General features: G+C 49.4%; 2 long non-coding RNA genes across 4 annotated transcripts; both read right to left on the bottom strand.

The window, feature by feature from the left end:
- Window positions 1-9,602: 9,602 nt before the first annotated feature.
- LOC131402291 (uncharacterized) lies at window positions 9,603-19,651 on the bottom strand. 2 transcript variants are annotated; one of them, XR_009218504.1, is made up of 5 exons: window positions 19,492-19,651; window positions 17,489-17,555; window positions 16,851-16,920; window positions 15,095-15,179; window positions 9,603-10,172 (listed from the first exon to the last, which is right to left on the bottom strand). It is a non-coding gene; the product is annotated as an uncharacterized LOC131402291 (long non-coding RNA). The 2 variants fall into 2 exon arrangements; XR_009218503.1 differs by lacking the exon at window positions 9,603-10,172 and having other exon boundaries at window positions 14,981-15,179.
- A 26,199-nt stretch (window positions 19,652-45,850) lies between these two features.
- LOC131402290 (uncharacterized) lies at window positions 45,851-123,211 on the bottom strand. 2 transcript variants are annotated; one of them, XR_009218502.1, is made up of 4 exons: window positions 123,164-123,211; window positions 57,888-58,002; window positions 57,219-57,392; window positions 45,851-46,509 (listed from the first exon to the last, which is right to left on the bottom strand). It is a non-coding gene; the product is annotated as an uncharacterized LOC131402290 (long non-coding RNA). The 2 variants fall into 2 exon arrangements; XR_009218501.1 differs by lacking the exon at window positions 123,164-123,211 and adding an exon at window positions 60,878-60,943.
- Window positions 123,212-144,179: the final 20,968 nt, after the last annotated feature.

The raw sequence follows: 144,179 nt of genomic DNA, 5'->3' as shown, positions 1-144,179 counted from the left end.
CCCTGCTGTAGGAGAGACCTTTCCCTACCTCTCAGAGCTCATCTGGCTCTTTTCTTTCTTTCATTTTCACATTAGAGGCAGCAAAAGGACAAGCTTACCTGTCTCTCATCCCCTTTCCATACCTTCAGCTTTGATGTCCACCCCTCCTATGACGCCTGCTCTCTTGGGAAGCTAAAGGCAGGAGCTGGTGGCTGAGGCAGCCTTTGGCCTTGAGGCTGGCGGCACCAGGAGCGGCTGGATGGGAGGTAGGAGCCGGCGGCCCGGCCCCTGGCGTCTGTGGGCAGCCTGGTGGTGAGGGAGTTTGTGGCTCTTGCTTCAAGGAGGTGGGAGGCTGTGAGAGTCAGGAGTGCAAGGTGGCCCTTGCCCTGGGGGCAGGACAGTGTTCTGTGCACGGCAAATGTGTGTTCATACACACGCATGTAAGTGTGAGCATGTGCTGTGTCATCCACAATAGTGTGTGTGCGAGCACACGTGTGCAGAGCCCAAATCCTAGCTGAGGGACTGGCTCATCCAGTATTTTGAGGCTTGGTAGCATTCTTATCCGGGGGCCACATGTAGAGCTGATGGGGGTGTGGCAGGCCTTGCATGCAGGACTGCCCCAGCCCACTTGACTGTGTAAATCTGCTCTGTGGAGGGGGCAGAGGTGTCTCCAGCAGGGGCTCTGCTGTGCACTGCGAGGCCTGGCAGTCCGTACAGCCCAAAGGGGCAAGACCTGCTGAGGCGGCTCTTCAGAAGCATCCAGTCCTTGAGTACATTGTTCACAGGGAGAGGTTTTGGGTGCTGGTGCCCCCTCGCCTACTGGGGCTCGTCCCTGAAGAGGGTCCAGCAAGTTGGAGATGGGGTGGGAAGCGGGGATGAAAAATAGGCCAAATTCATGTCCCAAGTCACAGTCCAACCCAGTGAATTTCCCTGTTCCCTGCCTCAGTTTAACTATTCAGGAAATGTTCCAGAGTGCTGGGCAGGGTAGACTCCAAAGCTGGGGTCAGGGGGTAAGAAAGAAAATCCCAAGCCAAGCTCCTGCTCTATGCCACGATCATTTCCGTTACCCTGAGATGGGGTGAGTGGATGTTGGGGGTACAGTGGGACTCTAGGGGGCCTTGCCCTGCCCAGGACCTCATCATCGGGGGTATGGCCCTCACCCCGCCTGCCCCAGGTCACCAGCAGTAGCAGTGGCACTTACATCTGTCCCAAGGTCTGGAGAGGGGAGAACTGGGCAGCCTTACACCCTGGTGGGGACCCTCACGCTTTCTTTCTTTCTTGAGGAAACACAAAACCCTCAAGATTCATGTACTGTGTGATGGAGAGAAAAAATACCAACTGTTTCTCCAAAAAGACAATGTATGTTGTACTTTGTAAAGTGTTAATTAAAACGGAGAAAAATATCATGTTGGCTGAGGGCGTCTGATTTTGAGCTGCTCCAGGGCCACATCTCATCTCTTTCCTTCTCCATTCCATGGTTGAGGAACATGGCCAGGGGCTGGGAGGAAGGCAGAACAACCTCCCCGTTCACACCCAGCGGCTGAGAGAGGACACATCCCCAGAGCGAGAGGGGCTGTATTAGTTACCTGATGCAGGGTAACAAGTTGCCCCAAACTCAATGGATTAAGATGATTGTTTACATGTCACGGTTTCTGTGGGTTAGGAATTCGGGAGCAGTTTGAGCAGGCACCTCAGGGTCCCTCAGGAGGCTGTGATCATCTGAAGTCCTGGCTGGGACTGGAGGATCTACTTCCCAGGTGTTTTACTCACAGGGCTGGCAAGTTGGGCTCCGCTGTTGGCAGGGAACCTGTTCCTCTCCACATGGGTCTCCCCATGGGGCTACTGGAGTGTCCTCACAGTATGGTGCCCGGCTTTCCCCAGGGCAAGGGATTCAAGGGCCAGTGCAGGAACCAAAATGGTTTTTTGGCCCAGAGCCTCAGAATTCACATGCCTCTGCCTCTACCATACTCTGTGAGCATACAGCCCCGCTCTGATTTGACACAGGAGGAGAACACACAAGGGTGTGAAACCAAGAGGGCAAGGTCACTGGGGTCGTCTTGGAGACCGGCTACTGTGCCCATCATTCCTCCCAAACCTCTGGCAGAGGCAGGCCTGGGGGTGAGGGGGCCTGCGGAGCAGGACAGGGCCTTGCTGGTGCATGGGGAGGATCCGGGGCTGGATTCCGGGCCACAGGGCCTCTGGCCCAAGCCTGGAGCCCTGCTGTGGATGTCACACCACCAGGAAGGTCCTTGGTGCTAGAAGCCCAGGAGCTGATGCCTCCTGACAAGATACCCTGGGGGTACGAGGGAGGGCTCCGTACCCAGCGTCCCTCCCACAGGGCTCTGGCATTTGGTTCCTGCCCTTTTGACAGGTAGGCACGGGGGATGCCCAGGCAGGACAGAGGTCTTGGACCTTGGACACCCTTCACTGCCAGCCTTTGATGCTTTCCATTGAGGACCGGTGAGAGCAGGGCAGTGATGAAGACCTGAGCCTGCACTGAACCCCACCAACCTCCATTCCCACCCGCCTCACCCCTGCTCGCAGGAAAAGCGGACCTGGGGATTGAAGGGAGTGACAATGGGGCTGAAGCTCACTCACCACCCTGAGCCCAAGAAAGTTTTGGACGCTGTGAATGCTTTCCCTTCTGGGGTCTTCAGACTACGAACCACTCATTCCTTCAGAGACCCCATTGGAGCTGGGACATCCACGGGGACTCTTGATGTCCCCCAAAATCTCACAAGTTACAAAGACCTCCAGGGCCCCATCTCCCTTTCCGACCACTCACTCACAGTCACTGTCACTCGGGCGGTGCTGGACCTTGTGCCAGGTGCTGGGGATCCCGAGGAACAGGCTGTGGCCCCTGGACCTGCGTCTCTCTAGGAGGTGAGAAGACAGGGAAAGGAGCTATTCCAAGGAGTGCAAGGCCAGGCTAGACCACAAGGATGTGCTGTGCCCAGGGGGAGGGAATGACCACTGTCCAGTAGTAGGGGGCAGACCAAGAGCCAGGACATTAGGGTTGAGCTTGGTAAGATGGGGACCCAGCAGAGGGAGGAGCAAAGGCGCAGAGGGCCATAGGGAACCTTGGCTGGAATGGATGAGTGCGGCGGGGGAGGGAGGAGTGGATGCGGCAGGTAGGGGATGAGGCTGAAATGCAAGGTGGGCGCTCAGGTCCGCCAGGGGCCTCACCCTCCTATAGGCCATGGGGAGCCACTGAGGACTTCCACGCAGGGGAGCAAACTTAGCATCTGAGTGGGAGTCTGGGTTATGAAGAGGGCTGATAGGAGCAGGAAAGGGGGACTGCAAGTGTCCTGGCCTCAGTTCTCAGGAGGAGTCCCCTGGCTGGTTCTAGAGTCGTCCCTGTGCAGAGTTGGGGTGGTGGGGGCAGTGGAGTATCAGGGGACCGGCAGATGTCCAGCCAGCCCTCAGAACCATGACTGTGCCCCTCGCCCAACCAGGGCATAATATCTCATGGAGCAGGTCTGGCTGCTTGTGGCAGGTTCTCACCGCAGCTCACATTCAGATCCCCAGGGGGGTTACCCATGCCAGGACTCCACCCCGAAGAGTCTGACTCAGTTTCTCTTGGATAAAATATCGGTTTAAAACCTCCCCCACCCTCTTTGTAAAGGTAACATAAAGAACTCGGCCACAGGAGGAAAGAGCAGCTTCTGTGGTCACATGGTCCCCCCGGCTTCATCATGTGACTTTCAACTGCGGGGGTGGGGGGCTTATGGTGGTGAAAAGGAGCTCTCCAAAGGGAATGTGTGGGATGAGATCATGGGGGAGGTTGCACCACATAGACAATACGCTAAAACCACTGACTTGTACACTTTAAAATGGTCTTACGTCATGTGACTCACATGTGAATGTTTTAAAAATATCGATGTGGTAGAAAAAGCAACAGGAATGGACGCTGGGCATGAAGGATGGCCAAGAAAGAATGTGAGTTATTCTGACACTCTTGAGGGTTAAAGGAAGTCCCTATCAACATGGTGGAGGCAGCACAGAGAAGGAGGAGGAGGACGGAGGCAAGAACCCGGAGCTGCCACCTTGCAAAGGTCGATGGGGGAGCATCTCATTTGAGCTGTTTTTCCAGGAGCTCTGGACCTGAGCTGACCCAGCGGGAAGCTGTGCAGCATCAGCCAGACCCAGGCCCATCTGCCACCCTGATGAGCATGGGGCACCGGGAGGGTCCTGTTGTCCTAGGAGAACCTCGGAGAAGCAGGCAGAGCCTCTGAGGAGCCTGTAGGGAAAAGCGTGAGTTGTTTTCAGGGCAATTAATACTCGGTGTCTTGGACTCAAGATCACCGAGTGTGTCATGAAATACGTGGTAAAAGTGTCCAAACTTAAAAAATTAAATGAAGGCCCCAGTGATCCCACTCCTTAGGTATACACTCAAGAAAACTGAGAACACGTTCACACCAACACTTATATGCGAATGATCCAAAAAAATATAATGCTGGGCCAATGTAAAACTCGTACATGAAGTTCTGGCATTATTCATAATAGCCAAAAAGCGGAACCACCCAAATGACCACCAACTGTTGAATACGGTACATCAACACAATCAATCAGTAACTTCCCAGATGATTCTATCACACAGGCAAGGTTGAGAAGCTCAGGGTGAGGGGTTGAATCTGCCCAAAGGAATCCCCTCATGAACACGGCCTCCTTTGGCTGCTTTGGGGGCAGGCGGCCTCATCTTGATTTCCTAGTTTGAGGCCAGACTCATTAGAGGCAGCCTGCCGCCAGATGCACCAGCTGGAATGAACGCGTCCTTCTCACCACTGCATCCCTTGCACCTGGCAACTCCTGGTGTACAGTCAGACAGGAACAGGGACCCAATCAGGCCTTTGCTTCATCTTCAGGGTTCTCCCGCTGTAATGAGGGTGGATGACTTAGCTGTGGAACAGCTTCCGGTCATGAGCCTGAGCCTGTTCAGTTTCCGTCTCTGAGGGTGGACTCACACGGGGCATTTTTCTGTTGGGCACAGATTCCTGTGCTCTTCTCTGGCAACAGCTGGCACCACCCTACCAGAGCGACAGCAAGACCAAGTCTCTCCGCTCCTCATGGGCAGCCCGCACACCAGCTACATCCCACCTGTTTGCCTCCCTAGCAAGACAATGGACTCCTGGTTCGAGGAGGTGTCCACATTCTCGGGATTTTTCCTTTTAAACTTGACTGCTCGGCATGCCCTCAGTGTGGCCCCAAGAAAATCACAACGAGAGAGACTCCAAGCACTGTCTCCAGCTCAAGCTCAATCTGGGCTGTTCCGTGTGAAATATCAAGGTTTGTGTGGAAGAAAGGCTGGGTTTCTTGGTCGCCGCAGCATGAGCGCCTGAGGGTAGCTGGGTGATGCACCCTGGGAGAGAGAAGGCAAGTGTTGGGTCCTTGGGGGAGGGGATACATTCCTGGGGCTCAATCACGGGGCAGGGCAGGCCCCAGGAGAACGGAGGCCTCACAGAGCCACCCCAGTCCTGGGGGCCACCCCCAAGGCCATCTGAAGTGGTCTCTGGGAAGGTCAGGCAGCATGGTTAGGCCGAGGCACCTGAGCAGCTCCCATGCAGCCCCTGCAGGGAGAACGGACCTCAGAAGGTGTGAGTAACTCTGCTGCTGGTCAGGAGGTGCTGGGACCTGAGTGTAATGTGAGAGAAAACAGTGTGGATCTTCAGCAATGCAGCCCGAGTGTCTACCCTGTACCAGGTGCTCAGCGAGACTGCCACCTGCTGTGCCAAGTCAGAGCACTCTTCCTGCCGTGTGGTGCTCAGCGTCTGACTGTGTCACAAGAACACAGTGAGTGCACAGTAGGTGTTTCCTGACCTCGTGAAGATGTGAGACAACCACATATTCAAGAAACAAGCATGATCAGGACAGGACGCTCCTGAGTGAGTCAGGGGCGGACCTGACGAGAATGGCAGGCCAAGTGTTCTGGATTCACTGATGTCAGGGTGTGCCTGCCAGCAAGAGACCCCCGTCCCCACCAGAAATCATCATGGAGTGGCAGCCTGTATGCCCGGCATGTGGTCAGGGAAGAGAAGACCGAGACCTAGGCCCCTGGGAACGGCTATCCACTGAGGGAGACTGTGGTGGCCACCGTGTGACGAGAGTCCCTCCACCTTCTCAGGCCACACCTGCCACTTGGGCTCTGCACTGCCCTCCTCTACAGGCCCCAATACATGCAGAAGTACAGAGCCTGAGTGTAAGACGTCAGGACAGCCAGAGGACACGTCGGAGTGGCCCGTGGTCACTGCATTCAGGGTGTCCTCACACACTCACTGAAGTGACAGGAGCCCGGAGCCTGCAGACAGACTTTTCGCAGGGGAAAAAAAGGATAAATTATAGCAAACAAAGACAGTTTCTGTGTGTTTGGGCCTGCCGAGGTCACAGGGAACCAGGAGAGCCAGCGGCAGAGTGAAGGCACGATGGAAACAGCCCCTGAAACACCAAAGTGCCTCGAAACACTCTGCAGTGGGTTTTTGAAAGATAAATCCTTATTGTATTTAAATTATTCATTTCTTTTGCATTTTTACAAGTGTTTTTTAAAAATGCTTTTCACAATTTCAAAAGACATTATTAAAATCCGGCCTGCAAAGGAAATACTTAGGCCTGTGCATGCACACGGTCGCATGCACACACTCACGCTCTCTCCGCAGTCTTTCTCTGGAGGGAACATGAGAACCAGAACCGGTGGTGCCTCTGGGACAAGAGACGGGAGACTTAGTTTTCATAAGACACTTTGTACCAAGTACATATGTTCTGTGTTCAAAAATATCAATAGCTTTGTTTAGAAGAACTGACTTAGTAAACAGTAAGATAAACTACAATTTAAAGAATAACCTTTAACTCTGAAATGAGCCTTTTGGTCTAATTGCACCCTCCCCGTATGAAAACTATTATTTTTCACTTTGGTGGCTGTGGTAAGGCACTCTAAATATTAAATATCCTGCTTTCTTTTAAATGCGCTGTAAATCATTCCTCCAAACGCGCCTCTGCAAACAGCTCCTGGCACGCCAGCTTTGTCATTTCAAATCTTTCCCCCTTGGGAGCCCCTCTGGGCCTCGTGGAGCCCGGCCTGTAGCTTCTGCCTGAGTGAGGTCCCGGGGGGCCTCTGTTTTTCTGCTCCACGTGCCCGTGGACAGCCTCTGATGAGGCCTCTTCCAGGGCACCATGGGACTGGAACCCTTGGTCAGGCTGTCCCCTGCTTGCACAGGCTGCTCACTCACAGCCCCAGGAAGGAGCTCAGCGCCAGGGAGCCTGCAGCCTGAGAAGCTGCTGCTGGGCGCTCGCTCTGGCTCTTCACCACAATGCGGTCTCTCCTGATGCCCTGGCAGAGGGTGCGCTGGGGCAGGAGGAGGCCAGCGGGGACCTGGGAGGCAAAGCAGCGCCCAGGGACCTGGTCCTGGCCCAGCCACACACTGGACGCTGCTGCCACATCAGGTAGTCTGCTCTGTGGGCACGCACTCACGCCCGTCCAGTCCAGCCTTACGCTCCATGGCAAGTAACGGTCTTCCAGGCAACCGATTCCCAGGCACCCTCGGATGTTCTTGCCTCACACAAACAGCTCTCCTTTGTCTGCACAGAAAGGAAAAGGGTGGCTTGGCTGGGCTAGGCCAGGGGAAAGTCACCAAGAAGAGGAAGGGTCATGATAATAGGCTTTCTAGAACCAGGGACAGACAGAGCCCAATGTTAAACTTCAATTTCAACCAGGCATTAACACCTCCACTTGAACGGAAAGGTATACTATCCCCAAACCAAAGACATGTGCAAGCCCAGAATGACGGTGTGTCCGTCACATGGAGAAGAGCACACGCACGGAGCTGTAGGCCCAAGAGGCTCCTGGACACGGCCCACTCTGCTCGCCCCTTATGCACACCCCTCACCCACAGCCACATCCGACCACACCCTGCCCTCCACACCTTCCGAAGTCTGAGCACTACAGTCCTGGTCACGCCCTGATAGAGGGAGACCTCCATCTGTCATTCCTTGTCTGGGTTTCCACATCTCGGGAGCATTTGGTCAAGGGACACAGGGTGACTGGGCACCTCTTTGGGCCGGGTCGATGTCTGTGTGCTGAGAGCTGGGACAGGACAGTGAGTGAACACGTACGGTTCCTGTCCTCATGGGGCAGGAGCTAGCCAAACAGTTAGAAAGAAACAAACCATCAAACCAATATATACATGTTTATAAACTGTAAACAGTGCCAGGAGGAACAAGAACGGACAGAGTGCTCTAGAGGACAGTCCAGGAGAACAAATCTAGACTGGGCTCGGGAATGCCCACCTCCAGGATGGGACCCCAGACCTCGTGGGGCAGCCTCCCACTACCCAGCCTTTAGATACCACTTCCGTCCACATCAGCTCTAGGCATTCCTTGGCACAGAGGCCCCATATAACCACCTCCACCTGAGAAGCAGAAGAAGTAGACAAGACATGGAGAAGCCAGGACTAAAATAATCTGACTGATTAATAGGGAATCCCTTTGTTCCCTTCTGTCAGAGGCCCTCTGGTCTAACCACCACCCTGGGGCCTCCACCCTCAGATTTTACGTATTTAACAGAACAATGCAGTCTGGCCCCCAAAAGGTTAGCAGATCTCAGGGGAAACCAACCAAGTCCAACTCCCAGCTGACCACATGCAAACGCTGGGCACAGAAGGGGAGATACCCAAGCTCTGATGCTCCTTCTACTGAGGACAGTCACGGCACCTGGAGGGTGGCTGTGGGGTCTTGGGGGAAATCTAGCAGGGGATTTCATTTCGGTGTGACCCAAAACGTCCACATGACATGACAGCAAACAGAAAACAGTGTACTCTAGTTGAATACTTGGCACATTTCATACGGATTTCCAAGGATGTGACTCTGCACAGTTTAAGCCATAGATCATTGATACCTCCAGACTGAGTCCATAGTGACTCTCATTTTTTAAATCAAAATAGCTGTGGAAGAGTCTGGCAGCCTCAAGACATTAGCATGTGGAAGTGCTGACTCCCAGTGATGGTGCTGAGGGACTACCCCGGTCATCACTGCGACCGAGGGTGCTGTGCACACAGTCACCCCCCCACAGTCCACGCCACAGCCCGTGTGTGTTACAGGCCTGAGATCTGAACATCAGAAGACAACTGAAGGGCAGTCAGGACTCTGGGTCGGGGGGCCCTTGGATAGTCCTCACAGGAGCGTGGGGCCAGAGAACACAAACGAGGATGACCCAACTCCTTGTCCCGGCCCAGACGCCTAAAGAGAGAACAATAACTCACCAGAGATGAGTAACTGAGATTTACAAATTAACACTCTTAGGTGCAAGGAAATAGCGAATTTACGTGAGGATCCCCACAAAATGAAATTAATTTTCTTCAGTCTTACCAGTCAGGTCAACTAAAGAGCAGCAGACTGACCCGACAGTTACTGTGCTGGAACGGGAGAGGCAATCAAGGAAAGCGGATATCCGAGGGCGGGAGGCACCTGGGCGTCTGACGGCTTTGTAACTGGGCAAACCTTCAAGAACAGCTCCATTCCAGCCTTGGCTTTGATCATTCTCTCCCGGCACTTTGGAGAAATGGGGCATATTTTCCTCCACAAAACCCCAGGGCATCTGACAAATCAGCGTCCTGCCGTCCCCCACTCCTGGGTCGGGTCAGGGTTTGGGCTTGGCCAGGAGCGGGATGAGTCCCACACTTTCATTTCCCAATGGCTCTCCCGGGGATTCACCAAAACTCTGCTGGGTTCCCCAGCACCCCGACATCTCGAGGGTCCCCCTCCTACCACCGACTGGCGTCCTCTTGAGAAAATTCACTTTCACATGAGCCCAACCACAAACCAAAGGAACCAAAAACAAAACTCCAGGATGAAAAAAGACACACATTATACAACTTCAAGCCAAACAACGTCTGGATGAGCTGCTCTCTGTAATTATCCACGTGGGGCGCCCCTCCACTGGATGGATGGACACTGAAAGCTGCCCACGGCTTGGGGTGAACCTAAGAGAATGCAGCTCGGCCCGTCACTGGGGCCACACGGGCTTGGCCACTTACTGGTAAGAGGAGCAACGCGGCTGAGTCCACAGCAAATGCGGGAAACCTGGACTTCTGGGTTGAACTCCATCAAGCTGAAGAGAGTGGGTGGAATCACTTCCGGAAGAGCAGTTTCCACTAGGTTTGGTCCTTTGCCAAGAATTCCGTAGCCTCAGACAAAAACATGTCCTTCTACATGACAGTAAAAACAGCGGTCAGTAAGTCAAACCAAGTGCAGCCCTCTTCACCAGAAATTCAAACTGCACCGCCGGGATGCTTTAGATCCACAGGGATTGTTTTCTCCTCCTTGCTTGGCAAAAACACATTAATGACACTTGGAAAAGAATCAGTTTCTTTTCTCCTCTTTTAAATTCTTACTCTGGGCGTATGTCAAGCAAACTAACCAAGCTCAGAATACAAACTTCCCACACCTGGAGGGCAAGCTGGAGGGGCCTAGTCAACAAATCACCCAGAAACCCCATGTGAACACAGGAGAGCCTCAGAAGGGCAGTTGTCCCCCTACTAACAGGTCTAAGATTCACACTGACCAGGAGGGCAAGCCAAGTACAAAACAACTTAGGGCCAGATGCCGATAACTCTCAGAAATGATGTTTTGCTTATAAAAAGTGGAATACCCATCAGTGGTGCCAGATGTTTCATCCCAGGGGCATAGACCTCAGCGTCGAAACCCTAAGGCTCTTCTCCCTCTGTCTCTGTTTCTTGGTGCAGCCTCTCTGGAGGAGGCAGGGCCAGAGTCTCTGGCCCAGGAGACGGGAGGGGGTGAAAGCAGTTCCTTCTCCACTCCAGAGGTTTACTACAGAATTACTAAGCTCTGGGCTGGCTATTTGTCTACAGAGAAACCAGGGCTACTATCGTTCTGTCAGGAACGTCACCCTCACCCTCTATTAACTGAACTCACTCTAACTAGGTCTTCCCACAGCCACGTTCCCTCCCTCAGGCTGAGGTCTGTGCCTGTGAATCCAACAGACACCGACCCTTCACCATCGACCCCTCTAGAGCTTCCCAATGACCTGCCTGCAAGAGGCTCTCACCATTTCATACAGCACAGCCAGTGCCCCTACACGCCATGTGCTTAACGGTCCCCACAACTGAGAAGGGCAAGTACTGGGGGACGTTCACCCGAGTCACAGGAAGGGTCCATACTGTTAGGAAGACAAACCGGTGAGAACTTGGAAGGATTCTGGTGAACGGAAGGAGCAGATAAGTGCCAGGTCATTCATTCACTCCACAAATATGTCCCAAACAGCAAACATACGCTATACATCTAACTGGTGATGGGAACATGAGGGGAAGGAAGAGACCCGGTCCCTCTCTCTGAGTTCAGTCTAGCGGAGGAGGCAGAGGTCAGCCAGAATTATCACCCAATTAATCTGTGCTGACTGCAAGGATGGCAGGACAGGGGCCTCCGTGAGGAAACTCAGGGAGCCTGAAGTAGTTCATGGGCAGGAGCGTTCAGGAGGCTACACTCTATCCACGCAGTCTGAGGGATGAGTAGGAGTGTGGAGGGGAGGGGAGAGCACGGTATTCCACGTAGGGGAGACAGCACCTGCACAGGGAGGGAGGGGCCATGGCCCACTGAGGGAGTTTAAACAAGGGCCCAGTGGATGAAGTCAGGGGACGAGGGGGAATATTTGCAAGACGCCAGTGGGGAGCAGGGAGGGCAGATCATGCAGGATGCTGTAGACCACGGAAGGGTCTGGTCTTTATTCTAAGCAAAATGCGTAGCCGGTAAGTGTTCTAAGTAAGGAGTGGACATGATTCCTAGAGGGGAACGTGAGTGGACGTGGCAAACAGTGGAGAAGGAGCAGGTGGGGGACGAGCAGGGGTTCACTTTTGGACCCACTGAACTCACAGTGCTTAGAGATGGCCAAGGGCAAACGTCAAGTGGCACTGAGAGATGTCTGCACCTCCCAAGAGCATGCTGGGCCTCAGCTGCCAGCTGGAGACTCCTGAGCACACAGTCGGTGACTGCAGCCACGGTGAGGGTGAGACCTTCTGAAGGAGAAGGCAGAGGAAAGGAGGAGAGCACAGTCCTGCCATGGGGACCTCCGACATGGGAGGGCCTGGCCCAGGAGCACAGCCAGGAAACGAGCCCAGAAGGAACGAGAAAGGAAGAGAGCCCTCAGAGAGCCCAGTCACAGGGGCGAAAGGAAGACCGCTCTTCACCAAGATGCTCGGCACGTCACAGCCAATGTCAAACGCTGCTGAGAGATCAAGAAAGGGAAAGATTGGACAATGGTCTCCAGGTGCTTTATTCTTGTTTTCAGCAACATGGAGGTCACCGTAACCCTAGCAAGAGCCACTCAGCAAACTGATAAGGGTGGAAGCTGAGTGGAACGGACAGACTAATGAGAAGGAGACAAGGACATGGGGACAGTAAGTCAATGCAGCTCCTGAGAAGTCTGGCCTAGAAGTGGAGGCAGGAGGTGAAGCGAAGGGGTGGGACTTGGGGGAACGGGAGGACGTGGAGGGCTCCACACAGGGCCCCTTAAGATGGAAGACACCTGAGTCATGTGTAAATGCTGATGGCGAGGGACGAGTAGACAGGGAGAGGCTGAAGTTGTGGGGAAGAAGGCCCAGCAGATGGAGTGAGGCTTCTGAGGAACGGGGGGGGAGATGGGATCCAGGACACAGAGAGAAGCATCAGCTTCAGCAGGATGAGACACGCTTCCCCCACCGCTATAAAGGGAAGGGACCCAGGGCGGGGACAGGTAGAGGCAAGTGTGCAGGAGTCCGAGTGGGAAACTGAGGGCTTTCTCAGCTGACGGCATCTGTTTCCTCTATGAAACAGGAGGCAGGTTCTTCTGCTGAGAGTGAGAGATGGAAGGGTCAGCGGTCTGGAGGATGAAGTGTGGCCAACTTAGCTTTCTAGCAGGATTTGATCTTGGTGCCTCTGCTGAGGGATAACTTTGGAAAGGCAGATTCTAAGTGCTTTGGAAAGACAGATTCTAAGTGCTTTGGTGAAGACAGCAGAACAACAACAGTCCCTAAGTTGACTCAAAGGAAAAGAGGGGTTTACTGACCCAGAAAGTGTACACCTAGGTGAGCGAGGCTGGCAGAGCTGGGGCCTGGCCTCTGCTGCCTGGCTCGCAGAGAGCTTCTTTACCTAACTGTGCTCTGGCAAGGGCCACTGGAACGAAATCACTGTTGTCACTGACAGGGGGAGGCTCAGGCCACAGTCAAGATCACGGTTGTGGCGGGCTACTTCTAAAATGGCCCCTAGTGATCCCCGTCTCCTGCTGTTCACACCCACGTGTACTCCCCACCCTTGTGTGGGGGCTGGACCTAGTGGCTTGCTTCTCACAAGCAGAAGGCCAGCAAAAGTGAAGGGAGGTCACTGCCCAGATTAAAGGAGAGAACACCGGCTTCTGTCTCATTGGCACTCTGTCCTACCCTCTCATTTGGTCACTCTGACGGAGCCAGCTGCCATGTTGGGAGCTGCCACATGGAGAAGCCTACATGGCAAGGAACCGAGGAAGGCTTGGCCAGCAACCATTTGCTGGACAACTACCAGCAAGGAATTGGGGTCCCTGAATCCTGCAAACAACCATCGGTGTGCTCCTGGAAGCAGAGCCTTCCCAGTGGAACCCTACGATGACTGCAGCCTTTGAGAGACTCAGAGCCAAAGACCCAGCTAAGCCCCCCCAGATGCCTCACCCACAAAATTCAAGTGGTACTTCTACCCGCTGCTGCCGGCAGTATCAACTGGTAAAACTTCTGGAAAGCAATTTAACAACACATTCTGACAACAATAAAAATATCCTACTCCTTTGACACTCCTGGGATTTATCCTAGAGCAATAATCCAAACGAAAGAAAAAGTCACGTATGCACACAAGATAAATGTCATGATATCTCCAACGGCCACTGCACTCCGCCTCCAAAGAAGTATGCCACATGACAACAGGGAAAAGCTTACGTAATTATTTAATAAAATGGTAAAATGAATAATTAATTATGATAAATTAAATTGATGCTATATCATACAAATATTAAAAACTGTAACTGTGAAAACATTACCACCATGGAAAAATGCTTTATGTAAGTATAAATGATAAAACAAGCATATAAAACCACACCTATGGTGTGATTACTGTATACAAATGTGCACACATGGGGCCCATCCCGGTGGCGGAGCAGTTAAGTGTGCACGCTCCTCCGTTGCAGCGACCCGGGACTCCCAGGTACGGATCCCGGGCGTGCACCGATGCACCACTTGTCAAGCCATGCTGTGGCGGTGTCCCATGTGGAGTAGAGGAAGATGGACACAGATGTTAGCCCAGGGGCAATCTTTGTTAGACAAAAGAGGAGGATTGGCATCGGATGGTAGCTCAGGGCGAATCTTTCTCATCAAAAAAAAAGAAAGAAAAGAAAAAAAGGGCCGGACCCGTGGCTTAGCGCTTAAGTGCCTGCGCTCCGCTGCTGGTGGCCCCGGTTCGGATCCTGGACACCCACCAATGCACCGCTTCTCCGGCCATGCTGAGGCCGTGTCCCACATACAGCAACTAGAAGGATGTGCAGCTATGGCATACAACTATCTACTGGGGCTTTGGGGGAAAAAAAAAGTAGTGCACATATGAACGAGGACTGGAAGAAAACACTAGACAATGAACAAAGATGATATCATGTGCTGGTAGGATCACTGAGAATTTCTAAAAGATTTAGTCTTATATTTAACGGCCCTCCCTTCAGACCAATATCAGAAACAAAAAGGTTAAATATACAAGCTTGAGAAAGTTTCTCAATCATTCCTCCCTGCATTAATTACATTCTTCTCAAATCAGTGAACATCAAGCTCCTTTTAGGGGACACTTGTTTTCTCTTTGAAAGCCTCATACAGTTTCCTGTCTCTGCTGAGAGAAAGGCTCACAGCTCCTCTGCTGACGGGTGGCTTTAATCCTCCACCCAATCCTTTATCCGTTCCTTTCCATGGGAGCTGGGATGAGGGCACTGGGAAGGGACAAACAGAGCAGTGGCCCCAGGAAGTGATAAGAGAGGTAAGAGTCAAATGAAGGCAGGTGGTTTTAGCCCATGAGAGCCCCACCGCTCACAGCTCCAGACTGCACCATCCCAAGGGGGTGTAAGGTCCACTACCTGTTTGCCCAGCTGCGCCCCATCCACCAGAATAGACTTCTCCTTTATCCGTTAGGAACAGACTATGGTCCTGACCACAGGCGACCTATCAGACGAACAGAGGGAAGGCTGATGAGAAGAAATCCTTGGAAGCCCAGTGTCCTGCTCAAGGGACGCAAAGTACGGGAGCATTCCCTACTGCTCCTGAGCCCGTAGGGGGCCGGATCCAGGCAGGCTGCCCCACACAACCTCCACTTCTTATTCTTTCTCACTCCACTGCAGCCTGGTTTCTGCCTGCCCCTCCACTGACGCGGCTCTTGCTAAAGGAAAGGGCCAGATGTCCTGAGGAGAAGACCCAAGAGCTCCTCCATCCCAGTCCATCCCTGTGGAACCACTCCCTCCTCCACAAGCCTTTCTCTTCCCCATCCCTCTCTTCTGCCTCTCCAGTAGCTTCCAATCTTGTTCCTTAGCTCAGCCCTACTGCTTACCCTTCAGTGTTGGAATCCTTCTCCAAGGTCTGTCTTCTGCCCTCTTCTCTCCTCCTCTTCACGCTCCCCTGGGAGGCTGCATCCATTTCCAAGGCTTTCCCTCTCACCTCTACCCTGCTATCTCCACTCCCAACAACTCTACTGAGTTCCAGATCTGCTTTTCTAACTGCCTAATGAAAAGCACCGTTTACTAAATGCTTATTATGCCAGGCACTGTGCTAAGTCAATAACCAAGAACACCTACGAAGAAACTGAATCTCAGAGAAGGTTGGTAACTTGCCCAAAGTCATCCAGTTAATATGTGGGGAAGCAGGGACTTGAATTCGCATCCATGGGACTTTCAAGTCTGTGCAAGAAGCACCACACTCTACTGCAAACTTAAAAGCAAATTCACTCTCTACCTCCTCCTCGCGTCTCCCTCCCACTCAACCCAAGCCTGCCCCTCCTCCAGGACTCCCCCATCTGAGTTGAGAACATCAGCAGCCACTCATTTGCAGGTGGAGTCAGGCTCCACCCCTTCTAGCTCACTCCCTGGACCTCTTATCAAGCCCCACATCTGGTCAATCCTCCTTACATGTCTCTCCACCTGTCCCTTCTCCCCACGCCTTCCCAAGTGGCCTTCATCACCTCCTCCCCCAACCCTAGAAAACCCTGCATCACTCACTCTCCACCTGTCTTCCAGCCTATGCCACAGCAGTCCCCTGTAAGCATGCCAAACTCCAGCCACCCCGCATGCTCTCAGCAGTTAAAGTCTCCACCTGCCCCCTCCCCTCTGCCATGAAACCTTTCCCACCCTCCATCCCCAGCCTATCTGGTACATGCCTCTGCCACCTCCTCCACGATGCCTTCTCTCCCTTCCATTCCACCGCACGGACTTAACAATTCCCCTTTTGGTACTCTTATAGCACTTTCTAGATGCATTCACTTACGTATTTAAGGATTGATCTTAGCTATCTACCACGTGCCAGGCACTGCCCCCGGGGTGGGAATAAATGGTGAGCAAGATAAAGGCAGCCTGGAACACACACAGTGCCTGGACACACTCGGGTGCAGCTAGTTTTTTAACCTGTCTTTCCCACTACAGTGTTATCCCCCCAAACATTATCAAACTTCATACCCCATGATCTACGATACATCCTGGCCTATAGTAGGCAGCTAATAATTTTTATGAAACATCTTATTAATTCATAAAATCCCTCTACCAAATTTGCCATCACCCCACCCAAATTTCACGCTTTCAGAAGTGCCCCAGGAGTCAGAATGAGTGGCTCTCAGCCCAAGCCTCTTACCTGGACCACCTGTCCACTGACGTCCTGCCTTCTATGGACTTTGTGACTTTCGCTAATGACTGAGGGCAATCTGGGTAGAAGCAAGACATATGGTCATAGTAAGCACTGTGGGGTTCTGGCCTCTCCTCTGTCACCCCTAACTGGTGGCCCCCCACACACATAACTATCAGGGAAACTCTCAAGTTCAAATAGCAGGCAGAGGTAGACCCAGGTGGGAAAGTAACACAAAACAAATAAAATCGCTTGGTGATTTTAATACGCTGCCAGAGTTGAGACTGGTGTTTAGACCCACCAGCATAATGCGAGGATCTAGAGAGAAGCTTTTTTAAAGACAAACAGACATAGAACTGAAACAGAGAAATTTTTGAAGGTAATCAATTTGGTTAAAAATAAAGAGTGAATCCAAAGAAAGTCCAGGTATCCCAATCAATGCTCATGCACCTGCCCTCCCAGCAGGCTGATGCTCCCCCTGCGATGGAACAACACTCTCCACAGCTCTCTGGGGAGTGCTCACTGCTCCTCTCAGGCATGAGGAACCTTGCTTGGTACTGCTCTGTGGCTCTATCACACAGTAATCACTCCGGAGATGTTTAATGCTCAACACAACTTGGGGAGGGGTAGTCCTTGTGGGAACTCACCTGTAAAGTTCATTTTCCACCACCTTCCTTCCACATTGTCCGTAATAGCTGTTTGCCAGGCTGAAGACTAAAGAATACCACCACCAATGAAATCAGTTCTACAGGTGTGTGGAACCCAAGAATGTCAGGACTGAGAGGGGGTCTGGAAAGTGGTCCTAGTCCAACTGCTCACCCAACTGCCACTGGGTTTCCTTCTCCAATATTCCCAGCCAGTGCAGGCACACCTCCAGGCATGCTGGGGTGCAGACCTGCTGCAACAGACTGGGACACCTGTACTTTCCCTCTGCTTCCCCTCTGGGCCCTCGTTCTGCCTCTCAGGAATTCCATAAGAGGCGAGTACCTCCTGTGAAAGGCCTCAGCACCCCCATTCCTTGGACCTGTCAACAGGCTGCCCTCGAGGCCAAGCCCCCTCTGGAAAGAGTTTCTAAACACCACCTTGGCCTTTTCCTACAAAGCACCCCTAGCCAGAAAATGAAATGTGAAAAATTTAGTCGAGGTGGCTTTCCCTGGGATAACCACTTTTTTGGCGACGATCAGGGTTACCAAGGAGCCTGGACTCTGAAAGCCCCACCTCTTGGAGGAAGCGTTAGCAAACAGCCTTCTCTCAGTACAATAGAAAAAACCGTCTACATACGCAGCCTGGCTCAGTGACTTCACGGCAAAGGGAGGCCTTGATGAGGCTGCCTGGTGTGCGCTGTCACGTTTATAAATACCTGAGATTTCCCAAGAACCACAGAGTGCAGAAACAGAAGAGAGTCAGCAAGGTCTGCCCAACACAGCTCTCTTGAGCCATCCTACTGATTTGCCCCGGGAAATTCCAACAGCTTCACAAATCACATGTGGCTCAATCAAATGGTCAACTTCAGGCCCAATGGCAAGAAACTGGTCCCCCCACCCTCCACCAATCTCCAACAGGTCAATTCACCTCCTTCACCGTCTGTCAGGACCAGAGAGTGGGCTCTGGCACAGGAGACTTGTACACCTGTGTCTCCTGAGGTCTATCCAGAGGCAGTGGGACAGGTGAGAGCTCTAAAACACACTTGTCTCCCCTCGCTCAAATGAACACAACCGGGGTCAGTGCACTGATGCAGAGTCAGAGCATTTCTAACATGAGAGATCACTGCCCCATCCTCACGTTGTTATGCAGTGAGATGGGAAAGACTTACTCAAGGTACGTAAGTTAGTGGCAGAGCGAGGAGCAGTCCCCAACTCCAACCCACTGCACCACATTGCCTCCACGACACACTGGGTTAGGGAAAAGCATCCTTAGTCTTTAAAGAAAGCTCTTCTCGTGTCATTTCACACCATTTGAACTCTTCAGGAAAGTAAAAGCAATAGCCACTTCCTGCAATAGCCACTTCCTGCAATAGCCACTAGGATTTCTCAGTAAGGTGAAGAACAGGATCTATATTATACGACAGCACTTAAAATAAAAGGAGGCAAAAAGAATACACAGACGCATTTGCTTGCACATGCATTAAATCTCTTCGGAAGGATGAACCGGAAACTGTTAACACAGGTTGTCTACAGGCAGAGAAACCATGGTGCTGGGAGGACAGAGGTGGAAAGCAGAGTCTTCATCATATGTTCTACTGTGCCTCTAGGATTCTGAATTATGCAAACATGGTATCTATTCATAATAGAAAATTTTAATTTTTAAATAAGCAAGTAAGGGGGAAAGATGTTTAGAAGTCACTCTAAAGAAACTTATTGTTCTTTACAATCCTACCGAGGAGGCCAGATGGGCTATGTAGGGAACGCCTCTTGCAGGTTTTAAACGATGACCTTCTGAATATTTACAATGGAGGCTAGAGTTCAGGAGAAGGTCTGTGAATGCACTGGTTCTCAACATACTCCTTACTAAGGATCCCCTACTTTCTCCTATGATCCCCATCTTTCAATAGATCTCGTCTACCAAATAAATGGCATTATGACTGCTATAATAATACACTTGCCCATTCGTATTCATCAGTGAATGATATAATTTCCAGACAACTTTTTACCTGCATGAAATATCTGGTTTATCTCAATGAGATGATGTGATTCTAGGCAAAATCAAAGAAAATGGACGATGTTGTTAGCTTATATTAGTAGCTGAAAATATGAAGTACTTTAAAATACTGACAAGTGATTCACATCCCCCATTACTATCTGCATAGACCCCTAAGGGCCTGCGAAGCAGTAAATACATAACATCGAAAGGGAATCTGGCTCTAGGTCCAACTACCAATTGGCAGGAAATACAGAGGACAGAGGATCATGTCAAACGGCACCACAGGGATGCATTCAACAAATTGCAGACTGGAAAATTCTGTAGAATAAACAACGTGACATCATTAAATAAATATCAAGGAGAAAAGATTAAAACAGACTTAAAAGACTATAAAAGTCTTATCAACCAGTTGCCACGCCTAGACTTTCTCTGGCCCTTGATTCAAATAAATTTTTAAATTTAAAATAAAAATCTATTGACAGTTCGGAGACAAAAGGCAGTTTGAATGCTGACTACATATTTGATATTCAGGGATTATACTGTTAATTATTTTTAGGTGTGACGATGTATTTCCTTTTTTGGGGGTCCTTATTTTTTAGATATGGATTGAAATATTCATAAATGAAATCAATAATCTGACGATTGTTCCCAATTTGCCGAGGGAGAAGGTGGGGGAAATGAGTAAAACAAGACCGTCATGTGTTGATGACGGCAGAAGCTGGCGACGGCCCACGGGGTGCATTATCCTATTCCAGCCACTTCTGTGTATGTCTACAATCGTTCCTAACAAAAGGTAAAAAGAAACGTAATGTGGCATCATACAGCCAATCAAGACTTCAATACTAACTGTAAAAGAATTCTAATATAAAATAAACTGAAAGAAGGCAGAACACAAAATAGACACTGTGATCAAAATTATATAAAAAGATACTTGCATACAAATGACGGAACACGAAAAAAATGACAAGAAAGATTTGTCCAGTATGTACTTCTGGGTAATTCCACTTTATTTTAAAAAATGCTTCTTATTGTCCTCATACTATTCATTGACTAATGAATATTTGTTAAAATATCATCAATAATTTCTAACATTTTTACAATCCAGTTTCAAATAATTGGAATAAAGCCTCCATCTTAAGGCTTTCGTTGAATTTCTTCCCCAGACCACATTCTAGGCACTGTAGGGTGTCTCAGGCTATCTCAAGCGAGGAAACAAACGTCATCACTCTGGGGCCAAAAAAGAACACCCCTACTTAGCAGCAAATGACCTTTACCAAACGGGCTGAAAAATAATCTAGCCCAGATGGTTTCAAACAACATGCCTTTCAAGACTCCATCCTTGTTGTTGTTGTGGTTTGGTTGATGTCATCAGATTCTTGAAAGTCAGAGGGAGCTTCCTCAGCCAATCATAGCAGAGAAAGCCAAGGGGAGAGCTTCACGTTTCCCTTCCTGGCTCCTGTGAAAGCCAAGCCGGGAATCTCTGTTGAGTTCCATCCCCCAAACTTCCGTCCCATCCTTGGTTTTAGAGGACAGCAGTGTGACTCCACGGCCACAGGCGGCAGGTGAAATCTGAAAAAGAGTTCCCATAAAGCATTCACTGACCTGGGACGTCCAGCTTTTCCAGCAATAAATGGCAGCTTGTTCACCCACTCCAAGAACACACACTATTAACACAGCAGCAAACACTTAAGGAACGTTTCCTATGTGCTAAGTGTTTGAGATGTACTGTCCCATTTTATCTTCACACTCACCCAAGGGTCTAGGTATCAGATCCTCCCCGTTCACGAAGACACAGTCTCACAGAGCAGTTAAATTGAAGATTACCTTAGTTTGAATCTTGGAAAGACCATGGGGTCTACAGCTGGTAGACTATGACCAGTTGTGCGACCTGAAATGGACTGCTTGACCTCTCTGTGTCCGTTTCCCTCTATGTGAATTGGAGTTGAGAATAACTTCTCTCTTATTGGGTTGTTGTGAGGACTAAATGAGTTAATAGAGCTAAAGCCCCTACAGTGAATAGAACCTGACTTAACGTGTAAGAGTGACGGCATATACTCACTATCATTACTGGTGGTAGCAGGAGGAGTATCTGGTAGAGGAGAAAATCGAGGCTCCTAGAGATTAAATAACTTTCCCGACACAGTCACACAGCTAATAAGTGGAGGTTGTCTGGTTCCAGAATGTACACTCGTGAGCCTCATGCTGCACTGTGACATTCTCAAACCCCTGCCATGAAGAAGCATTCATACCACAGCTACATCGAACGTGACACATTCACAGCCCAGTGGCTTTGTGGGGTGTTTCACCCACATGTGATGTTATCAATCCTCACCTTCACTGGCCGCGTGAGGAAACTGAGGATTAGGTGGGGCTGAAGCCAATCAAAGGCAGCCTGGCTTTAGAATTAACCCCCTTCGCATAAAACCCAGAGTGAGCACCTTCCCGTGTGGCCTGGGATAGGCCTAGTTTACACCTGATGTCCCAGCGTTCACTCTCGAACAAACTGGACGACAAATTCTATGGTCACCCACATGAGCCCCCACTGTCTCTTAGCTGTTTACAGTTCATCACAGGCCTCCAGAGTCAATCTCAGAGACTACACGTAAATCTACTCCTGAGGAAAACGCCAGCTGACCACTAATAGTGAACAAAGATGAAGAATTTTGGGGGGCGGGGGGCCGTCCAGTGGTCCACTTCCCAGTGGTTAAGTTTGGTGTGCTCTGCTTTGGTGGCCTGGGATCAGTTCTCTGGCGCAGACCTACACCACTTGTCAGTGGCCATGCTGGGGCGGCAACCCACATAGGAAATAGAGGAAGACTGGCACATGTGTTAGCTCAGGGTGACACTTTCTGTGCAAAAAACAAAGGAAAATAATTTTTTTTAATTCCAGCATTTCTGGAAGAAAGCTAGCTAAGTATTTCCTTTAAACTTGACTTGTTGGTGACTTGTTTAATCAAGTCATCCCATAGTGACACATCCCTTCTTTTGCCCTGTGATATTTTCTCTCCTCACATTCACAGGGAACATATACACATGCACCCCTGTGTGAGTCAAAAAGCTCAGTTCCCTGGCCTTTGGGAACGGCTTGGGTCCACAGAAACGACCCACTGGGGAGGCAGGAGCCAGCCCCTGACCACACAGCAGGAAACATAGAAAAGAAGCGAGTCCACAGAGGATGCCCAGCACTCTATGCTTTCTCTCATTGCTTGTGGTAGCTGTTGATTCAACACTCAACAAATACTTGGTGAGCACCTACTGTGTTATTAAATCTGCTGGTATGGGAAAAGGCTTCGAACAACACCTGACACAGAGTCAGCGAGTCAGCATTCAGTAATGGTGTTATAATAATGTGCCAGCAGAGCACTTCCAACTATGGTGGAGTGAAGAAGTTAGTGAAGCTCTCACCAAAAAAGAACTACAAAAATGGACAAAATTATTTAAAGAACACCACTTCACGGCCTGGGAAATCAATAAAAGGCAAATAAACTGAGGAATCATTCACAGAAGACTGCGAGAACTACAGGTAAGAACAGCTGCAGTCTCCAGACTTCCTGTCTTGTGCTGTTCGTCCACCCCAGCTCAGTTAGCACGGAAGTTGGAACAGGGCAGGGCTGGCCATGAACACCTTCAGCTTTGTTGCCAGAAAGGACAGACTTAAATTGGGTGCTGAAACTGGAGGATGCAAACTCAGGCCCAGCAGGAAACTAGTAGGAAACAAACAGGGAAAATGCGCAACTCGAGGAGCCTGACTGCAATCCTGATTGGGGCAAGAGGAGAGGCAGACCAGCCAGAAATTTCATGGGAAGATGCTAGAAAGGAGAGAGCCACAGAAGGCTCTGCTCACACCCACGCCACCTGGGCAACAGCACGGATGGACAGAGGAGACCCGAGCACCAGTGGAAAGTAAAGATGAGGAGACTGGAGAACAGGCTGAACTTTGATCTGGTTCCAACCTACCCACAGAACCAAAGGTAGAGGGTAGAAACCTTAGAAGCTCAAGGTGTTTGAGCACAACCTCTGCCCAAATCATTGCCTGACCACAAAGGTATGGAGACAGGGGGCAACCCTAAAGCAGCCAGGCTAAAAAAATTAAAGGGACGGAGACTAAAAGGAAACCTGAGCAAAGACATCAGTAGCCACGCATAGCAGAGGAGGCTGAGGCTATAGCTTAAGCCCCCAAAAATTGAAAAGAAAAAAAAAAAACCCAGGGGGAAAAATACCACAATCCAGAGTTGTTATATCATCAAAAATTCCAGTTTTTAACAAAAAAAAATACAAGACGTGCAAAGAAATAAGAAAGTGAGACCTGTACTGAAAATGGACTCATCAAGTACAAGGCAACAACAATCAGATTAATGGCTCAGTTCCCTTCTGAAACTGTGGAGAACAGAAACCAGTAGAATGACATATTCAAAGTGCTGAAAGACAGAAATTGTCAACCAAGCGTTAATTCTATATCCCACAAAAACATACTTAAAAAAAATTGAAGATGGAATAAAGATATTCCCAACCAAAGACTGAGAGAAGTCACTGCTAGCAGACCTGTCTTAAGAAGTCCTTCAGGCTGAGGGGAAATGACAGCAGATGGTCACTAACAGTGACAAGAAGAAATGAAGAACATCAGTGAGAGTGATTATAAAGGTAAATATACAACACTGCACAAATATATTTTGACTATCTTCATCCCTTAAGAGATTAAAAAGACAATTGCATAAAATAATAATCCTAAATTACTTTGTCGGACTTAAAATGTATAAAGATGTGGTATATATCACAACAACCACACAAACGCGAGAGAAGGAAATGCAGCAATGTTGGAACAAAGTTAGTTTCCTCAGGATTAGGTCACTATTAACCTGAAGTAGATTGTGATAAATTAGGACACATATTTTAATCCCAAGAGCAACTAAAAAACAAACAAACAAAATATAGTAAAACATCCAACAAAGGAATTTAAAAGGTCCGCTAGAAAAATACCTATTAACTACAAAAGAGGGCCTCAAAGGAAGAGCAGAGACATAAAAATGACATAAAGAAATAAACAGCAAAACGGCAGATGTGATCCGACCACGTCAGTAACTACATTCAAAGGACATGGATTGACCAACGTCAGTGAAAATAGTGGGGCAACAAAAACACGGGGAAACTGTCAGAATCCACTTTTCAAAACTCTGACAAAGAACCAAAGACTTCAAGCAATCTAGGGGAGGTTCACTCCAGGAAAGCAGCTGACTCTCAGTCAGAACAGCAAGCTTGGTCCCATCTTAATCTGACCTATTCCCATCCAGCTCTCCTCAGCTCTGCAGGAGCCCTCAACACCAACAGCTCACAATTTCAGTGGAAATCAGCAATCTGGCAGCCACGGGGGGGGGGGGGGGGAGGCAGAAAAGGATTGGAACAACTGCAAAGCCCCACTCCCAGAGAACTCTCATTTGTTCTGCGTGGTGGTGCCCTGCAAGACCCCATTAACAAGGCTCTATTTTTCTGACCTGATGCAGATATCACCCAAAGCAAACAGCCTTTCCTCCCGGGGTGTCTGTTGAAAACAATGAGAGGCTAATAACGAACATTCAAGCGTGGTGCATAATAGTAGGAGCAAACAATATAGATTAACCCAGAAACTATCAACCAACTTGACCTGACATCTCTAGAACACTGCACCCAAACAACAGCAGGATACACATCCTTTTAGAACACACACGGAACATTCTCCAGGATAGACCATAGGCTAGGCGAAAAAAGAAAGTCTCAATACATTTAAAAGGACTGAAATTAAAATATGTTCTCTAACCACAACAGAATGAAATTGGAAATCCACAAATAAAGAAATTAGGAAAACCATCAATATTTGGAAAGTAAACACTTCTAAATAACTCCAGGGTCAAAGAAGAAATTCCAAAGAAAACTGAAAACTACTTGAAGGTAAATGAAGACAGAAGAAATACAACATATCCGAATTTATGGGCTGTAGCTAAATAGTGCCGAGAGACAAAATTACAATTTTAGATTTAAACTTTAGTTTAAAGCTTGTAATGTAGCTTTCAATACCTACATGACAAAAGAAAAAAGACCTCAACAATAGCCAAAAATTCCACCTTAAGAAACTAGAAATAGCAAACTAAACCGAAAGCAAGCAAAGAAGGGAAATACTAAAAATACGACTAGAAATCAATCAAACAGAAAACATAAAATCAATAGTGAAAATCAATTCAACCAAAATTTGGTTCTCTCGAAACATTAATAAAGTTGACAATTCTTCAGCTAGACTGACCAAGGGAAAAAGAGAAAATACAAATTACCAAAATCGGGAACTAAAGAGAGAAGATCGCTACCAACCTACAGAACTGTGGGAGATCAGAAGTGAATACTAGAAACAACTTTATGCCAACAAATTAGATAACTAACAAGAAAAAACACATTCCTGGAAAGAAACACATTACCCAAGCTGACTCAAGAAGAAATCGAAATTTTAATATACCTAGAACGAGCTTAAAAAAATTAAATTAGTAATAAAACAAGCTCTTCCTACCAAGGAAAGTCCAGACTCAGATAACTTACTTCACTGGTAAATTAACCCAACATTTACCTAAGGAATAACACCAGTTTTTCACAAACTTTTCCAGAAACTCATTCTAGGAGGCCAGGAATATCCTGATACCAAAACCAGTCAAAGACATCACAAGGAAAAAATCCTCAATAAGATGTTAGCAAAACCAACCCAGTGGAAAAAGGATTATTGTCCAAGAAGAAGAGGAATTTCTCCCAGGAATGCAAGCTGGTTTAACATCCAACAATCAACTAACGTAATATATCCTATTCACAAAATAAAGGACAAACATCACATGATCACCTCAACAGATACACAAAAAGCATTTGACAGAATCTAGTCCCTATTCAGGATTTTAAAAAAGAAAAGAAACTCCGCATAAGGTAGGACAAGAAGGGAACTTCCTCAACTTGAGGAAAGGCATCTGTGAAAACCTTACAGCTCGCATCACCCGCAATGGTCAAAGACTGAAGGCTGTCTCCCTAAGATCAGGAACAGGACAAGCACAGCACTTCACTTCGACACTGTACTGAAGGCTCTACCCAGTGCAATTAGGCCAGAGGAAGAAACAAAGGCATCCAAATTGGAAATGAAGACGTGAAACTGTCTTGATTCACAGACAACCAGACAACACCATCCTGTATGCAGAAAATCCTAAGGAATACACAACAACATATAAAACTAATATACAAGTTCAGCAAAGTCAAAAGATAGAAGGTCAACATACAAAAACCAAAGGTATTTCTATAGACTAGCAGGAACGCTCCAAGAATTAAGTTGAGAATACAATTCTATTGAAAATACCATCAAAAAGGATAAAATGCTTAGGAATAACTGTAACAAAAGAAATGCAAGACTTGTATACTGAAAACTGCAAAACATACTTGAGAGAAATTAAAGACCTACTTAAATGAGAGATTCCACGTTCATGGATTGGAAGACAAGAGAATTTTTAGAGGGCATTTGTGCCCAAATCAATCTACAAATTCAACATAATCCCTACCAAAATCCCAGCAAGTACTTCTGCAAAAACTGACAAGCTCATCCTAACATTTATGTGGAAAATCAAAAGACTCAGAATAGACAAAACAATTTTTATAAACAAGAACAAGCTGGAGGACTTACATTTCCCAATTTCAAAATTTATTATAAAGCCACAGTAATCAAGAGAGCATAATTTCAGGACACGGTTAGACATATAGATCAACAGAACAGAACTGACAGTTCAGAAATAAACCCTTACTGTTTACAGGCAGCTGACTTGGACAAAGGTGCCAAACAATACAATAAGGAAAGGCTAGTCTTTCAACTAATGATCCTAGGACAATGGGATATCTACATGTGAAAAGGCCCCTACCCCACACCATACACAAATACCAGCTCAAATGGCTGGCTCATAGACCTAAACAGAAGAACTAAAACTATGAAGCTCCTACAAGAAAACATAGCAAAACTATCTTTGTGATCTTGGGTTAGGCAAAGACTTCGTAGACATACCAAAAACACAATCCACAGCAGAAAAAGGCATCAACTGAATTTCATTAAAATTTAAACATTTGCCTCTTCAAAGGACACTTAAGAAAATCAAAAGAAAAGCCGTGGACTGGCAGAAAATATCTGCACGTATCATGTATACGATAAAGGACCTCTATCCAGCACACACAAATAACTCTTACAACTCAATATTAAGGAAAAAACAACGCAAATTGTCATTCCTCTGGGGCGTCAATGCCCCGTTTCTCTTGATCTCCCCTTTTCAGTTCAAGATCACTTGTTACCCTTGACACACAAGTCAGAAGCCAAACTGGTCCAATCTGCTGCTGTTTCATCCCGCATGGAGATTCCCACAAGCATCCCCAACAAGAACCTATCCCAAGCACCTCGTTTTGCTCTTCTGACTGTTGGCTCCAAGAGAAGCCGCCGCAGGTCGCCCTCTGCTGCCATCTTTTCAAACCCGAGTCAAGGCAGACGCCGCCTGTGCAAAGAGCCTAGTGTGTGCGGACCTCCGCTCCTCCTCGCTCATCCCTGTACCTGCCCCAGTTAAGGCTTCCTTTCCCACTGGTCCACCGACTCCAGCCGGCCCGCAAGGTCCCGGAGCTTTTGCAGCCGGCTGTCCTAACATCAGAACTTCCCGGGCCGACCGCCCGAGTGCGGGTCCCACTGTCCCTCCCCCTATCAGCTGTGGGGCCTGGGGCCTGTCCCTTGACCTGTCTGAGCCTCCCTCTGCTCCCTGATCTGTGGGACAACCCCGACCCGCCGGGGAGGTGCGGCTACCGCGGGCCGCCACAACCCCGCCGTTTCCGCGCCTCCATCCAGGCGGGCAGCGCCCCGTCGCCTCCCCGTCCCGTGCCTGCGGCCGCTCGAGGGGCGCCCTCCCGGAGTCTCACCGTCCAGCGCGGCAGCTTCTCCAAGAGGCCGAGGGCCCCGGGAGCGGCGGCGGCGGGCGGAACGCGCGGGGGGAGGGGCCTCCCGCTCCTTCCGCTCCAGCTCCAGGCGGGATGGCAGCGGCTCGACCCGGCGGCGCGGCCGCGAGCCGGCGCGGGGCTCGGCCCGGAGCTGGGCAGCACGACGGGGGGGGCGCCCTGCGCCCCGAAAAGCTGCAGCCCCCCACGAGGCTGCGGTCGGCGCGGGCCGCGCGCTCGCCAACCTACCGGCCCACGGGCGCGCCCCGGGCCTCCGCCGCCTCCTGCCGGCTCCGCGAGCACACAGCCGCCGTTCAGAGCCCTCGCCCCGGCCCCGGGCAGCCCAGCCGGCGCCCCAGCCGGGCCCTCGCCGCTTCACACCTTCAGGCCACCCGGCGAGGCCTACTTGTGTGACCCTTGACCCCACGCCCCGGCGAATGCGCCTGCCACCAGGTTTCCTATTGGCTGAAGGCAGAGGCGCTGAGGGTCCCCAGTGGCGCAGCCAGGGGGCGTGGCTGGACTGGGCGGAGCCGGGGACCTGTGATCCTCAGGGTGGTGGATGGGGCCCTGGTCCTGGCCTGGCCACCTGGTGCACGACCTTCCTCTGAGCTCCAGCTGCGCCTGAGCGCCGTCCCCTCCCTGCGCAGCGCACGTTTCCCGAGCATCTGCCCGGCTCGGACGGGCGCAGGGCGCTTTCCTGGCGCGAGGCCCTTTGCTTCTTGGCTTCAGCCTGGGAAACGCTGGAGGGGTGGCGCCCTCCGCTCATCTCCAGGTAAGTCCTTCCCCTGCCCTGTGTTGTCCCTTTGCCAATGTCCGTCGTCATCTCTTCCCTGGCCTTGTCGTGGGCGTTCCCCACCCCCATCAGTTACTAGGCCACTCAGTCCCTGCTCCAGCCACAGTGAGCTAGAGGGTAGCTCTTCCTATTGGCGTTCGCTGCCAAAACCCCTGGCAGGCATTCCCCGTTGTCTTCCACAGTGCATCCTCCTCCCGGGCTCACCTCGCTCCTCAGCGCTTCATCCACTTGAGCAGAGGGCTCCACTTGTGCCTTCTGATCCCAGCGCTGTTTCAGGCCTCCGTACTTTGCACGCACTGCCTCCAATGCCCTTCAGATGTCTGGCAAACTCCTAGTCATCTTCTAAGATCCAGCTCAAGCACCTCCTTTGAACTTCTGTGAAGGCAAGAACTTCAGTTCCTTCAGGTTGTCCTCACCAATGTTGTCCTCCTACAGGTTGGCAGGCGGCCAGGAACAAGGGATGCCCTCCTGAATGAATGACCAGGCCCTGGGTTCTAGTCCTGGTTCTGCTACTGAGTAGTTGTCTCACTTTTCTGGATCTCCTGTCTGAAATGAGGGGACGGGTTAAAACAAAAGTCAATACATGAAATGCATTTTGGTAAATAAATGAGGTGTTTTGACTTTATGGCTTGTCGTAGGATGTCTTGCAGCCGGTTATGATCCCTGATGGGCATGCCCAAATACTAGCGCCAAATGCTGAGGGCCAACGCCCTCTGTCTTCCCTCCCTTGCTTCCTTCTCTCTCTTTCTCTTGATAGTGCTTGATCCCTAGAAGTAATCCAGTTTTAATCTACTCCCAACACCAGTTCAGATTACTTTGTTGTCCTGGAATGTGCCTTGTATCCAGTCTGAAATGTGGTTGATGTTTTACTGTTCTGTGGGGCTGTTTTGCAGAGAGTGATCAGGGAAAACTGACTGAGAAGATATGGTATCCAGGAGACTACTCCTCGAAGGCCTCCACCTGCAGGAAACGTAATTAACCAAGGTATGAAGTCAGTAGTCTGCTGGGCTATGAGGTCTATCCTCTGTTTGCACTGAGCTCGTGCTTCCCTTGGACTGCTCCGAATCAGTGAGTGAGGCAGGGATAGACACTCAGGCAGACCTGTTCCTGGGAGGCATGGACTCCTCTGCTGATCTGCTTGTGCTCAAGGACTCCCCAGTGGCATTCCTAAGCCTTCCTTAGATTATACAGCAGTGTAGGACACTTGGACCCATCCTTCCCTCTATCTCCCCCTCATTTAGAGTCAGACTTGCCTCATGGCCTGATGGATCTCCCACTTTGCCAGGCTCCCCCACCCCATTTTCTGTTACAGAGGCATTTCCCCTCATAAAATCCTTGCCCGTTTAATCCTGTCTTGGTGTCCACCTCTCAGAGGACATTTGAGCCAAGGCATGAAGAAATGAAGAGTGAGCCATTTACACATCCTGGGTAGAGGTTCTAGGCAGAGGCTACCTCAAGTACAGAGGCCCAGTGGTGAGAGACTTCTTGGGTGTGTGTGCTGCAAACCAGCCCAAATACGACCAGCTAACCCAAAATAGTCCTGCCCAACTTTTCGGTTGCTTTTGGTAGAGAGGAGAGCCAGCAAAACTTTGCCTTGGTAATGGTTAGCTAAGCCCCACAACCTCATTACCAGCTTATAATGCAAGCGAGTCTCACGTGAAATGTTGTCACACAAGCAGACATTTACTTAAAAATATTCCTTAGGAATCAGGGAATGAAAGAACTCATAAATCCTATTCTGTAAGCTCAGCAAAGTCTCAGCTCTCTGTCCTTTTAGATGAACCTACCATCCACATGCTTGCAAGATTTTCTTTAGGCAAATAGCACATTCCAGAAACAGCATTTTTGTTTCCTTTTTCACAGCTGTTGGCATTAGGCCTGATAGTGCTGCTTGGAGATCAAACCTCAGGCAGACCTGTTCCTGTGAGGCGTGGACCTGGTTCTGCAACCTCCTCTTTTCACTGAAAACTACACTGGAGATACTTTTGTAACAATTTGCTTGGACCTATGCCATTCTTTTTCACTGTTACATGTTACTATGAGTAAACGACATCTCCTTTGACCGTTCTTCTTCTGGTGCACATTTGGGTTGTTTCCAGTTTTTGCTATTCCAGTATTAAAACTCTTGTTTTAATTCTCACATCAACAAATGTCCTTTTTCTAATCTATGGAATGCTACGTTTGTCACCTTTTGTGCTTCTCCTTGGTGCTTTTGCTCTTTCGAATCGCCCTCAAACGTAGTGCTGAAGTGTTGTGTACTGTTCGTAAGCACAAGGAGCCTGTGATGGGCCTTTCGTAGAAAATGGTTGTGTTAGATGAGCTTCCTTCAGGCATGAGTTATAGATAGTGCTGTTGGCCGAGAGTTCAACTAATGAATCAACAATGTATATGAAATAAGGTGTCTTTCAAGAGACACACATAAGACAAGGTTGTGCATTGAGAGGTTCCCAAACATGTCACAACCGGAGGCTGCAGAAACCTCACCATGTCCTTCCCCTGGGAGCACTGGTTCATTCTTGCTCATGCAGTGTCAGCGAAAAATTGACAGAACGTAACTCTTCCAAATAAGGAAGGTCAATGGTAACATAATGGAGATATTTTCAAACCTCTCTCTTAAAAACCATATCTACAATGCAGGTACCTTCTCAACTAACTGTTGAACTGTTGTCTTTACTTTGAAAGGACAGAGTTTTTAACAGTATCCACTAGGACGCATATCTTTGATGGCAGCTTATAACAAAAACCTCAGCAAATTTGGGATGATTGTCTTTTTGCAAAAGACAATGTGTACGGAATACATATATTAACGTCAAGACGGTAGTTACCTCTGGGCAGGAAAGAGAGAGGAAGGAGAATGGTGTCTTCCACTGTGTAATATTTCTTAAAAAACGACATCAATAAGGTGTGCTCTGTTAAATCTCAGCAAAGAGTAAATGGTTTCTGTTATCCTATTCTCCTTCTAAGTATATTTAAAATAAATATGTAACTGGAACTGAGATGAAATAACACTAATCTAATAGATCCTATTTGCTGGAGTGCTCCCACCGTCTGATGGACAGCTCATGATGGGTTGGTGATGTCACCGACCCCATCTAAAGGTCAGGACACGTTGTTTACAAGCTGTGGAGCTAGAGAAGGCTCGGTCACCAGCAGCAGAGCCAGAGTTACCTCAAACTACAAAGTTAGAGCCACATAGCACCAGATCCTACTCCAGCTGTGGACTAGTGACAGCTCTGGCGCCAGCTCTAGAGCTCAGTTGCAGCCAGCTCCAGAACGAGAGCTCCCTCCAGCTCCCACACTTGACCAGCTCCCGAGCAGCAGCTATTTCCATCACTAGCTCCCGCACCAAATCTGTCAACAATGCAGAGCTAGAGTCAGTCTCAGGACCGGAGCCAATTCTAGAAGCAGGTCAGGCACCATCGCCTGAGACAGAACGAGCTCCAGCCCCACATCAGGTCCAGCTCCTGGGCCAGTTGCACAGCCAGAGCTGGTGGGATCTCCAGCGTCAGCCACAGCAGTGGCTCCAGCATAGAGCAGCTGCAGCACTGCCCTCATCGCCAGCAACTAAGGCCCAGCCAGCTCCAGCTCCACCCTAGAGTTGTCCTTCACCTTGCCTGTGAGGGCGGGATGTCTTTTCCCTTTTCTATGTTTTGTGATTTTTTTATGTTTTATGTGTTCAAATGTAGATTCAATAAAGTTTAATGTTTTCATCACTTAAATTTGTATAATTCAGGGCCGGCCATTAACTACATCTTCTATGCTGTGTACCGTCACCGTTATCTAGATCCACATCATTGCTTCACCCCACCAGAAACCCTGTACCCATGAAGCAGCCATGCCCCCATATCCACTCCCCCACCCCCTGACAAGCACTGATCTGCTTCCTGTCTCTGTGCATTTCCCTGTCCCTGGTATGGCTGTCCTGAGCACAGCCAACCCTCCTTTGGGCCCTCCCCTCCATGTTGAAGACCCCTGAGGATGCCAATGTGTTCAGTGCCATGAACCCGAAGCCCAGTATGACTTTGACATGAAGAAGCCCACCGTCACCAAGGGGGTGAGGTCAGGCGTGGAGCCAGCTCAACCCGGCCTCACATGAAGAGGAGGGACCCGATATTGCCAAGGGCAACTTCTCCTCAGTCCCTAGTGCTGTTCAGCCACAGGGCCACCCTCTCCAGGGTCTGGCTAGCTGGGGAGACGAGCACATACAGACTAGAGTGACAAAAACCAGGTGGCCATCTTTTCTGTCCAACCTGCTGGCCTAGGCTACCCAGGAGCAGTTTCACCCTGAACCTCTCCTGCTGCAGGCCTGATGCCTGCCATTCAGCAGGCTGTCCTGGCCTGCCGTGGACCACTGGCAGCCTTAGGTGCCTTCTGCCCTCTAGGGTCCAAAGGACTAGCTGACCTTTGCCAGGAGTGCTGCCCATGGGCATGAAGCCTTGCCTGCCACTGAGGCACTGCCCTCTGTGCACCTCCCTCACACCTTCCCAGGTGTGGGTCACTTGCATCTGTGACTGCAGGTGTCCCAGAGTCCCCACTCACTCGGTGGGTGTGACCTCTGCAAATGCAGCCCTTCCATCCAGCCTCCAAGCCTCCAGGCCCCAACACAGGCTTCAGGGCCAGGGACAGCTCCCACACCAAGTGCTGGGACGCCTCAGATGGGGCCAGGACCTCAGTGGCAGGGACATTGTCCAATGCTCAGCGAGCACTTGGCTGGTTCCTCCAGCTCCAAGGTGAGGAGAGTAACATGAGTTTTGACCCAGAGTCCCCTGATTTCAAGGAAAAGAAGGTGACTGCCCTACCCATTCTCCCTGACAGCCCATTCCCAGTCCCTTCTTGCCTGGGACCAGTGTTTCACATCCACACCCACAAAAGGGCCAAGAAGCCCAGGAGCTGGATGCCGGCCTGGGGTGTCCTGCCGGGTCCAGAAAATCTGCTGATCATGCCATCCCCCACAGTTATGGAAATCACCCGCCCCCTGGTCCCCGATGGTCTCTGGTTTCATCTTGGCGTCCAGCGGCACCTCTTCCTCCTCAGCCTCCACCACAGCCGTGGCAGCTTTGGTCACACACAAGTGTTGTGTCTCAGGCTCTTCAACCAAAGCTCCTCGCTGGCCCTCTCCATGCACCCGGTGGGCGATGTTGCATCATCCCAGTCCACCTGGAATAAACAACAACAACGTGGACAGGAGCGTCTTGTTTAGCCCACTGGTGGGACATGCCCTTGGTCCCATCACTCAGAGCTCTCTGAGCACAGACCTGTCCTGAATGGCTACTTTGACAAGAAGCCCTCTCTGGGCCCTCCAGGCAGCATGCCCAGCCCTGGGAGGAGGTAGGCGATCGCCACAGTGCCCACTGTACATGGGAGGAAATGGAGGCAGCGTTCTCATCCTGTTGGTTCTTGGGGATCTGGGCTTGAGTGGAGGTGGATAAGGTGCCCACACCAAGCTCCCTCCAAATCTAGGATCTAACGGCCAGAGGCTCTGATGAGACTGCTCGTTCACGTCCAACCAGCCTGTAGTGAGGCCCGACTCCTTGCCTGAGTCACGGCCCTGTGTGATCTGGTCCAGACACCGTCCCCAGAGTGCACCCCTCACCGCACCCCACCCTCCCTAGAGCCTTCCTCCCTAACGACCCTGCCAAGCCCCTGCCCCATTCAGAGCTCCTGGCCTGCAGTGCCCCTCCCCCGAGCCCCCTTCCAGGATGCACTCACCTCTGTGCTGGACTCACAGGCCACCTCCTCAGGCTCGTGTGCTAGCAGAGCCTTTAGGGTCAGATTGACCTGGGGTCAAACCCACAGCTGCGTCACCTCACAGCCCTGTGACAGGCAAGGTCATGTGGTGTCTTCTCAGAGCCTCAGTTTCCTCCATGAAAAATGGGGTCAGTGACTCTGACCTCAGGAGGGTGTGTTGGGATTCAAGCAGGGAGAAGAAGGTGCCCAAAGTGCTTGGACTCAGGAGGTCGCCTGGCTGGGGGAGCCCCAACGCAGGACAAGGCCTCGATGGTCAATGCTGGGCTCAATGCTGGTGAAAATCAAGGATTTCTAGTCCCCTGTCCACGTCTGGACTTGGTCACTTAGAGCAGAGTGACCTTGAATGCTGGGACCAGTGGTCATCTGTAAAATGGGGTGCAATGACTCCATTAGGGGGCTATGGAGGGGCTCCCTAATAACAGTGACTCCCTCCACTAGTTGCCCAGCTGGGATCCCTTCAGCTCCTCCTACACCCACCAGGGCTGCAGGCAGGAAATGGCTGGACCTCATGTGGCAGGGAGGGGGTGTAGAGGAGGAGGGAAAAGGGCGGCCTGGCCTTCTCCCTGCCCAGGGTCTGTGTCCACCACTGTCTTCGTGTCCACAGGACCAGCCATGCATGGAGCTGGACCCTGGGATGCAGTCTGTGGACCAGGACAGTGAGGTCGGTGTATATTCAGTGACCCTCACGTCCCCAGATGTCCAACCTACCCAACTGCGCACCGTGTGGCCCACCTGGATTGTGTGGTGTGTTCCCGGGACGTAGGGGATGTGAGGGTCACCGAGCAGTTGGCTGGGGGAGGGGACAGATGAAAGCAGCCATGTCAGGGGACCGTTGTGTTACACGTGTGTGCTGCGGGCTGTGTCACCCGGAAGTGCTGTCTGCAGGGCCCCTCTGTGTGCCTGACCGTGGACAGGAGGCCTCGTTGCCCCACAGGAGAGAGGCCTGTGAGACCGTGTGGGTATCCCAGCCACACTCATGCGGGCAGAGATCCCAGGCCATGTCCATGCTCATCGGGGCTGATGTTGCTCCGTGTCCAACCCTCACAGGAAAGTTGGGAAACTGAGGCAAGGAGAAGAAGGGACAGGCCCTGGGCCCACGAGGTGGGCAGAGTCCAGAGGAGAAGAGAGCATTCCAAGCTCTTAGGCCAGCCTCAACACTTCCAAGGGGTTTGCTTTGGGAATGAGAGCCCCTAAGATCCTGGCGGACCCCTGCCAACATCCCCCATGTAGGGCCCTTTCCTCTACGCATCCCCACGTGGACATACTCACACACACAAGCATACACACACACTCTGACTGCCCAGCCCTGTGTCAGAAGGAAAGTGCACACTGGGGAGGTGACAGGAGGAAGGAAGAAAGAGGTTGGAGGCAGCTCTGCCATGGGGCAGGGGCATCCGGTCCCCTAGCAACATGTGCATGCCCATAGCATGAAGAGGAGAGATGCCAGACTGGTGGGCAGGGGGTCCCCAAGGTGCACAGTGGGATGCAGGGGTTGGGGCCATCCCTAGAGCAGCCTGCAGAGAACCAGGTCTGGCGTCCTGTTTCCACCACTCTGGGCACTGGGAACTAGGAAGTGACCCCCTAGGGGGGAGGGGCTACAGGAGAGAAGGCCTGATCTTAGGCCTCTGTAAGTTGGGGTGCATAGATGGGGTGACTCTAAGGGTCCCACAGGCTTGTAGAAGAGACTATTGACCTTAGTGCTCCATCCATGACCCACTGTTCTCTGAGTCCTTGTAAAATGCATTCCGTTCCCTCGAGGTCTTGCTGAGCAGAGGGCAGCCTGAGAGCTTGGGGACTGGGGCCCCGGGCAGTGCAGAACATGGCAGAGCACTGGTCGACTTGTCTGGGGACCAGGGACAAGGCCATCCGTGTCGGAGCCTTGGGGGCCTCCTTTGGAAGTGAGGTGGAGTCATTGCCCTGGCTGGGGTGAGGAGGCCTTGTGAGTCAACGGGACATGCCAGGGCCAGTGTAAGGAAAGTGGGGAGCAAGAGAGGCTTCTGAGGTCCATCACGTCCCTCCTGGAGCCCACAGGTCCTGCTCCTTTGTGCCCTTGGCCCTGCTGGAACCACTACCTTGAGGACCCCAAACAAAGAAAGGTGTGTGTTTTGCTTTCTGCTTTCTTGCCTGGGGCTGCAAGGCTGGGGCTGACCACCAGGGGTGTCCTGTGTCCACTCGTGCTCAATGGAGCAAGTGGAGCAGGGAAGGGACGCCCAGGGCTCGTTCTGGGTGTTTCCCTGTCCAAAGCAACAGGCACCTTTGATTACTGGCATCCACGTCCACAATGGGAGCTGCTCAGAGGCAGGAGGGGACTCTGAGATCCTCCCATGATTCTGTCAGCTACTGTGGCCCCAGCACTCACCCTGAGCAGGGCCCATGTTAGTCCTGAGGGCAGTGCTGAAAGCACCCACATGGTCCCTGTCCTCCAGGTGCTCACAGCCTAGAGGTGGAAGGGACAAAATCATGAACAAATTCATGCAAAAAAGAAGAGCAGGTGCTACAGGGCAATGAATCAGGGTGCTGGAGGAGGGAGGGCCTAGAGCCCCTAGGTGGGTGTAAATGGCCCCCTGGGGACATTTGTGCCCTGAGCAGAAGGACAAGAGGAACCAGCCCTGCATCTGTCTGCAAACAGCGTGCTGGGGGGAAGCTCAAAGGTACAGAGACTTGGAGGCAGAAGAGAATTTGATGAGAGAGGAGGTAAGGAAAGAGCCAGTGTGGCTAGAGTGAGCTGGGGAGGAGAGAAGTGAGGGAGAGATGATGGCAGGGCCAGACCCAGGCTTGGAAGGAGGTACTAGCTGTCTATGCTGGGTGACAGCATTAGCCTCACTTAGCACTTATGAGACCTATCATTGAGCATCTGACAGTGTCTCTACCAGGGTCCAGGCTCAGGTCAGCTGGGAGGCTCCCCGTCAAGGTATAGCAGGAGGCTTGGGCTGTGTTCTCAACTGAAGCTCGATAGAGGCAGGAGCCATCTCGGAGATCATTCACAAGTATCGGGGCAGTGGTAGGATTCAGTTTGGATGGGGGGTTTCAGGCCTTTTCTGTCTGTGGGCCGGGACCCTCTGCCAGTTCTTTGCATTAGGGGGTGCCATAGGGAAGGAAGCTCATAATATCTGATCTGGCTTCTCCTGAATAGTGGATCAGAGAGACAGAAAGAGAGAGAGAAAGAGAGACAGAGACACACAGAGATAGAAAGATGGGTAGGAGAGACAAAGAGAGGAGACACAGACAGAGACAGGGAGACAGAGAGGAGAGACAAAGAGAGACAGAGAGACAGGAAGAGACCAAGAGAGATACAGACAGCCAGAGACACAGAGACAGGGAGACAGAGACAGAGAGAGAGAATGAACACAGGAGAGACAGAACCAGGCAGAAGTCACAGACTTTTCGTTAAGCCGACCGTGGAAGGACATCCCATCACTCGGCCCTATTCTATTGGTTAGAAGCCAGCCGCAAAGTCCATTCTTACTGAGGAGCGGGGATTACATAGGGTGTGTACCTAGGAAGTGGGAATGCTGGGAGCCTTTGTGGCGGCTGCCCACCACATAGGCTGAGATGACCGCCACTCAGGCACTTGGACCTGAGTCTAAACATAACAGGAGGCCCTGGACGGTTGCGAGCCAGAAGCAGATGATGTCTGAACGTCATTTCATTTCAACCCTCCATGGGACACTGGGAAACTGGCAAGAGGGGAAGTGCCTCTCCCAGACGCCCAGGAGACCCAAGCCTCTTTGCGTTGTATTCTCTGCAACAGCCAGCCCTTCCTGTAATCCTTGAACTGCCAAGTCTGTGCAGTAGATACGTGTGGGAGCATCCCACGGGATTCACAGACTCTGAAGGGATCTTTAGGTCTATACACCTGATGACATCCCTAGGAAGTAGATGCTAGAATGACCCCCACTACACAGAGAGGGACATGAACACAGGAGACACCCTGAGAGGGGAGGCCCTGAGAGGCGCAGGGTTGTCCAGGGTGACATCACTGGCAAGAAGCAGGAGCGGGACTGAATTCAACTCTGTGTCCTCAAAGCTGGGGCCCCGGTTGCGTCCAGACCTCCCCAGAGGCTGTGGGGTGGACTGTGTTGGTGTGACTGTGTCTGGACAGGGTATGGAGATGGAGAGTGAGCAGTCAGCAGCCCGGGGGGCCCTTAGGAAGGTCTTGTATGAGGAGGAAGCTTAGGTAAGTGGATCCCAGGAAGTGACCTCACAGAGCCCAACAGAACTTGGAACCCTGGTAACTAGGCACCCACATCCTAAACACAGCCCCCAAGCGAGCTCACTTATCTAGCACTTGTCTAGAAGGAGCAACATGTTTAGTTGCTGCTTCCCAATGACCAGGGGCCGGAGCCCCAGGAAAGCCCCCAAAGACCGATGCAGATGCTGGTGCCCCTCTCACGGCCGACGGCTCTGGCCGTTTACCTGGAGGGACGGAAAGGTAACACCGGGAGGCCCAGGGAAGGCCATTCCAAACCAGGCTACCACTGTGGTCCCATCTGGGCAGCCCTACATCCCCTCCCCATGTGTGCCTGGAAGGGCGGGTTCATGTGGGTGGACCACCGTGAACAGGAGCAGTCGGTGAGATGTTAGAAGCCTGGGGGGGTCGGTCAGGTTCAAAGCCCAGGTCAAGGCTGGCTGGGTGGGACGTGGAGTGCAGGGGTGGCGCCCTTCTGCCTGAGGTTTATCCCAAGCCCCTGAGGTGTAGGTCTTTCCTCAGGGGTGGAATACTGTGCAGACACAGGTGTGTGCTTGATCTGGGAGAATTAGCTCCAGAGGGCAGAAGCAGAAGCAAGGACAGCTGGGCAGGGCTCTGATGCCTCTGGGACGGAGCCAGTCACTGTCTTTGCAGAGCTCCAGACAGGAGATCAGCATGGAGCTGCTGGAAGGGGATATTCCATCCATCTCCCCGATGGAGGCGCCGGTGTCCCACAGGACTGGATTAGCAGCTACTGGGAGAGCGTCTGCAGTGACAGTGATAAAACCCTCAGAGCCACCAGAGGACCCAGCCTCAATCCCGGGAGAACAATCATATCCACCATGTCCTGCAGCAGACCAGGAGGCAGCTGAGGCCCCAGCCTCCATGCAGGGAGCGCCATCCCCTGCACAGGCTCCTGTAGGATACCAGGAGGCAGAAGAGGCCCAAATCTCTGTGCAGAGAGAGCCATCCCCTGCACAGCCTCCTGCAGGAGATGAGGAGGCAGCTGAGATCCCTGCCTCCGTGCTGGGACAGACATCTCCTGCAGAGCCGCCTGCAGGACTCCAAGAGGCAGCTGAGGCCTCAGCATCCAAGCAGGGAGAGCCATCCCCTGAGCAGGCTCCTGCAGGCAAACAGGAGGCAGCTGAGGCCCCAGCCTCTGTGCAGGGAGAGCCATCCCCTGCAGAGACTCCTGCAGGAGAACAGGAGGCAGCTGAGGCCCCAGCCTCCGTGCAGGGAGAGCAATGCCCAGCACAGGCCCCTGCAGGAGAACAGGAGGCAGCTGAGGGCCCAGCCTCAGTTCAGGGAGAGCCATCCCTTGCACAGCCGCCTGTAGGAGACAGGGAGGCAGCTGAGGCCAATCTCTGCGGCCTGGGAGAGCTGGCTCTAGACCCTCCCTCATTAGCACCTCCAGTCCCACCTATTGCACCTACTCCCTTACCACAAATTTCCTTCCCCACCCTCCTAATTGTGTTTCTCTATTTCTTGGTTTCTTACATTGATTTTCTTTTATTGTTTATATCTTGATTATTTAAAATAAATTTCACTTTCGTCTTTTAACACTTTAATGTTTTTCATTTTAAATTGTACACTTCATGAGCATTAAGTACATTCACAATGCTGTGCAGACGTCACCGCTGTATGGGTTTAGAATATTTCATTCTCCAAAAGAACACCCTGTTCTAAAAGCACTCACTCCCACTTTCTCCCTCAGGCCCTGGCAACCCCTAATCTCTTTTCTGTCACTGTTTGTTTGTTTTTTTTTAAAATCTGTTCAGGATGTTTCCTATAAGTGAAATCCTGCCGTATGTGGCCATGTGTGTCTGCCCATTTATTTTCACACGGCCTGATAAGTTTTCCTTTTCTGTTTTTATCTGAAATAGAATTTCTCTAATTTGATAGGAAAATCCCAGATGGAGTCTAGATTTGATGTATCAAAGAAAGCCCTTTTGGTAAATATGTGCATAATCTTGGGGTACAGACTGCTGTTCTAAGTGGGACACCAGAGCCAGAAGCCACACACGAAATGCGCTGCTCTTCCTGCGGCCAAAACAAAAACAAGAAAGGGTAGAAAGCTGGAAAGACAAACCACAAACCGGAAAGTATTCCTCATAACACAAGGCCAGGGAAAGGTTACGCATCCTTGGGGTCCAAAAAAATGCTCGAAAGTCAGAGTTTTAAAAAGAGATAAAGAGCAAGCACATTGAACACCAACGAGACGTGATACACAGGGGCAGCATGTGTCAGAGATGCTCGAGCTCCCCGAGGATGAGACGCGCACATGGAGACACTGTGAAGAGGGCACTGGGCCCCATCATACGGGCTGGGTTCCAGTGTGGTGACGACCAGCCCTGGTGACAATGTGAGGAAGCAGAGGCCCCAGTAGACCCCTAGTGACAAGTGTTAAAGGACACTCCTCTCTCGAGACCAGCCTGCAGGACATATCGCAGTCCCCAGAGGCACGCCTGTGCTGGCGGTGCTGATCCCAGGACTTCATCCCACAGAAATTCCTGCTCAACTTTTCAAAGATGTATTTTCCAGACAATTCATCGCAGCACTGGTTGCAATAACAAGCAATTGGAAGGAACGCTACTGTCCATGGCGAGGCGATGGGATCCATCCGTCCCATCTGTAAGACCACGTATATGTGATATCAGCCGGGAGACACGCATCTACGAAAATCAATCTGTGTGTGAGAGAGAGACAGAGACAGACAGACAGAAAGAGAGAGACAGAGCCAGAGAGATACGCACCAAATTGTCCATGGGGTTCACCTCTGGGGATGGGAATTGCCACTCGCTTCTCTTCTCCTTTAGGGGCCTGCGTGATGTTTCAACGTGATAGAATGTGCCTCTAGTCCTCTTATAATTCGAACAAGATTAAAATCTCATGGTTAATATTATCCATTTATCACTCATCTTTGGACTGAAGTACATTATTTAGTTTTTCTTTGTAAAGGTTATTATTACAAAGACAATGAATGTTTATTATAGTAAAAGAATGAATTCTAAGGGAATTAAGAATTAAGTGGAAACTCAGGAGTGCCCTTAACAGGCAGTGTTCACCGTTTCAGTCCTTTGCCTTTGTATGCACGTGTGTGTGCACGTGTGTGCATGTGCCCATTCAGCTGTATGCATCTGTATGCACATGGGTATGTCTATGTGCAAGTGTGTGTGGGTGTGCACTTGCGGCTATCGTGTGGGAAGGACTGCAGGGGGTGTGCTCTTCTGGAACCTGATTTCCCCAGGGCTGGACCCCGGCCAGTCAATCCTCTTCTTCCTCTGCGTCCTGCTCAGAATTTCCTAAGAGCCTCTGTTGGGCAACACGGATCATTTCTGATTTTTCACCCCCGTCATCGTGCTGAAAGGAACACCTGCATCCATAAATCTCTACTTCTTTAGGACCGATCCCTAGAGGTGGAGATTCTGGCTCATAATGTAAATGTGATGTTAAGGTGTTGGTCACAGTCTCTGACACCCAAGGTCTCCTTCTACGCTGTGATCTTGTATGGGAACAGGGAGTCCAGAGACCCTGAAGCAGAGACCTGAGGGAGGGAGGGAGAAGGAGGAGCAGCTAGGATGCAGGGGATGAAGGTACCTGGGGTGACCTGCCTAGCTGGAAGGCCCCGCTCCTGTTGCTTCTGTCCCTACCACTCCCCTCACCCCTGGCCCCGCCCCTAACACACCTGACTGCGCTTTGGCCTTGCCCATGCCCCTCCTGCTCCCTAACTCACCTGAGCTGAGCAGCCCGGCCTGCCATCCAGGACAGATGATGATGAGGGTCTGGACACTCCTGCCTGCTCCCTCTCCCTCCAAGCACAGAGCCCCATCCTCAGTAGGGAAAGCACATCTAGGGCAGTGCAGTGAGTCACAGGGACCTCCTTGAACATGCTCCCTCCAGAAGGAGTTCTCAGTTGCAACAGCAGGACCCACTTGAGCTTGTGTGAGCAGAAGTGACTTTGACAAGACACAGTGGAGGTGTCATAGAAGGTGCCAGAAGGTCAGAGCACGGGGCTGGAGGCTTTGGAGAAGGTCATTGTGCACAAAGCACACCTCAGGGTCTTCCAGGAGTGATGGCTGCCTCAGGCACTGTGCCAGCCCCAGCCCACATATCCAGCACATTCAGCCTCTGCGATGGAGGGGCCCTGCTCAGTGGAGACGAGGGAGAGAGCCCTGGTGACCTCGGAGAGGCACTGCCATTGGATCCTCGGTTTCCTCACCTGTGAAGTGGGGTGGCAGCCGACCTTTCATGGTGGTGTCAGACAAGTTCGCTCAGGCTGCACCTGGAGTGCCCTGCACCTTCTCAGAGATCAACAGCTACTAGCTCTAATGAAGAGGAATCACGGGAGGAGAGATGGGGCTGGGTCCTGGATCCCCAACTGGCTGGCTGAATGCCGTGGGACAAGATGGAGGGGAGAAAGGCATTCCAGAGGAACAGTGGAGTCAGAGCGAGTAGGGCATGCCTGGTAGGAGATCAGAGTGGGCAGAGGCGAAGGGCCCCAGGGGGCTCTCAGTGGGGTGACATCAGCAGGAACAGCTCACTGTGATGAGCACTTACCGGGCCTCTGTTCTCCTCTTGAGCTATCTCCTTGAATCCTCCCCACAACTCCTTGGGGGAGGCGCAATTATTGTCTTCGTTTCACTGATGAGGAAACTGAGGCTCAAAGAGACTTGCCCCCTCTGTGCCCTGCAGAGTGGCAGAGCCGGGATTTGAACCCAGTGCCTCTTAGACCCCATGGGGCCTGCCTGAGAAGGGCTCCCCCATGCTGAGGGAGGGACCTCTTTTCCCTAAAGTTCTGAGAACTTTTGTTCTTGATGCCCAGAGAGACCTCACTCTGCGGGGGGATAGGCTGGTCCTTGGTACTGGGAGAGCCCACAGCGCCCACGGCTGGCCATTCCCCGGCCACCCTACCCAGCCCCAGGCAGACGGAGTGGCCCTGTCCCTTTAGTTCAGTGATGGCTGGAGGCCAGAAGGGTTCAGGCCCCCGGGAGGCCAGGACCCCTGAGCCCGAGGAGGCCGCAGTGCAGGACAGTGGTTTGGAATGATCCCAAGTCAGAGAAACAGGGGTCCTAGTCCCTACTCAGCCTCTTTCTAGCTGGTGACGCAGGTGAGGCTCTCAGCCTCAGTTTCCCCATCTGTACAATGAGGAAATAACTTGGCCTCCTGATGGGCTGTTGGGAGACTTCCCTGAGGAATGGATTGTGCATCTCTAGCCTGGTGCCTGGAGCGTGTTAAGAGCCCCCTGCCAGGCTGTCACGGTGGTCCTCCAGGGCGCAGGGTCTGGGAAGTCCCTCCTCAAGTTCCCTTCTTGCTGCCCTGCTCCCGGGAACATTCAGCATTGTTTGAGGAGGAGCTGAAGAAGATCCAGGACCACACTGTGTTGCAGGTGACGGAGGCTCAGTGCTGGAAGCAGAGCTGAACATGCTCCATGCCACCGTGCAGGGCTGTGCTGTGACCCCCTGTGAGCCCGCCACACTAAAGGCTCCTCCTGTGTGGATCAAGCTTGTGTGGTTTATTCACTTTTTCCTTCATTCACTCAGTCATTCCTTCACTCATTCCCTCACTCACTCACTCCTGCACTCATGTACTCATTCATGCATTCGTTCATTGTTTCACTCACTCATTCAGCCAATACACTCTGGTCCCTGCCATGGGCCGAGCACTGTAACCACACCAGTGAGTATGACACGACGTGGTCCCTGCCCACCTGGAGCTCACATCCACTGTGTGACCTGAAAGAGGGCTGTCCCTCATGTTAGCAGGGTTGATGAGCACCAGGAATCCACTTCTGAAAGTAGAGGCCACCCATGCAAAGAGAAGAGCGGAGAAAACCCATGCTTGGCACTTCATGGACAAAAAAATAATTAAAAGTTAAGAAAAATAAAGATATCCTATATTTAACAAAATGTGGGTTCTAATGACAATTGTGCACTCATTCCTACAACCAATGTGAAGTAATCCAGAGAGGACTGGGTATTTGTAACACATTTTTCTGGCCAATAATAGCATTTCAGTAAACATGTTCCAGGGCCTCACGATTTTTCTAAGGCCTCTGTGATCCTCCAACACTTAAATCTTTCTCCTTGGGAGCCTCTGTCCTGTCACCTTCCTTGTCAATGGCTCTTCCACTGTGCGGGGGCCTACCCTGCACGGCCACACTCGTCAGTGAGTCTCCACGTTGTTTGGACAGGCTGCCCGCGTTCCTCCCTCAGCCTCAAGAGCTCCTGTTTCTTTGGCAAGGTTGGTGTTTTCACTGGGTGATCACCTGGCATCCTTCTTTGCAGTGGTTTGCATCTTCCCACGCTGTGTCTCCTCTGACATCTCCGGGAGGCAGGCCTTTTGTCCCCATCTTACAGGTGAGGAAGCTCAAGTCCAGAAGGCTGGACGACCTGCTCCAAGTCACAGCCAGCGTGGAGCCTTGGCAGGGTTTGGGCCAAAAGCAGACAAGGATGTAGGGCAAGTGGTTTGTTTGCAGGTGAGGGAGGAGGCCCGAGGAGGCCAAGGGGAAGGAAGCCTGGAGGAGGAGAGCCAGTGCGGGGCCTGACGAGGGAGCACTGAGGTGAGCATCCCTCCTAGTCCTGTTGGGAGACGAGATCCCAACTGGACTGGCTCTGTCCCCGTGCGTGGAGGGTATACCCCGGGTCATGAAGGCTTCTGTGCTACAGGCTGGCACAGGCTTGCAGGAGAGGAAGCTCCCGGTGCAGGAGAGAGCCCTCAGGCAGAGAGTGGATGCAGGTGCTCCAGGGGGACACTGTGGGCCTGCTGGGGACTGGCTCCCAGGGACTGCGGGGACTCAAGTGGGCTGAGGGAACTGAAGGGCAGCAGCAGCAATGTCTGCAGCGGGGGTCTGCACACATGTCCCACACTTATGCCCCCAGAAAGGCTGCTCTGCATGGCATTTCTCCTCCCAGATGCGTAGTTGGCCCAAACCGCACCTCCACTCCACACGCCCAATTCCTTTCCACTCGTCTCAGGTTACTAGAAATTCAGAATATTTTATTTGGTGTTGGAGCCCAGAGACTTTTGTTTGTCCTGCCCATGTTCTAACATTGCTGGCTTTTTAAAGATCTCAGGGCTTTGCCTCCAAAACAGCAAGATGCTGAGGATCCCAGAGAGCTTTCTGGAAGCAAGACTTTATGCTTTGCAATACTGCCATCCCACGAGCTCTTCTCAAAATCACTCCAGGACACAGACTCACAATCTTGGGTCCTCAGATTGCTGAAAGGATGCGCCTTCAGAAAGTGATTGGCGTGGGGCGGCAGGACACACCGAATGGTGGAGTGAGGCATTCAGCCAATCCTCTTCCCGGAAGCCACGATCACACCGGACGCGCTGTCAGAAAACAACCTCTGGGAAGAGACCAGAGACATACAACCAACTGAGGAGCATTTGAAGCTGAGGGAAGAACAGTGAGAGTTGTGGTGTTTTTCCCCAGGGCAGCTCCCATCCCCACCCCCTCAGTGTGACAGCCCTGTGAGCGGCACAAGCCTGAAGGGGGGTGGCTTCACTGTCAGAAGTTGCCCACTTGATGTCTCCATGGGTGGGCAAAGCCCAGCCCCTAAGCATTTCTGGAAACAGTAGCCATCTCAGTGGCAAGCTGACGTGAAAGGTCAACTTTGCAGCCGCCTGAGGTTGGATCTAGAACAGAGCAGCGAATCAGCCAGGAAGGTAAGACGGACAACCACACAATGAGACAGACACAGCGGCCTTGATGGGCTGCACATAACCCCAGGGGGTCTGAAAGGTTGTGTACTTGTGCAGGCCTGTTCCCAATCAGGAGAGACCAGGAAGATGGGCATTGTGGGGATGCTTAGAGACCTGCCACCAGCCTAGGCCCTGCCCCCAGGGGTTGCTGCCTCCCAGGAAGTCCAAGTTGACTGAGGGGACAATGCCCAGCCCTGTGGAAGGTCCCTGTCCACTCTGGGGCTCCCATGGAGAGAGGCCTTCCCACCTGCAAACTTCTCCCTAGGTCTTCTTCAGAGGCTGAAACGAGGTGCTCTCAGAGCAGAGAAGATGGTGAGCAGTGAGGAGAGGCTCCTGAGGAGTCGGCCCTCCTGGGGAAGGAAGCAAAGGAGCTGGGAGGTTAGAGTGGTCCCTGCTTGCTCTGGCCTCAGCCCCCTCAGTGTACATCTCCCTCCTGGAGGGGACAGGAGCCCAGGGAACCCAGGAGAGCACCCCTGGTCCCCGAAGAGCAACACTCCCAAGGAGGAGGATCTGAGCTCAACATAGGATGAGCCCAGGTAGGAAGGGAGCCTTTCGCCACCAGGACAATCGAGTCAAGGTCAGCGTGCTCCTGCAGGGATGATCTCCCTGCCTGTTCTATATGTCCCTGTGGACCAATGACAGCTTAAGGATTGGCTCTGACCAGCAGACGAAGCACAAGTGACAGGACGACACTTCCCAGATTCTACCTCCGAGGCTATCATTCTCACTCACTCTCTTGTGTTCCCTCTACCCTCTCCCATTGCTCCCCTCTCTCAGTCTGTCTGACCCCTGGACCTTGGGACATACATGGATGTCCTGAGCTCCCCTATGCAGATGCCCACACAGAAGAAACCAAGGGAGTCCCCTGGCCAACAGACAGAAAGGAGCCGGGCTCTCAGTGAAGCTGATCCTGACCGAGCCCACAGGCGTTAGCTTGACAGCACATCTCATCCTGGTTCAGACTCAGTGGAGGCCACAGCCCCAACCTGGAAGAAGCGATGAGCAGAGGCTGCAGCTCAGTTGTGCAGGATTCCTGGTCCACAGAGATGGAGAGAGAGCGAATATTTGTGGTTTCATGATGCAGGGTGGGGAGCAGTGTTGTCAGAGAGGAGGAGACACCTCACACCATCTCCCAGTTCCCGGGTCTGGCCTGCCCCCTCCCTTCTCTCCCCTCCACGCTCTCTGCAGCCACAGTGCCCACCTCTCTAACCTCCTCTGGCCAAACTCACTTCTGCCTGGGTGTCTCCACACCAGCAGTGCCTTCTCCCTGGCACGCTGATCACAGGTGAGTGAAGCGCTGGGTCCTCATGTCATTCCGGTCACAGCAAATGTCACCTCTGTCAGGCCTTTCAGACCCTCCTACCCAGTGAGACCCCAGCCCTCCCTGCAGGACACTCTTTATTTTCATTCCAGTTCATGCTCTTCTCTTTCACGTGTCTCTGACTTTGTGCTTTTGTCCATCTGCCTCCAGACTGAGCTCCTGGTGGGCAGGGACCACTGGGTAGATTTCAGCACCACCCTTGGGCCCACCAGGGCTCCTGGCCCAGGGTGAGGGCTTGGCACGTAGCTGCTGAATGAACAAAATGGGGCATCTTGGATCCCTCCTTCCTGCTTTTGCTCCACTCAGATGGTGAAGAGGAACACTAGTAATAGGAAGTGCAAGTGGGTCCTGAGGCAGGCGGAGGGTCAGCATGACTTCTGCATGACTCCTCCTTTCTCCAATTGCTCCAGCAAAGCTCAGTGGGCACCACTGACACAGGAGGCTGCCACCTGATGGCCGTCACAGGAACTGCAGCCTCAGGCAGGGACAGCACAGCACCAGGCACCATATATTTCTTGTGGAGAAATGCCTATCCACATGCATTGCCCATTTTTCATTGTGCTATTTGTATTTTATTGTTGAGAGGGGAGAATGTATTATATGTTCTCAATAGTAGACCCTTATCAGATATGTAAAGATCTGTAAGCATATTCTCCCCTTTTGTGAGTCGTCTTTTCACTTTCTTGATCGTATCTTTCAACGCACTCAAGTTTTACTTTTGATGAAGTTGAATTGATCTGTTTTCCCTTTGGTTGCTTATGTGTTGGGTGCCATAATTACAAAAACATTGCCTAATCCAGGGCCATGTTTTCTTCCAAGAGTTTTATAGTTTTAGGTCTTACATTTACATCTTTGATGGTAAGAAGATGTAACATTTTTGTATATGGTGTTAGGTAGGGGTTCACCTTTATTATTTCACATGTGGATCTCCAGTTGTCCCAGCACTACTTGTTGAAAGATTATTCCTTCCTCATTGTCTTGGCATCTCAAATAATTCTAGAATCTGTGGTTGTTGCAGGTGGTGTGACTTACAGTGCCTTAGAATTTGTTCTTTACACGAAGGTTGCTTTTCTCTGGCCTTGTGGACTTTCACCCACTGCATATGTAGACTGATCATTAGCGAAATACTCATATCACGTATTTTGACTAGTCTTACTTTGTTTGTGGTGGGTATGTAAGTCCACTTCCTGTTACTCCCTGATGGCTGGTACACCACATTGCACCATTGTTCTGGCCTGGATAATCGCTGTATCCTTCTAACTGGTTTCTCTGTCTCTATATTTGACCCACAATCTATCCCCAATGCACCAATTGGAGTGACCCTTTAAAACCAGATGTCACACCCTGACATTGTGAAATCTCTCAAAGGGCTCTCCATTTCTCTCAGGGGGAAAGTTCAAGTCCTTATGATGGACCTCAAGCCCCATACAGTTGGTCCCTCACTCTCTCTGACATCATCTTTGGCCAGTAATCCCCTGTACCTCTGCCCTCCATTATGCTCCTGGTACATACCAGGCACTCTCCCACCTGTAGATTTGCACTCTATGTTCCTTCCACTTGGAATCCTCTTCCACATGATGACTTCATGCCTCATCTTCTTCACTATCTTTAATTCTGTGTTCAAATGTCATCTTGGTGAGGCTGTATTGACCATGTCATTTAAAATATAAACTATCCTCTTGTCCTGACACTCCCTATCCAACTTGTTCCCCTTTCATTTTTCCCCTTAGCACTAATACCCTATAAAATAATATATAATGATAAGAATCAGTGTTCAATCAGGACACGGAAACCAACCAATAGATTGAGCAGGGACAGTTTATATAATGAACAATTAACCATAAACCTTTAAAGGGAACTATAGAGAATAGCCCAGAATTACAGCAGAGTAGTTAAGAAAGAAACAAATTTGGGAGAGGCCCCCTCGCCAAGGCTGCCTTCAGGCCTTGATGGAGAAGGAATGATTGCAGCACAGGGATGGTGGAGAAGATTGTCATGTTTCCCAAGGCCAGTACCGGTCCCTGGTCAGGGCAGAGCTCAGCAGGTAGGGAACAGCAGGCTGAGACTGGCAAACAGGAAAGCCCTGTCTCCTCCCAGGGGCAGGTAGGCTGAGGCTGGGATGCCAACTGGATTCACTGGGATTCCACTTGCAGGGGTGCCACTCATTCTCCTTATTAAGCCATCCAAGGGGATCCACTGAATCCACTGTGGATCACCCAATGTAGTTGAGTCCCTGTAGACACCCCTGAATTGTGACACTGCTGGTTGTACTGCAGGAGAAAGAAAAAGAAAAGAATGGAAGCACCCTGGAATTAGGAAGGAAGGCCCTTTGTCCTAAACCTTCTCTGACAAAGCTTAACCCCTGCCAGGTGCAAAAGAGAAATGTCTACTATGTGCAGCTCCATTATTGCAGAACAGACAATAGAGGCAAATACTCTGATGTTGTTACACAGGGGCAATCCATTGATAACTGGCACCATAATTCCCTTATTATTTTGTTTATGTATTCCATGCTTTTACTTCCAACTTGCCTCTATTGCTTTATTTGAAGTAAGATTTTGAAGACAGCATATGGTTGTATCAAGGTTTCTAAAAAAAGGTATTTTGACCCCCCAAAATGCCATTATTAGATCAAAACAACACAAGAATTAAAAGTACAAAGTAGCTATACTATCAGTATATGCCTTAAGTAAATAGTTTACTGTCAAATTCCTCTTATATAAGAAAGCACCATGCAGTTTCATTTTAATGATGTTAGCCTCAATAATCTAGTATAATAATAAACTCCTTTGTAATGAGTAACTATATACAATGAAGTTACAATAATTTACAATTTACGTCTGTGACATGACCCAACTACTCTCTACAAGCACCACTGAAATCTTGATTGATGCTTGGCTACCTTGTTCTACTAGAACTAACGGGAATATTTCACTGCCAACAAATTCTGTTTACCTGCTGTGTAGTTTATAAGGGTTGAATTCTTCTCTACTTGAAAATCACCATTTTCATATCTCCATATGGATACCTGTTTATCGGCAGATAGCTTTGCAGCCAGTATAGTTTTTTTCAGGAGAGTCTTATACAAGAAGTCATAAAAAATGAGTATAAATAACTTACACTTAGGCAATTTTTATTTTTCTTTTTTTTTCCCTGCTTGGAAAGATTTGCCCTGAGCTAACATCTGTTGCCAATCTGCCTCTCTTCTTTCTCCCTTCCCAAAGCCCCAGTACATAGTTCTATATTCTACGTGTAAATCCTTCTAGTTCTTCTACATGAGCCACCGCCACAGCATAGTCAATGAGAGACGAGTGGTGTGGTTCATGCCTGGGAACTGAACCTGGGATGCCGAAGCGGAGGGTGCCAATCTTTAACCGCTGGGCCATCAGGGGTTGCTCCAGGAAATTTTTCCAGAAAAAAATTGGAATCAAGATGTATGCTTTATTTCTAAAAATTTCATAACATACTTTAAAACATGAAATGCTCAACATGTTTAAAAGCACTTTACCACTCAGTTTACCTTAACAAAGATATAGCAAACATTTTGAGAAATGTACTTTCAAAAGGAAAGTCCAATTGTAGCTTTGTGCTTTTGTAGACCACTCCCAATAACGTGGCTTAAAAAATATAACTGTAAGATTCTCTCAAGAAAATATATTTCATTTCTATAAAAATCGTTCTTTACAGTGTCTCAATGTTTGTTTCGTAGTGAGCTTCTCAATGTTCTTTAGGCTTAACAATATAGTAGAATCAAGCTCCTATAATCTAGCTTTTAATTCCACAATCCGGAAAGCTCTATCTCAAGGTCATCAATGACCTCTTAAGTCACCGAATAATATTATTCCCATTTCATAAGTGTGAATACTAGGTTTTAAAGAAGTCAAGTTCATGCCCAATATTGTTTAGCTAGTAAGAGGCAGAGCCTAGATATGACTGACTCCTGCTGTCTGATTCTAAAATACATAAGCATAACCTCTAGATATACAGCCAAACATAACACTCTGTATTCTTGCAACAGAATAAATGCATTTGCTTTTTCCTTAATGTCTGTAACACGGTTCTTAACTATTCCAATACATTGGTTTCTCCCTTTCTGTAAATGAGAGTGTTCTTCAAAGTACCTTCCTTCCTCTCTGCTCTTCTCTATACATTCCCTCCACTCCCAGTGCTTGAATTCATTTAACAAGCATTTATTTTATTGAGTCCATACAATTCCAGACCCCATGGAAAAACAATGAAAAAAACCCAGTCCCTGGCCTTGAAGGATTTACAGACTACTAGGGGAGAAAGCCCTATAAGCAAGTCCAATACTATTTTCCAAAAAAAAAAAACAAGTTTGAATCTGCACAAACACAGAAGGCTATCTATGCCACACAGCACGGGTTTTCAAGCCTTTTCTGAGGAGGACTAAAGTTTTTTAAGAAATAGCGTTTAACATTTCCAAAAGAGCACGCAAGACCTAGAACTTCCCTGCTCCACTGTCCCATTCCCACTACAAGCCATGTTTTTTCTAAGACTCTTAAGAACATCGTTTGAAAACCACTATATTCTAACATCTTAATAGTTTTGCCTTTCATGCCTAGGTCTTTAATCTACTTGGAATGGATTTTTGTGTACGGAGTAAAGTAGGGTTCCAATTTGAATTTTTTCCATACTGATATCTAATAGTCCCAGGACCACTTAAAGAAACGCCCCTCCTTTGCCCTCTGCTCTGTAAGAGCACTTCTATTAAAAGAAATCAAGTTTCTGGATACACGTGGAATTGGATTTGGGTTCTCTACTGTTTTCCACTGGTCTAACACTGTGCTAATACCAAAGTGCTTTAGTTACTATAGCTTTATATATAATACATCAGGATATCTCATAGATCAAGTCTTCTCACCTTGACCTGCTGCTTAAAAAATATCTTGGCTATTCTTAGTCCTTTGTATTTCCATATGTATTTTAGAAAACACACGTAATTTTGAGCTCTGTAATTTCCTGGCAAACTGGTAAAATACCCACAAAACAAATCTAGATCAGTGGTTCTCGACCGGGGCAATTTTAACACCCCCACCTCCCACCGCAGGGACATTCAGCAACGTCTGGAAACATTTTTGGTTGTCACAAAGAGGGGGGTAGGTACTACTGGCCTCTAGTGGGTTGAGGCCTGGGAGATGCTGCTAAGCATCCCACAGTGCACAAGACAGCTGCCACAACAAAGAATTATCCCATTCAAATTTTAATAGTGCCACTTTTGAGAAACCCTGACCCAAATAAATCAAGGGGCAAATTTGCATGGGCCCATTAAAGGCCAGGGAACGTCTACCAAAAACAATAATTTAGTTTTAGAAAAACCAAACTGCCCTGTGCCAAATGAGATTTACCCCAATTCATTAAAAAAAAAATCACATTATTTGCATATACCAAAAGGCTTATCTTCCTGTTCTCTATAGCAGGGACATTTGCAGGAAGCTTATTGGAGGGGTTAAGTCTTTAAAATACAAAGTTATAAAAAAACAAGACATAGCCAGAAGGTATTAAAAAAAAAACTCATAGAAATCAGTAAGAAACAACCCAATAGAAATATGGGCAATCTGAATAGACAATTCACTAAAAGGAATATTCAAATGACCAATAAACATATATAAAGATTCTCAACCTCATTAGTCACCAGAGAAATACCAATTCAAACTCATGAGTACACCATCCATGCACCAGAATGGCTAAAATTGTAGAAGACTGGACATATCAAGTGTTAACAAGAATGCTGAACAACGTAATTCCCATATACTACTGGATGTAGTGAAGGGGTTGCATAAACTGGTTCAACCACTTTGGAAAATGTTGGCAGTCTCTACTATAGCTGAACATATCCATACACTATGCCCAGCAATGCCATTCCTAGGGATATAGCCAACAGAAAATACTTACCTATTTGCAAAAGAATGAACAAGAATGTTCATAAAAGCATTAAAAGCCTAAAGGAGAAACCATCCAAATGTCTAATAACTGCAGAACGGATTAATAAACTGTGATATGTTCATAGAAGGAAATAATATACCACAACAAGAACTACTACTATATGCAACAACACAAATGAATCCCCAAAATACAATGTTAAGCAAAAGTACGCAGACTCAAGAGTACAGATATCACTCCATTTCTATAAAGAGGCAAAACTCATCAATGGTGACAGAAAGGAGGAGAGCAAATACCTGTGCAGAGAAAGGACAGTGACTAGAAAAGAGCATGAGAAGGGGCTGTAGGGTGTTGGGAATGTCCTATTTTTATCTAGGTGGTAGATACACGAGTGTGTTTACTTTTTGAAAATTCATCAAGCTATACACTTAGGATTTGTATGCTTTTCTGTATTTAGCTTATATCTTATTAAAGAATTCGCTTAAAAATATAAAGAATACAACCCTGATTTACCGCATCTGATGCTTCAAGAGACTATTCTAAACAGCCCTAACCCAAGATGATGTTAAAATGCAAGTTGTGTATATATTGACAACTGATTTTTTACCAAGGCACAAAGGCAATGCAGTGGATAAAGGATAGCCGTTTCAATAAATGGTGCTGAACAATGAGATATCCATAGGCAAAATAAATGAACTTGGATCCATACCTCACACAATATACCAAAAATAACTCGAAATGGATTTTAGACCTAACGGTAAAACCTAAAACTATATTTGATAGAAAAACACTTGTATTCAAAATATACAAAGAACTCTCAAATCTTAACAATAAGAAAAAAAAACAGGCAAAAGATTCGAACAGACATTTTATCAGAGAAGATATACAGATGGCTAATAAGCACACGAAAAGATGCTCAACATCATAAGTTATCAGGGAATGCTGATTAAAACCACAATGAGATACCACACTACATGCCTATTAGAATGGCTGACAAGACTGACCATACCAAGTGTAAACAAAGGTGTACAGAAATGGGAACTCTTGGACACTGCTGGTGGGAATGTAAAATGGTATAATGTATAAACACTTTGGGAAACAGTTTGGAAGTTTCTTAAAGAGTTAAACATAAGTGATCCACTCACTCCACTCTTAGGTATTTGCCCATAAAAAGGAAAGCACATGTCCATAACAAAGACTTACATACAAATGTTCATAGCAGCTTTATTCATAATAGCCCAAAACTAGAAACAACTCACATATACATCAACACGTGACTGGATAAACAATTTGTAGTATATCCACAGAACAGAACATTACTCCGCAACAGGAACAAACTGTTGATACACACAACATGGGTGAATTTCAAAAGAATTATGTTAAGTGACAGAAGCTAGACAAAATCAGTGTACAAATGTCTGATTCCATTTATATAAACTCTCGAAAATGCAAACTAATCTATAGTGATAGAAAGCAAATCAGTGGTTGTTTGGGGAGAGTAAGTCACAGAGGGGTGGGAAGGAGGGATAACAAAGGTGCATGAGAAAACTTTTGAAGGTAATGGATATGTTCACTATCTTGACACTGACTTAAAGTTTCATGGAGGTACACCTTATGGTGGAGGTCATAACTTATCAAAGCATACCATTTAAATAAATGCAGTTTGTTTTCTGAAGTATATTTCAATAAATCTTTTCTAAAAATAATACAGGTTGTATATAAATATTGTAAACCAGAGTTCTTATAATTAGCTCAAAATCAACTCCATTCATTCACACAACAAATATTTACCTAGCACCTACTATATGCCAAGCACTCTGCTAGGTTCCAGGGTTACAATGGTAAGCAAACTGACATGGTTCCTGACCTCATGGAGAACACAGTCTGCTAGGGGAAGCAGAGATTATTAAAAGATGCACACAGACACATGGATAATAAAAACTTCACAGACAATTGCTGTGAAGGAGACAAACACAGTGAGATGACACAAAATAACAGGGAAACCAAATCTGATCTAACGGAAAGGTGAGTATGGCTCCCTCAAGGAAGCGACATTTAAGCGACACCTAATGGAAGAGGAGGATAACAAGTTGAAGATGTAACTTTCCTCAGAAGAGACACTAACACAAGCAAAGGCTCTGAGGAAGAAGAAAGCATGACCCTTTGAAGGAATGGAAAGAAAGTCAAAAGGGCTAAGGGTCAAAACAGTGTAGACAACACTATTGGTCACCTCTCCAGTAACTATTCCATCTCCTCTTCCTCACTCCTAACAGAATCACACTTGGGTTCCAGCAACCACCCTCCTCCACACATAGTCATGTGCTTTAGAGGAAGATGACTCCATTCTTGATTTTAGGAAGTAGATAATGTTGAGACTTACGTCAGTCATGGCCACCTCTTTTCTCCCTGTCAGTGATTAGTTAAAGAATGGCATGAGTGAAAGCAGGAAAAGAAGTTATTGCATGCTCTAAACAAGAGACGGTAGTTTGGACCAGGGAGTTGTCAATGGAGATAGAGATTTGCACGGAGAGATAAGGTAGAGCAACGTGTACAGGATGTCTCCTAGGTTTCTGGCTTAGGCAAATAACGATCAATCTTTTCCATATAGTCAAAGCCAGAGAAATATTTTTTAAAAATGAATAGTCTTATGTTATTCTTAATATATTTCTCTTAAATAAACCTAATTAGAACTACTCAAGGATCATACCTAAAACATATCTCATCCTCATGCAGGATACTGGCTTCAGAAGTTCATGCAAACTTATCAAGAATGAATGAGGCTAACTAGATTTTGTCTTACAATACAAATCAATGTTTTCTAAAATTCTAACCTATAATTAACAATCCTGCCTACAAATAACAGCAATTTCTGAATATCATTTATTTTGCCTTGCCTGCTTCAAAAAATGATTTAAGCTAGCAAAATGTCCAAATCAATTAAAAGCCAAGCCAAGAATAAAGTAGTCCAAGGATTTCTGACCACTCTTGTGTTATCTAAAAATAATTCTAGAGAAATTAGACGGAGGTATCTAATTAATTATGCTCATCCAATTTATCAAATTAGGTCTCATAACAACAGTAATGAAGGTTCCTATTACAGATACAACAGACCCAGGCAAAAATATAACCTACCTTGACAAGTTGATGAAGTGCCATTTCTTTCAGAAGGTGGTATACTTGGACTGTTGAAATGATGTGAAGTTCCTCGGTCCTCGCCATCGTTTGTAAAATTCTTTGAATGGCACGTACAACGACGTGACAATGGTACTTCAGCTTTTTTGCTTAAGCTTTCATCCGCTGGCTTCCCTAAAAGTGAAAGAACCTCTATTTATAATATTTCTAATTCAAAAAACATTAATCATCCTCTGCAGCTACAGTGAGCAACCACTCGAATTTGCCCTGGATTGGGAGGTTTCCCAGGCTGTAAGATTTTCAGTGCTAAACCTGGGAAAGTACCTGGCAAATCTGGACAAGTTGGTCACCCTATCTGTAGCATGAAATTAGGACAGGAGAGAAACACTTATGATGTCAGAGACATTTACAGAGAAATTATCATCAATTTGCATAATTTACAAAAAGATAATAGTCAAAGATTAATAATGTAATAAAGGCACAACCACTTGAGTATTCGTTTATATTGAGACTTATTAAAATATCAAGCAGGGAGGATTAAAAGAAAGACCAAAAGTATATTCTTAGTTACTGCTATTTCTTTAAATGAATCATTCTGGATGAAAAGTACTTTATTATATTTTTTTCAAGTCCCAATAATCAAGCTGAATATATCAACCAAATACTCACCACGAAGAAGAGACTGTTGCCACGCTAAAGCAGCACAAAGTAAGACTAAGCTGTTCCCACTTTCTGTAGGGCTCTCCAACAAACAATGCTGCTTACTTTTTAATCCTCGGACAATCTATTGACACAAAAACAATAAAAAAAAATCAGTAAACAATTTACTTCATTAAGGTCTGTCTCCATCACAAGTACAAACACAACAAGTAAGGTTGTACTTGAGGGAACATAGCAATAGCAGAAGGGAGAATTAGTATTTAGTTCAATCTAGACCTTATTCCTTTATCTTTCTCCCTAAAATTATGTTGGACTTAAAAACATATGGGCATAAAAGAAATGAACAAAGCTATTTGTGCCTTAATGATGCAAGCACCGTCATTTCTGTAAAACTAGAGTACACTAATATCTTGGATGAAAATTTAATGGAGGATTCTGTTAGGGGGAGTGTAAATCACTACAACCACTTTGGACAGAAATTAACAATTTCTAGCAAAGTTGAAGATATCCAACACTAGGAAGTCCAGTCCTATGTATATATCCAAAACCTTTCCCACAGGAACATAAGGAAACATGCATAAGAAAGTTCAGAGCAACATTGTTTAGAATTGCAAAAGAATGTAAACAACTTAAATGTCTGTCGAAAGGAAAATGGATAAAAAATTCTGGTATATTCATACAATGGAATACTACACAGCAATTAAAATAGATTAACAATCAATAAGGCTACTTCTTAAAAATAATGTTAAGCAACTAAAAACACTTCTGAACAAATATAGGTACAGTATCATATCATTGTACAAAGTTTAAAAACAGGTAAAGTAATGCTCTATATTGTTTACGGATACATACATATGTAACAAAAGTATAACAACACGTCTAGGAAAGAAAAAGAATAAATTCAGCATAATAGCAATGTTACTTGCAAACAAGGTATAAAGTAAATATGGCAAAATATTAAGATTGAACAACTCTGGAAAGTTTGCTTACTCATTTGTCTATTAATTTTCTATATGATTGAAACATCTCAAAAGATATGGTGAGAAATATAGTATTCTGTGTAAAAGACAGTAAATACTTTGTAGAAGGTAGTAATTCCGTAAAGTAAATAGAAGTGCCAAATGAGCTGAGAATAGTTTTCAGAATATTCTCCTTTGCCTCCTAACCATATACAGTTTATAGTGATCAGGATTATTTTTCGAAAGGTGACATGTTCTTCCATGAACCCAGCAAATATTTTCAATCCATTTACTATCTGAGAAAATGAATGTAGTCACAGATTCAGTATACGTTATTAATTATCAGCATCTTTATCTTAATGAAGACTTAACTGCTGAAAGATACTTGCAGAATTCATTATAGCAAGCTATGATGGACAAGCTTTACAAGGAAAGTTCATCTTCACCCCACCAACTGTACATTCAGACCATATTGAAGAGTCACGCTTTCTTGTTTACTTAGATTCCTAACTGCAGCAGAAACGAAAATCAAGGCTGAAACAATGCCATTCAAAGAAAACCAGATACCCAACTAGACTAGGACAGAAGTCTAGAAATAAAAAGGGGATTCCTAAATGTATCAACAAAACAAATGCAAGTAAAAGAATTTCCTAGTCTTAACCATCACACTGGTTGAGAACATGTCTCGGAATCTGACAAATCCGGATCTGTATCCCTACTCTGCCAAAGCTGTGGACCAGGAGGTAGAAGTACGAGTTCTAGATCAGGTTCCCACAACTCAGATGTGTTTCCTTGATCATGTCTTCACTTCTCTAGACTAAGATCCTTATCTGTAATAATCCCTAATTGAAAAACTGTTGTAAGGGAGAAAATGCCTTGGCACACAGTAGGTGCTTGATAATTCTGATTTAAAGGTCAGAAGGGTATAATGAAAAGAAGATGGGCTTTGGAGTAAAGCAAGCCTAAGTGTGAGTCCCACTGTGTGAATCACTGAACCTCAGTTTGTTTCTTCATCTGTGCAATGGAGATGAGATTATCCACCTGATAGAGTTTTGACGAAAATTAGCCAGGCATTGAGTTAAGAATTAAGTAAGGTAATGGATAGAACGTGCCTAAACTCCAGTACTTGACACAGAGGAGGTGATCTACTTTAATCCCCACCTCTTCTAAACCACCTATGCTTAAACTAGGATCCAGAGACGCAAGTCTGAGACTGTGATCTCTTGCCATTGCGTGCAGAAGTCTTGGTACATGAATGCGTTTCTCTGAAGAGAAAGTCCATGGATTTCTCATTCCCAGAACTATATCCTAATAAAATAACTGAAAACAGAGGGGAGACTGATATGCACCGTTATTAACTGAGGACTTCCTTGCAATAGTGAAAAAAAACCCGGCAAATTCGACCTGGGGATGGAGGGATGGTTAAAAGAGCAATTCAACAGCTTATGAAGGCAATTATACCCTGACCCCTAGCCTGTGTGTTCCAAAACAAGCTAAGAACCACTATTCTAAGGTATTTCCCAGTTCTAATATTCTGTGATTCTCTCTGTGCAACTCGAGAAGAGATTTGGTGGAGTCTAACCCCTTCACCCCAGCCAATAACGCAACGCCAGCTGGTTCCTCAGATACAGCCTAGAAATCCATCCCGCCCGCAGTCGCCGCAATCCCCCAGGGGATAAAGGACGAGCCCCGATCCGCCTCCCGCAGTCGCCCCCGCCGCCACGAGTCAGCGGGGACCGAGGGGGCCCGGGCCCTCTCACCGGGGGTCGGGACAGGCTCCCTCCGGCCTCCGCGTGCTCAGACCCCCGAGGCCCGGGGACGCGGGCACCCCGACGGCCCGCACGGCGGCCAGGCGAGAGCAGAAGGCTCCCTTCGGGCAGGCTGCGCGCCGCCCCACGAGAGACAGGCTGGCCTGTTCTGAGGAAAACCGAGGCAGCGCTGCCTGGGCTCCGAGTCCCAGGAGAAAAGGAAACGGTATCTGCGAGCACACACGGCGGAGCCTGGCAGAGAGGAGAGGCCCCAAACCTCTCGCCTCCTCACCGGGCTGCCACTCCCGGGCCGAGCGCGGACTCCGGCGCCTCACCCGCTCCCTCCTCCGCTCTCTCCAGGCCGCGCGCCCGCGCGCTCCCGACGAATTCCCGCCTCCCGCCCCCTCAACTCCCAGCACCCAATCACCCGCCAGAGCAGAAACCAAGCAACCAATCCCGGCGTGAGGTTAGGGGGCGGGAACCCTGGCCCCCGAGGGAAGCCTCCGCAATAAAAACCCGCGCAAAGTATTTCGTGGCCCGGGGGCGAAAGCTGGAAGAGCGAAGGATGCTCGCAGACCGCAGGGTTTAAAGGAAAAGTCTTCTCCGTTTTGAGATTTTGAAACCGGCGACTTAACCCATGCATCCGTTCCCTTGGAAACTCGCAGTCTCATTCTTCAGGTCTGTAGACCAAGCGAAAGCAAACCCTTTGAAGCCTTGCCGGGTTCTTCCCAGAGCGCCCGTCAGTGCCGCTCAGCTCACGTTTCCGAACTTCATGGCGGCCGGCGTGTCGCACAGACGGAGGCGGGAACTGCCAGACGCCTGAGCCCGGCCAGGCGACAAGGCTGGTTGACGACTGGCCGCAGAACCTCAGGATGTTCCAGGCTTCCCCGGGTACCGAGTTCAACCAGAGCAACGCTCTAGAGCGCTCCCGCCCCGGTCACTTCTGCTCCATCAAGGCTCATCCGCCTTCTGTCCCTCCTAAAACCGGGTTGTTCTTCTTTGCCACGAAGTGCACTTCAGCTTCCTCGAAGGTAGGGAGTTAATCGTGATCTCTCCAAATTGTGATTTTGACAATTTCTGAATAACCTAAGCTTGGCTCCGATACTAGTGTCTCAAAAAAGTAAAACGTGAGACATTTTCTCAAGTTGGAGCAACTAGTGTGGGGAGAGGTTTGCTGCAGGAGGAGCAGCGGGAGGAGAGTGGATTTGTTTGCTTCCCTTTCAGTTTTACTGCATCTTCCCCAATTGCAAAATGTACAGTGCTAAAAATAAATTCTACCTTTTAATTTAGTAATCTCAGGCTCAAAAATTTACCCTAAAAGAGTAATCCAAAAGAAAGAAAAAGTAAAAATACCTAAATTGAGAACATTGCCTATTGTAATCCTGAAAAAAGTCATCAACCTCCCGGTCTAGTAATAGCACCCTATACGGTTATGATATATCAGTTTGATCATTATGAAGCCAATAAAATAATTATCAAAAGTAAACAACTTGCAAAAAAAATTTCATATAAAGTTAAATGAAAGAAAGCAGACTCCCTACTGGGTATTATGAATTCCACTATGTGAAAATATATATGCATAAGCAAAGATGGAGGGAAAGTATAAAAAGTGTAACTTACTGTTAAAACAGTGGAATGAAGGATAATTTATCAATACTTAAAAATATCTTCAAATTTTTATTCTGCTTTTACAATTTTTTAAATATCAAATCGTTTATGTAACTGCTCCAGGGAAACTACTACGATTTTCCTCTGCTCAATTCCTAAGGCTCTCAACCGACTCTAGCCTTGTATGGCCATTTGACGTGTGTGGCGTTAACAGAAGTGGATACACGTAGGCTCTGGAGTCAGACAGTCCTGGATTCCAGTCCCTTGTACTGTTCCTTTCAGGTGAACAGTAGTGAAAGAAAACACAAAAAACTACAAGTTCATTTGATAAAGAATATGAATGTTTATAAACCAATATTCAAAATAGCTGCACACTTCTGTTTTCACTTGAATAAAAAGATCACATTATGACAAATGTTGTAACCTTAACTTAAAATACATGATTTCCTTCATTAAGTAGTAGATAATAACAACAATAAACAAACACATAGAGACAGAGATTGGATTGGTCGTTACCAGGGGGGAAGGGGCGAGGGAGGAGGGTGAAAGGGATAATTCGGTACATGTGTGTGGTGATGGGTTGTAATTAGTATTTTGGTGGTGAACATGATGTATTCTATGCGGAAATAGAAGTACAATGATGTACACCTGAAATTTTTACAATGTTCTAAACCAATGTTACTGCAATAAACAAAAAATTAAAAATAAAATAAAAAATACATGAATATTAACATTTACTAATATAGTTACACATTTTGTTTACATCATCAACAAATGTGATGAAAACCAGCATGTTGTTATTTAAACACAGCAGGTTTTGACCAGCCTTTGAAAACTGATCCAAGAATGTGTGCTGCGTTGAGTTAGAAACCATTTATTTCAACCTTTTCTGAACTCCTAGAGGTTTCCTACTCACATAAAATATTCCAAAGCCTCAGTTTAAAATAAAACAAAAGAACACAGGACCGCTGTATTTATTCTTAGAAGACTACAAAACTGCCTTTTTTAAAAATATGAAAATTCTTACAGTATTTTTTAAGTGTATGCTTTTATTTTTCACATCGAAATTACTTGATTGAACATTAAGCATCTGATATCTCAGGGAAGGCCAGCCCAGTATCCTGTTTTTCAGAGCTGACCGGGTGTTTCTGATGCAATCTATGGACCAGCAGAGACCCATTTGACTAAAGAAGAAATAATTAATCAAGTGTTCTCTAAACATTGCTGCATAATGGAATCAACTGGGGAATCTTAAAAAAAAATACTAATGCCTGACTCCCAACCGCAGACATTCTGATTTAATTGGCATGGGTTACAATTGGGGATCAAGAGTTTTAACAGCTCTCCAGGTGATTTTAATGTGCAGCAAAATTTGGAGCCACCACAATGATGCAAGACACAACAGTGATCTAAGTCACAATTAGCCACAAATGACAGATGCCTATACAGGAGAACTCACTTTTAAAGTTTCTCAAGTAGGAAATACTTTATAGTTTCTCTCTGTTTCTTAAGATCAAATTTATGCTTTTTCTGAAAGTAATAATGACTCTTTAATTAGTAGTCTTCAGAGGGGATTTATATTGTTAAACACTCAACAATTTTTTTCAACCATTAAGTTTAGGTTATTGTATATAATCACTGCTATACACTTATCTATTACGTGTAACAATACACTGAAATTACCTTCTAGGCATCACGGTATTAAGAACCATGCATAGTTTATTGACTGTTTGAAGCATTCTCCACAGAACCCCTGAATTCAATAGCTGGTTCATATTGGATGTTAATACTTCTGCATATGGTATAAGTTCACTGGCAGAGAGTAGAGTCAAGCGTTCTAGAATCTGTATCGTTTCCATATGTCTTACTGGGACAGCTGAAAATGCTAAAGGGGAAACTTAGCAGTCATAATCTAAATTCTATACAGCTTACCAAATAAGAAGTAACATTGCTCTCTCAGACTACAGGCCAAACAAATCAAGAAAATAATGTTGCTCTAAATGTAAAACTTTCAATCCTAGCCATAGTTTTGGCCATACTTAAAATAAGGACTTTAAGAAAAATTCATTTAGGTGTAGTTATTTCACAAAGAACAAAACCTATCTCATTTAAGAAATCACATTAGTGACCCAAAGACAAGGTTCATTTCCTTGGTGATTCAGAAAGATTTTAAAAATGGATTGAAATATGAAAATATACCCAAATATTGCCTTTGGTAGTCACATTCATTTGAAAGATTGGAATTTGTTGACCCTTTATAGGTTATAAGCACTCAGCAGATCGCTGTTATTCAATAATATCAATCCTGTGCTCTTCAATAGAACAGACACTAACCACATCTGGCTGTTGAGCACTTGAAATGTAGCTAGTCCAAAATGAGATGTGCAGTAAGTATAAAATATACACTGGATTCCTAAGAGTTAGTATGGAACAACAGTAAAATATCTCATTAATCGTTGTTTATATCGAGCACCTGATGAAATAATAGATATATTGGGTTAAATAAAATAATTATTAAAATTAATTTTGCCTTTCTTTTTACTTTAATGTGGCTATAGAAAGTTTCAAATTATATGTTAAAATTATATGTGTGTCTTGCGTCTTATTTCTATTTGACAGTGGTGATCTAGAACACTATCCAGTAACCGCAAGTCCGTTGCTCTATTCCGTGGCACTTATTGCTGACTTCTTTCTATCGACCTTTCACACAACCTGTTCAGTGATATAACGTAGGACCTATGAGGTAACAGATACAAGCATATCAGAAATAAATGGTTAAAACTCCTTAAACTCAAAGAGAAATATTAAAATTATATTCATGAAAACGTTAGTATATCCCCAGGGAAATTCTGCATGATTTTAAGATTTCAATGAGCCTAACATCTCTTTGCACTACTAAAGGGGTAAAAGGAGTACCAATCTACTATACCTTCTTGGAGTTGTTTAGGAGAGTGGTTTTTGGCATTATTAGTCAGGAGCATTTCCCTTAACAGGGCGTGAGTCCCTGTGATTTTTTCTTCACAGATCCAATCTTTCACAATGCATAAATGCGAGCAGTTAGTTACAAGGAGACATAGTAAAGCAGAATGCGACCCTTAAAAATTTACAGAAAGTCAACTGGATTCTTCATTCTTAAACACAAAACTCATCTCTCTCCTCTCTCCCCCTCCCTTCTCCCTTTCACTATCAGCAATCCAAAGGAAGTTGCACTTCTTGTGCATGCATACTAGAGTTTGAGAACTTCTGTTAGGTAGTTCAGCCAGGGAATCTGCTTAGATAAAGATCCCCAAGTGATCTGATACAGGGAAGTTGGAAACTACTACTTTTATCAAAAGTTCTCAAGCTTTCTTCCACTCTATGCCAACATAAAAGTCTTTCATCAGGAAAAGTTGTTTGACATAGCCATAGTTCAAGAGTTGAGAGGGGGAGGAAAGAAAAAGATGAGAAAAGAATGTCCATTTGGGGGAGATCATATATGGTTTTAAAAAGGCCTCACTCAGAAATTCTGATGACTAGTGGTATAGTGATTTGCATGCTCTGCTGCAGTGGCCCCAGGTTTGCAGGTTCGGATCCCGGGCACAGACGCACACACCACTCATCAAGCCATGCTGTGGCAGCATTCCACATACAAAATAGAGGAAGATGGGCACAGATGTTAGCTCAGGGCCAATTTTCCTCAAGCAAAAAAAAGAGAGGAAGGTTGGCAAAGGATGTTAGCTCATGGCCGGTCTTCCTCACCAAAACAATAAAAGAAATTCTGATAGGCTTCTATAGGAGAACATGTCATCTCCTCCAACCCAGTTGACAATCGTTGCTATACATGGGTAAAATTCAAGTTGCTCACTTTAAATACCTAAAAGTTCTCAGGCACTTTATGTATATTTTCTCATTTCACCCTAACATTCCTACAAGGTAAGCAATATTGTCTCCATTCTACTGTACGGAAACAGGCTGAAAGACATTTATTAATATCCCAAAGTCACACAGCTAAGTATGTCAGCCAGTCGAAGCAGTACTGGTGATACCCACAAGAGGATGCAATTGTCTTCCTTCAAGAAGGGTTAAGGAAGCTCCAAAGGAATGGGAAAGCTTCCTTTTTGTAAATCAAATGCTTGTTTCTAACCTTTTGCTTATACCATGGTTTGACTATTCGTGACTATTACTGTGTAATATCAATAATGAGAAAGTAAATGATGATATTGTAAAAATGCCTATTTAGATATATGAGATACCACTATGCTAAGTGCTTGGCACATAAATACTTAATAAATATTTTTACTATATTACTAGTATCATTATCAGAGTTGTAAGTGTAGTAGTAATAACATTAGTAGCAACAATGGTACTTTAGATACAATCATCAACTTCTCATGCAACTTAAATCAAATCATACCAGTGCTTAGTCCCAGTAGGGATGGTATCTGCTTCCTTTCTCATAGAAACTGCTTAAAATTGATGTTTCTGTTTGAAAAGACACTGTAACAATCAAAAGTGGTATGATTTTAAAGTTCAAAAGTCTCAATGCACAAGTATGTGTACAGTGAAGACTATCCGAAGGCCGGTACCGCAGCATAGTGTTTAAGTGCGTGCGCTCTGCTGCTGGCGGCCTGGGTTCGGATCCCGGGTGCACATTGAGGCACCACTTCTCAGGCCGTGCTGTGGCGGCGTCCCACATAAAGTGGAGGAAGATGGGCATGGATATTAGCTCAGGGCCAGTCTTCCTCAGCAAAAAGAGGAGGATTGGCATGAATGTTAGCTCACGGCTGATCATCCTCACAAAAAAACAAAACAAAACAAAAAAAATCCAAAAACAGTCATACAAGTGACTGCTTACAATAGTACAAATCAGTCTACATTTCATAATCTCTTCAATAAAACAGTTCCCAAATGCTGCCAAATACAACATAATTTCTTTGGAATTAGATTATGCAAAGATACGAGTAAATAAATGAAGACACCTGGCTGAAGATGACCAAAGAAGGTTCATGTTCCTCCTTGAAACCAACCACAACACAGAAAGAAAAAGAAAATTCCGACTTCAAGGAAACAAACAAAAAAACCCACACTCAAATGTTATTAAAAAAAAAGAAAATATTATAAAAAAATTAAATTTCAAAAATATCACTTTCTATGGCAGTTTTACACTAAAACTATTATAGTAATTCTATGCTGTGGAATATTATAGAGCAATTAGAAACAATAAGGTAGATCCACATGTACTGACAAGAAAAGATTTCCAAGAAATATATTAAATCTCCAGACCAAAAGGAAAACGACAAGCACCCAGAAATCAACCCTGAAAGCACAGAAATGTATAACCTTAATGACAGAGAATTCAAAATAGCTATCACAAAAAAGCTCAATTAAATATAAGAAAACAGACAATTCAATGAAATCAGGATTTTTTTCACAAAAGAGATTGAAACTATAAAGAAAAATCCATCAGAAATCCTAGAGCAGTCAGTTAGTCTTCACTAAGTGCTTTCCGACATTTGATCAGTTTTAGAACAAGTAGCAGGGTTCTTCCTATCGCACACCCCCTCTTTTCCCAGAGTGTGTGTGGCATGAGGGTGGAGGCTGCACGTGCAAGCCGGTCATGGGAAATGTCACTTCAGCACTGGTTTCTGGGCAGAACTGCAAGATTTAGGGTGGAGTTATTTCCTTCTTTCCTCCTTGTCTTCTGGGGTGCCTCCCTCCCCCCACAGTCCCCCAGGTGGGCTCAAGCACCCAGGATGGCAGCTATGGTGATGGGTGACCCGAGTTCACTTTTGGTTGGAGAGGCCTATAAAAGGCCAGCAGCAGCCTTTTGTAGCCACATTTCACAGGTGGCGCCTCAGAGAGTCTTTGGAACCGCAGCAGCACAGAACATCTGATTTCGCTTGTTTTAGTCTCAGAGAAACTGATACATGTTGTTTTGCATGTAGGAGCATCAAAGGGAATTTGTCCTGCAGTTCTGAGTGTGCCCTGCCCTGCCTGGCTCTCGACTCTTCATTTTTCTTGCCACATCTGCGTCTGTGGGTGCCATCCACCTGTCTTTCTCAGCACCTGAAGCTCAACGAGAAGCGCACACTGGCCTTGCCTCCTTGGAGTCTTCAAGGGCGCCCTGCTCTATGATCACGTACTTTGGGGCATTAGCTCTAAGCAGCCTGTCCATGGTGGCTATCTGGCTGGTGGCTCACCCTGCCTGGATGCCAACCTGGTTTCCACCCTTCTCCTTGAGTGAGTAGTGGACACCCACCCCAGCCTGCAGCATCTCCTGCCTGGGCTCTGCCAGTGAGCCTGGGGACCACCACTGTGAGTTTTGCAGGAGAAAGAGAGGAAGAAGTCCAAGCTCATACCCAACTATGTCTGGCCGTTAGTCCCTTCCAACCTCTTCAGATACTTAACCTGGTCATTTACTGGGAAAGTAACAGGTTTAAAACATGATTCCAGGCCGATGCCCACACCAGGGAGCAGAAGAACAGAGTCTGTCCCCATTAGTCCTGTTACCAGAGGGGCAGGAGCTGGGCAGGGAGCAGGACAGAAGGAAAGACCAGTGCTGCTGCAGCTGCTGTACTTGTCCCTCATCCACGCGTACCAGGTTTCCAAATGAGCCTGTGGGGCCAGCACAGGCCACAGAGGAAAGGCTAGAGAGAAGCAAAATCCTTCTTGACTCTTCTTTTGGGTGCCCACTGGGCTCAGTGGAGGTCCAAATGCTTACCCCATTTCTAAGGAAGTGCTTTTGTGGTTCTTCAGCCCTCCCGCCAGCTGATGGTCTCTGTCCTCAAGCGCCGGACAGAGGTGATGGTGCTCTGAGCTGACAGCTTGTGACAGCCCTTCAGGCCTGGCCTCTGAGGTCCACTCTCATAGTAGGCAGAGGCCCCCTGAAGACAGCTCAGCCTGGGCCTCCTCCCAGCATTCACGCCTGGTGCTTGGGAAGCATGCACAGCCTCACACAGCTCCCTGTGGCCCTGAGGACCTGGGAGTTGGCCAGTCTCTGCCTTTAGAGCCTTGGGACAGGTGTCGGGTACCAGTCTCTGTGAACTTTGAGCCCCAGGGATGCTCCACATGCCTCAGCTCAACCTCGCCCGGGGAAGACAGAGGCAGAATGCAGAGACACTGACAACTCACTCAAAAGACAATCTCTCTTTTGGACTTCTGAACCCATAGGCAAGGTGGGACCCCACAGCAGAGGAAGCTCTCCTGGAAGGAGGAAACACACTACTATGGTCTGGTAGCTTGACAACACAAGAGTTATCTGGAGGGGAGAAAAACGTGGAAAGATCAGATGAGAGTGACTAAAAGTTGGTGTCTAATGCACAGCTCATACACGTTTACAAAATTAACATGTGAGAACAAAAATAGCCTTGGTTCTCACAGCTCCTCACCTCCTTCTGGGATTTACTTGCTGCTGTGGGATCCAGGTGACCATCCAGAGCCCAAACGCAGCCTTGCAGGCTGTAGACTTCAGACTGGAAAACCCTGCACCCTGGCATGGGAGGGCCACCGGGGGAAGATTTGGAGCCCCTGGAGCCATTTAAAATTTAGGAGAAACCAGCCATGAAGACTTGGACACCATCCTCAAGGGCAGTTCCTTGCCTTGGTCTGTGTGGATGCACGGTGAAGGAGGGTGCTCCTAGGCTCCAGTGGCTGTCAGAGTCCCTGGCCCACACCAGGTGTTGTCCAGCCCGTCCCCAACACCTCCACTCGGCCTGATGGAAGAGGAGACCAGCAACCAGTGGGGTGCTTACCTGCTCCCCAAACCTGCTGGTCCAAGTTGCACTGCAGGGATTCCAAAAGAACAGAGGATGTTTTGGGGGGGAAAATAACATCTTCCATCTGTCATTCATTGCTCCTGACTAGACACATTTCATCTTTACAACTGAGACCAAATGGATGGTGAAGGAGCCCTGAGAGGAGAGGGGATGTTGGAGATGCATGACAGCTATTGCTGGGTTAGCCGGTGTCAGCAACACCAGAGCACACTTCCTGTGACCCCATTCACTCCCATTCAGCTCTGGGCTCTCTGAAGTCCCAGGGAGCAGGGGCCAAGGCTGGGGCCTTAGGAGTCAGACGGGCCCGACCAGCTATGTGACCATGGGCCAAGTGCCTCCTGGATAGGGGGACTCAGGGAGACATAGTATGTGCCGATGCTCACTTATTATTATTCTTCTGATTGCTGTTGTCTTTCCCCACCCCAGACGAGACGCTGGGCTGGATTCAGTGCACCTGCATCTATAGAGTGTCTGCCTGTGGCAGGTGCCAGAGGGGCAATGATGAAAAGGATGCTAAGGAATACTTTAGACCCATCCCAGGCACCACTCAGGAGGCGTGGGAAAGTAGAGGGTGGAGTTCTCAGGAATGGATTGAGTCTTTAGAATATTTGTCCCCAAATGTCCTTAAATAAGACAGACTTTTGGTGCTAACGTGCCACATTATTAAAACAACATGACAAAATATCCCTGTAGGAATTGTGTTCACGGGTTTCCATATCTGAGGGTCTCATCTTTGCAGGGCCTTGATCGAGTGCCGGGCCTGAGAAATGCCAGTGGTTGAGGACCCAGATGGCAAGATGTGGGGCTCTGAGCCTGCTGGCTGGACAGGACACACTGCTAGCACGGGCTGTCTATGGGCATCCGATCCTTTCTTGACCTACTTGATGTCAATGCCCATAGTCTCTAGTTTTGGGGTGGGACTTTTTCTAGCAGTGACAACTTGGCCCTCAGCTTCAAAAAGTATGAACCAAAGCATATGCTTGCCTTTTGAAATGCTGGGGCCAAAGGCTCTGTGGCCGCCCCATTTGGCCGCACTCTTCATTCCCACACTGGAACATTCATGCTATGTCTGCAAGCACAAGCTACTCCCTACACATGCAATACAGCAAAGCCTTTTTTCCAGGAACACACATGACATCCAGAGAGCTCATCATGGAGACACTGGGACCCCAAGGGGTTTGACCATGTAGAGTTCATCTTTCCTGCAGGCACAACATTTCTATTTCTCCCTTTCTACTCCTGGCGCCTTTTTTTGGTTTCTTACTCAGTTGGGTCCTTTGGGAAGTGGCTGCTGAGCTGTGTAGGAGAGCGAGAGGGGTGTGGGGGCTGATGCCTGATATGAAGGAGAAGGAAGCCCAAAGAGGCAGGAGACCCTCCCAGGAGCCTCACTGGCCCAGCAGGGAGGTGGGAGCCATGGCTGCCCCTGGAGGAGCCTACAGAGTGGAAAGGCCAGCCCAGCGCCCTCCACCCCAAATCTCCCCATGTGCTCCCTCCTGGAGCACTGCCACTGGTGGCCTTCAGCCAGCTGCTGGTCTTGCAGCTCAGTGGCGAGCTCTCTTGTGAAGAGGCTCTGAGCGGTGCTCTGTGAGGACAACACAGCCCATCTGCCGTGTCATGTGTGCAGGTAAATGCCCCTGCTCACATTTGGGGAGCAGATTCTCCAGGTCCAGGAAATGTCCCTCCTGAGGGGACACTCAGAAGAGGGAGGTCAGTGGTCAAACCACGGCCCCGACCTGCTGCAGCTGGTCCTGGGGCCAGTCTGACTGTCACTGCCTCCGCTCAGCTGTCCCTTCTCAATGCTACTCTCCCTGAGACCCCCTCATCTCAGTAGTTCCCCGGGTGGGTGATGCCAGACTTCCTCCTGCTCACACGCTGGTCAAGAGGGCGGTGCATGTCCACTCATGATCACTATGCCTAGGAGCAACTGGTCTGCACATACGAGCTGCCTGCCCACTGAAGTCTAGTTACGAAAGTGTTGGGAAGAACCATCTGGAGCAGGAGTCACGCTGGTCTCCTCCCGGAGGAACTCAGTTTGAGTCTGCCCAGCACTTCAAAGGCCCTGCCATCCAACTCAGCAGAAGTAAATGACCCACAGCCAAGAAGCTGGTCCTGTGGGGGCTCACTGACCTCAACCCTAACCTTGCTGGGGTCAGCCTTGAGGGGTCCCAGCCATAGGTGGGGGTTGCAAAGGCCACTAGGCCAGCTAAGGTCGCTGATCACTGCACTTTTGCTCCACATCAAGTTCAGAAACTCCACTCAACTCCTCCACTCCCCTTCTGAGAGGCGCAGATCACCAGTTTCAACAGACCAGTGTTGTTTTTCTAATTCATGCAGGTTCCCTCTGGAGGCTCTGGGGAGGATCCATTTTCTCACCTTTTCCAGCCTCTAGAGGTCACTGCATCCCTTAGCTCCTGGGCTCTTCCTTCAATTTCAAGGCTGGCAGTGTCCAGCAGAGTCCTCCTCACATCACTTCACTCTGACTCTGCCTCCGTCCTCACGTCTTCTCTCCTCTGACCCTCCTGCCTCCCTCTTCCACTTGTAAGAAATATGATTACTCTGGGCCCACCTGTGCAGCTCCCTGCACTGGGTCCTGCCCCACCCTGTTCTCCCTCCTTCAGGCATTAAGAACCTCCCCAACTGCATGAACCCCAACAAGTCCAACATGGCCCTAACCCATGTCGCTTCCAGGGTGGAGACCCATCATCAACAGCTGGTTCATCCTGGAGAGGGACCATAGCATCGCTTACTTCCAAGACAAGATGAATAACCAGGACATGCAGATGATGAAGCTCTTCAGTGGGGGTCTCCACAGGGCAGGAGGAGCCTTAGAGGCAGTGGTGTGGCCACACAGAGTGGGCTGCCTACCTGGGCCAGCACATCTAGCAGCTGCACTGAGCCTGTGGGTCAAACTGCACCCTGTGCACTGATGGGGGAGTGTATGTCTGTGTGTTCACCTGTGTGTGCACTTCGAGGTGTGGGTGTAAGGCCGCACTGTCTGTCTCTCCACCACCACTGTGAATCGACCCTTTTGGTCACTCTGCGTCCACCCAGATGATCTTTCTGACATCCTGGACCCTTAGGCCCTGTCCTCCGCCCACCTTCACTCAACCCCCACCACCCACTGCCCTGGCATCACTCTGCGCATTTAACCATCTCCACCATGACCGACACCCCCATTTATGGCCAGCCCACTCTAGCCAGTACCCACCAGTGTCTCTCCAGCCCACCCACTGGGGGTTCCCTCCCCTGATGAGTCCTCAGCCCACTGGGTCTCCGTCTGCCAACCTTGCTCCACGTTCGCTTTCCTTCCCCTATGTCACGTCCTTCCTTCCTCTGCACACACTGAGCTCCAGGACAGCCCCACGCTCCTGTCCTGCAACACTGTCCTGTTCCTTCCATGGTCCTGGCAAGGTGAAATCCATCCTGGGACCCATTCTGCACCTTCTCTGCACCTGCCCCAGCTGTGAGAGTGGCAGAGGCTGGTGCAGAGCGAGGGCTGGTCCCACCGTCACATCATGACGGCAGACCACAAGGCCCCTCGGTACTGCCCACACCCCTCCCAGTGTCCCCAGGTAACCTCACTCCTCCCTGCTCTAGGTGCATTTCACATGTCCATTCTCTCCTCACCATCCACCCCTGCTTCCCTGTGCAGGACAAACCTTTACCGCAAAGAAGGCTGAGTGCACGGATTGTGCACACTGCAGTGTGCACGGCTCGGTGGAGCAGGTTGTGGGTATGGTGTGCACACATGTTGCCAGCTGGGAGAGGGCTGAAGTGCAGCTTCTGAGACTCAGACTCCCCCAGGGAGAGGTCAGGCCCTGGTGGCTGGGAGGGGCAGACACCCTGGAAGGGACAAGGGCCACACCAAGGGACTGTCCCCTCTCCAGGATGAACATCTCAGGGGGCTTCAGGTTCTAATGGGCCAGGCTGGGAAGATGGGACTCCACTCAGGAGGGGCTGGGGGCTGATTCAGGTGAGGGGGAAGAGTGTGTAAGGTCACTGGCTCCTGGAGGCCGGGCACTGACAGCTTGAGCCCCCTCCTCTTGGTCTGGTCCCCCTGCAAGCCATCAATTGCAGGCATGTCCCTCATGGAGGGGCTTTAGCAGGGTGGACAGAGCACCCCTGAGCACAGGGAGTTCCACACCATCCCATCCACAGAGGGCAATTCTCTGCTCTCCGGGTCCAAGGGTACCCTTTCATGTGGAGTCTTCAGATAAGGGGACCACCCCAGGGGCCACAGCCACTCAGGCGGCTCCTTGGCTCAGGTGGCTCCTGTCCCAAATAGAAAAAAGTACAATGAAGAAAATAGGCAGGACCCATAATCCCACCACTATATCCACCTCCCCTAACTGCCAGGTCTGGTCCTTTGGGTTTGAGTGTGGATCAAACTGGGAAATTCGTTTTTGGCTTTTCATGGCATTTCCATCACGCTGCCGACTCTCCAATGTCCTCGCTGGAAGGACTAACCAGCTAGAGATCACCCGGTTAGTTAAACTCCTGTATTTATAGAGGGGCAGGAACTGAGATGGGGAAGGAAGCAGGAGCCCCAGGCCTTTGACCCTTCCTCCTGCACCTCAGCATCAGCTCTGCTCTGTCCCCACACCCTCACCTGGAGCATGTGTCTTGACTAGATCCCCATCCTGCTCCTCCCTCCACCACAGACCATTGTCCACCAGCTCCCCAGCCCAAAGAGTTAAGCATGGCAAGAACAACTACAAGAGCCATTATTTATGGAGTTCTTGCGCTGTGCCAGCAAGGAGTTAATTATCTCACTGAGTAAGAGAGAGGTTCCAAAAGTAACCCATTTTACAAATGAAGAAACTGAAGCCCCGAGAGTTAATCTCATGGCCCGGGTCTCTGAGGTAGGAAGAGGTTACATCCAGGATATGAATGTAGACCCATAAGTCTGGAGTCTCGCACTAACACGTATGCTTTGGGACTAATCAGTAAAAAAGTTTATAATCGTGAGATTGGATTTGCAAGTTGGAGCATAGCATACATACCAGCAAGTACAGAAATCATATTTGCATTGATCCGTGAATTATCCAAAGGAAACACAACTGCTAACCAGTACCCACAAAAGATAGAACATGACTAGCCCTCCAACGACCCTCTTATGTGCCCCTCCCAGGTCACTGACCTCTCTCCCCCAAGGGGAACCAATACTCTAACTTCTGAATTTGTTTTTCTTGTCTTTGAACTTTATTTAAATGGAATCATACAGAGTGTCTTCTTTGGTGTCTGGCTTCTTTCATTTTGCTTGTAAGATTCATCAATATTCTTGAATGTGGCTGTACTTAATTTTTATTTCTGTATAGTATTCCACGATAAAACATATAACCCATTTTATTTATCCATTCCACTACTGATGCGGGATGAGTTGTCTACAATTTGATGATATGCCAAAAAATGCTGCTCTGGACAACTTGTACATCTTTTGGTAAACATATGAACATATCTGTGTTGGGTATATACCTAAGCGTGGAATTGTTGGGTTATAGAGTATGTGTACGTCCACCTTTAGGAGATACTACCAAAGAGTTTCAAAGTGGATTAAACAGTTTGCACTCCCAGCTGTGTATAAAAGTTCCAGTTGCTCCGCATCTCCACCAACGATTGGTGCCGTAAGAGGTTTGATTTGAACCGTGTTGGTGTATGTGTAGTGGTAGCTCATTGTGGTCTTAATTTGCATTTTCCTCCTGAGTAATAACGTGGAGCCCTTTTCCATTTCATTGTTCCCATTTGGTTATCGTTTTTTTGAAGTGTCTTGTAAAATCGGCCCTTTTTTTCTGGTGGATTGTCTGTAATATTTTTATAAATTTATGCGAGTTAGTTAAATATCCTAGATAAGAGTCTTGTGTCAGATAAATAAATGGCAAGTGTTTATCCCCTTTGTGCCTGCCCTTTTTCCTCTCTTAAAAGTTTCTTTTCACTGACAGTTCTCATTTTTAATAATTTCCTGTTTATCTTTTTGTTCCTTATGTTTACTATTCTTTGTGTTCTGCGAAATCTTTGCGTGCCCCAAGATCTTGAGACTGTTTTCCTAAGGTACCTACTAGAGAAGTTATTGTAAAAACCCCCATTTAGATTTAAAATACACCTGGAATTGATTTTTGTTGATACAGCCGGTATGGAAAACAGTGTTTGTCAAAGATTAAAGATCAGACTTTTCTCAGAAGATTACCAATGGAACTCTCATGTGATGCAGCAATCCCACTACTGGGTATAGTTCCGAAGGAAATGAAATCAGTATCTTCAAGTGATATCTGCCCTCCCATGTTCACTGCAGCACTTGTCACAATGTTACCGAACCAAAATGAGTTCCCTATTTGGTGAGTTGAAATCAAAGCCTTTACCAGAAGTAGTTCTCACACAAAGTACAATTCATTTGCCGCAAATAAGGGGACCACAGGGAATCACTTCCAAAGCTGTGGCTCTCTCAGCAAGGGAAAACAAGTGCCTTTTATTTTTGGTAGGGAATAAATATTCAAAAGGAAAGTTTCGTCATCACGTCTAGAGGTGGGTACAAGCTATCCCAGGCGTAGTTTGAAAACATGCTTTCCCGTATATTTCATGTTATGCTAATAAGGCTTAAGCTCCTCCTGGGGTGGAGATCTTAACATTAAAATGAAGCAAAAGTAACTTTGGAGACTTCTTGGCCCATCTGTGCAGGCGTTGCTTTTGCAGTGGGGTTTGGACTGGTTCAGGGTGGTTGGTGATTGCGTCTCTTAACGTAACTGAGAAACGACTTTGAGAAAGAGTTAAGGGGCTGGCCTAGTGGCATAGTGGTTGGGTTTGGGTGCTCCGCTTCAACAGCCTGGGGTTCGCAGGTTCAGATCCCTGGCGCCGACCTATGCACCACTCATCAAGGCATGCCGTGGCAGGCGTCCCACATATCAAACGGAGGAAGATGGGCACAGATGTTAGCTCTGGGCCAATCTTCCTCAGCATAAAGAGGAAGATTGGCAACAGATGCTAGGTCAGGGCTAATCTTCCTCACCAAAACAACAAAAAAGAAACAGTTAAGTGCTTTCGATACTGCCTTTGAATTACTCGGGGCAGTTAGTTGGTGACAACAATAGCCAAGATATGGACACAACCTAAGTGTCTGCTGATGGATCAATGGATTAAGAAACATTACATGTATCTACAATTAAATATTATCCAGCTTTAGATATGAGAGAAATACTGTCTTTTCTGGGAACACGGTTGAACTTGGAGGACATTATGCTAAGCGAAATAAGTCAGACACAGAAAGACAATCACTGCATGATCTCATTTACATGTGGAATCTAAAAACGTCAAACTCGTGGAAACAGAGAGTGGAATGTGGCTACCAGGGATGGAGGTTGGTGGGTGCGAGGGCAATGGGAGATGTTGTTCAAAGGGTACAGACTTTCATTATAACATGAGGATGTTCTCAAGATCTAATACAGAATGTGGTGACCAGAGTTAATAATAATGCATTGTATACTCAAGAGAATTGATCTTAAGAGTTCTTAGCATTAAAAAAGGGGGATTATTACAGGAGGTGACGGAACTGTTTGTTAGCTTGATTGTGGTATTCATTTCACAATGTGCACATACATCAAATCATGACATTGTACACCTTCAATGTATACAACTTTTCTTTGTTAATCATACCTCAATGCAGCTGGAAAAATATTTGTGCTGACTTCAGAAAATGCTTACGAATTAATGTGAATGAGGAAAACAAGAAGTGAAAGCACAAATGCAGCAGGGCCTGGGAGAAAATTTGCCAAATGTTACCCATGGGTGACACTGGCCTGGAGCAAGTTGACTCGAGGGATGCCGTTTTGTAACTTAGAGTAACGTCTGACTAGCTCACTCAAGCTCTGTGTGTTTTACCTTGCACATAGCCTAGGAGATAAACAGCTCTCGGAAATAATCCTGGCTGACACACCTACCTCCCAAGAGTGATAGATGATAACTTTATTCTTTTGAGTTTCTTAGGAACATGACGTCCTCCTCAGGAAGAACATCTATGCCGGCATCCATCATCGATGACACCTGAAAGACCTGGTGTGACGTCTCCTGTCGCCGATGCCAGATGGTGAATGTTCCTGAGCCCCCTCACAGCCCACTAGTCCCTATAGAACTGCCACAGATTATGTGCTTGTTTAAGATGGTCTCTGGGACATGAGTCCATCATCTTCCGATTTTGCTAACTAATCGAGTAAATTCCTTTCCTGACCACCGACTCATCTTGTGATTGGCTTCAAGGTTGCAGCAAGCAGAAGGAGCCTTTGCTCGGTTACACGGGCAGGGATTAGCAGCGATTATGAATTTCTTCTTTACACCTTTCTCAATTTCTCACGTTTTTTAAAAGCACATTCACTTCACCAGGAGAAAACCAGAAGCAATTGTGAGTCACAACAAAAGGTGGAGAGATGAGAGGGTGCACCCCTAGCCCTACTGGCCCCAGGAGGGCTGGAGGGAGAACAGTGGGCAGTGCAGGCAGCCCTGACCTTGCTTGGCCCAGGGTCTCCTTCCCCAGAGCCTTTCATGTGTCCACCAGGCCCCACCAGTGTGGCTGCGGAGCTCCTGCTGGAGGTGGCCCCCATCAGGGTGACGCCCAGCTGAGTGGTGGCCTCTGAGTGACCAGCAGGACCTGGTTTGTGATCTTGGTCACAGGTGGGCAGGACCGAGGAGGGTTGGTAGCTCAGTTGGAGAGGGGTGGTGGGAGGCTGGACTGGGGCTGGGGCAAAGTAGAGCAGGGGCATGGGAGGGAGTCCCAGCAAAGGAACCAAGGGTTGGCCAAGGGGCACGGCTATGTCTGAGAGATGCTGAGGAGCACAGGGGGGGTCACTGGGGCTCAGGGAATCTGCCCAGGGCTGACCGTGACAAGAGTCTCCCTCAAGGTCACACAAGGCCCCTGACCCTGTGGCCTTCAACCCAGCTCCAAGGCCAAGGGGATCCTTTCTTAGAGAAGGTGAAAGGACCAGATCACTCTGGGGCTCTAAGTGTGTCAAAGTCTTTATTAATATGCTCCAAGTGCAGAGTGCCCATGCCCTCAGGGACCAGCCACCTGTGCTGATTAGGAGCACCTTCTTTATCCCCAGTGACCAAGCGAGGCCAGAGCTAGAATGTCCTTCCCCTGTCTTCCCAGGGGTTCTCACCTCAGAACCCTGGGTGTGGGTTGGGGGTGGCGACAATTCTTCAGTCTGTGGCATGTTCTGCCCCCTGAAATGACTGTGGTCTCCCCCATTCGCTGGCACAGCCCAAAGAGCCTCCACACATTTCCCAAAACCCAGGAGACACCACGCCGCCCAGGTGTCTTGACATGAGTACAGCCATGTTTGGCCGCTCCATTGACCTATAGCCACCAGCACACAAAGAAATACAAAGCTGCTTTCTGTGTGGTGGGAACTGGCCTTTTCCTGGGAACTGGCCTTTCTCCCACGGAGGGAGTTGCAAGTTGTAACAGTTCAAGGCTCTTGGAGCGTCGTAGCACGGGACGGACTGGCCATCTGTGCCGGGCTAAGACGATAACCAAAGAAAACAATGCACATACACAACTACTGGGCTGCGACAATAGCCAGGGGGCTCAGTGCACGTACGCCACTGATAACCATTTGTGCATGGAAACACTGGATGCTTGCTCTGTAAACTCTGTAACTGCTTATATAAACTGCTGGAGACTGAGACCCGGTGAGAGTTCCACCTGTGGAAGGGACACCTTGCCCAGGACGTGTGATCCTTGCCCAGCCGCGTCGATTGACAGGGCTCTCCCGGCAGTGGGGCGTGGATATTATGAGTAACTGATTTGATGTAAGTAATTGATTTACTGTGAAGTAACTGATTTGATGTGTTCTCTTTTCGGTCAACCTGGTGTTTCTCTTTCCGGTTGATTTGTGTCATTTCCCTTCAGTCGATCTGGTGTTTCCCTTTCCAATCGATCAGATGTTTTTCCCTCTTATTATATGACCTATTCGGCTCTACTGCTATCTCAGGCGATGTGGATGTTTTCCCTTTCCAGTCGAGCTGGTGTTTTTTCCCTCTTATTATTTGACCTATTCGGATCTGTTTGCAGACTATCGCCTTTACTACCCTCTATATAATAAAATATACCTTCAGTCCATTTGTTTGGAGTAAAAAGTGTCTTTTACATCTCGGATCAAATCCCCAAACCTCTCATAACACCAGGGCAGGGTGAGAACCTGGCCAAGCTCAGCAGGTAGAAACTCCAGGAACACTTTTCCTGACCCTCAGTTCCACACCAGGTGTACTTGCTAGCTGAAGGAGGGCATTGGTGACACTTTTTGCACCTCCAATTCCCCATATGACATGGGGACAATGCTGCTCCCAGGGTGGGGATTCTGTGCCGTTGAATGAGATCAGTGCACGTGTAGCAGGCAGTGCAGCGGTAGTTGTCAAGGTGAGTAGAATCAACACAGGGAGGGCAGATATGGAGACACGACTGCACCTGCTCCTCCAACTCTCCTAAGGATAAAATGTGGTAAAATTCATGCCTTCCCACTCATCTAAAATACCAGCGCCCACCTTGAGCCCCTATCCTGTCCTCCCCACAGCCCTGTGAACTCTACTCTGGGCCATTCATGGGACCAGGGAGTTCTGGGACTCAGGGCCAAGGTTTTCCCGGAGATTTCTCATCTGGGTGGTGGTTAGGGAGGTCCCCGCTCCCTTCTGCTCTGTGCTTGGTGCAGGACACCTGGGGCAGCCCTGAGCTGGACCATCAGTGATCTGAGGCTGTTCTCCTTCACTCTGCTGGGCTGACAAGGGGACCTGCATCTGGCAAGCTCAGCCATCTGTGCAGGGGTGGAAATCCACGTCAGCAAAATGCCAGGGCTGCCAGTGCCATTCTCTGCTTCATGCCTCAGCTCTCTGGGGCACCGCCATCTTGCATGACCTTTGCCCTCACTCCCCAGTGGAAGAGCCCATGGCCACGGTTCCTACTGGCTGAAGGCAAAGGCACTGAGGGCAGCCAATAGCTCAGGGAGGCCTGAGGAGTGAGTCCTGTTGGTGTTGAGCATCTCTGGGCCCTGGCTGGACAGACAGGTGCACGAGAGGGCAATGGTTTTCCTGGGCCAGGCCGCCCAGAGGCAGAGTGAGTCAGTGACTGGAGCCCCCACCTGGGCTGCCAGGTGTGTCTTTGCCTCTGTGCCTCTCCCTGGTGAGGAAAGCTCATACCCTCTGCACCACCCTCATACCTCGCCCCACCCTGCCCCATCCCTGTACATTCCAGAGTGGTGAGAGCTCAAGGAGGGGAGAGTGAGGGACAGGGGAGCCCTGAGCACCCCTTGTCCCTCACCCCCAATTAGAAACATGTGCTCTGGCTCAACCCTCTGCATGGCCTCCACTGGTTCCCAAGAAACCCCTTTCTCCCTCAGCCCCCAACCCTAATCCATCAGAGCGATGTGCAGTGCCACCTCTGCACCCCCTTCCTCCATGGGGGTCTCCAAAGCCCCCCAGCAGGTGCTGCCCATGCCACTGCCCTCAGCCCAGGGCACACATCTGAGCTGGAGAGGCATGCAGACCTCTCCTCCCCAAGATTCAGGGGGTCCAGAGGCCCCCAAGAATCAGCATTCTCCCCCTCCCATCAACTCCAGGCCACAGACCCCTTGTGGGGAAGGAGGGAGCCAGGTGACCCAGAGCTGCCCACTGTGGCCTCTCCCACCAGGCAGCATGGCCTAGGGGACAAGTGTAGTGTCCAGAAGAATATGAATGGTCTTGTGCGGCTTGTCCCCTCTGAGGGAACAGAGGAGGCCATGGAGGTCAGGAGAGAAGGTTCTGGGGAGATAGGAAAGGCCAGGCTCCCACCCCAAGCCAAGACACCATTTGCCTGATAATCAAAGATGAACCGGCCCACCCGCCTGGCAGCATTTCCCTGGAAGAACTTTAGGAGTCCCACGGCCACCCTGGGCCGCCTTTCTGAGCCTCTGGATCTGGATGTGGGGACAACTAGGGCCCTTGCCGGCCACAGCTAAGAGAGGGGCCTTGGGGAGCACCCACATGACAGCTGAGCACTCCAGCCCCGTGACTGAGGAATTTTTGATGACACTCTCTGAGTGGACACTGGGCAAGGGTAGGAAGAAAATACCCCCAATATATCTGTGCCTACTGTATGCCAGGGCAGGGAGCAGCCAGTCATTGCTGTCACATCCATGGAGAAATGAAGTTGGTGTCGCTTCGTGAGCGGAGCCTGGGGGAGGATGACGGAGTCTCACAGCAGCGGAAAGAAATGAGCTTTGGCCTTTCAGGTTCCTGGATACTGTGCTGAGGGAGGGGCAGCAGCCCTCCATTCACAGAGGCCTCCTGGGAGGGGAGAAACCAGTCTGGTGGACGGTGGTCGGCCTAGCAGAGGGCAGGCTTGGGAAGAGTGGCGGGGCTGTCCTGAGGGGAGTAGAGCCCTGCTGAAGGAGAGACCTTTGCCTACCTCTCAGACCTATCCAGCTCTTTTCTTTCTTTCATTTTCAAATTAGAGGCAGCAAAAGGACAAGCTTAACTGTCTTTCATCCCCTTTCCATACCTTCAGCTTTGATGTCCACCCCTCCTGTGACGCCTGCTCTCTCGGGAAGGTAAAGACAGGTACTGGTGGCTGAGGCAGCCTCTGTCCTTGGGGCTGGCGGCACCAGGAGCGACTGGAGTGGAGGTAGGAGCCGGCGGCCCGGCCCCTGGTGTCTGTGGGCAGCCTGGTGGTGAGGGAGTTTGTGGCTCTTGCTTCAAGGTGGTGGGAGGCTGTGAGAGTCAGGAGTGCAGGGTGGCCCCTGCCCTGGGGGCAGGACAGTGTTCAGTGGATGGCCACACGTGTGTTCATATACACACATGTATGTGTGAGCATGTACCATGTCATCCACATTAGTGTGTGTGCGAGCACACGTGTGTAGAGCCCAAATCCTAGCTGAGGGACTGACCCATCCAGTATTTTGAGGCCTCGGTAGCATTCTTACCCGGGGGCTACATGTGGAGTTGATGAGGGTGTGGCAGGTCTTGCATGCACGACTGCGGACTGCCCCAGCCCACTTGAATGTGTAATTCTGCTCTGTGGAGGGGGCAGAGGTGTCCCAAGTAGGGGCTCTGCTGTGCTCTGCGAGGCCTGGCAGTCCATGCAGCCCAAAGTTGCTAGACCTACTGAGCCAGCTCTTCAGAAGCATGCAGTCCTCAGGATACTGTTCATAGGGAGAGGTTTTGGGTGCTGGTGCCCCCTCGCCTACTGGGGCTCGTCCCTGAAGAGGGTCTAGCAAAGTTGGAGAAGGGGTGGGAAGGGGGTTTGAAAAAGAGGCCAAGTCGATGTCCCAAGTCACAGGCCAAGCCCAGTGCGTCTCCCTGTCCCCTGCCTCAGTTTACCTTTTCAGGAAATGGTCCAGGGAAGAACTGAGCAGGGTGGGCTCCATGCTGCAGTCGGGGAGTAAGAAACAAAATCCCACGCCCCCCTCTTGCTCTATGCCAAGATCACTTCCGTTATCCTGAGATGGGGTGAGTGGATGTTGGGGGTAGAGTGGGATTCTGGGGGGCCTTGCCCTACCCAGAAGCTCATCTTCGGGGGTCTGGCCCTCACCTGGCCTGCCCCAGGTCACCAGCTGTAGCAGTGGCACTTACATCTGTCCCCAGGTCTGTAGAGGGGAGAACTGGGCAGCCTTACATCCTGGTGGGGACCCTCACGCTTTCTTTCATTCTTGAAGAAACATGGAACCCTCAAGATTCATGTACTGTGTGATGGAGAGAAACAAATATCAAATGTTCCCCCAAAAAGACAATGTATTTTGTACTTTGTAAAGTGTTAATTAAAACAGAGAAAAATATCATGTTGGCTGAGGGCATCTGATTTTGTGCTGCTCCAGGGCCACATCTCATCTCTTTCCTTCTCCATTCCATGGTCGAGGAACATGGCCAGGGGCTGGGAGGAAGGCAGAACAACCTCCCCGTCCACACCCAGCGGCTGAGAGAGGACACATCCCCAGAGCGAGAGGGGCTGTATCAGTTACCTGATGCAGGGTAACGAGTTGCCCCAAACGCAATGGATTAAAATGATTGTTTACGTGTCACTGTTCCTGTAGGTTAGGAATTCGGGAGCAGTTTGAGCAGGCGCCTCAGGGTCCCTCAGGAGGCTGCGATCATCTCAAGTCCTGGCTGGGACTGGAGGATCTACTTCCCAGGTGGTTTACTCACAGGGCTGGCAAGTTGGGCTCAGCTGTTGGCAGGGAGGCTGTTCCTCTCCACAGTGGTCTCCCCATGGGGCTCCTTGAGTGACCTCACAATATGGTGCCCGGATTCCCCCAGGGCAAGGGATTCAAGGGCCAGTATAGGAGACAAAATGGTTTTTTGGCCCCGAGCCTCAGAATTCACATGCCTCTGCCTCCACCATACTCTGTGAGCATACCGCCCCGCTCTGATTTGACACAGGAGGAGAACACAAAACGGTGTGAAACCAAGAGGGCAAGATCACTGGGGCCATCTTGGAGACTGACTGCTATGCCCATCCATCCTCCCAAACATCTGGCTTAGGTGGGCCTGGGGGTCAAGGGGCCTGCGGAGCAGGACAGCGCCTTGCTGGTGGCAGGCAGAGGATCAGGGGCTGGATTCCGGGCCACAGGGCCTCTGGCCCAAGCCTGGAGCCCTACTGTGGATGTCACACCCCCAGGAATGTCCCTGTTGTTAGAAGCCCAGGAGGTGATGCCTCCCGACAAGATACCCTGGGGGCACGAGGGAGGGCTCCATGCCCAGCGTCCCTCCAACAAGGGCTCTGGCATTTGGTTCCTGCCCTTTTGTCAGGTAGGCACTGGGGATGCCAAGGCAGGACAGACGTCTTGGACATTGGACACCCTTCGCTGTCCCTCTCTGACATTTTCCACGGAGGGCCAGTGTGACCAGGGCAGGGCTGAAGACCTGAGCCTGCACTGAACCCCACCAACATCCATCCCCACCCGCCTCACCCCCGCCCGCAGGACAAGCAGACCTGGTGTCTGAATGGAGTGACAATGGGGCTGAAGCTCTCTCACCACCCTGAGCCCAAGAAAGTTCTGGATGCTGTGAATGCTTTCCCTTCTGGGGTCCTCAGACTACGCCCCCCTCATTCATTCAGAGACCCCATTGGAGCTAGGGCATCCACAGGGACTCTTGATGTCCCCCAAACTCTCAAAAGTTACAAAGGCCTCCAGAGCCCGACCTCCCTTTCCCACCACTCACTCACAGTCACTGTCACTCGGGCGGTGCTGGACCTCGTGCCAGATGCTGGGGACCCTGAGGAACCTGCCGTGGCCCCTGCACCTGAGTCTCTCGAGGAGGTGAGAAGACAGGGAAAGGAGCTAGTCCAGGGAGTGCAAGGCCAGGCTAGACCACAAGGGTGAGCTGTGCCCAGGGGTAGGGAATGACCACTGTCCAGCCGTAGGGGGCAGACCAAGAAGCCAGGACATTAGGGTTGAGCTTGGTAAGATGGGGACCCAGCAGAGGGAGGAGCAAAGGCGCAGAGGGCCAGAGGTAACCTTGGCTGGAATGGAGGAGTGTGGCGGGGGAGGGAGGAGTGGATGGGGCAGCTAGGGGTTGAGGCTGAAATGCCAGGTGGGTGCTCAGGTCCGCCAGGGGCCTCACCCTCCTACAGGCCATGGGGAGCCACTGAGGACTTCCACGCAGGGGACCAAACTTAGCATCTGTGTGGGGGTCTGCATTATGAAGAGGGCTGATAGGAGGAGGGAAAGGGTACTGCCAGCGTCCTGGCCTCAGTTCTCAGGAGGGGTCTCTGGCTGGTTCAATGTCTTCTGTGTGCTGAGTTGGGGTGGTGGGGGCAGTGGCGCATGCAGGGAACCAGCAGATGTCCAGCCAATCCCAGAACCATGCCTTTGGCCCCCCGCCCCCAACCAGGGCATAACTCCTCCTGGAGCATCTCTGGCTGCTTCTTGGCAGGTTCTCACCGCAGCTCACATTCGGATCCCCAGGGGGGTTACCCATGCCAGGACTCCACCCCCAAGAGTCTGACTCAGTCTCTCTTGGATAAAATAATGGTTTAAAGCTTCCCCCACCCTCTCTCAAAAGGCAGCATAAAGAACTCGGCCATAGGAGGAAAGAGCAGCTTCTGTGGTCACATGCCCCCCCTGGTTTTATCATGTGACATTCCACTGGGGGGGCGGGGGGGCTCATGATGGTGAAAACGAGCTCTCCAAAGGGAATGTGTGCGATGAGATCGTGGGGGAGGTTGCACCGCATAGACAATATGCTAAAACCACTGAATTGTACACTTTAAAATGGTCTTACGTCATGTGACTCACATGTCCATGTTTTAAAAATATCGATGTCGTAGAGAAAGCAACAGGAATGGACGCTGGGCTTGAAGCATGGCCAAGAAAGAATGTGAGTTATTCTGACACTTTTGAGGGTTAAAGGAAGTCCCTATCAACATGGCGGAGGCAGCACAGAGAAGGAGGAGGAGGACGAAGGCAAGAACCCGGAGCTCCCATGTCACAAATGTTGATGGGGGAGCATCTCATTTGAGCTGTTTTTCCAGGAGCTCTGGACCTGAGCTGACCCAGCGGGAAGCTGTGCAGCATCAGCGAGACCCAGGCCCATCTGCCACCCTGATGAGCATGGGTCACTGGGAGGGTCCTGATGTCCAGGGAGAACCTCGGAGAAGCCGGCAGAGCCTCTGAGGAGCCTGTAGGGAACAGCCCGAGTTGTCTTCAGGGAAATCAGTACTCGGTGTCTTGGACTCAGGGACACCGAGCGTGTCATGAATTACGTGGTAAAAGTGTCCTAACTTAAAAAATTAAATGAAGGCCCCAGTGATCCCACTCCTTAGGTATACACTCGAGAAAACTGAGAACACGTTCACACAGACACTTGTATGAGAATGATCCAAAAAATAAAACGCTGGGCCAATTTAAAACTCATACATGAAGTTCTCGCATTATTCATAATAGCCAAAATGTGGAACCAGCCAAATGTCTACCAAATGTTGAATACGGTACATCAAAACAATCAATCAGTAACCTCCCAGATGATTCTATCATACAGGCAAGGTTGAGAAGCTCAGGGTGAGGGGTTGAATCTGCCCAAAGGAATCCCCTCATGAACACGGCCTCCTTCGGCTGCTCTGGGGGCAGGCGGCCTCTTCTTGATTTCCTAGTTTGAGGCCAGACTCATGAGAGGCAGCCAGCCCCCAGATGCGCCAGCTGGAATGAATGCATGCTTCTCACCACCGCGTCCCCAGCACATGGCAGCTCCTGGCGTACAGTCGGTCAGGAACAGGGACTCAATCAGGCCTTTGCTTCATCTTCAGGGTTCTCTCGCTGTAATGAAGGTGGATGACTGCAGCTGAGGAACAGCTTCGGGTCACAAGCCTGAGCCTGTTCAGTTTCCATCTCTGAGGGTGGACGCACACGTGGCATTTTTCTGATGGGCACAGATTCCTGTGCTCTTCTCTCACAACAGCTGGCACCACCCTACCAGAGCGACAGCAAGACCAAGTCTCTCCGCTCCTCATCGGCAGCTCCCCAACCAGCTACATTCTACCTATTTGCCTCCCTAGCAAGACAACGGACTCCTGGTTCGAGGAGGTGACCACACTCTCTGGATTATTCCTTTTAAACTTGACTGCTCAGCCTGCCCTCAGTGTGGCCCCTGAGAAAAGAACAGCAAGAGGGATTCCAAGCATTGTGTCCAGCTCAAGCTCAATCTGGGCTGTTCCGTGTGAAATATCAAGGTTGGTGTGGAAGAAAGGCTGGGTTTCTTGGTCGCCACAGCATGAGCGTCTGAGGGTAGCTGGGTGATGCACCCTGGGAGAGAGAAAGGCAAGTGTGGGGTCCTTTGGGGAGGGGATACATTCCTGGGGCTCAACCACGGGGCAGGGCATGCCCCAGGACAATGGCTACCTCACAGAGCCACCCCATTTGAGGCCGCCAAGGCCATCTGAAGTGGTCTGTGGGAACCTCAGGCTGCACGGTAGGCCGAGGCACCTGAGCAGCTCCCATGCAGCCCCTGCGGGGAGAACGACCCTCAGAAGGTGTGAGTAACTCTGCTGCTGGTAAGGAGGTGCTGGGACCTGAGCGTAATCTGCGAGAGAGCAGTGTGGATCTTCAGAAAAGCAGCCCGAGTGTCTAACCTGTGCCAGGTGCTCAACGAGACTGTCACCTGCTGTGCCAAGTCAGAGCATTCTTCCTGCAGCGTGGTTCTCAGCGTCTGACTGTCACATGAACACAGTGAGTGCACAGTAGGTGTTTCCTGACCTCCTGAAAATGTGAGCCAACCACACATTCAAGAAACAAGCGTGGTCAGGACATGACTCCCCTGTGTGAGTCAGGGGTGGACCTGACGAGAATGGCAGGCCAAGAGTCTTTTGTTCACTGATGTCAGGGTCTGTGTACTAGCAAGAGCCACTTCTCCAGAAATCATCATGGAGTGTCAGCCTGCACGTCCGGCGGGGGTTCAGTGGACGGAAGACGGAGACCCAGGCCCCTGGGAACGACTGTCCACTGAGGGAGATGGTGGTGGCCACCGTGTGACAAGAGTCCCTCCACCTTCTCAGGCTGTGCCTGCCATTCGGGCTCTGCACTGGCCTCGCCTCTTCCCCAATATAGGTGGAATGACAGAGTCTGAGTGTAAGAAGACAGGACGGCCAGGCGACACGTCGGAGTGGCCCGTGGTCACTGCATTCAGGGTGTCCTCACACACTTGCTGAAGTGACAGGAGCCCGGAGCCTGCAAACACTGACTTTTCACAGAAAAAAAGGATAAATCACCCAACCAACGTACTGTAGAAGCTTTCTGTCCATGTGTGTCAAATGTTGGGAGTGTCAGAGGCCTTGTTGCGAATTTCTCTGAAGATGAAACGTATTTGTAAAACCATAGGAGTAAAATAATGACGATCTGGCAATGACAAAAGACTTAACATGAGAATGTAATTACAAGGAAATTTGGTTATTTTTATAAGCCACATTTTAAGATAACGACTAGAATTATACCAGGACATATCAGATTTTTAGGAATTTTATATAATTTTTAGAATACTGAAAACATGCTTATTTTCATCAAACCAACAAACTTAAATAAGCTTTCATTTACTAAAGATGATATCATGTTAACTTGAAAAACATTTGGGTTAGTTTCCACTACATTTAGAAACAATTTATATAAATGCTTACTTTAAGCCTACTAATGGAGCTCTTTTAGAAATTACATCATCCAGAGGTAGAAAAATATCACATATATATAACGCTTACACATAGACATACATAGATACACAGACAGACACAAGCAGAGACCTTAAACGGTTTTCGTTAAATGTTTCCTATGAATCAGGTAAAATACAAAACTCACTAATTTAAAAAAGAATAGTTGGCAGCTGGGAGAGAATATTTGCAAAACATACATCTGACAAGGGGTTGATCTCCATAATATATAAAGAACTCACACAACTGAACAACAAAAAAACAAACAACCCGATCAAAAAAAGGGCAGAGGAAATGAACAGACACTTCTCCAAGGAAGATATACAGATGGCCAATAGGCACATGAAAAGATGCTCAACATCACTAATCATCAGGGAAATGCAAATCAAAACAACACTAAGATACCACCTCACGCCCGTTAGAATGGCTATAATCACCAAGACAAAAAACAACAAATGTTGGAGAGGATGTGGAGAAACAGGAACCCTCATACACAGCTGGTGGGAATGCAAATTGGTGCAGCCTCTATGGAAAACGGTATGGAGATTCCTCAAAGCATTAAAAATAGAGATGCCCTATGATCCAGCCATCCCACTACTGGGAAGCTATCCAACGCACCTGAAATCAACAATCCAAAGAGGCTTATGCACCCCTATGTTCATTGCAGCATTATTCACCATAGCCAAGAAGTGGAAGCAACCTAAGTGTCCCTCGAGTGACGACTGGATTAAGAAAATGTGGTATATATACACAATGGAATACTACTCAGCCATAAAAAAAGACAAAATCGTCCCATTTGCAACAACATGGATGGGCCTGGAGCGTATTATGTTAAGTGAAATAAGCCAGAAAGAGAAAGACAAACATTGTATGATCTCACTCATAGGTGGAATATAAACCAACACATGGACAGAGAAAACTGGACTGTGGTTACCAGGGGCAGTGGGGGTGGGGGGTGGGCACAAGGGGTGAAGGGAGACATATATATGGTGATGGACAAACAAAAATGTACAACCCAAAATTTCACAATGTTAGAAACCATTAAAACATCAATAAAAAAAAAAAAAAGAATAGTTGGATCCAAACTGTGTTTCTGGCAGTATTAAACAACTCTATTAATTTTTAATTTAAGTTTCCCATTGACTGTTTAAGGAAATAACGTTAAGTTTCCCAGAAAATCTCTCATGATCTCATTAACTCTGAGAGGGGATCATACTGGGCCCCTCTTTGAAGGTCGATTATGGGGGTGTCTGTAAAGCCATAATTTAATAGACTTTTAGGTACATTTTATAACTTAATTTTTTATTAGCTTTTTGCAACCAAACTTTCAGTAGGGCTCTTTTGGAATTTTGAAGGCTTTGCTTTTAAGTGCACATCTTAAGCAATCTTATCTAATTAGATCATTCCTTCTAATGGCCAATGTAACACCCCTGAAGCTGGTGGCATTTTGGTAGGACCCTAGCCACAAATGGAGTTCAACCCATATTTCTGTCCAACCATACCTGACTGCAAACTGGGTGCAACCCGCAATTCTGTCTGACCATATTTTGGGGCGCCCAACCTGATGGTTACTAAGCCAAGCTCTCAGGACACAATACAAGCGTAGCAAGATTTTGCTGTTGTTTTAAATATTTACAACTTCTGGTACCTTTAGTTTTCAAGCAGGTGTGCTGGAAGGTGGCATGCTTAACTCTTTAGAGATTAAAGATTGCATTTAATCTGTCTGTTCCACGGTTCTCAAATCTAGTGCACAAAAAGACAAGTTTTGAAAGCTCAAAGGAGCCCCAAAGTGGCCAGTGTAATTTTAAATTATCCCAGGTTATCCTGATCCAAAGATTCAGCCATTTACAGCTATCCGCATTTGGTTAAGTACTTGCAAGTAAAGGCTCCATACATATTGTACACAGAGCCAGCCAGAATTGAAGTGAGTGGGTGCCCATCTGGCATTGTTGGCTTTGAAAGTGTGGTTTCTCATTTTCTTTTACTTTCATTTTAATATAAAGTCTGAACAATTTCTAAGGACAGTGTAGCGGGTCAAAACTGTGCTGCTTGTGAGTGTCACTTCCTAAAAGGTGATGAACGCTCTCTCACGTGTCTTAGCTTCTCCTGCGGGCAGTCTACAACTACCGTAGGGGTGCAGAGCACTGGATGAACAATCCTTGTGTGCGGGTCCCTCGACAAGCCATTAATTATTTAAAGTGAATGATGGTGACTGAGTTCCCTATGGGACTGCCGCATGTCATGGAGATTGTCCTCAGACACTTACACCAGGTTCTCAGTCACCTGAGAACAACTTGTGGCTGGAAAGAGCAAGTGCCCCTTTTCTTCAGAACAAAACAAATTCAGTTTCTCATTTTGCTGTCAGTTTTTTCAGACTTTATCAACATGTCTCTTTTTCAATTGAAAGCCAAATTAAAGAGGTCAGCTAACCCAGTTCACTCCAAACTTCCCCCTTGGTTCCCCTTACCTAGGAAATATCTCCCTCTTGGCTCCCCTTACCTAGGAAATGCCCCCCCCCAGGTTCCTCTTACCTAGGAAGAGTACCAACACACTCTTAAGATGTTGAAGTCTTCAGACCCAAAACAGCTGGAATAACAAGTCAGGACTGTCAACTTAAATAAGGAGGTCCAGATTTCGGGAGAACTCACCAGAGCACCTGAAGAGTGCAGTGAAGCCGGGGGGGGAGGAGGGGTGGTGGAGTGCAATGGTCCCCTGTGGTACCAGTGTTGGTTGAAAGTAGGCTCCACCTGGTCTCAGGTGGGCGTCTCAGAAGTCCCTTCGTGGTTGCCAGGAAAAGGTGCCGCAAATAATCAATACTCATTCTGTAGCACAAAGTTTTATTTGAGCCCAACTTCATTTGAGGACTCTAGCCCGGAGCACATCTTTGCAAGGGAAGAAAGCGCTGTGAAGAAGAGTGGTTTTCAGCAGAGTTACATCCCATTTCCAAAGACAGAGACACACATCAAGCATGACAGGTGCACATTCTCTCAAGGATTCAAGGAGATATTTTGCTATTGATGAGCACATAGACAGCAAGTCACCATGGCCTCGGTGCTGGGGGAAATGAGGCATTCAGTCTTATCTTGAAAGGGTGCTGACATCAAAGGAAGGGAGGGATGTTTTTTTATCTTCAAAGAGTACATTCTTTACTTTAGGGTAACGATTAAAGCAGACAGACAATGCATGTCTGACAAGCCGTGAGTCAGGTTTCTTTGGTTCAAATAAATTTCAGGCCAAATCACGTTCCAACCAGAATGGTTTCCACATATACTTGAAAACATAAAACATCTTATATCGCACCTGATGACATCCCGAGGGAGTAGACGCTAGAATGACCCCCACTGCACAGATGGGGACACTGGGGAGGACCTGAGAGGCACGTGGTTGTCCAGGGTAACATCACTGCCAAGAAGCAGGAGCGGGACTGCATTCAACTCTGTGTCCTCAAAGCTGGGGCCCTGGTTGCGTCCAGACCTCCCCAGAGGCTGTGGGGTGGACTGTGTTGGTGTGACTGTGTCTGGATGTGGTGTGGAGATGGAGAGTGAGCAGTCAGCAGCCCGGGGGGCCCTTAGGGAGGTCTTGTGTGAGGAGGAAGCTTAGGTAAGGGGACCCCAGGAAGTACCCTCATGGAGCCCAAGAGTACTTGGAACCCTGGTAACTAGGCACCCACATCCTAGAGACAGCCCCCAAGCCAGCTCACTTGTCTAGCACTTGTCTAGGAGCAGCAACGTGTTTAGTTGCTTCTTCTCGATGGTCAGGGGCCAGAGCCCCAGGAAAGCCCCCAAAGACCACCCGCGATGCAGATGCGGGTTCCTTTCTCATGGCTGACAATTGTGGCCGTTTAACCGGAGGGACAGAAACGTAACACAGGGAGTCCTATTGCAGGCCAATCCAGACCACACTAGCACTGTGGTCCCATCTGGGCAGCCCTACATCCCCTCCCCATGTGTGTGTGTGGAATGGCGGGTTCATGAGGGTGGACCACCATGAGCAGGAGCAGGTCGTTGAGGTGTTAAAAGCCTGGTGGGCTTCAAACACGACCCTGGTGGGTCATGTTCACAGCCCAGGTCAAGGCCGGCTGGGTGGGATGTGGAGTGCTGGAGTGGCACCCTTCTGCCCGAGGTGTATGTCTTTCATTCAGGGTGGAATTCTGTGCAGACACAGGTATGTGCCTGATCTGGGAGAATTAGGACCCGAGGGCAGAAGCAGCACAAGGACAGCTGGGCAGCTGGCACGGATCGGATGCCTCTGGGTCGGCTGCCGGTCACTGCCGTTGCAGAGCTCCATACAGGAGATCAGCATGGAGCTGGTAGAAGGGGACATCCAATCCCTCACCCCCAGGGATGAGCAGCTGTGACACAAGACCGCATCAGCAGCTGTGGGGAGAACGTCTGCACTGACTGTTGTACAAGCCTCAGAGCTCCCTCAGTACCCATCATCCATTCCGGACAACTATCATTACCACCAACTCCTGCAGGAGACCAAGAGGCAATTGAGGCCCCAGCCACCGTGCAGGGAGAGCCATCCCCTGCATGGGCTCCGGTAGGAGACCAGGAGGCAACTGAGGCCCCACCATGCAAGCAGGGAGACACATCCCCTGAAGAGGGTCCTGCAGGAGAAGAAGAGGCACCTGAAGCCAAACCATCTGGCCTGGGAGAGCTGGCTCTGCAATGTCTCTCATCAGCAGCTCCTGTACCACCCATTCAAACTGCTCCCTCACCAGAAATTTCCTTCCCTATCCTCATTAATGTGTTTCTTTCTTAGTTGTTCTTTTTGATTTTTCTTTATTGTTTAGTTCTTAACAATTATTTAAATTAAATGTTTCAATTTTTTTAAATTTATGTTTTCTCATTTTAAATTGTACACTTTATGAGCATTAAGGACATTCACAATGCTGTGCATCCATCACTGCTATCTGGGCTCAGACAATTTCACACTCCAAAAGGAAACCCTGTTCTAAAAGCACTCACTCCCCGTTTATCCCTCAGGCCCTGGCCAGCCCTAATCTGTTTTTTGTCACTGTTTTTTGCTTTTTTTAAAATCTATTCTGGATGTTTCCTATAAGTGGAATCATGCCATAACTGGCCATTTGTGTCTGCCTTCTTATTTTCACAGGGCCTGATAGGTTTTCCTTTTCTGTTTTTATTTGAAATAGAATTTCTCTAATTTGATAGGAAAATCCCAGGTGGATTCTAGATTTGATGTATCAAATAAAGCCCTTTTGGTAAATATGTGCATAATCTTGTGGTACAGACTGCTGTTCTAAGTGGGACACCAGAGCCAGAAGCCAGACGTGAAACGCCTGTGGCCAAAACAAAAACAAGAAAAGAGTAGAAAGCTGGAAAGACAAACCACAAACCGGAAAACATTCCTCATAACCCAAGGCCAGGGAAAGGCTACACATCCCTCTCGTCCAAAAAACGCTCGAAAGTCAGTGTTTTAAAAAGAGATAAAGAGCAAACACACTCAACGCCAACGAGGGGTGATACACAGGGGCAGCATGTGTCAGAGACGCTCGAGCTCCATGAGGGGGACACGCACACATGGAGACACTGTGGATAGGGCACTGGGCCCCATCAGATGGGCAGGGTTCCAGTGTGGTGACAACCAGCCCTGGTGACAATGTGAGGAAGCAGAGGCCCCAGCACACTCCTAGAGACAAGTGTGAAAGGACACTCCTCTCTGGAGACCAGCCTGCAGGACCCATCGCAGTGCCCAGGGGCACGCCTGTGCTGGCGGTGCTGATCCCAGGACTTCAACCCACAGAAAGTCTGTAAAGTGTGTGCACGTGTGTGCACATGTGTGCGTATGTGTGTGTGCACTTGTGGGTGTCAGGAACGGAGCGTTCCAGGGTTTGTGTTCTTCTAGAGCCTGATTTGTCCAGGCATGGCCACCGCCAGTCAATCCTCTTCCACTTGGTATTTTCTCTGTCCCAGCATCAGAATTTATGAAGACCCCCTGCTTGGACCAGGGGCCATTTCCAGTTTTTCACTCTCTGAATCGTGCTGAGGGGAACACCTGTAACCACAAATCTCTATTTAGGACAGAATCCATGACGTGGAGTTTCTGGGTCAAAATGTATACTGTTTTTAATGAATTGGCCCCAGTTTCCAACACCACAGGGCTCTTTGTCAGCTTTGAGCCTTCTTTGGGAAAGCAGGGCCACAGAGACCCCGGGGCTGGGACCTCATGGAGTGAGGGAGGACGAGGAGCTGGCAGTGGATGTGATCAAGGTACTTGGGAGTGAGCTGTCTGGCAGGAAATGTCCCACCCCTCAGCCCAACACCTGGCCCCACCCATCATGGTGATGTCATGGGCTAGTTCTCTCGCTGGTGCTAGAGCTGGTGCTGGAGCTGGCTTTAGCTCAAAAGATGGCTCTGACTCTAGAACTGGAGCTGAAGCTGGAGCTGGTTCAATCTCAGCAGCTCATGCGAGAGCCTGTGTTAGAGTTGCGCTATCTCTATAGCCGCCAGTATCTCTAGCTCTGGGGAAGGCACTGGAGCTGGAACTACCTGCAGCGATAATCTAGACCTGCTTCTGCAGTTTGATAAAGCTCTTGAGCTGGCTCCAACTCTTGCACAGGAGCTGTGTAGAGTTATTGTTGTAAGTGGCTCTAACTCTGGTTCTCATTCTAGACCAGGTTCTTGTGGCTCTGGTTGTATAACCAGTCCTAGCTCTAGCTCTGTAGCTGGTGCTAAAACTGGTGGTGGATTGGTTTGTAGCTCTGGCACCGGCTCCACCTCTGGAATTGGTGTTGGGGCAGATTCTGGTACCAGAGCAGCACAGGCTCTGGCTGGGGGGTTGGTGATAGAGCTGTCTCCATCTCTGAAATCGGTGGTAGAGCTGGTAGCACAGCATGATCTAGCTCTGATGTTGGTGCTAGAGCTGTTGTCAGAGCTGGTTCTTTCTCTTGAGCTGGCATTGGCTCTAAGTCTGCTACTGGTACCCAAGCCAGCTCTTGCTCCAGCACTTGTGGTGGATCTAGCTCTGCAGCTGGTACCAGATCTGTTGCTGGAGCAGGCTCTGCCTCTGAACTTGGTGCTGACCCTAGCTCTCGAGCTGGTGCCAGAAATGGCTCTAACTCTGGAGTCAGTGTTAGAGCTGATGCTGGAGCTGGCTCTTCCTTGGAACCTGGCACTGGCTGTAAACTAGCTTCAACCTGGTTCTCACTCTAAAGTGAGCACTAGAACCATCACTAGGATTGGCACAGGAGTTGGTGATAGAGCTGCCTCTATCTCCAGCATTGATGCTACAGCTAGTGTTCAAGCCAGCTTTAGCTCATGAGAGAACACCGGCCCTGACCCTGCAACTAGCACTGGAGCTGAAGGTGGAGCTTGCTCTATCTCAGGAGTTTGTGCAAGTGTGGGAGCGGGGGTTAGCTCTAGCTATGGAGCTGGCCCCAACTCTGGTGCTAGAGCTGTTGGTAGAGCTGGTGTTGGGGCTAGCTCTGGCTATAGACCCATCACTGGCTCTAGTTCTGGAGCTGGTAATAGAACTGGCTCATGCAGTGGCTTGGGTGCTGAAGCTGGTCCTGAAAATGGCTCTGAGTCTGGAGCCTGGCTAGAGCTGGCTCCAGAAAACACTCAAGCTCTTGAGCTGCTGCTGGAGCTGGTGTTGGAGCTGGCCCCAGCTTTTGACCGTTTTCTGGAGTTGGCACTAGCTCTGTGGCTGGTACTACATCTAGCTGTTGGGCATGGGCAAGAAATGGCTCGAACTTCAGATTTGGTACTAGAGCTGGTGTGATGTCTGACACTGAAGGCGGTGCTAGCTGTGGAGCTGGTGGTGGAGCTGGCACTGGAGCTGGCACTAGCTCTTACTTAGCTCTTACTTAGCTGGTACTAGCTCTGGAGCTTGTTTTAGAGCGGGCACTGGTGCTTCAAGAGGACAAATGTTCAGCAACATGACTGCCTTTCCACATGCCTTTCCAAAAACAGAAAACACCCCGCTGCCCTCCAGAGAAGCTCCAGCCCAAGGATGCAAGAAGCCTTCCAGGAAGCCTTCCCAGACTGTAGACAGTGTGCATGTATCAAATAAATTTTTTTCTTCTGTTCCTTATCTTCTTATCACAGAACATCATATGTAACTAGGTGTATCAATAACAGTTAATTTCACATGATAGTATTTAAGTCATAGGATATCATGGAAAGGAGTGAACATCACCCAAGAACTTTGCATCCTTCTTGGGGAGAGTATTTGTGTTTTGAGTTGTCCACAGGAGAGGGGTACCATGTTAGAGGGAAGAATGACTTTCTTCCTGTCCTTATTTGGAGATTAAATGCCGCTAAAGGAGATGTGAGTGGGCACCAAGTCGAGGGAGCGTGGGCTGTGATGGTTAGTCTTGTGAGTCAACCAGACCAGGCCATAGTATGCAGCTGTTTAATCAAACTGGATATTTAATCGCGTCTTGCTGCGAAGGTATTCTGTAGATGTGGTTAACACGTACAATTACTTGACTTCAAGTAAAAGAGATTACTGTCAATAATTTGGGTGGGCCTCATCAGCTGAGGGCCTTCAGAGCAAACACTGAGGTTTCCCAAAGAAGAAAATCTGCCTCGAGGCTCCAGCATCTAGACACCTGCCTGACTTTCTAGTCTGCAAGCCTGGTCTACAGATTTTGGACTTGCCAGCCCTCAGGAGCACATGAGCCGATATATTAAAATCAGTCTCTCTCTCTCTACGCATACATATACACACATCTGTGTGTGTGTGTGTGTGTGTGTGTGTATGTGTGCATGTGCATATGTATCCTGTTGGTTGTTTTCTGGAGAACTCTGACAAACACAATGCTGAAATGCCTTTGTCCTTCCTTTTTCCCCTTTAGAATCACTGTGCCTTAAGGGCTTCGGAAACTCAGTGCCATAGGAAGTTTGCAGACGAAGTGTCTGTCCAATCCAGACCTCGTACCGCATGTCGGGCTCTGCCGGCACCGCCTGGTAATTCTGAGAAAGCGTGGCTGACGCTTTCCTGCTGAAGACATGCAAATGACCCCAAAGGCCTCTTACCTGAAACCGAGCAAAATGTGGAACAGAAAGCTCACCCTCGTGAGGCCGGCCGACAACAGGGTCAGCACCCAGACTCCTGCAAGAGAAAAGTGATACACGAGGCCTCAGAAAATTAACCAGACACCGTATTTTCAGAACGTGGGCTTCCACGCCAGGAAGGTCTGTAGAGAATATGTCACATTTCCTTTAACACATTTCTTGAAGAGGTCAAGTTTTTTGCCTATTTATTGTTACCTTTCAGCACACACACTTGATATATGCTCTTTCCTGCACAATCCTCTCCCTTCATGCTAAATGTTTTCACTCTACAGTCAGTAAAGAGAAGAGAACACGACGGAGAACGCAATCCAGAGGGAGCCACCACCCTCGGAATCACCATGAGTATGTGAATTTCTGTCGTCACCTGTTTGGAGTGGGCCCACCCCCCAGTTACACAGCAGCCAGGGCAGGGATGACGGGATCAAGAGGTCTAGACTAGTCATTCGACTGGCTTTCAGCCAGTATTTAATATGTGGGTTCTGGTTTGCCTCCTGAGAGGTTTTGTGTGTTTGTGTGAGGGAGAAAGATGGAGGAAGAGGGAAGGGAAGATGATTTCATGGTTTAAAAGCTGCTGCAAAAGCTAATATCCACTAAGTGCAGAAAACCCATTTGACAAAATCCAACTCCCTTTCGTGATAGAAACACTCAAGAAACTAGAAACAGAAAGGAATATCTTGAGCCTCGTCCAGGGCATCTGTGAACAGTCCACAGCTCACCGACGTCATAGTCAGTGGGGAAAGACTGGAAAAGCCACCCCTGAGGTCAAGAACAAGACGAGCATTGGCCACTCTTGCCAATTCTATGCTAGATTTTACTGGAGGTTTTAGCCAGGTCAATTAGGCAAGAAAATGAAGTAAAAGGTATCTAGATTGGAGGGGATGAAGTAAAACTATCTCAATTCTCAAATGATGTGACCACATATACAGGAAATCACAGAGAATACATGGAAAAACTATTGGAACTAAGAAATGAGATTAGCAAAGCTGCCGGATACAAGATAAATTTAAAAAATCCATTGTATAGGAATATAAATTGGTGCAGCCACTATGAGAAAGTGTATGCAGATTCCTCAAAAAATTAAAAATAGAACTACCCTATGATCCAGCAATTCCACTTATGAATATTTATCCAAAGGAAATAAAAACACTAACACAAAAAGATATCTGCACCCCACTGTTCATTGCAGCATTTATTTACAATAGTGAAGACACGGTAAGCAACCTAAGTGTCCTTTGATGGATGAACGGGTAAAGAAGATGTGGTGTATGTATATATATATAACGGAATCTTATTCAGCCATAAAAAGGAAAGAAATCCTGCCACATGCAACAACATAGAGGGGCATTATGCTAAGTGAAATAAGTCAGACAGAGAAAGACAAATACCATATGATCTCACTTAAATGGCGAATCTAAAATTAAAAAAAAAAACTGAGCTAACAGATACAGGGAACAGCTTGGTGGTCGCCAGAGGCAGGGGGTGGGGGTTGGGCAAATGAATGAAGGGGTCAAAAGGTATAAACTTCCACTTAGAAAATAAATGAGTCCTGGAAATGTAACAAAAAACATGGTGACTATAGTTAGCAATAGTGTATTGTACATCTGGGAGATGCTAAGAGAGCAGATTTTAAAAGTTCTGATAACAAGAAAAAATCTGTAATTATGTGAGTTGATGGATGTTAACCAGACTTATCGTGTTGATCTTTGGTAATATATACATATATAGAATCATTATGTTATATGCCTGAAACTAATATAATATCATATGTCAAGTTTTAAAATATCAATTTTATTTCTATATACTAGCAAAGGAAAATCTGACAATAAAAGTAAGAAAACATGTTAATTTACAATAGCATCCAAAACAATGAAATAATTAGAAATAAATTTACCATAAGAAGTACAAAAGTTGTACAATGAAAGATACAAAACATTATTGGAAGCAATTAATGAAGACCAAAATAAATGGAAAGACATTCCATCTTCATGTATCCAAAGACTTGATACTATTAAGGTGGCAATACTCCACAAATAGAACTAGAGATTCAGTGGAATTCCAAGCAAACTCCCAGCTGCCTGTTTTTGCAGAAACTGACAAGCCAAGGCTAAAATTCATATGGAAATGCAAGGGAGCCACAAGAGCCAAAACAATCTTGAGAAAGAAGATCAAAGATGGAGTATTCACACTTCCCAATTTCAAAAATTATTACAAAGCTGCCATAATGAATACAGCGTGGTACTGTCATAAAAAATAGACATACAGACCAATGGAATAGAATTGAGAGTCCAGAAATCAACCTACATATTTACAGTCAATTGATTTTTGATGAGTGAAAAGACAATTCAATGGGGAAAGAACAGTGTTGTCCACAAATGGTATTGAAACAACTGGATTTTCACACGCAAAGAAGTTGGACTCCTTGCTTACAGTACTTACAAAAATGAACTCAAAATAGATCCAACAGCTAAATATGAGGCAAAACTATACAACTCTTACAAGAAAACACATGGGAATAAAACTTTTTTTTTGTTTGTTTGTTTTTTTGTGAGGAAGACCAGCCCTGAGCTAACATTCAATGCCAATCCTCCTCTTTATTGCTGAGGAAGACTGGCCCTGGGCTAACATCCATGCCCATCTTCCTCTACTTTATGTGGGACGCCGCCACAGCATGGCTTAACAAGCGGTGCGTCGGTGCCCGCCCAGAATCCGAACCAGCGAACCCCGGGCCGCCGCAGCAGAGCACGCGCACTTAACCGCTTGCGCCACCGGGCCGGCCCTAGGAATAAAACCTTTGACCTTGAGTTAGGTGATGATTTCTTAGATAGGGCACCAAAAACACACGAATAAAAAGTAAATAAATTGGACTTCATCAAAATTAAAAATTTGTGTGTATCTAAAGGCAGTATCAAGAAAGTGAGAAAACAGCCTGCTGAATGAGACACAATACCAGCTCACCATATATATAACAAGCTACTTGCAAATAGAAGATAGAGTGAATGCTTACAACTCAATAATAAAGAAACTAATAACCCAATTTAAAAATGGGGAAAGGAGCTGAGCAGACATTTCTCCAAAGAAGATATACAAGTGGCCAATAAAGACATGAAAAACGCTCAACACCATTATCTAGGAAGAAAATGCAATCAAAACCACAATCAATAAGTATCATTTCCCATCCACTAGGATGGTTGTAAATTAAAAATATAGATATTAAGACGTGTTGTCAAGGATAGGTAGAAACTGGGATCCTCATACATCGTTGGCAGGAATAAAGATGGAAAATAGTCTAGCAATTCTTCAAAATTTAGAGAGTTTTCATGTGACCCAGCAGTTCCACCCTAGGTGTGTACCCAACAGACATGAAAACATGAAAGCTTGTGCGTGAATGTTCATAGCATCATTATTATAACAGCCAAAAGGCGGAGACAACTCCAATGTCCCTCAACCGATGAATGGATCAATAAAATACAGTATATCTATGCAACGGAAAATCATTTGGCACAAAACAGAAAGAATTACCGATACACTACAAACAAGGATGAACCTCGAAAACATGACATATTAAAGGAGCCATCACAAAAGAACACACATTGTACTATTCTGTGTATATAAGAGGTTCAAAATAGACAGATCGAGAGAGAGAAAAAGTAGAGGCGTGGTTGTCTAGGGCTGTGGCGATGGGGGAAGGGGGAGTGACTGCTAATGGGTCCAGGGTTTCATTCTGAGGTGATGAAAATGTTCCACTGTTGTGGTGATGGTTGCCCAACTCTGTGACTATACTACAAGCCATTGATTTGTACACTTTAAATGGGTGGGTTAAATGGCATGTGAGCAATATCTCAATACAGCTGTTTTAAGAAAATACAGAGAAAGATAATTTGTTTCAACTTGGAGATGTGTCTTTGTCCCAGGAGCAGCCGGACTAGGCACTTGCTATAGCACCAAGCCCCACCCCATCCAAACTATATGGGTCACAGCCCCACAAAACCCACCCTCACAAAGCCCACCCTCAGAGAAATGGGGAAAGACGTCCTCAGAAGGAAAGGATGGGGGGGTGGCCCCTGAAGGAGGGGGTGCAGACTTGCTCCAGCCAGCAGCATGGGCGCGAGCAGCCCTAACCCTAACCTGCACACTGATGAAAATTTACCTTGAATTTACGCCTTGATCTTCCCAAGGTGAAGCACGTGCAGCTTAGAGTGTCTCTCTTGGCAGGAGGGTAGCTGGCAGAGGACAGAGTGGAAATTTTATCTTTTGACTTTCAAAGCAGCTATTCCATGTGGGAAATACATCAAAGGGGAGAAAACATGAGTGTACACGGGGATATCTTCACTACAATTCACTTGGACCAAGACACTGAGGTTTGCTTAGACAACTTGCCCAGAACAGGGCTGGAGACAGGATTTTAAAAAATAGGACTTGGAATTATTGAGTAATATTGGGAGTGATTCACTGGGTACGATATTCAGGAACTCATCAAGTTGAACAGAAATCCTCCCGAAAGACCAATGAAAGTGCCCAAGGTCAACGATGAACTCTGGCGATAGGTAAGGAGCAGGACCTGCCCGGGGAGCATGTAAAGGAGAACTTTCCATGACACACAAGGTGTGAAGGAGTTTCACTGGAATCATCCATCTGCGAGCTGGGCCCCTCTCATTTTTATATTTATTAGCTTATGATTGTTAAGGGGTAACAACACCATTTGTGACCCCTCCTTCATGGCTTCAGGATCATTTGGTAACTTAAGGCATCACTCTCAGACCTGCAAGAACTTCTGGAATCCACTTACGACCTCCACACTAGCCCTATTTTACAGATGAGGAAACTGACGCCCAGGGAGGGTTCAAGGACACACTAGGAGTGTCTCTGACTTCTGGTCCAGGGCTCTAGCTCATTGGGGAGCCACGAAGAACTCTCCTCTCTATGCCAGAAATGGGCTGATCCTTAGGACATTTTCAAAGAAAGCTGCCTTTTTAAAAATTTTTAAAAATTTTTCCGCCAAAGCCCCAGCAGATAGTTGTATGTCATAGCTGCACATCCCTCCAGTTGCTGTATGTGGGACGCGGCCTCAGCGTGGCCGGAGAAGCGGTGCGTCGGGCCGCGCCCGGGATCCGAACCGACCCGCCAGTAGCAGAGCGCGCGCACTGAACCGCTATGCCACGGGGCCGGCCCTATAGGATCATTTTAGTTCTTTCCCTGACACAGAAACAAAACAGGCTACTGGACAAGAGAAAACTCTAGGGCAAGTTGCCATTTTCAGTTCATCCCCACAGAGATTGGAACAAAATGACTGGAGTCCTGACCCCTCCGTCCGCATACTCGACCCACAATAAATGTATCAGCTCGTCATGAATGAGCATCAATGAGCCGAAACACGTTTGTCTCCTCGGCCAAGTAGCATCAACCTTCGCGACAGGTGTGCTCCTGCCACCAGGTCCCGTCTCTCCCACCGGTGCCCAGACACCTGGCGGGCACAGTGGGCGGGACGGTGCTGCCTCTGGGGAGGGGGACCAGCTCTCTCACCTGCAGGCTGGCGGGGTCAGGGCCCGTCTCCCTCACCGAGGCGATGGAGGTCTCCGGCTGTCCCTGCACACACGAACAAGCAGGCCTCCGTGACAAAGGCCCGGGACACAGGGCAAAGGGTTCACCGTCCCCCCGCGTGCAGCCCGGAGGCGGCACCGAAGGCGGGTCTCTCTCGGGCTCGGCGGCCAGTCTCTCCGGGCGCCGCAGCCTCTTCTGAAACCTCTCCCCGGGCACCGGCTGCACCGACACGCGGGGCTGGGAGTTCTGGGGAGACAGGAGTCCCCACACGCTGTCCTCCACCCCACGGCGCCCACGACCCGGCCCCACACGGGATCCAGGGCCTCTTCCAACGCCCCACCCGATGTGGGGGTCACAGAGCAGTTGGCGGAGTGGGGACCCTCGGGACCAGCCCTGTGGCAGCTGTTGGTGTTGCGCGTGCGCGCGGCGGAGCGGGGTCACGTGCACGCGCTGTGCGTGGGCCCCGAGCGCGCGCCCGGCTGGGGACGTGAGGCCCGGCTGCCCCGCGCGGGTCCACCCGCGACCGCCCGTTGGAGGGAGGCCCCACCGCCCCCACGCCGGGGAGAGCCCGAGCCGCGTCCACACTGAGCTGGCTGATGCAGTTCCACGAGCAGGCTCTCAGGAGACAGTTGGGAAACTGAGGCCAGGAGAGACAGGGCCTGGCCCGGGCCCATGAGATGGGCAGAGTCCAGAGGAGAAGAAACAAAGGCTCCTCCTGTTTGGATCACACCTGCTTCTGTGTTTTCATTCACTCACCCATTCACTCATCTTTCGTTTACTCTCTCATTCCTTCAATCACTCACTCAGTCATTCTCTCATTCATTCCTACACTCATTCATTCGCTCATTACACATTCATTCACTCATTCGTTCATTCACTGGTTCATTTATTCAATCATTCAGCCAACATCCTCCGGTGCCTGCTGTGTGCCAAGCACTGTAACTTCACCAGGGAGCACAACCTGATGTGGTCCCTGCTCACGTGGAGCTCACGTCCACTGTGTGACATAAAAGAGGGCCGTCCCTGGGGGTACCAGGGGTGATGAGCACCAGAAATCCACACCTGAAAATAGAGGCCAGTCATGCAGAGAAAAGTTCAGAGAAAAGCCTTGCTGGGCACTGCCATCTTGCATGATCCTTGACCCCATGCCCCAGCAGAAGAGCCGGGGGCCATATTTCCCAATGGCTGAAGGCGAAGGTGGGCGCTGAGGGCAGCCAATGGCTCAGGGAGACCTGAGAATGATGCCCCGTGGGGGCTGAGAATCTCTGGGCACTGACTGGGGAGGCAGGTGGCGCAGGAGGGAAATGGGGCTCCTGGGCCAGACTGCCAAAGGCAGGGTGAGCGGGCACTCAGAGCCACCACCTGGGCTCCCGTGTGTGTCTTTGCCTCCGTGCCTCTCCCTGATGAGAAAAGCTCAAACCCTCTACACCACCCTCGCCCCTCCCTGCCCCATCCAGAGTGGTGAGAGCTCCAGGAGAGGAGAGTGAGGGGCAGGGGGAGCCCTGACCACCCCTTTTCCCTCCCCCACCAAGTAGAAAAATCTGCTCTGGCTCAACATTTGGCATTGGTTCCCTTGGTTCCCAAGAAACATCTTTCTCCCTCAGACCTCAGTCCTGACCCAGGAGAGAGATGGGCAGTGCCAACTCTGCACCTCCTTCCTCCATGGGGGTCACCAAAGCACCCAAGAGGTGTTACCCATGCCACTGCCCTCAGCCCAGGGCACTCATCCAAGATGGAGAGGTTTGCATTACTCTACTCCCGAAGATCCAGAGGGTCCAGAGCCCCCCAAGCACCAGCATTCTCCCCCTCCCACGAACCCCAGGCCACAGTCCCCTGAAGGGAAGAGAGGGAGCCAGGTGACCCAGAGCCACCCACTGTGACCTCCCCCCACCAGTCAGCATGGCCTCAGAGACCAGTGTGGTGTCCAGAATATGATGCACGCTCTGGTGGGGCCTGGCCCTTTGTGGTGACAGAGGAGGCTATGGAGGTCAGGAGAGAAGGCTCTGGGGAGATAGGAAGGGCCAGGCCCCCACCCCATGCCAAGGCACCATTTGCCTGATCATCGAATATGAACCTGTTCACTCACCACCAGCCCCTCCTGGCAGTATTTCCCAGGAAGACTTTTAGGAGTCTCACAGCTACCCTGGGCCACCTCTCTGAGCCTCTGGATCTGAAGGTGGGAACAACAAGGGCCCTTGCCGGCCCCGGCTAAGAGAGGGAACCTTGAGGAGCTCCCATATGAGAGCAGAGCACTCCAGCCCTGGGACTGAGGAATTTTTGATGCCACTCTCTGTGTGAACACTGGGCAGGGGTAGGAAGAAAATACCCCCAATATATGTGTGCCCACTGTAAGCCAGGGCAGGGAGCAGCCAGTCACTGCTGCCACATCCACGGAGAAATGGAGTTGGTGATTGGCTTAGTGAGAGGAACCTGGGGGAGGATGATGGAGTCTCCCAGCAGTGGAAAGACATGAACTTTGGCCTTTCAGGTTCCTGGATACTGTGCTGAGGGAGGGGCAGCAGCCCTCCATTCACAGAGGCCTCCTGGGAGGGGAGAAACCAGGGTGGTGGATTGTGGCCAGCCCAGCAGAGGGCAGGCTTGGGAAGAGTGGCGGGGCTGTCCTGAGGGGAGTGGAGCCCTGCTGTAGGAGAGACCTTTCCCTACCTCTCAGAGCTCATCTGGCTCTTTTCTTTCTTTCATTTTCAAATTAGAGGCAGCAAAAGGACAAGCTTACCTGTCTCTCATCCCCTTTCCATACCTTCAGCTTTGATGTCCACCCCTCCTATGACGCCTGCTCTCTTGGGAAGGTAAAGGCAGGAGCTGGTGGCTGAGGCAGCCTCTGGCCTTGAGGCTGGCGGCACCAGGAGCGGCTGGATGGGAGGTAGGAGCCTGCGGCCCGGCCCCTGCCGTCTGTGGGCAGCCTGGTGGTGAGGGAGTTTGTGGCTCTTGCTTCAAGGAGGTGGGAGGCTGTGAGAGTCAGGAGTGCAAGGTGGCCCTTGCCCTGGGGGCAGGACAGTGTTCTGTGCACGGCAAACGTGTGTTCATACACACGCATGTAAGTGTGAGCATGTGCTGTGCCATCCACAATAGTGTGTGTGCCAGCACACGTGTGCAGAGCACAAATCCTAGCTGAGGGACTGGCTCATCCAGTATTTTGAGGCCTCGGTAGCATTCTTATCCGGGGGCCACATGTGGAGCAGATGGGGGTGTGGCAGGACTGCCCCAGCCCACTTGACTGTGTAAACCTGCTCTGTGGAGGGGGCAGAGGTGTCTCCAGCAGGGGCTCTGCTGTGCACCGCGAGGCCTGGCAGTCCGTGCAGCCCTAAGGGGCAAGACCTGCTGAGGCGGCTCTTCAGAAGCATCCAGTCCTTGAGGACATTGTTCACAGGGAGAGGTTTTGGGTGCTGGTGCCCCCTTGCCTACTGGGGCTTGTCCCTTAAGAGGGTCCAGCAAGTTGGAGATGGGGCGGGAAGGGGGGATGAAAAATAGGCCAAATTCATGTCCCAAGTCACAGGCCAAGCCCAGTGAACTTCCCTGTTCCCTGCCTCAGTTTACCTTTTTAGGAAATGTTCCAGAGTGCTGGGCAGGGTTGGCTCCAAAGCTGGGGTCAGGAGGTAACAAACAAAATCCCAAGCCAACCTCCTGCTCTATGCCACGATCATTTCCGTTACCCTGAGATGGGGTGAGTGGATGTTGGGGGTACAGTGGTATTCTGGGGGGCCTTGCCCTGCCCAGGACCTCATCTTCAGGGGTCTGGCCCTCACCCGGCCTGCCCAAGGTCACCAGCAGTAGCAGTGGCACTTACATCTGTCCCAAGGTCTGGAGAGGGGAGAACTGGGCAGCCTTACACCCTGGTAGGGACCCTCACGATTTCTTTCTTTCTTGAAGAAACACGGGACCCTCAAGATTCATGTACTGAGTGATGGAGAGAAACAAATACCAACTGTTCCCCCCAAAAGACTTTGTACTTTGTAAAGTGTTAATTAAAACGGAGAAAAATATCATGTTGGCTGAGGGCGTCTGATTTTGTGCTGCTCCAGGGCCACATCTCATCTCTTTCCTTCTCCATTCCATGGTCGAGGAACATGGCCAGGGGCTGGGAGGAAGGCAGAACAACCTCCCCGTCCACACCCAGCGATGAGAGAGGCCACATCCCCAGAGCGAGAGGGACTGTATTAGTTACCTGATGCAGCGTAACGAGTTTCCCCAAACGCAATGGATTAAAATGATTGTTTACGTGTCACGGTTTCTGTGGGTTAGGAATTGGGGAGCAGTTTGAGCAGTTGACTCAGGGTCCCTTGGGAGGCTACAATCATCTGAAGTCCTGGCTGGGACTGGAGGATCTACTTCCCAGGTGGTTTATTCACAGGGCTGGCAAGTTGGGCTCAGCTGTTGGCAGGGAGCCTGTTCCTCTCCACAGTGGTCTCCCCATGGGGCTGATTGAGTGTCCTCACAATACGGTGCCCGGATTCCCCCAGGGCAAGGGATTCAAGGGCCAGTGTAGGAACCAAAATGGTTTTTTGGCCCCGAGCCTCAGAATTCACATGCCTCTGCCTCCACCATACTCTGTCACCATACAGCCCCGCTCTGATTTGACACAGGAGGAGAACGCACAAGGGTGTGAAACCAAGAGGGCAAGGTCACTGAGGTCATCTTGGAGACCGGCTACTGTGCCCATCATTCCTCCCAAACCTCTGGCAGAGGCAGGCCTGGGGGTGAGGGGGCCTGCGGAGCAGGACAGGGCCTTGCTGTTGCATGGGGAGGATCTGGGGCTGGATTCCTGGCCACAGGGCCTCTGGCTCAAGCCTGGAGGCCTGCTGTGGATGTCAAACCACCAGGAAGGTCCTTGGTGCTAGAAGCCCAGGAGCTGATGCCTCCCGACAAGATACCCTGGGGGTACGAGGGAGGGCTCCGTACCCAGCGTCCCTCCCACAGGGCTCTGGCATTTGGTTCCTGCCCTTTTGACAGGTAGGCACGGGGGATGCCCAGGCAGGACAGAGGTCTTGGACCTTGGACACCCTTCACTGCCCATCTGTGACGCTTTCCATGGAGGGCCGGTGTGACCAGGGCAGTGCTGAAGACCTGAGCCTGCACTGAACCCCACCAACCTCCATTCCCACCCGCCTCACCCCTGCTCGCAGGAAAAGCGGACCTGGGGATTGAAGGGAGTGACAATGGGGCTGAAGCTCTCTCACCACCCTGAGCCCAAGAAAGTTCTGGATGCTGTGAATGCTTTCCCTTCTGGGGTCTTCAGACTATGCCCCACACATTCCTTCAGAGACCCCATTGGAGCTGGGACATCCACGGGGACTCTTGATGTCCCCCAAAATCTCAAAAGTTACAAAGACCTCCAGGGCTCGATCTCCCTTTCCCACCACTCACTCACAGTCACTGTCACTCGGGCGGTGCTAGAACTTGTGCCAGGTGCTGGGGATCCCGAGCAACAGGCTGTGGCCCCTGGACCTGCGTCTCTCTAGGAGGTGAGAAGACAGGGAAAGGAGCTATTCCAAGGAGGCAAGGCCAGGCTAGACCACAAGGGTGTGCTGTGCCCAGGGGGAGGGAATGACCACTGTCCAGCCGTAGGGGGCAGACCAAGAGCCAGGACGTTAGGGTTGAGCTTGGTAAGATGGGGACCCAGCAGAGGGAGGAGCAAAGGCGCAGAGGGCCAGAGGGAGCCTTGGCTGAAATGGACGAGTGCGGCGGGTGAGGGAGGAGTGGATGTGGCAGGTAGGGGATGAGGCTGAAATGCAAGATGGGTGCTCAGGTCCGCCAGGGGCCTCACCCTCCTATAGGCCATGGGGAGCCACTGAGGACTTCCACGCAGGGGAGCAAACTTAGCATCTGAGTGGGAGTCTGGGTTCTGAAGAGGGCTGATAGGAGCAGGAAAGGGGGACTGCAAGGGTGCTGGCCTCAGTTCTCAGGAGGAGGCCCCTGGCTGGTCCTAGAGTCGTCCCTGTGCAGAGTTGGGGTGGTGGGGGCAGTGGAGTATCAGGGGACCAGCAGATGTCCAGCCAGCCCTCAGAACCATGACTGTGCCCCTCGCCCAACCAGGGCATATTTCGTGGAGCAGGTCTGGCTGCTCGTGGCAGGTTCTCACCACTGCTCACATTCAGATCCCCAGGGGGGTTACCCATGCCAGGACTCCACCCCCAAGAGTCTGATTCAGTTTCTCTTGGATAAAATATCGGTGTAAAACGTCCCCCACCCTCTCTCAAAAAGTAATGTAAAGAACTGGGCCACAGAAGAGCAGCTTCTGTGGTCACATGGCCCCCCTGGTTTATCATGTGACATTCCTCTGGGGGGCCAGGGGCCTCATGATGGTGAAAACGAGCTCTCCAAAGGGAATGTGCGGGATGAGATCGTGGGGGTGGTTGCACCACATAGACAATACGCTAAAACCACTGAATTGTACACTTTAAAATGGTCTTGCGTTATGTGACTCACATGTCAATGTTTTAAAAATATCGATGTGGTAGAAAAAGCAACAGGAATGGATGCTGGGCGTGAAGGATGGCCAAGAAAGAATGTGAGTTATTCTGACACTCTTGAGGGTTAAAGGAAGTCCCTATCAACATGGTGGAGGCAGCACAGAGAAGGAGGAGGAGGACGGAGGCAAGAACCCGGAGCTCCCACCTCGCATACGTTGGTGGCGGAGCATCTCATTTGAACTGTTTTCCCAGGAGCTCTGGACCTGAGCTGACCCAGCGGGAAGCTGTGCAGCATAAGCAAGTCCCAGGCCCATCTCCCACCCTGATGAGCATGGGGCACCAGGAGGGTCCTGTTGTCCAGGGAGAACCTCGGAGAAGCAGGCAGAGCCTCTGAGGAGCCTGTAGGTAATAGCCCGAGGTGTCTTCAGGGCAATTAATACTCGGTGTCTTGGACTCAAGATCACCGAGCGTGTCATGAAATACGTGGTAAAAGTGTCCAAACTTAAATAATTAAATGAAGACCCCAGTGATCCCACACCTTAGGTATACACTCGAGAAAACGGAAAACATGTTCACACAGACACTTGTATGCGAATGATCCAAAAAAATATAATGCTGGGCCAATGTAAAACTCGTACGTGAAGTTCTGGCATTATTCATAATAGCCAAAAAGCGGAACCACCCAAAATGACCACCAACTGTTGAATACGGTACATCAACACAATCAATCAGTAACCTCCCAGATGATTCTATCACACAGGCAAGGTTGTGAGGCCCAGGGTGAGGTGTAGAACCTGCCCAAAGGAACCCCCTCATGAACATGGCCTCCTTCGGATGCTCTGGGGGCAGGCGGCCTCATCTTGATTCCCTAGTTTGAGGCCAGATCATTAGAGGCAGCCTGTCGCCCGATGCGCCAGCTGGAATGAACGCGTCCTTATCACCACTGCATCCCCTGCACCTGGCAACTCCTGGCGTACAGTCAGACAGGAACAGGGACCCAATCAGGCCTTTGCTTCATCTTCAGGGTTCTCCCGCTGTAATGAGGGTGGATGACTTAGCTGAGGAACAGCTTCCAGTCATGAGCCTGAACCTGTTCAGCTTCAGTCTCTGAGGGTGGACTCACACGGGCCATTTTTCTGTTGGGCCCAGATTCCTGTGCTCTTCTCTGGCAACAGCTGGCACCACCCTACCAGAGCGACAGCAAGACCAAGTCTCTCCGCTCCTCATGGGCAGCCCCCACACCAGCTACATCCCACCTGTTTGCCTCCCTAGCAAGACAATGGACTCCTGGTTCGAGGAGGTGACCACACTCTTGGGATTTTTCCTTTTAAACTTGACTGCACAGCATGGCCTCAGTGTGGCCCCAAGAAAATCACAACGAGAGGGACTCCAAGCACTGTCTCCAGCTCAAGCTCAATCTGGGCTGTTCCGTGTGAAATATCAAGGTTTGTGTGGAAGAAAGGCTGGGTTTCTTGAGCATGAGCGCATGAGGGTAGCTGGGTGATGCACCCTGGGAGAGAGAAGGCAAGTGTGGTCTCCTGGGGGGAGGTGATACATTCCTGGGGCTCAATCACGTGGCAGGGCAGGCCCCAGGAGAATGGAGGCCTCACAGAGCCACCCCAGTCCTGGGGGCCACCCCCAAGGCCATCTGAAGTGGTCTCTGGGAAGGTCAGGCAGCATGGTTAGGCCGAGGCACCTGAGCAGCTCCCATGCAGCCCCTGCAGGGAGACTGGCCCTCAGAAGGTGTGAGTAAGTCTGCTGCTGGTCAGGAGGTGCTGGGACCTGAGTGTAATGTGAGAGAGAACAGTGTGAATCTTCAGCAATACAGCCCGAGTGTCTACCCTGTGCCAGGTGCTCATCGAGACTGTCACCTGCTGTGCCAAGTCAGAGCACTCTTCCTGCCGTGTGGTGCTCAGCGTCTGACTGTGTCACATGAACACAGTGAGTGCACAGTAGGTGTTTCCTAACCTCATGAAAATGTGAGACAACCACATATTCAAGAAACAAACGTGGTCAGGACAGGACTCTCCTGAGTGAGTCAGGGGCGGACCTGACGAGAATGGCAGGCCAAGTGTTTTGGATTCACTGATGTCAGGGTCTGCATGCCAGCAAGAGACCCCCGTCCCCGCCAGAAATCATCATGGAGTGGCAGCCTGTATGCTCGGCATGTGGTCAGGTAACAGAAGACCGAGACCTAGGCCCCTGGGAATGGCTATCCACTGAGGGAGACTGTGGTGGCCACAGTGTGACGAGAGTCCCTCCACCTTCTCAGGCCACACCTGCCACTCGTGCTCTGCACTGCCCTCCTCTACAGACCCGAATACATGCAGAAGTACAGAGCCTGAGTGTAAGACGTCATGACAGCCAGAGGACACGTCGGAGTGGCCCGTGGTCACTGCATTCAGGGTGTCATCACACACTCACTGAAGTGACAGGAGCCCGGAGCCTGCAGACAGACTTTTCGCAGGGAAAAAAAACGATAAATTATAGCAAACAAAGACAGTTTCTGTGTGTTTGGGCCTGCCGAGGTCACAGGGAACCAGGAGAGCCAGCGGCAGAGGGAAGGCCCGATGGAAACAGCCCCTGAAACAGCAAAGTGCCTCGAAACACTCTGCAGTGGGTTTTTGAAAGATAAATCCTTATTGTATTTAAATTATACATTCCTTTTGCATTTTTACAAGTGTTTTTTAAAAATGCTTTTCACAATTTCAAAAGACATTATTAAAATCCTGCCTGCAAAGGAAATACTTAGGTCTGTGTGTGCACATGGTCGCGCGCGCGCGCACAGATGCTCTCTCCGCAGTCTTTCTCTGGAGGGAACATGAGAACCAGAACCGGTGGTGCCTCTGGGACAAGAGACGGGAGACTTAGTTTTCATAAGACACTTTGTACCAAGTACATATGTTCTGTGTCCAAAAATATCAATAGCTTTGTTTAGAAGAACTGACTTAGTAAACAGTAAGATAAACTACAATTTAAGAAAGAACCCTTTAACTCTGAAATGAGCCTTTTGGTCTAATTGCATCCTCCCCGGTATGAAAACCATTATATTTCACTTGGGTGGCTGTGGTAAGGCACTCTAAACATTAAATATCCTGCTTTCTTTTAAATGCGCTGTAAATCATTCCTCCAAATGGGCCTCTGCAAACAGCTCCTGGCACGCCAGCTTTGTCATTTCAAATCTTTCCCCCTTGGGAGCCCCTCTGGGCCTCGTGGAGCCCGGCCTGTAGCTTCTGCCTGAGTGAGGTCCCGGGGGGCCTCTGTTTTTCTGCTCCACGTGCCCGTAGACAGCCTCTGATGAGGCCTCTTCCAGGGCACCATGGGACTGGAACCCTTGGTCAGGCTGTCCCCTGCTTGCACAGGCTGCTCACTCACAGCCCCAAGAAGGAGCGCAGCACCAGGGAGCCTGCAGCCTGAGAAGCTGCTGCTGGGCGCTCGCTCTGGCTCTTCACCACTACGCGGTCTCTCCTGATGCCCTGGCAGAGGGTGCGCTGGGGCAGGAGGAGGCCAGCGGGGACCTGGGAGGGGAAGCAGTGCCCAGGGACCTGGTCCTGGCCCAGCCACACACTGGACGCTGCTGCCACATCAGGTAGTCTGCTCTGTGGGCACGCACTCACGCCCGTCCAGTCCAGCCTTACGCTCCATGGCAAGTAACGGTCTTCCAGGCAACCGATTCCCAGGCAGCCTCGGATGTTCTTGCCTCACACAAACAGCTCTCCTTTGTCTCCACAGAAAGGAAAAGGGTGGCTTGGCTAGGCTAGGCCAGGGGAAAGTCACCAAGAAGAGGAGGGTCATGAGAACCGGCTTTCTAGAACCAGGTACAAACAGAACCCCATGTTAAACTTCCATTTCTACCAGGCATTAACGCCTCCTCTTGAAGGGAAAGGTATACTATCCCCAAACCAAAGATATGTGCAAGCCCAGAATGACGGTGTGTCCGTCATATGGAGAAGAGCACACGCACGGAGCTGTAGGCCCAGGAGGCTCCTGGACACGGCCCCCTCTGCTCGCCCCTTATGCACGCCCCTCACCCACAGTCATGGCCCACTCTGCTCGCCCCTTATGCACGCCCCTCACCCACAGCCACATCCGACCACACCCTGCCCTCCACACCTCCCGAAGTCTGAGCACACTCCAGTCCTGGTCATGTCCTGATAGAGGGAGACCTCCATCTGTCATTCCTTGTCTGGGTTTCCACAACTCGGGAGCATTTGGTCAAGGGACACAGGGTGACTGGGCACCTCTTTGGGCCGGGTCGATGTCTGTGTGCTGAGAGCTGGGACAGGACAGTGAGTGAACACGTACGCTTCCTGTCCTCATGGGGCAGGAGCTAGTCAAACAGTTAGAAAGAAACAAACGATCAAACCTATATATACATGTTTACAAACTGTAAAAAGTGCCGGGAGGGACAAGAACAGACAAGAGTGCTCTAGAGGACAGTCCAGGAGAACAGATCTAGACTGAGCTCGGGAATGCCCACCTCCAGGATGGGACCCCAGACCTCGTGGGGCAGCCTCCCGCTACCCAGCCTTTAGATACCACTTCCGTCCACATCAGCTCTAGGCATTCCTTGGCACAGAGGCCCCATTTAACCACCTCCACCTGAGAAGCAGAAGAAGTAGACAAGACATGGAGAAGCCAGGACTAAAATAATCTGACTGATTAATAAGGAATCCCTTTGCTCCCATCTGTCAGAGGCCCTCTGGTCTAACCACCACCCTGGGGCCTCCACCCTCAGATTTTACATATTTAACAGAACAATTCAGTCTGGCCCCCAAAAGGTTAGCAGATCTCAGGGGAAACCAACCAAGTCCAACTCCCAGCTGACCACATGCAAATGCTGGGCACAGAAGGGGAGATACCCAGCTCTGATGCTCCCTCTACTGAGGACAGTCACGGCACTTGGAGGGTGGCTGTGGGGTCTTGGGGGAAATCTAGCAGGGGATTTCATTTCGGTGTGACCCAAAACGTCCACATGGCATGACAGCAAACAGAAAACAGTGTACTCTAGTTGAATACTTGGCACATTTCATACGGATTTCCAAGGATGTGACTCTGCACAGTTTAAGCCATAGATCATTGATACCTCCAGACTGAGTCCATAATGACTCTCATTTTTTAAATCAAAATAGCTGTAGAAGAGTCTGGCACCCTCAATACATTAGCATATGGAAGTGCTGACTCCGAGTGACGGTGCTGAGGGACTACCCCGGTCATCACTGTGACCGAGGGTGCTGTGCACACAGTCACCCCCCCACAGTCCACGCCACAGCCCGTGTGTGTTACAGGCCTGAGATCTGAACCTCAGAAGACAACTGAAGGGCAGTCAGGACTCTGGGTCGGGGGGCACTTGGATAGTCCTCACAGGAGCGTGGGGCCAGAGAACACAAACGAGGATGACCCAACTCCTTGTCCCGGCCCAGACGCCTAAAGAGAGAACAATAACTCACCAGAGATGAGTAACTGAGATTTACAAATTAACACTCTTAGGTGCAAGGAAATAGCGAATTTACGTGAGGATCCTCACAGAATGAAATTAATTTTCTTCAGTCTTACCAGTCAGGTCAACTAAAGAGCAGCAGACTGACCCGACAGTTACTGTGCTGGAACGGGAGAGGCAATCAAGGAAAGCGCACAACCGAGGGCGGGAGGCACCTGGGTGTCTGACGTCTTTGTAACTGGGCAAAACTTCAAGAACAGCTCCATTCCAGCCTTGGCTTTGATCATTCTCTCCCGGCACTTTGGAGAAATGGGGCATATTTTCCTCCACAAAACCCCAGGGCATCTGACAAATCAGCGTCCTGCCGTCCCCCATTCCTGGGTCGGGTCAGGGTTTGGGCTTGGCCAGGAGCGGGATGAGTCCCACACTTTCATTTCCCAATGGCTCTCCCGGGGATTCACCAAAACTCTGCTGGGTTCCCCAGCACGCCGACATCTCGAGGGTCCCCCTCCTACCACCGACTGGCGTCCTCTTGAGAAAATTCACTTTCACATGAGCCCAACCACAAACCAAAGAAACCAAAAACAAAACTCCAGGATGAAAAAAGACACACATTATACAACTTCAAGCCAAACAACGTCTGGATGAGCTGCTCTCTGTAATTATCCACGTGGGGCGCCCCTCCACTGGATGGATGGACACTGAAAGCTGCCCACGGCTTGGGGTGAACCTAAGAGAATGCAGCTCGGCCCGTCACTGGGGCCACACGGGCTTGGCCACTTACTGGTAAGAGGAGCAACGCGGCTGAGTCCACAGCAAATGCGGGAAACCTGGACTTCTGGGTTGAACTCCATCAAGCTGAAGAGAGTGGGTGGAATCACTTCCGGAAGAGCAGTTTCCACTAGGTTTGGTCCTTTGCCAAGAATTCCGTAGCCTCAGACAAAAACATGTCCTTCTACATGACAGTAAAAACAGCGGTCAGTAAGTCAAACCAAGTGCAGCCCTCTTCACCAGAAATTCAAACTGCACCGCCGGGATGCTTTAGATCCACAGGGATTGTTTTCTCCTCCTTGCTTGGCAAAAACAAATTAATGACACTTGGAAAAGAATCAGTTTCTTTTCTCCTCTTTTAAATTCTTACTCTGGGCGTATGTCAAGCAAACTAACCAAGCTCAGAATACAAACTTCCCACACCTGGAGGGCAAGCTGGAGGGGCCTAGTCAACAAATCACCCAGAAACCCCATGTGAACACAGGAGAGCCTCAGAAGGGCAGTTGTCCCCCTACTAACAGCTCTAAGATTCACACTGACCAGGAGAGCAAGCCAAGTACAAAACAACTTAGGGCCAGATCCCGAAAAGTATCAGAAATGATGTTTTGCTTATAAAAAGTGGAATACCCATCAGTGGTGCCAGATGTTTCATGCCAGGGGCATGGACCTCAGCGTCGAAACCCTAAGGCTCTTCTCCCTCTGTCTCTGTTTCTTGGTGCAGCCTCTCTGGAGAAGGCAGGGCCAGAGTCTCTGGCCCAGGCGACGGGAGGGGGAGAAAGCAGTTCCTTCTCCACTCCAGAGGTTTACTACAGAATTACTAAGCTCTGGGCTGGCTATTTGTCTACAGAGAAACCAGGGCTACTATCGTTCTGTCAGGAACGTCACCCTCACCCTCTATTAACTGTACTCACTCTAACTAGGTCTTCCCACAGCCACGTTCCCTCCCTCAGGCTGAGGTCTGTGCCTGTGAATCCAACAGACACCGACCCTTCACCATCGACCCCTCTAGAGCTTCCCAATGACCTGCCTGCAAGAGGCTCTCACCATTTCATACAGCACAGCCAGTGCCCCTACACGCCATGTGCTTAACGGTCCCCACAACTGAGAAGGGCAAGTACCGGGGGACGTTCACCCGAGTCACAGGAAGGGTCCATACTGTTAGGAAGACAAACCGGTGAGAACTTGGAAGGATTCTGGTGAACGGAAGGAGCAGATAAGTGCCAGGTCATTCATTCACTCCACAAATATGTCCCAAACAGCAAACATATGCTAAACATCTAACTGGTGATGGGAATATGAGGGGAAGGAAGAGACCCGGTCCCTTTCTCTGAGTTCAGTCTAGTGGAGGAGGCAGAGGTCAGCCAAAATTATCACCCAATTAATCTGTGCTGACTGCAAGGATGGCAGGACAGGGGCCTCCGTGAGGAAACTCAGGGAGCCTGAAGTAGTTCATGGGCAGGAGCGTTTAGGAGGCTTCACTCTATCCATGCAGTCTGAGGGATGAGTAGGAGTGTGGAGGGGAGGGGAGAACACGGTATTCCACGTAGGGGAGACAGCACCTGCACAGGGAGGGAGGGGCCATGGCCCACTGAGGGAGTTTAAACAAGGGCCCAGTGGATGAAGTCAGGGGACGAGGGGGAATATTTGCAAGACGCCAGTGGGGAGCAGGGAGGGCAGATCATGCAGGATGCTGTAGACCACGGAAGGGTCTGGTCTTTATTCTCAGCACAATGCGTAGCCGGTAAGTGTTCTAAGTAAGGAGTGGACATGATTCCTAGAGGGGAACTTGAGTGGACGTGGCAAACAGTGGAGAAGGAGCAGGTGGGGGACGAGCAGGGGTTCACTTTTGGACCCACTGAACTCACAGTGCTTAGAGATGGCCAAGGGCAAACGTCAAGTGGCACTGAGAGATGTCTGCACCTCCCAAGAGCAGGCTGGGCCTCAGCTGCCAGCTGGAGAGTCCTGAGCACACAGACGGTGACTGCAGCCACGGTGAGGGTGAGACCTTCTGAAGGAGAAGGCAGAGGAAAGGAGGAGAGCACAGTCCTGCCATGGGGACCTCCGACATGGGAGGGCCTGGCCCAGGAGCACAGCCAGGAAATGAGCCCAGAAGGAACGAGAAAGGAAGAGAGCCCTCAGAGAGCCCAGTCACAGGGGCGAAAGGAAGACCGCTCTTCACCAAGATGCTCGGCACGTCACAGCCAATGTCAAACGCTGCTGAGAGATCAAGAAAGGGAAAAATTGGACAATGGTCTCCAGGTGCTTTATTCTTGTTTTCAGCAACATGGAGGTCACCGTAACCCTAGCAAGAGCCACTCAGCAAAATGATAAGGGTGGAAGCTGAGTGGAACGGACAGAGGAATGAGAAGGAGACGAGGAAATGGGGACAGTAAGTCAATGCAGCTCCTGAGAAGTCTGGCCTAGAAGTGGAGACAGGAGGTGAAGCGAAGGGGTGAGACTTGGGGGAACGGGAGGATGTGGAGGGCTCCACACAGGGCCCCTTAACATGGAAGACACCTGAGTCATGTGTAAATGCTGATGGTGAGGGACGAGTAGAGAGGGAGAGGCTGAAGTTGTGGGGAAGAAGGCCCAGCAGATGGAGTGAGGCTTCTGAGGAACGGGGGGGAGATGGGATCCAGGACACAGAGAGAAGCATCAGCTTCAGCAGGATGAGACACACTTCCCCCACCGCTATAAAGGGAAGGGACCCAGGGCGGGGAAAGGTAGAGGCAAGTGTGCAGGAGTCCGAGTGGGAAACTGAGGGCTTTCTCAGCTGACGGCATCTGTTTCCTCTATGAAACAGGAGGCAGGTTCTTCTGCTGAGAGCGAGATGGGAGGGTCAGCGGTCTGGAGGATGAAGTGTGGCCAACTTAGCTTTCTAGCAGGATTTGATCTTGGTGCCTCTGCTGAGGGATAACTTTGGAAAGGCAGATTCTAAGTGCTTTGGAAAGACAGATTCTAAGTGCTTTGGTGAAGACAGCGGAACAACAACAGTCCCTAAGTTGACTCAAAGGAAAAGAGGGGTTTACTGACCCAGAAAGTGTACACCTAGGTGAGCGAGGCTGGCAGAGCTGGGGCCTGGCCTCTGCTGCCTGGCTCGCAGAGAGCTTCTTTACCTAACTGTGCTCTGGCAAGGGCCACTGGAAAGAAATCACTGTTGTCACTGACAGGGGGAGGCTCAGGCCACAGTCAAGATCATGGTTGTGGCGGGCTACTTCTATAATGGCCCCTAGTGATCCCCGTCTCCTGCTGTTCACACCCACGTGTACTCCCCACCCTTGTGTGGGGGCTGGACCTAGTGCCTTGCTTCTCACAAGCAGAAGGCCAGCAAAAGTGAAGGGAGGTCACTGCCCAGATTAAAGGAGAGAACACCGGCTTCTGTCTCACTGGCACTCCGTCTTACCCTCTCATTTGGTCACTCTGACGGAGCCAGCTGCCATGTTGGGAGCTGCCACAGGGAGAAGCCTACATGGCAAGGAACGGAGGAAGGCTTGGCCAGCAACCATTTGCTGGACAACTACCAGCAAGGAATTGGGGTCCCTGAATCCTGCAAACAACCATCGGTGTGCTCCTGGAAGCAGAGCCTTCCCAGTGGAACCCTACGATGACTGCAGCCTTTGAGAGACTCAGAGCCAAAGACCCAGCTAAGCCCCCCCAGATGCCTCACCCACAAAATTCAAGTGGTACTTCTACCCACTGCTGCCGGCAGTATCAACTGGTAAAACTTCTGGAAAGCAATTTAACAACACATTCTGACAACAATAAAAATATCCTACTCCGTTGACACTCCTGGGATTTATCCTAGAGCAATAATCCAAACGAAAGAAAAAGTCACGTATTCACGCAAGATAAATGTCATGATATCTCCAACGGCCACTGCACTCCGCCTCCAAAGAAGTATGCCACCTGACAACAGGGAAATGCTTACGTAATTATTTAATAAAATGGTTAAATGAATAATTAATTATGATAAATTAAATTGATGCTATATCATACAAATATGAAAAACTGTAACTGTGAAAACATTACGACCATGGAAAAATGCTTTATGTAAGTATAAATGATAAAACAAGCATGTAAAACCACATCTATGGTGTGATTACTGTATACAAATGTGCACACATGGGGCCCATCCCGGTGGCGGAGCGGTTAAGTGTGCACGCTCCTCCGTTGCGGCGACCCGGGACTCCCAGGTACAGATCCCGGGCGTGCACCGAAGCACCACTTGTCAAGCCATGCTGTGGCGGCGTCCCATGTGGAGTAGAGGAAGATGGGCACAGAAGTTAGCCCAGGGGCAATCTTTGTTAGACAAAAGAGGAGGATTGGCATCGGATGGTATCTCAGGGCGAATCTTTCTCATCAAAAAAAAATAAAGAAAAGAAAAAAGGGGCCGGACCCGTGGCTTAGCGCTTAAGTGCCCACACTCCGCTGCTGGCGGCCCGGGTTCAGATCCTGGGCGCGCACCAACGCACCGCTTCTCCGGCCATGCTGAGGCCGTGTCCCACATACAGCAACTAGATGGATGTGCACCTATGGCATACAACTATCTACTGGGGCTTTGGGGGAAAAGAAAAGTAGTGCACATCTGAACGAGGACTGGAAGAAAACACTAGACAATGAACAAAGACGATTTCATGTGCTGGTAGGATCACTGAGGATTTCTAAAAGATTTACTCTTATATTTAATGGCCCTCCCTTCAGACCAATATCAGAAACAAAAAGGTTAAATATACAAGCTTGAGAATATTTCTCAATCATTCCTCCCTGCATCAATCACATTCTTCTCAAATCAGTGAACATCAAGCTCCTTTTAGGGGACACTTGTTTTCTCTTTGAAAGCCTCACACAGTTTCCTGTCTCTGCTGAGAGAAAGGCTCACAGCTCTTCTGCTGAGGGGTGGCTCTAATCCTCCACCCAATCCTTTATCGTTTCCTTTCCATGGGAGCCAGGGTGAGGGTACTGGGAAGGGACAAACAGAACAGTGGCCCCAGGAAGTGATAAGAGAGGTAAGAGTCAAATGAAGGCAGGTGGTTCTAGCCCATGAGAGCCCCACCGCTCACAGCTCCATACTGCACCATCCCAAGGGAGTGTAAGGTCCACTACCTCTTTGCCCAGCTGCGCCCTATCCACCAGAATAGAACTCTCCTTTATCCGTTAGGAACAGACTATAGTCCTGACCACTGGCGACCTATCAGACAAACAGAGGAAAGGCTGATGAGAAGAAATCCTTGGAAGCCCAGTGTCCTGCTCAAGGGACCCAAAGTACGGGAGCATTCCCTACTGCTCCTGAGCCCCGAGGGGGCCGGATCCAGGCAGGCTGCCCCACACAACCTTCACTTCTTATTCTTTCTCACTCCACTGCAGCCTGGTTTCTGCCTGCCTCTCCACTGATGTGGCTCTTGCTAAGGAAAGGACGAGATGTCCTAAGGAGAAGACCCAAGAGCTCCTCCATCCCAGTCCATCCCTGAGGAACCACTCCCTCCTCCACAAGCCTTTCTCTTCCCCATCCCTCTCTTCTGCCTCTCCAGTAGCTTCCAATCTTGTTCCTTAGCTCAGCCTTACTCCTTACCCTTCAGTGTTGGAATCCTTCTCCAAGGTCTGTCTTCTGCCCTCTTCTCTCCTCCTCTTCACGCTCCCCTGGGAGGCTGCATCCATTTCCAAGGCTTTCTCTCTCACCTCTACCCTGTTATCTCCACTCTCAACAACTCTACTGAGTTCCAGACCTGCTTTTCTAACTGCCTAATGAAAAGCACTGTTTACTAAATGCTTATTATGCCAGGCACTGTGCTAAGTCAATAACCAAGAACACTTACGAAGAAACTGAATCTCAGAGAAGGTTGGTAACTTGCCCAAAGTCATCCAGTTAATATGTGGGGAAGCAGGGACTTGAATTCGCATCCATGGGACTTTCAAGTCTGTGCAAGAAGCACCACACTCTACTGCATACTAAAAGCAATTTCACTCTCTACCTCCTCCTCGCGTCTCCCTCCCACTCAACCCAAGCCTGCCCCTCCTCCAGGACTCCCCCATCTGAGTTGAGAACATCAGCAGCCACTCATTTGCCAGTGGAGTCAGGCTCCACTCCTTCTAGCTCACTCCCTGGACCTCTTATCAAGCCCCAAATCTGGTCAATCCTCCTTACATGTCTCTCCACATGTCCCTTCTCCCCACGCCTTCCCAAGTGGCCTTCATCACCTCCTCCCCCAACCCTAGAAAACCCTGCATCGCTCACTCTCCACCTGTCTTCCAGCCTATGCCACAGCACTCCCCTGTAAGCATGCCAAACTCCAGCCACCCAGCATGCTCTCAGCAGTTAAAGTCTCCACCTGCCCCCTCCCCTCTGCCATGAAACCCTCCCACCCTCCATCCCCGGCCTATCTGGTAGATTCCTCTGCCACCTCCTCCACGATGCCTTCTCTCCCTTCCATTCCACCCCACGGACTTAACAATTCCCCTTTTGGTACTCTTATAGCACTTTCTGTATGCATTCATTTATGTATTTAAGTATTGATTATAGATATCTACCATGTGCCAGGAACTGCCCCAGGCGTGGGAATAAATGGTGAACAAGATAAAGGCAGCCTGGAACACACACAGCGCCGGGACACACTCGGGTACAGCTAGTTTTTTCAATGGTCTCTCCCACTAGAGTGTTATCCCCCCCAAACCTTATTCAACTTGCTACCCCATGTTCCAGTACTGTACATCCTGGTCTACAGTAGTCAGGCAATCATTTGCATAAAATAATTTATTAACTCAGAAAATCCCCCTAACAAATTTGCCATCACCCTACCCAAGTTTCTCCCTTTCAAAAGTGCCCCAGGGGGCAGAATGATTGGCTCTCAGCCCACGCCTCTTACCCGGACCACCTGTCCATCGAAGGCCTGCGTTCTGTGGACTTTGTGACTTCCGCTAATGACTGAGGGCAAGCTGGGGAGAAGCAAGAGATATGGTCATGGTAAGCACTGCGGGGTTCTGGCCTCTCCTCTGTCATTCCTCACTGGTGGCCCCCCCACACACACATAGTAACTGTTAGGGAAACTCTCTAGGTCAAAAAGAAGGCAGAGTTAGACACAGGTGCGAAGGTAAAATAATACAAACTAAATCGCTTGGTGATTTTAATATGCTGCCCGAGCTGAGACTGGTGTTTAGACCCACCAGCATAATGCGAGGATCTAGAGAGAAACTTTTTTAAAGACAAACAGGAATAGAACTGAAACAGAGGAATTTTTGAAGTTAATCAATTTGGCTAAAAATAAAGAAGGAATCCAAAGAAGGTCCAGGCACCCCAATCAATGCTCATGCGCCCTCCCTCCCACCAGGCTGATGCACGGAGCTCCCCCTGAGATGGAACAACACCCTCCACAGCTCTCTGGGGAGCGCTCACTGCTCCTCTCAGGCATGAGGAACCTTGCTTGGTACTGCTCTGTGGCTCTATCACACAGTAATCACTCCGGAGTTGTTTAATGCTCAACACAACTTGGGGAGGGGTAGTCCTTGTGCGAACTCACCTGTAAAGTTCATTTTCCAACACCTTCCTTCCACGTTGTCCATAATAGCCGTTTGCCAGGCTGAAGACTAAAGAATACCACCACTAATAAAATCAGTTCTACAGGTGTGTGGAACCCAAGAATGTCAGGACTGGAAGGGGGTCTGGAAAGTGGTCCTAGTCCAACTGCTCACCCAACTGCCACTGGGTTTCCTTCTCCAATATTCCCAGCCAGTGCAAGCACACCTCTAGGCATGCTGGGGTGCAGACCTGCTGCAACAGACTGGGCCACCTGTACTTTCCCTCTGCTTCCCCTCTGGGCCCTCGTTCTGCCTCTCAGGAATTCCATGAGAGGCCAGCACCTCCTGTGAAAGGCCTCAGCACCCCCATGTCTTGACATGAGTACAGCCATGTTTGGCCGCTCCATTGACCTACAGCCAGCAGCACAAAAAGAAATATAAAAGCTGCTTTCTGCATGGTGGCAACTGGCCCTTCTCCCATGGACATAGTTGCAATGTGTAAAAATTTCAAGGCCCTTCGGGCGCCGTAGCCTGGGGTGACTGGCCATCTGTGCCGGGCTGGGACGAAACCACAAAAACAATGCACGTACACAACTACTGGGCTGTGACAATAGCCAGGGGCCTCAGTGCACATACACCACTGATAATCTTTTGTGCATGGAAACACTGAATGCTTGCTCTGTAAACTCTGTAACTGCTTATATAAACAGCTGGAAAGCGAGGCCTGGTGACAGTTCTACCTGTGGAAGGGACGCCTTGCCCCGGACGTATGATTCCCAACAAGCCGAGTCGATTGACAGGACTCTCCCGGCCTGGGGCGTGGATGCTGTGAGTAATTGATTTATTGTGAAGTAATTGATCTGATGTGTTCTCTTTTCGGTCAACCTGGTGTTTCTCTTTCCAGTTGACTGGTGTCATTTCCCTTCAGTCGATCTGGTGTTTCACTTTCTGATCGAGCTGGTGTTTTTCCCTCTTATTATTTGACCTATTCAGATCTGTTGGAGGACTATCGCCTTTACTATCCTCTATATAATAAAATATACCTTCAGTCCATTTGTTTGGAGTGGAGTTTCTTTTACGTCTCTGATTGAATCCCCCGAACCACTCATAACACCCCATTCCTTGCACCTGTCACCAGGTTGCCCTCAAGGCCAAGGCCTCCTGGAAAGAGTTCCTAATAACCACCTTCGCCTTTTCCTACAAAGCACCCTAAGCCAGAAAATGAAATGTGATGAATTTCGTCAAGTTGGCCTTCCCGGGAATAACCGCTTTTTTGGAGACGGTCGGGGTTACCCAAGAGCCTGGACTCTGAAAGCCCCGCGTCTTGGAGGAAGTGTTAGCAAACAGGCTTCCCTCAGTACAGTAGAAAAGCCGTTTACACACATAGCCCAGCTCAGGGACTTCACAACAAAGGCAGGCGTTGATGAGGCTGCCTGGTGTACGCTGTCATGTTTATAAATACCTGAGATTTCCCAAGAACCACAGAGAGCAGAGAACAGAAAAGAGTCAGCCAAGTCTGCCCAACACAGTCTCTTGAGCCATGCTCCTGATTTGCTCGGGAAATTCCAAAGCTTCACAATCAGATGTGGCTCAATCAAAGGGGCCACTTCAGGCCCTATGGCAAGAAAGTGGTCCCCCCACGCTCCATCAATCTTGAACAGGTCAATTCACGTCCTTCACCGTCTTGTCAGGATGAGAGTGGACGCTGCCGCAGGAGACCTGTAGCACCTGTCTCCCCTGAGGTCTGTCCAGAGGCAGTGGGACGGGTGAGAGCTCCAAAACACACGCGTCTCCCCTCGCTGAAACAAACACAACCAGGGCCAGTGCACTGATGCAGAGTCAGAGCACGTCTAACATGAGAGATGACACTGCCCCACCCCCACATTGTTACACAGTGAGATCGGAACGACTTACTCAAGCCACATAAGTTAGTGGCACAGCAAGGACCAGAACCCTGGTCCCCAAGTCCAACCCACTGCACCACACTGCCTCCATGACACACGGGGTTACTGAAAAGCATCCTTAGTCTTATTAAAGAAAGCTCTTCACATGTCATTTCACACCATTTGAATTTTTCAGGAAAGTAAAAGCAATAGCCACTTTCTGCAACAGCCACTAGGATTTCTCAGTACGGTGAAGAACAGCACATATTATATGACACCACTTCTAATAAAAGGAAGCAAAAAGAATACATTTGTAGATGCATTTGCTTGCACATGCGTTACATCTCTCCAGAAGGATAAACTGGAAACTGTTAACGACAGGGAGAAAAATCATGATGCTGGGAGGACAGAGGTGGAAAGCAGACTCTTCATCATATGTTCTATGGCGCCATTACGATTCTGAATTATGCGAATATGTTATGTATTCAAAACAGAAAATTTTAATTTTTAAATAAGCAAGAAAGAGGGAATGTTGTCTAGAAGTCACTCTAAAGAAGAAACTTAGGGCCGGCCCTTGGCGCAAGCGGTTAAGTGGGCGTGCTGCGCTTCGGATTCGCTGGCTTGGATCCCGGGCACGCGCCGACGCCCCACTTGTCAGGCCATGCTGTGGTGGCGTCCCATATAAAGTAGAGGAAGATGGGCATCAGATGTTAGCTCAGGGCTGATCTTCCTCACAATAAATAAATAAATGATTTAAAGAAGAAACTTAGCGTTCTTTATAATCCTACTGGAGAGGCCAGATTGGTCTACGTAGGGAATTCCTCTGACAGGTCTTAAACAATGAAATTTTGACTATTTACAGTGGAGGCTGGAGTTGAGGAGAAGGTCTGTGAACGCACTGGTTCTCAACATACTCCTCACTAATGACCCTCTATCTTCTCCTATGATCCCCATCTTTAAAAACATCTCATCTACCAAATAAATGGCATTATGACTGTTATAATAATCCACTTGCCCATCCATATTCATCAGTGACTGATATAATTTGCAGACAGAGCTTTTGATCTGCATGAAATAACTGGTTTATCACAATGAGATGATGTGATTCTAGGCAAAATCAAAGAAAATGGACAATGATGTTAGCTCATATTAGTAGCTGAAAATATGAAGTACTTTAAAATACTGACAAGTGATTCACATCCCCCATTACTATCTGCATAGACCCCTAAGGGCCTGGGAAATGTTACTATATAACACTGAAAGGTAAACTGGCTCTAGCTCCAACTACCAATTGACAGGCAATACAGAGGACAGAGGATCATGTCAAACAGCACCACAGGGATGCACTCAACAAACTGCAGACTGGAAAATTCTATAGAATAAACAATGTCATTTCTTCGTTAAATACATTTCAAGGAAAAAAGAGTCAAACAGACTTAAAAAACTATAAAAGTCTTCTCAACCACTTGCAATGTCTAGACCTTATCCGGCTTTGGATTCAAATAAATTTTTAAATTAAGATAAAAATCTATTGACACTTATGAGACAACTGTCAGTTTGAACACTGACCAAGTATTTGATATTAAGGGATTACACTGTTAATTATTTTTAGGTGTGATGCTATACTTACCACTCTTTTCAGTCCTTGTTTTTGTAGATATGTACTGAAATATTTATGAATGAAATCAATTTTCTTATGATTTGCTCCAAATTTCCTGAGGGAGCACAAGGGGGAAATGAGTAAAACAAGATCGTCATGAGCTGATGATGGCGGAAGCTGGTGACGGTCCATGGGGTGCATTATCCTATTCCATCCACTCTGTGTATGTCTACAATCATTCGAAACAAAAGGTAAAAAGAAATGTCATTTGGCATCGTACAGCCAATAAAGACTTCAATACTAAGGGTAAAAGGATTCTGATATGAAATTCAGTGAAAAAAGGCAGAAAACAAAATATACACTGTGATCAAAATTCTATAAACAGACATTTGCATACAAATGAGGGAAGAGGGAAAAAAATGAAAAGAAAGATTTGTCCAGTATGTATTTCTGGGTAATTCCCCTTTATTTTAAAAAATGTTTCATATTGTCCTCATAATATTGATTGACTAGTGTCTACTTTTGAAAATATCATAAATCATTTCTAACATTTTATAATCCAATTTCAAATATCTGGAATAAAGCCTCCATCTTAAGGCTTTCATTGAATTTTTTGCCCAGACCACATTCTAGTCACTGTAGAGTGTCTCAGGATATCTCAAGCTAGGAAACAAAGGTCAGCACTCTGGGGCCAAAAAATAACATCCCTACTTATCAGCAAAGGACCTTTACCAAACAGGCTGAAAATAATCTAGTCCAGATAGTTCCAAACAATGTGCCTTTCAAGTCTCCATCTATGTTGTTGTTACGGTTTGCTTTATGTCATCAGATTCTTGAAAATCAGAGGGAGCTTCCTCAGCGAATCACAGCAGAAAAAGCCAAGGGGAGAGCCTCAATTTTCTCTTTTTGACTCCTGTGAAATCCAACTGAGAATATCTGTTGAGTTCCATCCCCCAAACTTTCGTCCCATCCTTACTTTTAGAGGACAGCAGTGTGAATCCATGGCCACAGGTGGCAGGTGAAATCTGAAAAAGAGTTCCCATAAAGCATTCACTGATCTGGGACGTCCAGTTTTTCCAGCAATAAATGGCAGCTTGTTTACCCATTCCAAGAACACACACTATTAACACAGCAACCAACACTTATGGAATGTTTGCTACATGCTAAGTGTTTGAGATGCACTATCTCATTTCATCTTCACACTCACCCAAGGATCTAGTTATCAGATCCTCCCCGTTCACCAAGACACAGTCTCGCAAAGCAGTAAAGTTGAACATAACCTTCGTTTTAATCTTCGCAACACCAGAGGGTCTACAGCTGGTAGACCCTGACCAGTTGTGTGACGTGACACAGACTGCTTGACCTCCCTGTGACTGTTTCCCTCTATGTGAACTGGAGTTCAGAATAATATCTCTCTTATTGGGTTGCTGTCAGGACCAAATGAGTTAATAGAGCTAAAGCCCCTACAGTGAATAGAACCTGACTTCATGTGTAAGAGCGACGGCACGTACTCACTATCATTACTGGTGGTAGTAAGAGGAGTAGTCGATAGAGGAGAAAATCGAGGCTCCTAGAGATTAAGTAACTTGCCTAACACAGTCATGCGGCTAAGAAGTGGAGGCTGTCTGGTTCCAGAATGCACCCTCTTGACCCTGACGCTGCACTGTGACATTCTCAAAGCCCTGCCATGAAGAAGCATTCATCCCACAGCCACAGCGAAAGTGACACATTCACAGCCCAGTGACTCTGTTGGGTGTTTCACCCAAACGCGATGTGATGTTATCAATGCTCAGTTTCACGGGCCGCGTGAGGAAACTGAGGATTAGGTGGGGCTGAAGCCAAGGGCAGCCTGGCTTCAGAATCGGCTCCTTTCCCATAAAACCCAGAGTGAGCACCTTCCCGGGTGGCCTGGGATAGTCCTAGCTTACACCTGATGTCCCAACGTTCACTCTCGAACAAACTGGACGATAAATTCTATGGTCACCCAAATGACGCCCCACTGTCTCTTGGCTGTTTACAGTTCATCACAGGCCTCTGTAGTCAGTCTCAGAGACTATATATAAACCTAATCCTTAGGAAAAGCCAGCTGACCAATAAAGAACAAATGTGAAGAATTTTCTTGGCGAGGATGCCGGCCCTGTGGACTAGTTCCCAGTGGGTGAGTTCGGCGCGCTCTGCTAGGGCGGCCTGGGTTCGGTTCCAGGGTGCAAACGTATACCACTTGTCAGTGGCCAGGCTGGGGCTGCGACCCACATACAAAATAGAGGATGATTGGCACGTGTGTTAGCTCAGGGTGACTCTTCCTCAGCAAAAAAAAAAAAAAAAAAAGATTATTTTTTTAATTGCAGCATGGCCTGAAGAAAGCTAGCTAAATATTTCCTTTAAACTTGACTTGTTGGTGAATTGTTTAATCACGTCATCCCAAAGTGACATATCCCTCCTTTTGCCCTGTGATATTTTCTCTCCTCACATTCACAGGGAACATATACACATGCACCCCTGTGTGAGTCAAAAAGCTCAGTTCCCTGGCCTTTGGGAACGGCTTGGGTCCACAGAAACGACCCACTGGGGAGGCAGGAGCCAGCCCCTGACCACACGGCAGGAAACATAGAAAAGAAGCGAGTCCACAGAGGATGCCCAGCACTCTATGCTTTCTCTCATTGCTTGTGGTAGCTGTTGATTCAACACTCAACAAATACTTGGTGAGCACCTACTGTGTTATTAAATCTGCTGGTATGGGAAAAGGCTTCGAACAACACCTGACACAGAGTCAGCATTCAGTAATGTGTGTTATAATAATGTGCCAGCAGAGCACTTCCAACTATGGTGGAGTGAAGTGGTTAGTGAAGCTCTCACCAAAAAAGAACTACAAAAATGGACAAAGTTATTTAAAAAACACCACTTCACGGCCTGGGAAATCAATAAAAGGCAAATAAACTGAGGAATCATTCACAGAAGACTGCGAGAACTACAGGTAAGAACAGCTGCAGTCTCCAGACTTGCTGTCTTGTGCTGTTCGTCCACCCCAGCTCAGTTAGCACAGAAGTTGGAACAGGGCAGGGCTGGCCACGAAAACCTTCAGCTTTGTTGCCAGAAAGGACAGACTTAAATTGGGTGCTGAAACTGGAGGATGCAAACTCAGGCCCAGCAGGAAACTAGTAGGAAACAAACAGGGAAAATGCGCAACTCGAGGAGCCTGACTGCAATCCTGATTGGGGGCAAGAGGAGAGGCAGACCAGCCAGAAATTTCATGGGAAGATGCTAGAAAGGAGAGAGCCACAGAAGCCTCTGCTCACGTCCACGGCTGAGTGAGAAACTGAACGAATGGACAGAGGAGACCTGAGCACCAGTGGAAAGTAAAGATGAGGAGACTGGAGAACAGGCTGAACTTTGTTGTGGTTCCAACCTACCCACAATCAAAGGTAGAGGGTAGAAACCTTAGAAGCTCAAGGTGTTTGAGCACAACTTCGGCCCAAATCATTGGCTGACCACAAGGGATGCAGACTGGGGGCAACCCTCAGGAAGTCAGGCTAAAAAAATAAGAGGGAGGGGGACAAAACAGAAACCGAGCAAAGACATCAGTGGCCACGCACAGCCCAGGAGGCTGAGGCTATAGATCAAGTCCATAAAAATATGAAAAATATCAGAATCCAAAGTTGTTATTATATATCATGAAAAACTCCAATTTTTAACAAAAAAAATACAATAATTAAGAAAGTGTGACATATACCAGGGGGAAAAAAGCAGCCAACAGAAACTGACACACAGTTGACCCAGATGTTAGATTTATCAAAGATTTCAATGAACTGTTGTTCAAAGACTATTTTAAGACCATGTTAAAAAACCATATGAATACATGATGACAATGACTTGACAAATACGGATGCTGAATACAGAAATACAAACACAAAAATCCTAAATAGAAATTCTAAAGTTGTAAAGCAAAATAACAAAATAAAGAATTCACTATATAGGCTCAACAACAGATTTGAGATGGCAGAAGAAAGAATCAGTGAACTTGAAGAAATACCAATAGAAAGTATTCATTCTGAAAAATAGAAAAAAAAAGACTGAAAAAGAAAACGAATGGTGCTGCAGAGACCTGTGGCACAACATCAAGTGTATTAACATTCAGGAAATGGGAGTCTCAGAAGGGCAAGAGAGAAAGAAAGTAGAACAAAACACTTATAGAAAGAACGGCAGAAAACCTACCAAATTTTATGAAAAACAGAAATCTACAGATCACAGGTGCTCAACAAAACACAGTTAACCTGTTAACAAACAAACTCTGGAAAGCATCCAAAGAAAATGGACTCATCAGGTACAAGGCAACAGCAATCAGATTCACGGCTCACTTCTCATCAGAAACTATGGAGACCAGAAATGAATAGAATGACATATTCAAAGTCTGAAAGACAAAAACTGTCAACCAAGCATTAATTCTATACCCAGCAAAATTACACTTAAAAAAAAAATTGAAGCTGGAATAAAGACATGACCAAAGAAAGACTGTCAGAATTCACTGAGAGCAGACGCGTCTAAACAAGAACTAAAGAAGTCCTTCACGCTGACAGGAAATGACAGCAGATGGTCAGTAACAATCACAAGAAGAAATGAAGAACATCAGTCAAAGTAATTATAAAGGTAAATATAAAACACTGAACAAATATATTTTGTCTATCTTCATCCCTTAAGAGATTTAAAGGACAATCGCACAAAATCATAATTATAAATTGCTTTGCTGGGCTTCAAATGTATAAAGATGTGGTATATATCACAACAACCACACAAACGAGAGAGGAGGAAATGGAGCAATGTTGGAACAAAGTTGCCTTAGTTTCCTCAGGATTAGGTCACTAAAAACCGGAAGTAGATTGTGATGAATTAAGACACATATTTTAATCCCAAGAGCAACTACTAAAAAAAAAAACAAAATATAGTAAAACACCCAACAAAGGAATTTAAAAGGTCCGCTAGAAAAATACCTATTACCACAAAAGAGGGCCTCAAGGGAAGAGCAGAGAGATAAAAACGACATAAAGAAACAAACAGCAAAACGGCAGATGTGATCCAGAAACTCATTCTGTGAGGCCAGGAATATCTTCATACCAAAACCAGTCAAGACATCACAACAAAGAAATCCTCAATAAGATGTTAGCAAAACCAACCCAGTGGAAAAAGGATTATTGTCCAAGAACAAGAGGAATTTCTCCCAGAAATGCAAGCTGGTTTAGCATCCAACAATCAACTAACGTAATATATCCTAGTCACAGAATAAAGGACAAACATCACATGATCACCTCAACAGATATACAAAAAGCATTTGACAGAATCTAGTCCCTCTTCAGGATTTTAAAAATGAAAAGAAACTCCGCAAAAGGTAGGACAAGAAGGGAACTTCCTCAACTTGAGGAAAGGCATCTGTGAAAACCTTACAGCTGGCATCACCCGCAATGGTCAAAGACTGAAGGTTGTCTCCCTAAGATCAGGAACAGAACACGGACAGCACTTCAATTCAACACTGTACTGAAGGCTCTACCCAGTGCAATTAGGCAAGAGAAAGAAACAAGGGCATCCAAATTGGAAATGAAGACGTGAAACTGTCTTGATTCACAGACAATCAGACAACACCATCCTGTATGTAGATAACCCTAAGGAATACACAACAACATATAGAACTACTATACAAATTCAGCAAAGTCAAAAGACAGAAGGTCAATATACAAAAACCAAAGGTATTTCTATACACTAGCAAGGAACGTTACAAGAATTAAGTTGAGAATACAATTCTATTCAAAATACCATCAAAAAGAATAAAATGCTTAGGAATAACTGAAACAAAAGAAATGCAAGACTTGTATACTGAAAACCACAAAACATACTTGTGAGAAATTAAAGACCTACTTAAATGAGACATTCCACTTTCATGATTTGGAAAACTCAAGAATTTCTAGAGGGCATTTGTGCCCAAATCAATCTACAAATTCAACATAATCCCTACCAAAATCCCAGCAAGTACTTCTGCAAAAACTGACAAGCTAATCTTAACATTTATGTGGAAAATCAAAAGACTCAGAATAGACAAAGCAATTTTTAAACCAAGAACAAGCTGGAGGACTTACATTTCCCAATTTCAAAATTTATTATAAAGCTACAGTAACCAAAAGAGCATAACTTTAGCATATGGTTAGACACATAGATCAACGGAACAGAACTGACAGTTCAGAAATAAGCCCTTACTCTTTACAGGTAACTGATTTTGACAAAGGTGCCAAAACAATTTAATAAGGAAAGGATAGTGTTTCAACTAATGATCCTAGGACAATGGGATATCCACATGCAAAAAGACCCCTACCCCACACCATACACAAATACCAGCTCAAATGGCTGGACCATAGACCTAAACAGAACTAAAACTATGAAGCTCCAAAAAGAACACATAGGAAAATTATTTTTGTGATCTTGGGTTAGGAAAAGACTTTTTAGACATACCAAAAACACAATCCGCAGCAGAAAAAGTGATCAACTGAATTTCATTGAAATCTAAACATTTAAAAAAAAAGACACTTAAGAAAATCAAAAGCAAAGCCGTGGAATGGCAGAAAATATGTGCACATACCATGTATATGAAAAAGGACTCTATCCAGCACACATAAATAACTGTTACAAGTCAATATTAAGGAAAAAACAACGCAACTTGTCGTTCCTCTGCAGCTTCAATGCCCCGTTTCTCTTGATCTCCCCTTTTCAGTTTAACATCACTTGGTACCCTTGACACACAAGTCAGAAGCCAAACTGGTCCAATCTGCTGCTGTTTCACCCCGCATGGAGATTCCCACAAGCATCCCCAACAAGAACCTATCCCAAGCACCTCGTTTTGCTCTTCTGACTGTTGGCTCCAAGAGAAGCCGCCGCAGGTCGCCCTCTGCTGCCATCTTTTCAAACCCGAGTCAAGGCAGACGCCGCCTGTGCAAAGAGCCTAGTGTGTGCGGACCTCCGCTCCTCCTCGCTCCTCCCTGTACCTGCCCCAGTTAAGGCTTCCTTTCCCACTGGTCCACCGACTCCAGCCGGCCGGCAAGGTCCCGGAGCTTTTGCAGCCGGCTGTCCTAACATCAGAACTTCCCGGGCCGACCGCCCGAGTGCGGGTCCCACTGTACCTCCCCCTACCAGCTGTGGGGCCTGGGGCCTGTCCCTTGACCTGTCTGAGCCTCCCTCTGCTCCCTGATCTGCGGGGACAACCCCGACCCCCTGGGGAGGTGCGGCTACCGCGGGCCGCCACAACCCCGCCATTTCTGCACCTCCATCAAGGCGGGCAGCGCCCCTGTCGCCTCCCCCACCTGTGCCTGCGGCCGCTCGAGGGGCGCCCTCCCGGAGTCTCACCGTCCAGCGCGGCAGCTTCTCCAAGAGGCCGAGGGCCCGGGAAGCGCCTCGGCCAGGAGCTGGGCAGCACGAAGGGGGGCCGCCGTGTGCCCCGACAAGCTGCAGACCCCACGAGGATGCGGTCAGCGTGGGCCGCGCGCTCGCCCACCTACCGGCCCAAGGGCGCGCCCCCGGCCTCTGCCGCCTCCTGCCGGCTCCGCGAGCACACGGCCGCCGTCCACAGCCCTCGTCCCTGCCCTGGGCTGCCCAGCCGGCGACCCAGACGGGGCCTCGCCGCCGGCGCCATCGCCCCTTCATGCCTCCAGGCCACCCGGTGAGGCCAGCTTGTGTGACCCTTGACCCCATGCCCCGGCGAATGCGCCTGCCACCAGGTTTCCGATTGGCTGAAGGCAGAGGCGCTGAGGGCCCCCAATGGCGCAGCCAGGGGGAGTGGCTGGGCTGGGCGAAGTCGGGGACCTGGGATCCTCAGGGTGGTGGATGGGGCCCTGGTCCTGGCCCGGCCACCTGGTGCGCGACCTTCCTCTGAGCTCCAGCTCCGCCTGAGCGCCGTCCCCTCCCCGCGCAGCGCACGTTTCCAGAGCATCTGCCCGGCTCCGGCGGCCGCAGGGCGCTTTCCTGTCCTGAGGCCCTTTGCTTCTTTGCATCAGCCTGGGAAACGCTGGAGGGGTGGCGCCCTCCGCGCATCTCCAGGTAAGTCCTTCCCCTGCCCTGTGTACTCCCTTTGCCACTGTCCGTCGTCATCTCTTCCCTGGCCTTGTTGTGGGCGTCTCCCGCCCCCATCAGCTACTAGGCCACTCAGTCCCTGCTCCAGCCACAGTGAGCTAGAGGGTAGCTCTTCCTATTGGCATTGGCTGCCAAAACCCCCCGCAGGTATTCCCCGCTGTCTTCCACAGTGCGTCCTCCTCCCCGGCTCACCTCGCTCCTCAGCGCTTCATCCACTTGAGCAGAGGGCTCCACTTGTGCCTTCTGATCCCCGCGCTGTTTCAGGCCTCCCTACTTTGCACACACTGCCTCCAATGCCCTTCAGATGTCTGGCAAACCCCTAGTCGTCTTCTAAGTTCCAGCTCAAGCACCTCCTTTGAACTTCTGTGAAGGCAAGAACTTCAGTTCCTTCAGGTTGTCCTCACCAATGTTGTCCTCCTACAGGTTGGCAGGCGGCAAGGAACGAGGGGTGCCCCCGTGAATGAATGACCAGGAGTCTGGGGCCCTGGGTTCTAGTCCTGGTTCTGCTACTGACTAGTTGTCTCCCTTTTCTGGATCTCCCGTCTGAATAGAGGGGACGGGTTAAAACAAAAGTCAATACATGAAATGCATTTTTGTAAATGAATGAGGTGTTTTGACTTTATGACTTGTAGGATGTCTTGCAGCCGGTTATGGTCCCTGATGGTCATTCCCAAATACTAGCCCCAAATGCTGAGGGCCAACGCCCTCTGACTTCCCTCACTTGCTTGCTTCTCTATCTTTCTCTTGATATTGCTTGATCCCTGGAAGTAATCCAGTTTTAATCTACTCCCAACATCAGTTTAGATTACTTTGTTGTTCCGGAGTGTGCCTTGAATCCAGTCTGAAATGTGCTTTTACTGCGACGATTGTCTTTTTGCAAACGACAATGTGTACGGAATACATATATTAACGTCAAGACAGTAGTTACGTCTGGGCAGGAAAGAGAGAGGAAGGAGAATGGTGTCTTCCACTCTGTAATATTTCTTAAAAAATGACATCAATAAGGTGTGCTCTGTTAAATCTCAGCAAAGAGTAAATGGTTTCTGTTATCCTAGTCTCCTTCTAAGTATATTTAAAATAAATATGTAACTGGAACTAAGATGAAATAACACTAATCTAATAGATCCTATTTGCTGGAGTGCTCCCACCATCTCATGGACAGCTCATGATGGGTTGGTGATGTCACGGACCCCATCTAAAGGTTGTTTACCAGCTGTGGAGCTAGTGAAGGCTCGGTCACCAGCAGCAGAGCCAGAGTTACCTCAACTTACAAAGTTAGAGCCACATAGCACCAGATCCTGCTCCAGCTATGGACTAGTGACAGGTCTGGCGCCAGCTCTAGAGCTCAGTTGCAGCCAGCTCCAAAACTAGAGCTCCCTCCAGCTCCCACACTTGACCAGCTCCAGAGCAGCAGCCATTTCCATCACTAGCTCCCGCACCAACTCTGTCAACAATGCAGAGCTAGAGTCAGTCTCAGGACCGGAGCCAATTCTAGAAGCAGGTCAGGCACCATCGCCTGAGACAGAACGAGCTCCAGCCCCACATCAGGTCCAGCTCCTGGGCCAGTTGCACAGCCAGAGCTGGTGGGATCTCCAGCCACAGCAGTGGCTCCAGCGTAGAGCAGCTGCAGCACCGCCCTCATCGCCAGTAAGTAAGGCCCGGCCGGATCCAGCTCCACCCTAGAGCTGTCCTTCACCTTGCCTGTGAGGGCAGGATGTCTTTTCCCTTTTCTATGTTTTATGATTTTTTATGTTTTATGTGTTCAAATGTAGATTCAATAAAGTTTAATGTTTTCATCACTTAAAGTTGTACAATTCAGGGCCGGCCATTAACTACATCTTCTATGCTGTGTACCGTCACCATTATCTAGTTCCAGATCATTGCTTCACCCCACCAGAACCCCTGTACCCATGAAGCAGCCATGGCCCCATATCCACTCCCACACCCCCTGACAAGCACTGATCTGCTTCCTGTCTCTGTGCATTTCCCTGTGCTTGGTATGGCTGTCCTGAGCACAGCCAACCTTCCTTTGGCCGCTCCCCCCCATGCTGAAGACCCCTGAGGATGCCAATGTGTTCAGTGCCATGATTCCGAAGCCTAGTATGACTTTGACTTGAAGAAGCCCACCGTCACCAAGGGGGTGAGATCAGGCATGGAGCCAGCTCAACCCGGTCTCACGCGAAGAGGAGGGACTCTATATTGCCAAGGGCCCCTTCTCCTCAGTCCCTAGTGCTGTTCAGCCACAGGGCCACCCTCCCCAGGGTCTGGCTAGCTGGGGAGACGAGCACGTACAGACTAGAGTGACAAAAACCAGGTGGCCATCTTTTCTGTCCAACCCGCTGGCCCAGGCTACCCAGGAGCAGTTTCACCCTGAACCTCTCGTGCTGCAGGCCTGATGCCTGCCAGTCAGCAGGCTGTCCTGGCCTGCCGTGGACCCCGGCAGCCTTTGGTGCCTTCTGCTCTCTAGGGTCCAAAGGACTAGCTGACCTTTGCCAAGGAGTGCTGCCCATGGGCATGAAGCCCTGCCTGCCACTGAGGCACTGCACTCTGTGCACCTCCCTCACACCTTCCCAGGTGCGGGTCACTTGCATCTATGACTTCAGGTGTCCCAGAGTCCCCACTCACCCAGTGGGCGTGACCTCTGCAAATGCAGCCCTTCCATCCAGCCTCCAAGCCTCCAGGCCCCAACATAGGCTTCAGGACCAGGGACAGCTCCCACACCAAGCGCTTGGACACCTCAGATGGGGCCAGGACCTCAGTGGCAGGGACATTGTCCAATGCTCAGCAGCACTTGGCTGGTTCCTCCAGGTCCAAGGTGAGGAGAGTAACATGAGTTTTGACCCAGAGTCCCCTGATTTCAAGGAAAAGAAGGTGACTGACCTACCCATTCTCCCTGACAGCCCATTCCCAGTCCCTTTTTGCCTGGGACCAATGTTTCACATCCACACCCACAAAAGGGCCAAGAAGCCCAGGAGCTGGATGCCGGCCTGGGGTATCCTGCCGGGTCCAGAAAATCTGCTGATCATGCCATCCCCCACAGTTATGGAAATCAACCGCACCCTGGTCCCCGATGGTCTCTGGTTTCATCTTGGCGTCCAGCAGCACCTCTTCCTCCTCAGCCTCCACCACAGCCGTGGCAGCTTTGGTCACACACAAGCGTTGTGTCTCAGGCTCTTCAACCATAGCTCCTCGCTGGCCCTCTCCATGCACCCGGTGGGCGATGCTGCATCATCCCAGTCCACCTGGAATAAACAACAGCAACGTGGACAGGAGCGTCTTGTTTAGCCCACTGGTGGGACATGCCCTTGGTCCCATCACTCAGAGCTCTCTGAGCACAGACCTGTCCTGAATGGCTACTTTGACAAGAAGCCCTCTCTGGGCCCTCCAGGCAGCATGCCCAGCCCTGGGAGGAGGTAGGCGACCGCCACAGTGCCCACTGTACATGGGAGGAAATGCATGCAGCCTTCTCATCCTGTTGGTTCTCGGGGATCTGGGCTTGAGTGGAGGTGGATAAGGTGCCCACACCAAGCTCCCTCCAAATCTAGGATCTAACGGCCAGAGGCTCTGATGAGACTGCTCGTTCACGTCCAACCAACCTGTAGTGAGGCCCGACTCCTTGCCTGAGTCACAGCCCTGTGTGATCTGGTCCAGACACCGTCCCCAGAGTGCACCCCTCACCACACCCCACCCTCCCTAGAGCCTTCCTCCCCAAGGACCCTGCCAAGCCCCTGCCCCATTCAGAGCTCCTGGCCTGCAGTGCCCCTCCCCCGAGCCCCCTTCCAGGATGCACTCACCTCTGTGCTGGACTCACAGGCCACCTCCTCAGGCTCGTGTGCTAGCAGAGCCTTTAGGGTCAGATTGACCTGGGGTCAAACCCACAGCTGCGTCACCTCACAGCCCTGTGACAGGCAAGGTCATGTGGTGTCTTCTCAGAGCCTCAGTTTCCTCCATGAAAAATGGGGTCAGTGACTCTGACCTCAGGAGGGTGTGTTGGGATTCAAGCAGGGAGAAGAAGGTGCCCAAAGTGCTTGGACTCAGGAGGTCGCCTGGCTGGGGGAGCCCCAACGCAGGACAAGGCCTCGATGGTCAATGCTGGGCTCAATGCTGGTGAAAATCAAGGATTTCTAGTCCCCCGTTCACATCTGGACTTGGTCACTTAGAGCAGAGTGACCTTGAATGATGGGACCACTCGTCATCTGTAAAATGGAGTGTAATCACTCAGCACCCAGGGGGCTCCCTAATAACAGTGACACCCTCCACTAGTTGCCCAGCTGGGCTCCCTTCAGCTCCTCCTACACCCGCCAGCGCTGCATGCAGGGACTGGCTGGACCTCATGTGGCAGGGAGGGGGTGTAGAGGAGGAGGGAAAAGGGCGGCCTGGCCTTCTCCCTGCCCAGGGTCTGTGTCCACCACTGTCTTCGTGTCCGCAGGAACAGCCATGCATGGAGCTTGACCCTGGGATGCAGTCTGTGGACCAGGACAGTGAGGTCGGTGTATATTCAGTGACCCTCATGTCCCCAGATGTTCAACCTACCCAACTGCGCACCGTGTGGCCCACCTGGCTTGTGTGGCGTTTCCCGGGACCTAGGGGATGTGAGGGTCACCGAGCAGTTGGCTGGAGGAGGGGAGAGATGAAAGCAGCCATGTCAGGGGACCGTTGTGTTACACGTGTGTGCTGCGGGCTGTGTCACCCGGAAGTGCTGTCTGCAGGGCACCTCTGTGTGCCTGACCGTGGACAGGAGGCCTGGTTACCCCACAGGAGAGAGGCCTGCGAGACCGTGAGGGTATCCCTGCCACACTCATGCGGGCAGAGATCCCGGGCCATGTCCATGCTCATCGGGGCTGATGTTGCTCCGTGTCCAACCCTCACAGGACAGTTGGGAAACTGAGGCAAGGAGAAGCAGGGACAGGCCCTGGGCCCACGAGGTGGGCAGAGTCCAGAGGAGAAGAGAGCATTCCAAGCTCTTAGGCCAGCCTCAACACTTCCAAGGGGTTTGCTTTGGGAATGAGAGCCCCTAAGATCCTGGCGGACCCCTGCCAACATCCCCCATGTAGGGCCCTTTCCTCTACGCATCCCCACGTGGACACACTCACACACACAAGCATACACACACACTCTGACTGCCCAGCCCTGTGTCAGAAGGGAAGTACACACTGTGGAGGTGACAGGAGGAAGGAAGAAAGAGGTTGGAGGCAGCTCTGCCATGGGGCAGGGGCATCCGGTCCCCTAGCAACATGCGCAGGCACATAGCATGAAGGGTAGAGATGCCAGTCTGGTGGGCAGGGGGTCCCCAAGGTGCACAGGGGGATGCAGGGGTTGGGGCCATCCCTGGAACAGCCTGCAGAGAACCAGGTCCGGCATCCTGTGTCCACCACTCTGGGCAACGGGAACTAGGATGTAATCCCCTAGAGGGGAGGAACTACAAGAGAAGGCCTGATGTTAGGCCTCTGTAAATTGGGGAGCATAGATGGGGTGACTCTAAGGGTCCCACAGGCTTGTAGAAGAGTCTATTGACCTTCGTTTTCCATCCATGACCCACTGTTCTCTGAGTCCTTGTAAAATGCATTCAATTCCCTCGAGGTCTTTCTGAAGAGAGGGAAGCCTGAGTGCTTGGGGACTGGGGCCCCGGGCAGTGCAGAACATGGCAGTACACTGGTCGACTTGTCTGGGGACCAGGGACAAGGCCATCCGTGTCGGAGCCTCGGGGGCCTCCTTTGGAAGTGAGATGGAGTCATTGCCCTGGCTGGGGTGAGGAGGCCTTGTGAGTCAACGGGACATGCCAGGGCCAGTGTAAGGAAAGTGGGGAGCAAGAGAGGCTTCTGAGGTCCCTCACGTCCATCCTGGAGCCCACAGGTCCTGCTCCTTTGCGTCCTCGGCCCTGGCAGCACCATTACCTTGAGGACCCGAAACAAAGAAAGGTGTGTGTTTTGCTTTCTGCTTTCCTGCCTGGGGCTGCAAGGCTGGGGCTGACCACCAGGGGTGTCCTGTGTCCACTCGTGCTCAATGAAGCAAGTGGAGCAGGGAAGGGACGCCCAAGGCTCGTTCTGGGTGTTCTCCTGTCCAAAGCAACAGGCACCTTTGATTACTGGCATCCACGTCCACAATGGGAGCTGCTCAGAGGCGGGAGGGGACTCTGAGATCCTCCCATGATTCTGTCAGCTACTGTCGCCCCAGCACTCACCCTGAGCAGGGCCCATGTTAGTCCTGAGGGCAGTGCTGAAAGCACCCACATGGTCCCTGTGCTCCAGGAGCTCACAGCCTAGAGGTAGAAGGGACAAAATCATGAACAAATCCATACGAAAAAGAAGAGCAGGTGCTACAGGGCAATGAAGCAGGGTGCTGGAGGAGGGAGAGCCTGGAGCCCCTAGGTGGGTGTAACGGCCCCCCTGGGGACAATTGTGCCCTGAGCAGAAGGACAAGAGGAACCAGCCCTGCATCTGTCTGCAAACAGCATGCTGGGGGGAAGCTCAAAGGCACTGAGACTTGGAGGCAGAAGAGAATTTGACGAGAGAGGAGGTGAGAAAAGAGCCAGTGTGGCGAGAGTGAGCTGGGGAGGAGAGAAGTGAGGGAGAGAGGATGGCAGGACCAGACCCAGGCCTGGAAGGAGGTACTAGCTGTCGATGCTGGGTGACATCATTAGCCTCACTTAGCACTTACGGGACCTATCATTGAGCATCTGACAGTGTCTCTACCAGGGTCCAGGCTCAGGTCAGCTGGGAGGCTCCCCGTCAAGGTCTAGCAGGAGGCTTGTGCTGTGTTCTCAACTGAAGCTCGATAGAGGCAGGAGCCATCTCGGAGATCATTCACAAGTATCGTGGCAGTGGTAGGATTCAGTTTGGATGGGGGGTTTCAGACCATTTCTGTCTGTGGGCCGGGACCCTCTGCCAGTTCTTTGCATTAGGGGGTGCCATAGGGAAGGAAGCTCATAATATCTGATCTGGCTTCTCCTGAATAGTGGATCAGAGAGACGGAAGAGAGAGAGAAAGAGAGACAGAGACACACAGAGATAGAAAGATGGGTAGGAGAGACAAAGAGAGGAGACACAGACAGAGACAGGGAGACAGAGAGGAGAGACAAAGAGAGAGACAGAGAGACAGGGAGAGACCAAGAGAGATACAGACAGCCAGAGACACAGAGACAGGGAGACAGAGACAGAGAGAGACAGAGACAGAGAGAGAGAATGAACACAGGAGAGAAAGAAGCAGGCAGAAGTCACAGACTTTTCGTTAAGCCGACCGTGGAAGTGACATCCCATCACTTGGCCCTATTCTATTGGTTAGAAGCCAGCCGCAAATTCCATTCTCACTGAGGAGCGGGGATTCCATAGGATGTGTGCCTAGGAAGCGGGAACTCTGGGAGCCATTATGGGGGCTGCCCACCACATAGGCTGAGATGACCGCCACTCGGTCACTTGGACCTGAGTCTAAACATAACAGGAGGCCCTGGAGGGTTGCGAGCCAGAAGGAGATGATGTCTGAACGTCATTTCATTTCAACCCTCCATGGGACACTGGGAAACTGGCAGGAGGGGAAGTGCCTCTCCCAGACGCCCAGGAGACCCAAGCCTCTTTGCGTTGTATTCTCTGCCACAGCCAGCCCTTTCTGTAATCCTGTCACTGCCAAGTCTGTGCAGTAGATACGTGTGGGAGCATCCCACGGGATTCACAGACTCTGAAGGGATCTCTAGGTCTATACACCTGATGACATCCCTAGGAAGTAGATGCTAGAATGACCCCCACTACACAGAGAGGGACAGGAACACAGGAGAGACCCTGAGAGGGGAGGCCCTGAGAGGCGCAACGTTGTCCAGGGTGACATCACTGGCAAGAAGCAGGAGCGGGACTGAATTCAACTCTGTGTCCTCAAAGCTGGGGCCCCGGTTGCATCCAGACCTCCCCAGAGGCTGTGGGGTGGACTGTGTTGGTGTGACTGTGTCTGGACAGGGTATGGAGATGGAGAGTGAGCAGTCAGCAGCCCGGGGGGGGCCTTAGGAAAGTCTTGTGTGAGGAGGAAGCTTAGGTAAGTAGATCCCAGGAAGTGACCTCATAAAGCCCAACAGAACTTGGAACCCTGGTAACGAGGCACCCACATCCTAAACGCAGCCCCAAGCGAGCTCACTTGTCTAGCACTTGTCTAGAAGGAGCAACATGTTTAGTTGCTGCTTCCCAATGACCAGGGGGCGGAGACCCAGGAAAGCCCCCAAAGACCGATGCAGATGCTGGTGCCCCTCTCACGGCCGACGGCTCTGGCCCTTTACCCGGAGGGACGGAAAGGTAACACCGGGAGGCCCAGGGAAGGCCATTCCAAACCAGGTTACCACTGTGGTCCCATTTGGGCAGTCCTACATCCCCTCCCCATGTGTGCCTGGAAGGGTGGGTTCATGTGGGTGGACCACCATGAGCAGGAGCTGTCGGTGAGGTGTCAAAAGCCTGGGGCGGTCGGTCAGGTTCAAAGCTCAGGTCAAGGCCGGCTGAGTGGGATGTGGATTACGGGGGTGGCGCCCTTCTGCCTGAGGTTTATCCCAAGCCCCTGAGGTGTAGGTCTTTCCTCAGGGGTGGAATACTGTGCAGACACAGGTGTGTGCCTGATCTGGGAGAATTAGGTCCAGAGGGCAGAAGCAGCAGTAAGGACAGCGGGGCAGGGCTCTGATGCCTCTGGGACGGAGCCAGTCACTGTCTTTGCAGAGCTCCAGACAGATCAGCGTGGAGCTGGTGGAAGGGGATATTCCATCCATCTCCCCGATGGAGGTGCCTGTGTCCCACAGGACTGGATCAGCAGCTAC

The sequence above is a fragment of the Diceros bicornis genome (genome assembly GCF_020826845.1).
Source record: "Diceros bicornis minor isolate mBicDic1 chromosome 39 unlocalized genomic scaffold, mDicBic1.mat.cur SUPER_39_unloc_1, whole genome shotgun sequence".
Taxonomy (NCBI): Eukaryota; Metazoa; Chordata; class Mammalia; order Perissodactyla; family Rhinocerotidae; genus Diceros; species Diceros bicornis.
Note: the sequence above shows the minus strand (reverse complement) of the source record. Positions and strands in the feature narration are given on the sequence as shown.